Source organism: Battus philenor, unplaced genomic scaffold (genome assembly GCF_028537555.1).
Source record: "Battus philenor isolate CCGP_79_NKW_IND1 unplaced genomic scaffold, ilBatPhil1.0.hap1 SCAF_10, whole genome shotgun sequence".
NCBI lineage: Eukaryota > Metazoa > Arthropoda > Insecta > Lepidoptera > Papilionidae > Battus > Battus philenor.
The window spans coordinates 14786970-14905878 of record NW_027181662.1 but is presented as its reverse complement, the minus strand read 5'-3'; the positions used below and the strand labels follow the sequence as shown (position 1 = coordinate 14905878).

Below are 118909 nucleotides of genomic sequence, written 5' to 3'. Positions count from 1 at the left end.
TACGTCATTTGACTTAAACGTAGGTACAATGAATAACATGAAATTTGGAAACACGTGTCAGATAGAAAAGACATCCGTAAGGATCTTAATATTAAAACTATGACCACAAAGAGAATTTCAAAACAGCAGCAAATAAGTAACAGAACAGATTAAAAAAGAAACGCTAAACATTGTTAATTTTGTTTCCAATTTTTACCTTAAAAAGTGGAGAAAAAAATAGATAAAAGGAGAGGGAATAGGTGATTGGTTACTCTAATAACTGAGAAGATATAAATGGGATAAATGAAACTCAAACCTGATTAGATTGTCTCCAGTTCATTACATTAGAAATCAAGATAAAAGGAGACAAAAGATATATAAAAGAGACTGAAGGCGACTAACAGAATAAATCCATTCAAAAGTTGCATCTAAAACATGAAACTTAAAAAAGTATATACACATTATATCTAACTTAGTCATTGGTAATGACACATCTGACTTCTGCATGAAAGGTAGAAAGAAGATATTTTTGTAATACAATTTAAATAAAAAGTTGACAAATAATGATTTATGAAACCATAGCACTTCAAGATCTAAGAATGGCTACTGATTCGTAAACAAATTAGGATTTAAAAAAAATCACAATTAAAAAGAATTTAATAAAAGAACGAAAGTGATTTGGAAAGAGTTGCAGTTAGATAAAGAATACGAAGATGGAAAAGAAAAGCATGAAGAACGAAAGAGAGAGAAAATATCTGAATAAACGTTTCACGACGTTATTACGTTATTACGAGGAGCAGTGTAAGCATCTAGAGACATGGAGGCCACCGCGTGGTGTAACACGTTGATGCGTTATCTACTATGCCTCAGCGCTGCAGAGATAGTCTACCTGAAAAATACATTCGTATATTCAGAAGGTAAATCCATACGCTATGACTGCGAAGAGGGTAGGTAGAAGAAATAAAACACAGTTACTAGTCGCTGAAGCTTCACGATGACCGCGAAAAGTCGCTTTGCGGATGAATTTAAAAAGCTACAAAATTTAAAAGGTTATCTAAATTTAATTGTACAAGAATGTGTGACAAGCCCGATATGTCAATTCTATGAGTGTATAGCTTAAAAAAAATTAATTCTGTATAAAGTTCGCTGAGCTGTTTGCGTTGAGGCCTCAACCTCACAACTCTCTCCCTCCGAGAGTTTTACTTTGTAAGTTAACGGAGGTGTTAGACAGTAGCCTGCTAGAGTACAATAGAATACGTAGAAAGGAACGCACGGACAGCATTTATTTCGCACGACAACGCAAATCGAATCCGTGGCTGTATGTAATATGATGCCTTTGCCCATTACGCGAATGAATTACACTAGGTTAAATGATAGGTGGCGTGGGAGACGGGGATTCCCCCGTTATCGACGCCGCCGATCCTGTAATTGTAAGTTTAGTCAATTTTCGTGTCAAATTCTCCCGAAATTCAATTAATTAGTAGATTATTATAAGGTGAGGCGATGCTCTTGAAAACGATAAACGTTATACCTTATTTTGCTTGCACTTGTAACGTACTACTATTCTATTTTTTTTTTAAATTATATGCTAATGCCGTGTACAACATGCGGCCTATTTGAAAATGGAGTTTAATTATATTTATAAAACTTAACTTTTTTTAGCGAATCTACGGTATGACGTTTATCGTGTCGAGCCGCCAACACGCACATATCATAGACTTAAGGAGATATAGTTTTGTCTTATTTCGTATAACTTCTCGACATTTATTATACATTAATAGAATTTTGTATTTTTATAAACATTTTATTTTGGAACGTTTTCATTGCATTCGACTGTAATCATTTCCGCCGCCTTCCACTTATCTTGCTGCTAAAGATGTCCATGAAATATTTACGTATATTTACTAATATATATATTGACATACAAGTGTTATAAAAATATATGTATAGATAAACTATCATATACATATCATATATTTAATTTAAATCAAACGCACAATTATTAATTTAAAATTATTTTTATCAATGTCATCTATGAATAAACTAATTAAGCTAATTACTTCTAATATTTGTATGTAGATAGCTTTAGGCATGTTGGTGGTGCTGTGCTTCTAAAATCTTTTAAGTAATCTATATTTTATTATAAATTTACGATCTATTATATCGAAATAATTGTTTCACCTTTCTGAATACATCACTATTGTACAGTCGCGTGCATAACATATAAAAGGTTTAAATAAAAAACAAGGTAAAATGTGGTCTCTCAATGGCTATCTCACATTGGCGCCATGGAAAGAGAAAGAGTTCGGGAATAGGCTAATTGAAGTAGCAGTGGACAGAGAATTAAGTTTTTTAAGCGCAGCGAAGAGTAGAAAAGACCTTGTTAAGATTGTCAAAAGCCATTGGATTCAGGCCGTTTTAAACAAATCTATGACGAAGACTAGTGTCCAGTATTATGGATTCTATGTTTGAAATTATGATAGTGAAACAAAACACAGCACCACTATTATATTCCCACTCTTATCTCTACTTATACTCTTCTATTTATAGCTATTATATTGATGTAAATCTAGAATCTATAAACCCAATTTTCCGTGGCAGCCTAACCGCAAACCTTTGTATTTATTATTGTGTACATTCACTATTATTTGGATTATTTGGGTTAACTTAAACCCTTGATTTTGTACTTCTGAACAGACCTCGTTCATCCTAAACTACATGTACTACTATAAGTAACTGTTGCTCTATCAATTTAAGGTTCAAACTTCAAGAACACATTCGTATAGGACATCATATACTTTTATACATGTATATTATTATCCTTGTTCCACGCGCTTCACACAACTTAATCCCCCTCAAAACTCTTTTCGGATAGGATTTCTTAAAATTCTTTCTTAGCTGATGTCTACTACATAAAATTAATATTCTTACAAAATTTCAAATTTCTAAATCATATATCCCCAGAGATATCGTGATGAGTGAGTACATATAAATCTAGTATGTACCTTCAATAATATATATTTAATATATATATTATTAAAAAATAAATAAGTCTTGTTTAGGGTCTGACCAACACTAAGCTTGAGTGTTTTCAAATCCTTAACGAATTCATTCCCGTGGAAGATTTCAATGGTAGTTACATAAAAGAGGTTTTAAGCAAACAGCATTTGTCCACAAATAAAAATTCTTTTTTAAAACTTTAAATACGTGTTAAAAGACCTTTTAACAATCAACACAATTTATCGATCTATTTAATTTTTTTAGAATGTTGAGCTACAAAAAAATCGACCACTAATAAATTTATTTAAAAAAAAATAAAGTAACGAAACTGTCAAATGGTCAATGACCCCTCACATCCTTTCTAAAGCCTATGCGTATTATAATAATATTTGTGTACACTACAACTACATAAGAAACTTTTCAATTTTAATTAGGGGTAGAGTTTAACAAGAGAGTAACAAGAGTTTGCGGTTAGTTCTCCACTTAGATCGACACCCGTCCGTTAGATCTATAACTTTAACTCTTTTGTACACTCACGGACTTAAATGCATTCATTTAAATATATAAGCTATGTACAATCATACACAGCTATAAGATTTATGTGACATTTTCCATACCGTCTTACCTATGTAGTCGGGTCTATGATCATATCTTCTAAGCGGCTTGTATTGCGGCTGTCCTAACTTATAAATAGATCCTTTTATAATAAAATTAAAATCACTTATGTTCGCGTCTGTACAAATTTGTTTTTTTGTTTAATAATATGATCGAAGATTCTATATAGATGTACTAGTACATATCGATAGTTTTTAATAAAATATAATTTAAAGCACTTTTGTCCGTGATTGTACTGTTCATATATAAGTTCGTCAGTATTTTTATTTGCTTTTGACTCTCCATATCTGTTAAATAAAGTTAAAAATCTTCAATTATTTTAATATTAATTTCGGTAATTTTCCATTTGAGAACCTTTATAATAAAAACTAAGATTTATTAGCGTATTTTCTATATTGGTTAACGGTTAAATAAAAAAATAAATAATTATATGTATAATGAAGTAAAATTTAAAACTATTGTATTATAAAATTTAGAAACGATATGTGAAATTATTATTAAAATGAATTATGAAATTATTCGTAATGCAATTAAATTATTGAGTAGATAATAGATATGTAAGGGAGATATTTTACCAACCATCTCACAAGTGTACACATGAGATATAATGTGACTTTAAACGGACAACTGTCACAAATTTGGGCACACTTTAACACTTAGACCATCGCGTGTTTTGAAATTTCATCACTTATGTTCATAACTTAGATAAAACTCCACAAATCGTAGCTTAAGCGTAGGAAATTTAACTTAAGTGCATTGAAATATTCAAATTTGTCATTTAACCTGTTAGAAACAGTGGTTTCTTTTTTGTTTTAAACAATATAACCTTAGTGGATAAGTGAATGTTATATATGTATCTTTAACGAAAATACCTCATTCGAAATTTGAATTATGTAAATAAGATGTTCTCTTGTTTCATTACTTCGTTGATTGTATATTTATAGGTTGTCCCATAAATCAACGTCAAGTCATCTCAGATACTTTCTAATTTATATTTTTAAATACAGCCAGGATCTAGTCTATTACTGGAGTACTAGGTCTTATTTAATTCAAAAATGATCAAATACTATGTATATTTTTTATCTGTAGCTTATGTATACTAGAAGGGTTAAAAAGATAAATGAAAATAGAAAAAAATAACAAATATATGTTTTTGTGTATAGTGTATATGCAAATTATTTACTTTTTTTTAACTAAGGCAAATTAAAATTTTGATTCAATTTTTTTATTATTATTTTTGTGGTTAACTAGAATACAGGGTAATTGTTTAAAGATGTAAAAGCTTTTGATGGTTGAATTATATATTCATTTATCAGCCAAAAGTTTTTGCACCTATTTCCAATCACCCTGTATAAAAAATGACTCGGAAACATGTTACATCAACTTTTTACCATTTTAATTCGACAGATCGATCACTTTCGTTCTAAATTCTGCAGTGACAGATTGTAAACAATTTATTATATTTAACAATCCGAATTTTAAAAACGCTTTTTCTTGCTATATATTTCGTTTTATATTATATGTGAAACCATTGACTTTTGTATAGGATGCTTCATATATTTTTTAACAGTAAATAAGCTAAACTTTTACATCTTAAATGCTTTTACAACGATTACATTTCAACTTGACGTTGATTTATGGGACGACCTATTTTCGTTGTATCAACCTAATTAATCTATAAGGTTTAGGAGCGATCCACGCACTTCATACTATCATAATTAATATGTTCTAGAATTCAAAGCATTATATAATCCTAGATAACATTTTGGTAGATATAAATATTACATAGGACATTTAATCTAGGATTCAGCTATTTGTTCATGATAAAAGGTAATCAATAATCTATTGTCGTATTGAGATTTGTCTTTTAGGATAATGTGTCTGTATCTCGAAATAGCTGGGGCGTTGTGATCTAGGCGCTGTCATGCAACGTGTACACGATGCCCTAGTTACCCCGAGTTTTACCTATAGATATATATATATATATATATATATATATGCTGAATGCGTTTAACGTTTGCGTAATATAATTTAATTAAAACTAATTAACACGTTAATTAGGTCAGATTCTCTGTAGGTATCCAATTGTAAAACGGGATGAAGATTTAATAAAAAAAAAATTGCTATGGCGACGAAGAAAATCATTTAGTTTGACGTCTTTGTCGACGCGTGTGAGATACACGCACATGTGCGAACAAAATGATTTACTTATCCCAGGCTCATTGTATCGATATCATATAATGTTGTGTGTGTAGTAATATGGAGTGGTCAACCTATATCAGTGATCGAATAAAATTGTTACAACAAATATAATCTTTTAATATATTAACATACCCCCAAAACTGGACCTCTTGCATTGATAATATTATTTACTCTAAAATTGTCTATTGCACTTTCGAATCATCAATCAACATAAAATGTCGACGTTGTTGTTGTTGTTGTCGTTGTTGTTGTCTCAGAAAGCTACCACCGGATCGAAAGGCAGTTCTGCTAAAAGCTGGCGAGAAACTCAACAGTTGCTCTTTACAAATATAGTTTTATAAAGAGTGTGCGACAATAATTAGCTTCCTGTGTGAGCATAAACAACATTTAATTCCACGCAATAACATCAGTATAGTATTCTTGGATGTAAAAGTATACTTTTGTTTAATAATATATTTTTAATATTAATTATAAATTTGCCATGTGCCAGATATGAAATTTTATTGCACATACATATAACTTGTGCCATAAATAATTTATTTAATTTTTGAACACGAAAACAAGAAGTATACATTTATTTATTTATTTTTATTACTAGTATAAACATCGTGTCTATCACTGTTTTTTTCAGACATTTTGAATGTTATGCGTATCAACGAAACTTAATTTTATATATGTTGTGAAACGATCTTAAAAATCAAAAACTCGCAAAGAAAGAAACCTGAGGTACCATGTTATAAATGGCCTATAAACTCTTTTGAATTAAAAATTTGAAAATTGACTCAATATACAGTCAGATTAGTTAACAAATCAATATGTTATCTTCATCAGCTCATAGACGCCCAATCCAAGACACAGACCTCTCCTAAAGTCATCTATGGGGGGATACACCATAATCATCACTTAGCAGGCAGATGAGCGATCGAAATGTGATATTATGGTACACAAAGGACGCTGCTGCCTATCCTCTGGAAACTTATCTTTGAGCAGTGTGAATTATAAAACAGTATTATAGGACTCAAACCCGCATCCTACGATCGCTCAAGAAATATGAAAGATATATTAATGAACTTCTATTTCCCTAGGTAACGCCATAACTAAAGAAAGGCTCCACACATTCCGTTATGATTTATAATAAGTTTCAATGTAATTACTAGAATGTTCTAACAGAAAATAATATTAGAAAACCGTTCAGAAATTTCGTAGGTGTCTACGAAGAATATCGAAGCTTTGTGCATTTGACAGTTCGCTGTGAACTTCGCGCGTTTGATAGTTTGCGAAAATTAATTTTATTTTTTTTCGATTGACAGTTGCATCAAATATTTACTAAGCCAGGGGTGAGCAACCATTTTACCTATAAAGAATTTCAAATTAAATTGCATCGGTCAGTGTTTTTATTTTTATGAAATTTAATCAATATACATACAGTATTTATTTAAATTTCTATCTAATTCGACAGATCAATAAATTTAGGTTGTACAAAGTCTGCAAGGACAGATAATCAACAATAATTAATTTTAAAATGTATAAATTTGAATTTAGAATACATTTTTTTCTTTATCATCATATAACTGACTGATTTGAAACAGTCGAATTACTTTCCGCTCGTTGTCAATGTTAAGTATGCTTGCCTTGAATCATAAAAGAACTGCGTAAAAAGGTTAAAGAAAAAAAATCATCCCGTATTCGTCGAACCATTTCACCCCTCTGGGTATTGCAAAAAAAAAATATTTTCACCTTTATCGCACCCTTTCGCTTTGGGGCGCCAGGGAACGCGCACAAAGCGTAAGGACTAACGAGGGTCGCGCGAGCGGAGCGCCGTGAAAATTTAACAAGTCGACCCACCTCCCAATTAGGGGTAGCTAGATTTGTCTGGAAATATCGGACGACGGATTAGTAATAAAACCAAAAGTGATGTATAACTCTTAACAAGTAAAAGGCTACATCTATAAAACTGTAAAATCACATGCAACGCGGAATAAAGAGCGTCGTGTCGTTGTCGATTCTTCATTATTAATGACGATTCAAGTATTGTTTCTAAAGATGTTAATGCTGTTAGTCTTAATGCTTTTACAGCTTCATCGGTACTGAGTTCACGGAGCAGGAGAGTCCGTGAACTAGATTTAAAACTAGAAACTAAAAGCTGGTGCGGCGCCTACCAATTGCACGGGGACGCTCGCACGTTGCTAAGGTTCTTCGCGGTAGTGTTTTGACGGGGTGTGTTGCTGGAGTGTGCTTGCGGGTTGGGACGGCAGCGTGGACCACAGGCGAGCCGAAGAGGGATCCGGATCCAGCCACGGTTCGTCCACGCTGTTCTCGGTTATGGAGCGGGCGGCCGTTCATTAAAAACGGACCGATTCAACCGCGCGGCGCCGTTTTTATACGTTTACGAACACCTAGCGCCATCTGTAGACGCCGATCGAAACTATACAATTCCGACATTTTACCATCGAACATCCAGTGACTTTCCACGACCTTGACAAAGAGGTATGTCTACATAGTGCCACTTCCGTACCTTTTGGTCAGACCGTCGATTGCAATAGCGATTTGCTCCGCCCTCTGCCATTTGAGACAAAAAATTTGAGCTACATCGGTGATATTCATGTAGTCATCACCGGTAACACATTGATGAAAGACCTTCATATTATACAATGCGATATTTTGGACAAAACGGCATTTCAAATCTTCCTGAACACTACACATCCGAGTATGATTCGATTAGTGATCTCTTGCTTTTATTACCAATAAATACACAATTTTTTTAAAATTTTTGTTATAATTTTTATTTATTTATTTAGACAGTACGCCACAAACTATAACAAATTATTATTTTACTCATTTTTAATTTCAAGATTCGATCTGATGAGATCTATCACGGACCTTGCAAAGTATAAAGGCAATCTTTTAGCGCAAAATTTATTTGTGTTGCTATAATCGAATATGTCAGTCGAATTATTTTAATTATTTACACATTATTGTACATCAAAACTCTTCTATATTAAAAAAGGAAATGTAGCTGAATAATATGAATAATAGCTAAGATAACAATTTGTAAATAGGTACAAGAGACGGTCGTATCGCTCTACGCGATCTCTACCATACAACCTTTGGATGGAGGTGAGAGACAAAACAGTTCAGAGTATAAAACACTTGCACATATACATACATATATATATGACATGGAAAAGGTATTACATAAATACGAATATATAACAAATACTACTCAATACTCTATTCAGAGGCCGAGGAGGTGCTCTTTTATCATCATCAAAGTTGACAGCGACAACAGTGAAATATTTCTCCATAAACATAGTAGAATGAGTAGGCAGTCAATTTCAAGTTCTATATATATCTATAAGCAACTTATTTATATGTGATGTATCTTATATATATATATATATATATGTGAGTCGCGTAAAATAAGAAATCTAGATATTTAGGTAAGAGAGAGAGTAAACGGGTTAAACAAAATACTATAGAGAATGAAAAGGACGCGGGCATTCCGGCGAAGTCGAATCGGCAACCATTTGAGCTTATTATGAAATTCAGAAATATAGTCATATTTGCGCAGACCAAATATAAATCTGATACAAAAATTCTAAAGGCGCTCAAGTTTTTTAAGTTATTCTTCAGTAATATTAATAAATATCTGCATAATTAAGGATGGGAAAAGGTATTGTACTTTATGGCGCATTAATAAATAGTCATTGTACATCACTTAAAAAGTACAGGCGTGTAAAAAAGTATATCGACGATACCAGCCTTTGCCAAACGTGATCGATTGAAAACTCATCAATCTATTGACGTCCGTCTATATAGTACAACTGGAGCTTTAAATTACGTAAAGTGCTTTCTGCCGAGCTTTTAAAAGAAGCTTCCATGTTTGGAAATTTTATTTTAATATATTAACTGTTTAACTCAGTTTTTTTCAGTTTGCATTAGAACTCTATGAGTTCAAACTTTCAAAATCCATTGCTAGCGGTCTAAAACTAAGAAAACATTAAACGTTTTCCAAAGATAATACTTTATATGGTTAGTTAAAATACATTTATTTGTTTAACATTTTGTACAATGAAAGACTTAATAATATAATTATATTTTCATTACAATTCTTTTTAGAATATGTAGGTTCTTTATCCAATTTACCTCCTTATCTTCTTATTGGCTCTATCACCATAACGTAAGTCCAAAGACTGTGTCCAAGAACCACTACTAGTCGTCCGTGCGTTTAAAACTTTTCATTTGCCGCCATAGTTATGATTTTTTAGAAGCCTCGTCATATGTTTATTTATATGTTTTATTTATTTAAAACTCTTTATTGTACAAGCTTGAAAATATATATACATAATTGCATAATAGTTAAGACAAAAGTACAATGGGATGTCTTATCACGCGAGGCAGTATCTTCCAGAGAAATAGTACAACATAACACACAAAGAAAGAAAAATGAGAAAGTAATAAATTAATTAGAGGAGATATTATTTATATATATACATATATACATATATATATATATATATATATATATATATATACACACATTATAACCGTTGATTGATGTCAAACGATCAAAAATCAATTTTATTATTCAGTATTGGATAGTAATTTCTTCTCCGGGTAATATCAAAAATTGATAATATAATTCAAATAATTTCGAAATCTATGCTATTTTATAAAGTACTTGCGTTTACTACTCTACAAGGAAAACGCTACGAAAACGAAGCGAGCTTTTTATTCGTAGCGCCGTAGCACTTCTACGTGCACTCGTAGGGCACGGTGTAGCGTGGAAGATATCGATCAAACACGTTGCGCAGCAAAAGTTTATGTTGCGCTTTTCGTGATACAAATGTATCAAAACTCGAATCGTAAGCCCAATATTTATTTATGTATATTCTTATCAACAAATTTGAATATTTATTGTTTTATCATCACTTTTACAAACATCCGTAATGATAGTAAATATATATATATATTAATGAATATATGTCTGTATTGTATGTCCTGTATAGAATTGTAAACTATTCATTTGATCATGTGATAATCTTTAACAAAGTTGTTGCGCAAATGCCTACGAAGGTTTATAAGTAGGTAAGACAAATCCTCGACAGATGGCGTCACTGTTATTCCAATGAATTTTATATGTCACCGTGACAGTTCATACTAACTTTGATTGAAACGAAAACAGCGAACGAATGATGACGTTTCGAGTTGTGGGTGACATAAAAATTATATCAATTATTAAATACATGTCCGGCTCGTATAATAAAAAAAAATTAAACTATTTTTTTTGTTAAATTCCATGCGAATAGTCGCAGGGCACAGATAATATATAATTTTCTGTACGAATCAAGCAACAATGACAATTATGAGACTCATATTTATTAAAATAAAATTCTGGAACATTCTGTAATAATTAACAAAGGCACTAATATATAGCTACTTCCGATATGTAGCAGTAGTCGTACAATGAAGTGCACCGCCCGCTCGCTGATTAATGCACGTGAGGTAAACAATGTGAAACACAACTACCACCGTTAATTTACTCTACACGTGTTTCACCTCTCCACGAGGCATCCTCAGGAGATGTTAGACCGACCAGTGCCAAACACCAAATCAACGTGGACTGTCAAATGGTCGATCTAACATCTCCTGAGGATGTCTCGTGGAGGGGTGAAACAAGGGCTGGCGGGCGGTGCATTTCATTGCACGACTACTGCTGCATAGCGGAAGTAGCTATATATTAGTCCCTTTCTTAGTTAGGATGGACTTCCGCGAGGTAACGCCTGATTATATTAGACGTTCTTTAATAATTTTAATAACAATCCTCATAATTAAAATTACGTCACTGGAATATTCCTCCTTCATTTCTATAATACTATGAATTCTTTTTTTATTTAACATTCTGTGTATGTACCATATTAAATATATTATAATTCTTACGCGGAATAGGTAAGAAACCTTCTAGGAGGACTAACGAAATTAAGGTTGCAGAAAGATGCTGAACTCGGGCAGTGCAAGACCGGTCGTTGTGACAATCTTTTGCGGACGCTTATGCCTTGTAGAGTGCATCTGGCGTCGGCTGACATGAATTAATATAATCTATTCTATGAGATATTCAAAAAAGCTTTCATTTCTACATTTAAAAAAAATCATAGAATGTTTATGTGTTGATTTTAACACATCTTAGATGGTGTATATTCCTGCAGAGTATTTTATAGTACAGTAATGATTTTAAATTTAGTATGGTTTCATATTTATGCACAGTTCGTTCGTATAGGTAAATTGATAAAAAAAGGTTCTGTGAATTAAACAAAAAGGAATTTTATCCTCGTATCATATCGACTCAGCATCGCGGTCTTAATTTTACACGTGATATTGGACGGATTAATCCTTCCACAAGCGCTTGGGGGATTCCCCCCCACCGCCCAACGACCCGGGCTCCAACTCCACTGAAAGCTTGTCTACGCAAAGGAAATTTTCAATTAGCTAAGCAAATTCCTACACAAACCACATCACAGACATTAGATACGCTGTGAGAATTTTTAATTCGACACGAGCACGGATCAATGTAATTATTCAATTAACATAACGATTCTTTTGTACAGTTACGTAAATAGGTAATTGCTAATTATTTCAATTATCCATTTAAACATTAAAATCGATTGCAACCTTTATTATTAGAACGCATTTATTAATTCTATCGATATTAACCATTCTTTAATTAAAACGTTTTATTTTAAACTATGAGTTGTTATAAAAAACTACTTACCTGATATTGATTTCCTGTAAATTTCTAACTGTAGTGAAGTTTAGTGTTAAAAACTTAAAGTAAAAACACATGTTAATTTAAACATTTATAAATTTAATTTAAATTAAAACTACTCAAAATAAAATTTCGTATCTGTTATGTAAAATATACATGACATTAAATAAACATAAAATAAACTATAAATAAAATAACATAAGCAATAAGTCAATATTTTTAGTGAGAAGGATGAACCTGATGCTTTAATAATAAATTATCAACATTTGGCGTCAATTTTGTAAGGGTTAATCTTAAATAACCTAGGCTAATGATGTCCAGTCTGTGGACCCCCACTTTCATTTCATGGACCCCCAAATTTTTTTTCGCTGACGTAGACCCCTTGCAGGTTGACATAGACCCCTAGAAGTCGATATAGACCACTTTGGGAATTACTGCTTTAGATAGACGCCCTCTGCAAGACGTAGGACTCCAATCATCTGGAAACTTTTTTCTGAACAGTGGTAATCCTATATAATCAATGCACAAAGTTTGAATCATTAAAAATTATATTCCGGGAATCTAACCTGCGATCTATCCTGGACCCTAGACTATTACTGCTCTAGGATTGTCCATCAGACCAATATTAATTGACTAACCGACATACTATTTTGTTTAACTTAACATTACCAAAAATATTTATTAAAATCAGAAACTATGTTTAAAAACATTGTTAATGTAAATATTGTCACAATTATAAACGAGCACTGTATACACAAGAACAAGAATAAATAAACGTTATACAGTATTAAAAATTATAAGCGAAGCATGCTGGATTTACTATCAAATAATATTTATTATAAATTTCTGAACGTATGATTTTTCAACGATACGCGTGTTTATAGAGTTTAATTGTAACATGCGATCTAAGAGACAGTAGACGCATCGTGGTTTGACCGGTCACTGGTGAATCGAGGATATAAAGTCGCGAAAATTCGCTGAACGCAGACAGCGCAAAACAGGCCATCATGCCGATTTTTAGGAGATGCCTGTAGTTTACAGTGAGCGTATACCGAGTGAAAATAAGTAGAAGCTATCTAAAAATTTCAGAAGTTTAATACCTGTCCAAATTAAATTGATATACACACGTTATAAAATTCCGATATCACTATCAAGTGCATACGTACTGAATAAGTTTTATCACTTAACACTTTGTTAATAACATCTGATGTTTTTGAATCATATTTAACATTTACGTTTAGAGAACAAGATAACATGAATATGTTTTATGAATAGATACGGAGAAACTTGTTATAAATTCCGATGTAAACATATACAGAGAGTATACACAGGGTGTTTGCGTTGGGGGATGAAAGGGAGCGGTGCTCGTTAAGCCCGGGGGGGCGAGCCGCCGCAAGTTGCAAAGTTATTTTAACAACTAGGCTTAACTGTGTTTGATGACGGTGTGTGGAAACTTTGTTTATTGCTTAGTGGGATATTGCTCATCGCCTTGACTCTCTTCTCTTAGTTGGATTGGTCCGCAAATGTTTAATTCAATTTCATCTATTATGTTTCTTACTTATACATGTACATTATAAACTCGGCAGAAGCAGATGGAGAAAATTTAGACCAATGACACTATGTACAAATAAATATCTCTAACTATTTTTTACAGGATGGATACGTTGTTTAGAAATGCGTGCGTAATGCACTTATTAGAATGTAAACAAATAAAATATAGAACTCCGGAATAAATAAAAACGAAAATAATCATTGTTATTATAAAATTAATTTTAATTAGTATACAATTAAAATTTAAGCTATAAATACGAAACATAAAAACATACCAGAGTGAAAGTAATGTCGTCTTTGCGTATCTTTGATTGTCATTTGGTAGCTCATTATGTACTTGAAAGACAATGTATACCAGATGGCAAAAGGTTGTTGATAACGAAGGTGAATATATTGTTGATTAGAAATAAAAACTTGTTAGATAGGTAGTCGTGTGAATTTAACTTAAGAAAGCGACATTACTTTCCGGTCCGCCTTATTTAAATAAAAAAAAAACTTTTGGATACTCGTCGCTACTTAATTACAAGCGTGTACCCTATTTCGAACTGTACCACTACTCAAGGTTTGCGTATTCCCTCCATTTTTTTTGTTGCTGTATGAATAAGCACTCGCGAAATAATTTTTCTTTAGATATTCAAGCAATTACAAAAAAATCATACATAAAAGCGTATCTAGTGTTATTGAAACCGCGTTATTTTAATATCTTGTATAAAAGTCTTATCAAAGATCCCTAGAAGAACTAATTCGAAATTATAAATATTTTTTTAAAGTCATTCTTAATATATTTCACTTAACAGCGACCACTATTTATGGACGTTAAAAAAAGAATTTCAAAAGAGTCCAATTTATAAGTAAGTATATACACTTGAATTAGAATTAGGTCACATGTAAACACATCTTTAACTTTCATTTGTTTACGATTAAGTCTACAAGGGTATGAATAAGCGTGGAGATAAAAATAATATATTTATTTATTGATATTCTAGTCTTTATATGTATATCGAGCAGTGGTAGCCCTTCCCTAAAAACTGGAACTGGCGTTCATAGGTCGCGTGTTCGATTCCCTGGACAAATTCTTATATAATACTAGCTGATCCCGAAACATGTTTGGCAAAAAAATATTTTTAATTTTCAATTTAAAAATAAGGGTTGATCGTAGAGGGGCGAAAATTTAGGGTTGTATGTATTTTTGTATGTTGTATCATAAAAAAATAAAAACAAAAAATTTCGTCAAAAAATAAAGGGTGAACAACCCTTATCACTCAGGGATATGAAAAATAGATAGTAGCCGATTCTCAGACCTACTAAATACGCATATAAAATTTGGTAAAAATCGGTCGAGCCGTTTCAGAGGAGTTCAAGTTCGAACACCGTGACACGAGAATTTTATATATTAGATGTAATTCATATTTTGTGCATTAATTATATAGGATTTCCACTGCTCATAATTAAGTTTCTAGATGATGAGCAGCTGCTTCCTTTGCATGCCATAGCACGCTGCGATTGCCAACCCGCTTGCCAAGGGTGGTGATTATGGTATACCACCTCCTACATGGATATCTTTGAGGAAGGCCTATGTCTTTCTCTAAGTGTCTATACCCTGACCATTATAGTTCATGTGTATAATGCCAGTGGAACTCAATTTTGTATATAATAGCATCGCATTGACTCCTTTTCAAGCATCCTCAAACATAAAGGCTTCGAAACGCGATCAGATTTAAGCAGACGCCTTAACAAACGCAAACAACTTTTTTTTGTCATTTTTACAATATCCTCGATATAGTATTACAAAAATTCATTCCCTAGTTAAATTATCTTTATATACGAGTATGTTATAATAAGATTTATTTACAATTTTTTTTAATGTACTTCTTATATATATCACAAGTTAATTTAAAAACATTACACCATAGCGTATTTTAATTTACACAGTTACACGCAAAAGAGTCACTAATATTATAAAGTTTGAAGGAAGATATAATACTCTGATCAAAAAGTAAGATGAATTCATGTTTTATACATATTTATTTAATCTTACAAAACAAAGTCGACTCCCTCAAAATAATCCCTGTACTGTACTGTACTGTAAAAGCACCTTTTCCAACGCTTCTCTAGTCCCCGAAACAGACAAAAATGCCTTTTTCTAAAGCCTTCAAGACGTTCTTCGAATCGGTATTAAAACATTGTTTCAATAATCATGTATAACAGTATTAAAAAGATAGTTTTTAGTCGTGCTATTTATATTGCAAAGTGTTTGCTATTGGGATCGAAACAGAGACTCAATTCTCAAGTGTCAGACCTTTACCGCCTCTCGTGTAGGGTCATATATAATGCCGTGGATACTTGTGACGGGCGCGTCGCACCTGGCTGCGATCGATACCGCGCACCTGCGCCGTCCGCCCGCTCTCCGTGCCCGCCCGCCCTACACTCACCCCACGATCACAGTACGGGCGGAAGCGGTTGATGAAGCGATTTATCACTGTTATATATCTAAGTTTACGTAAATTATACTCTTAGCCTGAGAATATATATGTGTGAATATATATGTATATATATATATTTATATATATCGTGAGGTATTTTACAATGTATCTCTTACCAACGCCCACTACTAGGGATAAGCTTGCCCTTAAGATATCTATGGGAAGATATACCATCATCACTACGCTTGGCAAGTTGACGACCGCATTGTATGCCATGGTAGACGATGACTCTGCTGTTCATCCTCTCAAAACTTGTTAGTGAGCATAATTTTGTCTCAGGGATTGAACCCACGACCTATGATCGCAAATCTAGCACTGCTCGTATAATGTTAGCGATAATCGGAGCCAAATTGGACTGGCAATTTAGAGCAGCCAGTTACAAAGCTACCTTTCTTAACACATATGTTCTTTAAAAAAAAGAGACCCACATCTGTTATTATATCACGCGCCTTACATGCTTAAATATTTGTATATTTATTTCGAATGGAATGTGCAATCGTACAAAATATAACTATACATTAATAACAACAAAGCCTTTTATTTCTTACTTCCAAATTATATTTCAGAAAAATTTAACAAATATTCTTCAATTATTGTAATTATTTAATTCTAGTAGGTATATATATTTATTTATTTATTCACTCTTTTCACAAATTTCGTAAAAGCGAACTTAATGCCTTTAAACATTTTCTACCAGTCAACCCGGGGTGGTACCGATGCCCACTGGTGGGAAGGTGACCACATGTTATATAAAAATCATTTAGTTATACGAACATATGATGTACAAATAAATACTATACTTATTATAATTATATAAATAATTACTTGTAAACATATACTCTATTCAGTGCTAGAAATATGAATAATAATTAGTGTGTTAAAGTTTACATTAACTTCATATAACAAAATTATATATGTATGACCGTATACAATTCTGATCATAATTATGCTAGATTGTATTTAATGGCAATAAAAAAGGCTTCGAAGGTTTTCTAGATAATAATAACACAATACACGAAAGTTCAATTGCATTTTAAATTTATTATTGCCAAGGTTACTTTCGTTACAGTGATAATACTTTGATCAAAAATGAAGGTGATTTTTTATCAAATTTAAATTCTTTATTTATTCTTCCAAATGTTTATTCAGAACCTACTGCCAATACTTCTACACGTGCCAACTCTTGACGAATTATACGAAGGCATCACTGTGTACTTCGAGTACAGTGTAATGACGTTTTTCGTATAATTATGAGAAAACTCAGGTACTGCAGCGCCAAGGGTATGTTTGCGGATGCCAGGGTTTTCGATTACTACGCAATCTTACAATGTCTTGCATCTAGTGCTTGGAACATGCTAAGTAACAGTAGTAATAACATTTTAGCTGTACTCGCGCGTGATGTGTACAAAAGTGCTTTCTATCACCGCTGAATACACCTACACAAGAGCGTGAATGGCAAATAACCACGACTATTTATGTTATTTATTTATTCAATGATATAGCATTATTTTGTATTTAGTTATAACTAGACCTATTTCTATTTTAATTATAATTATATTTCTGATAATTATTTAGATAATAATATGGATCACAATTGTATCACAAATATAGGAAGCTTCCTGAAATATAAACAATTTAATTTAAAAATCAATTTCATCCCCTTCAAAGTAATCGCAGTCCAATAAAACACGATTTTGCCAACGCTTTATATGTTTATATAATATCTGTTTTCTTACTATATTATTATATTATTTGTCATATCTAAGACCATTTATTTTCAATATGTTTACATATATTAAATGATAGAAAATGAAAGATATATGTAAAGCTCCTTTTTAATTTAAAAAGCAATCATCCTGTAAACTAGACCGATATCAAAGGAGAAAAATAGAATTTATATCAAATTAATAGTGACAAAGGAATAGTAATGTCCTGATATTACGAATTAAAAACGAGATAAGATCAATAATTAGACAATCTGAGAGTAAATAAGAGTTTTTATAATTACACATATAATTATGATGTCTTAGATGAACCAAGGCGCAAAATTATTAAACCATAAAACTGAGTCTTATTATATTTAGTTACCAACACCCCAGATTCTTCCAATTCTTTTCAAGCCATAGACGTCCATAGGTGATCAGGGTTTTGGACAAATATTATTTAGTCTTTAGAACAGGTCTGAAGTGTGAACAAAGTAATCTAAGTATCCTGTTTGTTTACCCAGGTATCGCACAATAACACTTTTAATCACCGTACATACAGATGACATTTGCTTGTGTCAATGTTCAAAAAGGTAGTATCGAGAAGTAGAAAACATCAAATAATATATCATATAGAGTAGTGTGTTTTAAAAATAAAGGTTGTATCATCACATTATAACAGAAAATTGTTATCAAGTAATTGTCTTATTTCGGTCCATAAACGCCTCCTACAAGGCATAAGCCTCCCCCAAAGATATTTATGGGGGATATACCATAATCGCCAAGTTTGGCAGACGAATTGGCGATCACAATGTGGTATTATGGTACGCAGAGGACGCCGCTGCCCATCATCTAGAAACTTCTTTGTGAGCAATAGCAATCCTAAATAATTAATGCACAAAGTTTGAATTATATAAGATATCATCTCATGAATTGAACCCTTGACCTACTTTCTAAGGTCTACTCCTACACTGCTACTGTCATTGTACCAGCGAGTTGGTAAGTTTAAATGGCAGTGGGCTGTAGAACAGATGGACACAGGGGCTTCAAGATTCTGAAGTGAAGACCACGGATCAGCTAGCACTGCATAGAACTTTCAATTACAAGGTGTACACACTATATAAGCCGATTTCGACCGGCTTTTTTAAAAATTTATGGGGAAGCCTACACCCAGCTGTGGGCGTCCTACAACTGAAATGATATTGTTAATGATTGTATTCTACTATATCCAAAAACAAAACCACAACAAATTAAATAACATTATTTCCATATCTATTATAGACGTACATACAATATTTAATAATATGTTTATTTTATTTCTAAGCATTTATAAAATAATAATAATGATTTTTATTCCCATAACACTAATTGTTTAAAAAACAATACTCTAGATCAGAGTTCTCCAAACTTTTTATGTCGTAGACCCCTTGCCATGTTTTTCCGTGTTGGGTATACCCCCAACTTACCTGATACTGATTTCCTGTAAATTTCTAACTCTAGTGAAGTTTAGTGTTAAAAACTTAAAGTAAAAACACATGTTAATTTATACATTTATTAATTGAATTTAAATTAAAACTACTCAAAAAAAATTTGTATCTGTTATGTAAAATATACGTTCCATTAAATAAACATAAAATAAACTATAAATAAAATAACATAAGCAATAAGTCAATATTCAAGTCAGTGCAAGGTAGCGAAGCTCTGAGACTGTGACTTTCAGGTTTTTACAAGTTCAAAATGTATTGCGACCACAAAGCGAATACCAACATCCTACAACTTACACAATTTTATAAACATATATAATAATTTTTTTACTTCATAGGTACTTTTATAAATAATGTAAATGATTTGACATTATAAGATAGTATGATGTGAGTAAATAGGTACTAACAGTGTATGTGTTGAGATCCACTATCGTGGACCCCCATTTTCATTTCATGGACCCCCAATTTTTTTTTCGCTGACGTAGACCCCTTGCAGGTTGTCATAGACCCCTAGGAGTCGATATAGACCACTAAGAGAATCACTGCTCTAGATACAACTTGGAGTGAAGTAAATTTAGTTTAAATAACATTTTGCAGAATAAAAAATAAGTTTCAAAAGGTTATGTCGTGTTAAGCAATTGAAAGACGCTCTATGCAGGTTGCTTTCAACCGTGTCCTTTGGAACAGTATAGAGGAGGCCTATGTCCAGTTATGGACGTCTTGCGGGTGAAAAGATGATGAATTTACTTCTTTTAAGCCGATGGGCGCCTGCTGCCGATGCCGCCGCCGCGAACAGCGTGGGCGATCCGAGGTAGGATCAGTATCCTTCCTTAGATTGCCGAGTGGTCCACGCTGCCCTCCACACTTAACTCCTCATTCAGTACACTATCAGTAACACTGAGTAGACAGGCGCGCTAGCCGCGAGTTGTGCAGGCCGACTGGGTCGCGCTGGATTGGTGTCCACCAGGGCTGGCTGGGTGAGCCCCGCTGCTACTATCTCTCGGCCACTACCTGTGTGACTTCCTCGTCCTCCCACCAAGTGCTGATACGGGTTTGTTAATTCGAATCCTTTAATTTTATATAGTTCACGATTCTCCGTTCTTTGAACTCGTTTCCGATGAAGCTATAAAAGCTGCAAGGCCAACAGCATAAACTTCACATGATACTATAGACAATTTTAATCAATTTGTTACACAAATAAAACTTAGAAAGAAACTTAATATTGTCAGGTGTTAAAATAGTTTTTGTTTCAAAAAAAATGCTTTGGATATTGGTGCAAACGAAACATACCAAAAACCACACCCAAACTCACCCTCGCAGTTGTCCCGCTCGAGAGCGATGGGGGCTACGTAATTACATCGAGCGACGCCGCGGGGCCGGACGTGTGTTATTTCTGTCCGCTACCATAACTCACCTTTGCAAGCTTTTAAGGTTTTTAGAACTTCCGACTCCCTTTTTTGTTTCAAAGTCTACGGCGGTAAGAGTGAATTACTTTAAAATAATATATTGATATTTAATGGAATCAGGCGTTACCTCGCGGAAGTCGATCCTAAGTAAGAAAAGGACCAATATTTAGTCACTTCCGCACATGCAGTGGTAGTCGTGCAATAAAATGCACCGCCCACCAGCCCGCTGATAAATACGTATGCGGCAAACAATGCGAATCACACAACCGCCACCGCCAAATCACTCAACACGTGTTTCACCCCTCAACAGGGCATCTTCAGGAGTTATGTTACACCGATTAGTGCCAAACACAGAGACTCTGTGTTTTGTGTTCTGTGTTATTAGTACACTGTTCTCTATTTCATTTTTCTTCATCTTTTATCTCTTTATTTTTCCCTTTTTACAGCTGACAGACAATTGTCGACGTCCATTGCATGACATTTGTCTGTCTTAAATCCCATCCAGCGACTTCCGGCAACCTTCACCATGTCGTCCCCCTAATAGGAGAGCAACCGACGCCGCGTCCACTGGCTTCTGGTCATATCTTTTATGTCTACTTTCGTAATTTTCTTGTAGTTATATTTTATTTTTATATGAATCTGTCAGTTGTGAAAAATTTCGAAATAAATAAATAGAACTACACGGAGAATATATCTAAAATACAATGTGTACAAATTAGCGGAATAGTCCAGACAGAAGGTCCCTGAGGACCTCGAGGGAGAGGAAGGAGGAAGAGGCGTAATGCAACCCGTCTCTAGAGGTAACAGAAATACGGATCGACTTTCCACAAACACGTCCGATGGCCCGTGGGAGGTAACACCTGAGCGATTCTCATCTTTCGAAATATCATGCGAATAATAACACATTTATTTTTTGCTTACTTATCACATGCTTCTTCGTTCTTCGACAATTTTTTTATGTTCGGGTGTTCGATTGTGGAATGATTTACCACTGAATATAAACGTGCTAACTCACTACCTATTATTAAGAAAATTATAAGGCATATTTAGTAGACCTATGATTATTTGTCATTTATTTGTTTCTTTTTCTTTCTCCGTTTTTCTAATCTTTTTGAGGCAAGTGGTATCCAAATTTATTTATTATTTTATTATATTTATAATTATGTCTGCGTCCATACTATGGTTGTCTGGAAGAAATTGCCCCGTGTAATAAGACCGCCCATTGTACTTTTGTCTTTACTTTTATGGAATAATGTATACATTTTCTAAAACAATAAAGAGTTTTAAATAAATAAATATACTTTTAAATTAATTTACAGCAACACACACACACACACACACACACATATATATATATATATATATATATATACAATCATTCATATATATATATATATGAATGATTGTTTGTCTGCATGTCATTTAATTGTAAATTATACATTTAATCATGTGATGATTTTTAACAGAAGTTATTGTGCATGAGCCCATGAAGGTTTCCAAGTAGGTTCGACCAATTTTCAACAGATGGCGCTACCGACACATTTTATTCGAAATAAAAATGTATTGAATATTTTTACATGAAAGTGAGTAAAATAATACAGTCAACAGTAACAGATTTACTGTTCTTTTAAAGTTATTATTAAGGTTATCCTTCTGATTTTGTTTATTGTGGATTCCTATCACGACTGGATGCGTTTAAAATATTTTTTTTTGGTAAAGGGTATTAGATAATTGTCATAATTGAGGAATATCTGAAACACAAGACCCTTTATAACAAGACCACGGCTACGGACCCTCGACGCCGAGATACTAATCTACGCATCACACACACACGCGTCGACTAATTTTCATTAGTTCCCACTATTAATCTTTCGGTGTGACATTTCAGATGACTTGAAAAAAAGACATTAACTTCGCCATCTATTTCCTTTGTCCGTTTCAATTATCTTTCTTCGTAGCGGATGGTGCTACGAAATTTTTTGTACATTACTACGTCATGTAGATTGAATATCAAGACCCGTTTGTTTGTAAGCGGCCGCCCGCTCCCTAACCGTGAACAGCGTGGGCAAAACCATGGTTGGATCCGGATCCCTCTTCGGCTCGCCTGTGGTCCACGCTGCTGTCTCAACCCGCAAGCACACTCCAGCAACACACCCCGTCAAAGCTCTACCGCGAAGAGCCTTAACAACGTGCAAGCGTCCCCGTGCAACTGGTAGGCGCCCCACCAGCTTTTAGTTTCTAGTTTAAATCTAGTTCACGGACCCTTCCGCTCCGTAAACTCAGTACCGATGAAGCTGTAAAAGCCTTAGGGCTAACAGCATTAACATCTTCAGAAAAAATAGAGAGATTGAATATAAAGCATTGGCTTTTTTCTTTAAAGTTATTGCCTTCTTTTTCAGCCGATGGACGCCCACTGCAAAGGTTTAGGCATCCACCAGAGATCACAGGTCCTGCGCTGCCCATATCCAGCGACTTCACTTACTATGTCTTTGGTCTACCTAGTCTACCTCGAGAACCTTTCGGCCAAAACGGTCATTGGTTGCACTAGCGACTTGTTCCGCTTGTTCCGCCCCCTACTACTTCAGACAAGTAATTCTTCGAGCTATTTCAGTGATCATAATTCTTCTGCGGACTTTCTTCTCTTTTCATTGTTCTCTTGGTGACCTTGAATCTTATGAGGCCCGTCACGAGTGACCGTCTAGGATCCGTATGTCATCACCGGCAACACACTTTGTGTCAAAGACCTTCGTCTTCAAATATTGCGGTATTTTGGACGAGAAGTTGTTCCTTAATAAAAAATTATTTGAACTAAAATATTTTTTTATTAATTTCTTGTTATTAAAAAAAGTTTCTTTATTCCAGACTATTTTACAATGATAATACTTACTTAGCTGCCCTTCCGAGTTCCAATTCGGCGAGTGATCTCTTTTTTCGAAATTAATATCCGTTATATTTTTTTTCTAATAATCTTTCTATATTGTCTCAAGATATATAAATCCAAAATATTATTTAAATATAATTAAAATATAATTAAAATATAATTAAATATAATTAAAACTCTGCGAGAGCGAAGTAAACTTTGAAACAAAGGGGTTGGTAGGTCTAAAAATGGCTATAAGAAAGAACTTGACCATAATTACTTTCACCAATACCTCACTTAGCGTCGTGGTTACGTTCCAAAAAAACACGACGGAAATTGAAACGCCGCAAAAGCAAATTAAGATTTTCTATAGCAAACCATGTAAAGATCGAAGATAGGTTCCAGGGTCACGAAAATACTACTATTTATAAAGAAAATTTAACAAAGTAAACATTTAAAAAACAAAAATAATATAACTCTGCCGATAAATAAATTGGAATAATATTAACCTTTTTTGTAACCAGAAACAACAACACGTAAAAATTTATTATTCTCTTTTAAAAAAAGCACAACACACTACGTAATTGAAACTGAACTCTAAACTTAGCAAAACAAAATGAAAATAAAACTGTATTCAAATTGCGTTGATTTTTAGTTAGAAGGGAAATCCCCGAGTTGATGGCATGGCGCAATTAGAAACAAAAGCGTTGCCATCTTTTATAAAAAAATTAAAGACTCGAACCCAAAAAGCGTAACCTCGAAAATCTAACGACGCACAGTGAAAATAAGTACTAATTAAGCAGCGACGCAACGACAAACGCGTTATTGGTTTATTTCTAAAATCTTTTAACTAACGAGTGTTTTCATTAATTTAATAATTTTCTCCGCGTCATCTTAATTAAGGTGTAATGAATGTGTAGGTACACAATAAATTGTCGTTAGTACAGTCCAGTTTCAATTACCCTGACGCAGGGGAACCACCCTCTCAACGCCCGTCCGCGTGGTGTGAGTAGAAAATAACTTGTCCTTACGTTGCGCTATATTGTAAGAATTGCAAGCTCAGATAACATTAAACTGAGATTTATTGTAGATTAAACGAGGCAGCCGATTATCAATATATATATAAATATTACCATTTTATTAATTAAAACCCTAAAAACAATCTAAAACACCTAAAATGACATCATCAGCTAATAAATTTACCTAAAATACGTATCACTTTTAATAACCTAAAAATCTACTTAAATATGTCAGTTGTCAAATATATATATTCTTCTGCCAAAGGTTGTTTATCATTAGTGTAAACTTGACCCTTGACGCTTCAATTCTGAAGAATGCTCTTAACTTGAACCATATTACTTGTTTTTCAGTAACGAAATGCGTCTATTGCATAACTTGACATTAAAATAAATAAAAATTAAGATCTAGAAGAACTTATATATATATATAATTTGTTTTGATGTTAAGGTTCCTTTATCTACTCCACTTTATAAAGGCTTTAAAAACAAAAGTCTCTCCTCAATTATATCTTTGGGGGGATACACTATAATCGCCACGGTTGGCAGACGACCTGGCGATCGCGGTATAGTTATTATGGTACGCAGAGAACTCTGACCATCCACTGGAAACTTATTTATAAATAGTAGCAATCCTATTAAAGTACAAAGTGTGAATTATATAAGATTGTTTTCCGAGATTCGACCCCGCGACCCACGATCGCAAGTTTCAGTCCTTTACCGCTGAGCTGTTAGTCACTCATTTAAAAGTCTGTGGTAACAATTAATGTATGTTATTCAAAAATTTATGTTTTCATATATAATAAATACAGTAAGAAAAATATTTTCAAAATTCGGGTTACTAGGCAACAAATTTAGTGCCAAACACAGAGTCGAATCGGTGTAACATAACTCCTGAAGATGCCCCGTGGAGGGGTGAAACACGTGTTGAGTGATTTGACGGTGGCGGTTGTGTAATTCGCATTGTTTGCTGCATACACATTCATCAGCGGGCTGGCGGGCGGTGCACTTTGTTGCACGACTACCACTGCATTTGCGGAAATGGCTAATTGGTCCTTTTCTTACTTAACAAATTTAGTAGCAATTTAAGAATAAGTTCCTACTAGGAGTGCCGGCGACATAATGAAGTCGAGGGAAGTCGATACGAGCAGCGCAAAACGCAAAATGTTATAAATACTTATATCTTCGTATAAATACAAATAACTATATCATTTAACTACTTTGTTTAACATGTTATTACAAAGCAGGAGTTACAGAACCCTCTAAAACAATAAATACGGAACCCTAGAATCAAAAAGTACCGTAAATACGCGTGACTTTAAAGTTATTTATAGATTTTTGTATACGGTTCTCGGAAATTCTAACCGAGTACTATCTCGAACTTACTAGAACCTTATCCGTAGTATAAATAAGTGTATTACCCATGTCGACAGTTCAGTGTTGTTTTTCGAGTCATAGGAATAAGATCTACGATCAGTGATATAAAGTGACTATTTGGTGAGTTACTTGGACAGTGATTTCTTGAGCGATTTGGAAACGTAGTTTGGACTAAGCGAAAGTATACTTTGAGTTAAGTAGGGTAACCATCTGATTTGTGAATAAAGGACTCCTTGTGAACCAGTGGTGTTTCATTTTGAGTCATAAGAGAACGAAACAATATTATAAAAATTCAAAATTTCAGGAATATGACTGTGTATGCGTTGGAAGTAATAAATAAATTTAATATTTGTTCCAGCATGGGGCGAATCTCTGCTATCGCTTCCCAAGCGCTGGCTCAGCACACAGGGCTATGGATCGGAGGACGAGTATTTCCAGGTGATATTTAGTTCACTGTACCAAAATAATTTTAGTTCTATGGATATCGCCCAGTCAAGCAATAGTACGACAAACGTTAATCACTAGTACTATCTCGCTCGCACAGTACCTACACGCAGACCTGTACCATTTCACTCACTCATTAGTTGTACTATATTTGCCATGAACCTTGTACAGTTTTTAGTTATTTCAATAACAGATTTTTTATAAAAGAGAGCTCCGAACGTTTCGCGAACGGAAGAAACTCCCCCCTCACCCTTCCCCTTTCCACTCCCCCTCTCTCACCCTTGCCCCTTCCCGCTCCCCCTCCCCCTCCCCCTCTCTTCCGCTCCCATTCCTCCGAAATCCACTTTCGGAAGAAAATACGTAAAATCCTATCTCAGATGACCTGTATTTGGAACAATCATCACTTTCATCATCATTTTAACGGTAAGACTATAGATCTCCACACGATATTTCCAATGATCGATTGGAACCGACCTGCATACTATATCTTTTGGGTGAACGTCCGAACCCACGCCTGCCGGACCTTGATCAGCAAGTAATTGTTTGTTCATTTTTCTATCCTATTCCACTCCCGACCCCACTCTACCTCGTAAAGTGATATAGTTACGAAAAAAAGAAAGGCAAGGAAGGCAGACTGTCCACAACAACACATCTTTTAATGGTTTAATAACACAGACGTACACTTTATCAGATGGATCACTTTATAGATCTTTCAAGGTTTCTTGTCATTTAAATATTCGTTTATTGAATTATAATCCTTTTCCGTCAATTTACCTTAAGTATGTGTTTTTAATATTTTTAACGCTAGTCCAAAAACATTCTGCGGAATTTTATAAAAAAATCTGTTTCCTTTTATAACAAACCGTGATATCCACTACAAAGGCCCTAGCGGCTATCTATTCTACAAAATATGTGGCCTGTCCTCCTACCACAACGTTTCAACGTGCCAATCCTCTGAACTATGTCGATAACCTTCGTTCGTTTTAGTATCTCCTCATTTCTCATTTGATTTTGTTGAGAAATCTTATAAAGACTATTCCTTCCAAAATCTAGTCTTTCAAAATCTAGGCCTTATGTCAATCAACTACTAGCGCCATCTATTGGCCACATCTGGAGTAATAACATTCAGACATTTATATATATATATACATCCGTGTGGTAGTAATATAATAATACATGTATACAGGAATATCTAAGAGAGATTATCTCATCTACATAAATATTTGTACAGTAGGATAAAGATCAATGTTTTGTTGCAACAGAAAGAATTGCCGAAGCTACCGGTGCCGGACCTGCGCGCGACGATGGATTCGTACATAGAATTCGCTTCCGTGATCGTTTCACAGCAACAGATGGAACAAACCAAGGCACTGGTGAAAGAGTTCGCGGCGGAACTGGGGCCGACGCTACAGGCAACGCTGCTGAACCGGCAGAGAGAAATGGATAATTGGGTATCGCCTTAACTCTTATATGAAAAACACACACAATGTTAATTCATTCCAAAGCACTTTGTAAAGATAGATCGTCCTAAAATCTAACCTAATGATTATCAAATGCAATCTAAACATTTGCACTGTTTAATTTTTAACATAAAAATAATTAAGAATCACCTAGTCTTAATAGAGATATTTTGCTTCTATTAGTACCTACAATGCATTTAGTTTTCTTAAGTTTATATCTATTAGTAAATATGAACTAACTTTAAGCTTGTGTACTCGCATTCATTTATTCTTCATCTTATCCAATTAGGTTCATTCATAAAGATAACTTGAGTTCGCATAAGAAAGTAACTATTAATCTGCACCAACGGAATCTATTAAGTTAAGCAGTTTAAGTAATTTAAGTTACATAGCTAGGAATGTTCCAAATATACCAAACTAATTCAAGTTTTTTTAATCACACATAAATATCCTCTCAGCATTTCTCGAAATTTATCTTATTTAAAAATTCAACAAAATTTTTTTTTAACATCTGAAAAGTAACCGTCAATTCCAAAGCATTTAGCTTGTTATTGCCTTGTTATCAATTGCCCTGTAATCAAGAACGATTGTGTGAAACTTTAAAAGCACAACAATAGCACGAGGCTCGGGTTGTTTGCAATCGTGCGCCGGAAGTGTCAACATGCCGTTGGATAAAAACATTTATCCGCTCAGAAATGAGCTACAAAATTAAAACGCTAATTATTGTACTTGTAATACTTTTTGAAAGTGTTCAAAATGATACAACAGTTGCACGTGACGAAGAAGACGACGCGGTACTCACAGACCTTCTTCGGACCATTGACAAGCCAACAGATGACTCAGTAGTTAATGTTACGTCTTATCTGCTGAACAAATTATGTGCTTGCATGCGTGAAAATTTGCAAAAGAAGGAACAAAATATAGCACTCAACAAGCAACATCAAATATATCAAAATGAAAATTCTAAACAAGAAGAATTAAATCTATATAAAAAGATTTATAGCAGAACCTGCGATTCGTTACAGAAGGAGCTATCTATTCTTGTATCTCAGCGTAATTGTGAAAGCAAAACGAACAATTCCCAGTGTAATCCCACTAGTGAAATCACTTTTGAAAACGGAAAGAAATTAGGATTTGTGAATCTATTAGATGACATTTTTATAAACACCAAAAATCATCACAAGTATTGGTTTAACAAGTATAATCTGTTTGAGAATGCAGAAATTTTTGACCCGAAATCGTTGAGATCGATAGTTATAATAATAACGCTTAAACTATCTAAAAATCAAACGAAATCATCGTACGCAAAATCAGTAAGTTTAGAGGAATTGAGCAATGTCATCGGAGGTGACGGTCCTGTGGGCGTAGACTTCATTGATTCTACATACGAATCAAAAGACACAAAAATTTCCATTAAAAATAATGTGGTCGAATGCAATTTGTTATCAGTGTTTACTTTTTTAAGAGAGGGAGAAAATGAGAAACTTATTCAAGCAATTAGATTATTTAGAAAAAATGATGACGTAAAGGTGTACATTAAACTTTTAACAAATTATTCTCATGGTGAATATACAGATATTTGCTGTAAAGAAAACGGTAAAAGAAAATGTGAAATATCTATGAACGATATATCACATAACATAAGCAATTTTAATAATAAATTAGACAGAGAAAGACAAACAGAGAAAAATAATACATATAGAGAAACAATAACAAAAATAAAAAACTTGGTTGAACTATACAAGAAAAAACTAAAATTAAAAAATTTCGAAAATGATTTAATAAGTAATAATATTAACCGTAATTTTAATGACAATACTTATTTAAAACATAATTCAGAGCTTAATACTGAAAAACAGTTCATAACAAAATCGCACGTTGATAAAAACCAAATATTAAATCACTTAATCTTTAACAAATTACCAGAAAAAAATAATTCGATCCCTGTTAATAACTTTGCATTAGTAATCAAAAAACCAGACTTGAATAAGAAAAATAAAGATATAGATAAAGTTCCATATGGAAATTTGACAAATAATGAAGATAATAACATTGTTGAAACTAACGAGATTTACCCAAAGTCAAGGCAATTGAGAAACGGTGAAGAGTTCAATGATGAACGTAACCAAAAATATTCTGATGATAAAGTAGATGAAGCTATTAAATTAAAAGCTAATAAATTAAAAGACACATCGAAAGAAACAAAATCAATATCAATCAAAATAAACGATGTTGCAAATAATGCAAAGCATCCTGACTCTTTCAAAAAAGAAGATTTTCAAGTTGAAACCAATGACTTGTCTAAGACAATTACCAAAATGGTAAGTGTTAATTCAAACAATATGCAAAGATATTTTAACAATACATCTAGTACATCTGATGACATTACATATGGAACAACGAAAAATATACAGGTCGATGAAAATCAAGGTTACTTAACTAAATATAAAAGGAAGATACAGATTAATAAAAATCTTACTCCGTTTAGTGGTTATTTTAATCGTAAAGAAAACATTTCTAGAACTTCACAAAGCGGAATGACAACCGAATATGCCGATAATATGATGTATAATACAAATTATTGGCTAGTTACTAAAAATCATACTACACAAATGTTCAAAAAAGCTTTAAAAGCTACAAGAAAGCTGACAACAAGAAAAGTTTCAACTAAAGTGCACAGATCTTTTAGTAACATAGATAAAAGAAAATTCCAAGGAAAGCCTCTAGTATTGAAACCTTTCAAAAAATCGTCAACTATTAAAAACATCTTTTTGTCACAAATATTTAAAAATAAAACAAAACAACTTTCAACATTGTTTTCAAATTCAAATGACTATAAATCTTATGAAAAGATTACAAAGCCATTTGGAGAGTTTCATTCTAATACAAAAACAAAAATTTTAGAGAACTTGAATAAATTACAACAAGATTATAAAATAAAAACTATCAATATTCGATTTACAACTGATACGCCTATCTCCTTGCCGGTACTACTTAGTCCTGCTTTATCAAAAAGCATGTCTCAGATAACCGTATCACCTAAAAGTAATGATATTATTGCCTCAAAGGCTATACCTGAAAGAAACAACCTTATAAAACCTCAAGCTTCAACAATAGATTCAATAGAAGGTAGTTTTCAAAATAACATCGCTATACAAAATATTTATGGAAGACAATACACAAGAAAGCCTTTTGAAATCAATCCGTTTTCTTTAGAAGCGATGAAAAATTATAGTCAGACTAATGAGTATGCTATTAATAAAACCACAAAGGAAATTAACGAATCAATTACAAAAGTTCACGGTGTACTCCATTATTCTGAAACAACAACACATCATGAAAATAGTAAATTCAATGAATCAGAACATAAATTTCATAATAGTCAAGATAAGAACACCTTATTTGAATTTAACTCCTCGGTTTTCACCATACAAGATATGATGAAAATATACACTGAAAAAAATACATCACACAATGATATAAATAGTGAAAAACCAAAATTAACTTACTTCCTGCAAAATGAACCTTACAATGTAAATGTTGATTTAACTTCGGAAAAAGTTTTAAATACACCATCAAAAGCTACAAACATATATCAGCTTCGTAGAAACTATAAAATAAACATTAAACTTAATACAAGTGATACAGAAATCAATAAAATACGTATAACAGATATTCCAAGAAATACATTTGCAAGCACGAACAAAGAACCTAGATACGAAATTTGGTCCTATGATAAAAATTTTAATGAAGATAACAAGAAGTTTACAAAACCATACAAATTGCTCAATCTAACCAGGCCGATAGATAATTTTGTAGGTAAATCACACCATGGACTTATTCCTAGCGCATTAACATCTTTAAAAGCTACAAGTAAAATTTATGCCGATTCTTCAACCAATACTCCGACGACCAATAAAATGACTATTAGCAATTCTATCAAATTTCTAAAATTACCAACAGTGGCAACTACAAATCCAATACAATATAACGAGGCCAATTTTTTGAATTTACGCCATAACACTTCAACTAACCAGATTCAAAATACAATCTCAAATGACCTAACTACTTCGTCGAGAACAAATGTAAATTCTAAATTTCAAGACAAGAGAACCAATGTAACAGAAGATTACTATAAAAATACAACACCTAATTATAATAATCTACAAGTACCAATTACTAAACATGAACTTCAAAGTGTTACGGATCAAACCGAGAAGGTAACTAGAAAACTCTCTACTACACATCCATTACGAGAAAACACTACAAAAAGAGTATATGATAGTACAGTAACAGCAGATGATTCAAAAACACAGTCCAATTTTATGCTTGAGGATCCTGATAGAGTAACATTAACTGAATCTGTTCTAAAAGGATATATTAACACCGAATCTAAAAGAGACAAGATAGATAATTTGAATCCTAAAAACATTAGAATTAATTCAAACGAGATGTCCGAAAATTTTACACCAATTATTAATCATCGAATCGCAAATAATTTCGAAACAGACACCACATTCAACATGTGGAATAGTCAAAATACTGTACATAGTTCTATTTCCGAATATGTATCTGATCCATTAAATTTGAATAATTTCACCAAAACAACGAAAGCATTAAATAAAGAAATTATCAATGCTAAAGATCGCAAAGTTACGACAAATAACTATAATCAAGATGAGGTTATCGTAAAAAATATAATACCAAAATTCAATGAAACTAAACCGAATTTAAAGATTCCAATTAAAATCCTTATGCCAAAATTAGAAGTATCAAACAGCCAGAACAATACCTTCTCTGACAAGGTTACTGAACAAATGGAACATTTTTCAACAAAATTGTCAAACCGTTTATATTTTGAGGATAAATCTGTAAATTTGAACCATGGATTTAAGCAAAATGCTTTGAAAACAATGAATCAAAACCTTGACGATAAAGAAATGAAAAATGTATCAAATATCGAAACAAATATGACTCTAAATATCACTGAAGAAGATTTTGCGTTCTTTACTACAAATAAATTTAAAGCAGGTGACAAAAGTTTTGAACCTAGAAAGATTACTGATATTAATTCTTCATCAATAAGTCACAGTAACAGAACAAATACTTCACAAAATGAAAATTATACTAAAAATCCGATCTCAAAGTTTGAAAATATTCATTATCTAAAATTTAACAGTTCTTCCCAACTTGAAGTACAAAATAAGCCAAGGCAAATGTTTAATAAGCATCCAAAAGCGAATCAAAAGTTATCCTATCAAAGTTCGCCTTATAATATCTCAGATGAACTTTTTAAACTAAGTATATTCAGTAACTTAGTAATAAACTCATCTAAAATGATTCAGAACACGACCGAGAAACCAATTGAAATTACTGGTAAAACTATTTCAAAATTACATAGTAAATCGTGGAAGTCTAGCTCCATTAGAAATACGGGTACATCATTACATTCCATTAAACAAACCAACGTCCCTTTTATGGAAACAGCATCAGACGTCTTTATGAAAATTCCTGATGACAAAACAAAAGATAGGAAATTAACAACACAAATGTTTACACGAATTTCAAAGAGCTCGAAAAATCGCCATCTCACGTATCCCATGACATATACCACGACTTCGATCATGAATCAAGAAATGACAATATCCCATAAAAGCACTCCCTTGATTAACAAGCAAAGGTTGTTAAATAAAGGATCAGAAAAATCAACTAATGACGATTTGAAATCTCAACAAATACATAAAATGACGAAATTTGACCATGTTCGTAATTATAGCAATTTCCTTGACATGAATGGAATAAACACGATATTAGATGGACTGCAAGACGATGGAAGAATTAAAAGTGGAAACAGAAATCATAAAGCATTCTCACAAAATATGACCTTCAGCACAACACCAACTGTTATTAATGAGGACATATTTACAACTAAGTCTTTTAAAAACAAACCGTCAATGTTTGTTAAATATTTGAGAAGCACAACTCCTTGTAACGATATTAGCAATAAACAATCAGGAAAGAAAAAAGATTATTCAAAATCCGGTCTTATTCAAACTACCTTTACAATATTTAAAAACAATTTGACAACAGTACGTGTCAAGCCTTTTAAAAAGACTAATATAAAGAGTCCAAGAGATTTCCACAAGAATTCAGAATCTACAAAGACATATAACCTGTCAATAGCGGAAAAATCTGTTTGGCTTAAACAGCAAAATAGTTTCTTAAAGACAACACCTATTACAAGTAATAAAAGCAATTTTGTCGACTCTGCACCACCACTAATTAAACATACAATTACATATCCTTACACGAAATTGAATACAGTAGAATACACGCCCAGTAAATTATCCAGTAATTATGAAAATGTAACACAAACAAAAGAAGTACAGAATATGACTTACGGTAATAATATAAATGTGTCCAGAAGTCAAAATCAAAATATTAAACTTGAATATACAAAACACTCAAAAACTGGTGAACATAAGCATGAAAGTTTTGTTGTAATAAAAACACCACTAGTAAACCGGACTCATACAATGTACACTAAAATAGAGAAGGAAATGAATCAAAATCTTTCGGAATTTAAATTGACCACAAGTGTACTTAAACCCTCTTTTTTATTTACACAAAACGAAGCTGTCTCGCAAAAAGATAAGGAAAGAAATATGAATTTGAAAACATTATCATTAAAAAATATATGGTCAAGTAAATCGACACCAATTAACTACCAAGAAATGCATGTGAGTAAAAAACTGAATGTATCTTTAAACATAGCTGAAATAAATCGAATAAAAATTGAAAACACCTCACCTAGTCAGAATTCAGAAGATAAAGTAACCTTTTCTAGTTACAACTACCTAGAAACGTTACAGACATTGCCTAGAAACACAAAACAAATCAATGCCGCTGATGCAGTGTCATTTACAACGGCGATACCAACAACTGATTTTAACAAACAATTACTTAAAAGTATTTTCAACAATTACAATACTCCATCTATAAGTTCCACTTCGACAAGCGAAGCTACAGCCGCAATATCTGCTCCTCGGCGATCAGAAATGAGCAATAATTATTCCTCTTACCGCATACTTAAGAAAGATTATTTAGAAGAACCATTACAAAGCGTAATTCAAGATTACAATAAAGTTTCTACAAGTAATGTTAAAATCATCCCAACCAACATCGAAAAATTGACAACAACTCAACATACTATTTATTCAAAACGGGCGACATACGTTCCTACACACAAAATTGAAGTGAAACATAAGAAAAACACGACACGACAAAGTGACATAACAGACTCTTCAGTATATACTAAAACATCACATAATTATGACATAACGGAAAAATTTACACATTTTTCAACAAAATCTGGACTTGAGAACACTGAAAATGAAAAGAATGAAAATTTGAAACCCACTATAAATAAAGATAATTTTAAATTCAATCCAGATAATGGTGCAGTGACACGTGATAATAACATAAAGGAAATAAATAATGATATAACTGAAAGAGGTTACCAACATTACACAAAAACTGAGGATTCATTAAATAAGTATGAGAACAGTAACTTTTCTTATGACAATGACCAGAATATAAGAAATCCAAATTTCTACACAAACTTACAGCCAATAACAAGTTCAAAAACTTTAAATGCTACCGTTGAACGGTTATTTTCAAAAAGTATAACATTTGAATCAAAACTTGCCTCTACGATTAAACCAAAAACTTTTATTGAAGTAGGTAAACAGTTTGATATATTAAATAATAACCGAATTTCAATGGCAAATACCAACATGTCGACAGCATGGCGATTAAAAAACAAAACAAATATAGAAGAGAACACTTACATTATTGTCGATGATGATAAGAAAGGAAAAAAAACTGCAAATACTCTATGCTATGGACACTTATTGATGACCGCAGGAATCATTATACTCAGCAGTTTAGATAACTGCGGAAATCAAAGCATACCTAAAAACGTGAAGAATATCACTCTACCATTCTTAATTTTAACTAATACAAATAATACGACAGCAAGTAAAAGTTTTAACAAAAACATAGGAGATGATTTAATTAAAACAGACTTTATGAAGGTCTACCAATCTTTGCTAGAAAATGCAGCCAATATAATTAAAGAAGGAGATGAATATTTCCGCAGAAATATAAAAAGGGGTAAATATCTAGCAACACCAAAAGTTACTAACGAATTTAATGAATCACAGTCGAAACATCTTAAAGATGATTCGTTGATTATGGTACCTGATAGAAATGACGAATCTTCATTTTTAACTAATTACCGACTTTATAAAGATAGTTGGAGGAAGGGAACGTCTTTGCCAAATCAAAATACCGACACACCAGCGACTAAAACAAAAGATTTCTTAGTTACAAATGAGGTTATTACTTCATATCATTCTCCCATGAGTACTACTTCCATATCCACTGTTAAAACATCAAAAATACCTAATCACGCTGAGAATTTCAAAAATATAGAAAAGTTTAAGGGTATGCACATAGCATCACAAAGTGTTCAAGAGATTATTCCAGCAATAACAAATGACTTTGATCAGCGCAACACTACAGATACAGCACACATTCATTCAAGTACGAAAGATTATAAATATGCTGGTAAATTTCAAAACGAAAGACAAAAATCAGTCACTAAACCAATAAACCTTTTTGCTGATGAAACTTTTCAAAATAATCGTAAAAAGCAGTTCTTTCAATACAAGAACATACTTAGCACGAGAAATAGCGGAATAACAAGCACACTGAAATACACAAACGACAATTTCTTAGAAAAGACAAATCGAAAATTTACGACTACAAGTATAAGAAAACCAACCGAAAAATACAGTACTAAGACATTTATTAGAAAAATTAATCGCACAACATCACAGGGTGATGAAAATTTAGGTAGAAATAATACTCAAGATATGAGAAGTAAAAGCAGAAATTTCACAACAAAGAAGAACAAAATTATTAAATATAATATTTACAAACCCGCGCCCGAAGATCCAGACATATCCTTAGATTCCCAATCTGAATTTACTTTTGAATTAAAACCAATAGACTTTAAAACAAAACCAAGTAAAATGTTTGACTTATATAACAAATATAATCATATTTCATCTAATTTTAATAAAATTTTTGAAACAAATCAAAAATATGATTCAAAATTTGTAAAAATTGACCAGAAGAACTCACTACCAGGATCTTTGAAGCAAACTAAAGATACGAAAATATCATTAGTGACATCGACTAGTACTCCACCCTCTTACAACTCGATTGCAACAACTAAACAAAATACTAAACAACTATATGAACCTACAGCAACTAGTAGCAATATAAACAAAAGTACTTTCATTCAAAGAGATAGAAAGATCATCACTGTAAACACGGATGACTTTTTCTCAAAAAGGCGATTTTACTCAAAGCAAATATTAAGAGACGTGCCGAAATCTCGACACATACCTTTTATACTACACTTTCCCGTTACATCGAAACCAAAACATATCATCTTGAGGCCTATATTTCGGAACATCGCTGATGGTTACAAGGAGAGAAACTCACTGAGAAATGGAAACATACAGCAGTCTTCGTGGAGAGACAAGATAGTCAGATTACAAAATTTGTTACTTCTAGGACAATTAAACTCAAACGTAGCAGAGAAACCTCCCCGGCCACCAATCACAACGACTGAATACAGTGTTTTTAATGTTTATGATCCAGGACATGGTAAGGTAAAGGATACAGCAAGAATAAAAAAATATTACCTTAAATATCACAAGAAAAACAATAACGAGGAGATCAGTAAGCCTTTGAAGACTTACCAAAGTAAACTGGAAGACCAGATGAATAACTACTCAACATCAACATTCAAGCCTTTAAGAAGATCTAGAAGATCAAGGAGGACTATTTTCTTTCTAAGTCCAACAGTACCTTATAATCGATATTTTTAATTTACTTTTTAATAAATCAAATAAAACTTTGAGTTGTTCTTTCTCATTCAAATTTGTATAACTCATATTGGATATCTACAAGGACTAATATAAAATAATTGCATCTTCATCCGTTAGTACAAACCTTTGTCTCTTCTACAATTTTTCTTACGTTGTGGCGACTTTTCGCTCTTTACCTTTTTCTCCAAATATACTATTATTTCATTTATAATGTACAATCAAAAGCCTTCGCAGTATTTTTAATCTGTTAATATCAAAAGGTGCAGTATGTTCATCCGATGTTTTATGGCATGTAACAGTACACTTTTACAGAGTATTCTATTGTCATGATATAGTCAAGCAATTATAGCTTTTATATGACTTCTAGTAGAAGTGATTTGAAGCAGGTTAAAAGCAATGTAAAGAAAACTGCATAGGCATGTTTTTTATGGCGCTGACTGTATTCTACATCGCGTTATACTGTGACTTAGACAATTATTGATTTGTATTCTTTCTTAAGTACACTCAACTACATTAATGGTAAGTCTGAACTGACTTTCTTTACACATAGGTCAATTTGGCTGTATTTAGTATAATAACTACACTTTATATGGTTGATTTATTTGAAAGGTTACATGAATCTTCTGACTGTACTAATACATTTTTCTAGATAATACCCACCACAGTCGGACTTAGTTTAGGCTAGATCCCGTGGTGGGAGTTGGGAAGTGTGTGTGCTAACTCCGGCACCATATCTGAATGATATGGAAGTCAGCTTACTTGGCATCCGGAGTGAGGATTGAATCGTTAGAGCGTTCTTGTTCCATCACCTGTTTGGAGAGTCTGGTAGTGCGTACGCGCATGGGGTTCTTACCTTAAAGTACTTCTGTTGAAGACGGTGAAGAAACAACCTTCCGTAAACAGGTCCTTGGCCACGAGCGGTGTACTGTACCCTTTGATATAACCTAACAGTTTGGAACTTTGGCGACAGTATAATCAATAAATTAGGAATAAGTTAGAGAGGGTGATATACTTTATACATCTGTCTCCAAGTAACTTTGAGTGTTTATCATGATATCGTTTCATTCTAATCTTTTTTTGACTTTTATATTAAAATCAAACACATTAGGTATGTTATTATTATTGTTTTATTACGATTTATTTATTAATTTATTACTTTCAGAAAACTTACAACTTGACTTAATAATAAAAAGAGGATATAAATATAGGAAGAAGTTTCAATAATTTTCATAGATATACAACAGTGTTATGTGTATATTTTTTTAGAAATTTATTAAGCGCTGACTTGCAAATCTTTGTAAAAAATAAAGTACATGTAAAAATAAACACATTTTTAAAACAGAATTTAACTTATCAATAAAAGGTTTCGTTTCACAACTTTCAAATCAATATCTGAAAATGTTATTTAAATTTTTATAATCTGTATTTATTTCTTAGCAACACACCAATATCAGCACCATTACAAAATTATTCATAGGATCGTCGTTTGTTTTTTGATAGAAAGAGACGCAGTTACTTTATTATACTTTTAAATGAATTTCTTTCAATCACCCGGCACTAGGTGACGGACTGGTGGCTAGACGACATGTATCTGAAGGTTCGTCTACCTCTCCCAATCAACTCCAACCCCGGCATGGTCTTCCCTCGTCAGCACTTCGCTAAGATGGAAGAAGTAGCAGATCTCGGTGCACTGTTCATTGATGATCTGCTCGATTATAAGGAAATGCTGGACAGGTAATCACCTAGTCACACTATATTTTAAAAACAACAACAATCTCTACACATATCGTTCTGATATTTACAGAGGAGAGCTACCACTTGAAAGAGCCACGAGTCGCGAGAAAGGTCAGCCGCTTTGCATGGAGCAGTTCTATCGGCTGCTAGGTGTCTGCCGTATTCCAGAAGTTGGCAAGGACCGTCTGGAACTTCCGAAACCACCCCAAGATCCAGAGGAGGATGAAGAGCTAGTGATCGTGGCGTGCAGAAACCATGTATGCATTTTTTTAATTTTTTAGCTACTTCAACTAACCAATCACAATCCCTACTTTACAACCAATCAGACGTGTCGTCTGTGTGAAAGCGACGGAAGATGTGTGCAACAAAGATATAATATGAACATGTGAAGGATGACAGAAGAGAACGATAATAAAAAAGTTTTACTGAAAAATTATTTGATACAAAAATCACGGTCATAGATTTAAGATAGGGAAACGAGGGGCCCCCAGAAAAGGGTGGAATTAAAAGAAATTAAAACTAATAATGGTATATATAAATAGAAACGATCCTAATTTTTTAGCGCGCAGTAGTCTAAGCAGGTATATAGCTAACAAGTTAACTTTGGACGGTTCTTCCCGCAGTCCGATATCCTGAAACACTCGTCAACTTAATTACATTAGAACCAACTAACAACATTAAGTCTTCCCCCAACATCACCCGACGCTCATTAACTGCCTTGGTTGGACCCTTATAAGTTCGTTACAACTCCCGTGTAGCCCTCAGTCACCGGGGCCCCGTTATTAATCTAGCCGGGACAACATGTCCGAACATTCCCACAGACCGGAACTACATTGTCCTTAATTAACTTAGATGTTTTATGATCATCGTTTCAGCCAAAAACGCCCACTGCTGGACATATCTTGATTAGTTTAACAACAGTCCTGAAGTAACCCTAACCAATCTTCAACTATCTTCTCAGTAACCTAAAGACTGCTGCCAGAAACTTTGAGAACATCCTGTTCTAAAAGCAAAATACTACACAGCTTACATGTGCCAAAGCTCTTCATGGTGGAGCTATAGCTTACTTATATATCTGTGTCAGTTCTACCCGATCCCCGTGAAGACTGCTGGAGGCAAGCGGCTGTCACCCGGCGAGATCCAGGCGCAGGTGCTTCAGGCAATGGTGGACGCAGCTGGCAGCCCAGCAGCCCCTCGAGTTGGACTCCTTACATCCATGGCTCGAGACGACTGGGCCCGCGCCAGGGTGCAGCTAATGAAAGGTTTTTTTGCATTCCTTATTGCACGCTTCAAAAGTTCCTCATCAAATCGAATATCATACACCGTCACAACGGAGGCTTCCAATTACCTACCAGCAAATCAAGATCTGTAAATCTTAAGACGCCGGATAATTGACTGTAATTCCACTGATGACATTCTTCTTCTTCTACTTTCAAGCCGATGGACGCCCACTGCAAGGCATAGGCTTTCCCCAAACCTCGCCACGATGACCGGTCTTGTACTGCCCGCATCCAGCGACTTCTCGTGACCTTGACTATGTCATCGGTCCACCAAGTGGGGGCTCATGGTCGACACTCGAAAACCTTGCCGTTCCAATGTCCAACAGTTGCACGAGCTATGCACTCCGCCCACTACTACTTCAGGCGGGCAATTCTTCAAGCTACCTTGGTGATCTTGGTTCTTTTGCGGTTCTCCTCATTCCTGATTCGATCTCGCAGCGAGTGACTTTGAACCTTTTTATGAGGTCCCTCGTAAGTAACCACGTCTCGGATCCATATGTCATCACCGGCAGCATGTATTGGTTAAAGACTTTCTTCTTCAATCATTGCAGTGTTTTGTACGTGAAGAGGTTTCCGAGCTTCCTGAACACTGTCCCGCACCCGAGTTGGATTCGGCAAGAGATCCTTTTCTCAAAGTTGGACTTACAAAGCTGGACGGTTTATCCCAGACATGGACACTATGAAATCCATTTAATAAAAATAACGCTGCTATTATAATGTAATTGCATCTGATTGTGCTCGAAGAAAATTCCTCTATACTACCTACTTGTCATGGTGAAGGCGAAAACGAACTCTGTCATGCATCTAATATCCGTACAATGTATTTTCTTTACCTATAGGTTCACCTCCATCAATGATGGACCACTTCTTCTCGGATATGGAAAGAATATTCGTTATGCCTCTCCTTCCTGAGTCCACCTTTAAAACTAAAAAGTCTAAGAAAGTACTCGGCGAGTTCAGGAAGACTCTACTCTAACAAAAATCTGACATTTAAATAACCTGGAATTTACGTAGAGAGCAACAACCGCTGCAATCTGGAGCTGATGTCGCGCGCGCTGTGCGTGCTGTGCGTGGACGAGGCTGGTGGTGACCGGCTTGACCTGGACGAAGACAGCAACGCCATGATGCGAGCCATGCACGGCGCCGGCACCGCGCATCACTCCGCCAACCGATGGTTCGATAAAACCGTCCAGGTATACATTTGTTCCAGGCGTATTATTGTCTTTCCAACATATCAATTAACACACTGGTCACAGGATTACACCACATGTGATGGTCAATAACTGTATCAATTAAACCAATACTCGTGCCTGATTAGGGTGCATATGCAACCTTCGATGCTTTATATTAGGAAGAAATTGAGGTTATCTTTGAAATCATAGGGAAGCTCAATTTGATTCGCTTTATCCTTCTTTTGTTTCAACATAGATAATAAATAAAAAATAGCAGTAACTAACACAAGGCCCTACTCAAAGCTTTTTAGTCCCTTGCCGTGCTTTAACGAATCTCACTGGTGACGAACATTTAACCCAAACAGGAACATGACGTGCCAGGCTAATGAATAAATCGTCGGGAAAAACGTAAACAACAGGAGCCTATCAGCTGAGTCAGTATTGGACTACAAAAGCAATAATAGAAACGCAAAGATTTAAAGATTTCGGCTCGTATTGCAACCTTTCTCGAGCAACAGTCTTATCTGTTTACCACGCTTTGACACGGGACACTTGGGCCCGAGTTTCGTCGAGCTTAATGGCACGGCAAGTGGTATTTTTTCTTTTTTGGCCCCCGTTATTGGGGCCTTTCGTTCTCCTCACGTTTATGGACAGGAAACTTACAATTTTTAAGCTATAAGATGTTATCCAAACAACGTGGTCAACTGATATAACAACGTGGTTCATTGATATTTGCATATTGTAAATTTATTTGATTGAGACTACTTCATTGATATGGGAGTACAATGGAGATATTTCGTCAGCTGATCATGTCTTCGGACGGCTCGGTGGGCATGTGCTACGAGCACAGCGCTGCTGAAGGCGTGGCGGTGGTGCGGCTGGCGGAGCGCGCGCTGGCCCGCGCCGCTGTCGCACCTCGCCCCTCTCCCCCCGCAACACTTCCACCTGCCCCCACGCGCCTTCGCTGGACCCTCTCGCCGGACCTCGAGCAAACCATCGAGCAAGCAGCTAAACAGCTCGACCGGTAACTTTACATTTTTTACTATAATAACAAGATATTCACCGAAAGGTTTGACTTAAAAATAAGTCACATGAGTCACGTGCTTTCACAACGATACAAGAGCCGTCGAGTCACTTTACATACATACATTGATTAAAGATACTACTTGCTTCCGTTCTCCCTTGATCCTTTCACCGCAAAACTGAACAACCTCTGAATGAATAACATGTTATCATAGGTCTCATAGCGATTTATTTTGTTCATTGTTATTTTATTTTCTGGCTTATAAAAGCTCTCTTTTAGCAATCTGTTTGACACTTTGTATATTCTTTTGCTCTTTAAAAACATTTGTGTAAAAAGAACCAAACGAAATACAAAATTGTGTCTTCTTCTTTTTAGCTGATGAGCAGTCCTTCGCTGCTCACATCTGGCGACTTCCCACAACCTTAACTATGTTGACCACCTACTGGGGGGCCCGCCCACGCCGCGTTAACTGGTTTATGGTCGCCACTTGAGAACGTATAATTGTACCTAATAAAAATCGATTGTCTTCAGCCAAATCGCAGACCTGGACTTCAAGGTCTACACATACAAGGGCTACGGGCGCGAGTTCATGAAGTCCTGCCGCACCAGTCCAGATGTCTACATTCAGCTCGCTCTCCAATATACCTATTTCAAGTAAGTACACATGTATATGTTGTTTTCCAATAGCATATTTTATCAGCTTCCTTGTAGACAATGTTCTAAACTGGTTTTAGGCACCTTTTTATTATTATTCATATTAGTAAGTCTCTTGACGGCAACTATATACAGTTCTTCAATACACTCCGGGCTAATGTTTATCTATTTATTTATTTATTTATTCGTATTTTTTACAGTCTTTATAAAGGCGGTCTTAATACCTTTAGGCATTCTCTACCAGTCAACTCAAGGTAGTGCAGAAATAGTTAGTGTTGGTATGATTATACGAATATAAAGTATTTATATAAATTTATATATTGCATATATATATTCGATATGCTCCGCTGACAATACACACTGTGATGGCTTACGAAGAAGGAAGGGAAGAAGCCGGAAGCAGTTGATGTGATTATTTACTGTTAGAACATAGTTTACAATTTTAAAGCGTTATAAAACGGAAAGAGAGATGATAAAAAAGTTAAATATATAAATAAAGAATTAAAAATAATATAATTATGGACACAGACTAAATGAAGAGCATTAACTTATCAGTCAAACACTACTTAATATTAATGTATTTTATAATATTAGTTCAACATTTACCCCATAGGGGTGGCCAGGGTCCTTCTCCCGGGCAATGAATCTACACTCCTGCGGCCAGTGCGCGTGCGCATTGAACTAAAGCCCGTTGAGCACTATTGCTTCCACAATTGCACGCCACTTGCGATATACCTTGTACCGTCAAGTGTCATAATATTTTTACTGTATTACAAGTTGTATAACGTTTCTTTTAATAATATATTTATTTGTACATATGGTAAAATAACATGGAACGTTACAAGACTTCAAATTAAGTTAAAGGTATCATATCATTATTAACACCATTATCTACCCAATAATGGATATAATTGTAATGGTGACAGGATGTACGGGTACCTTGTATCTACGTATGAGTCGGCGTCTTTACGGCGTTTCCGTTGCGGTCGTGTGGACAACATCCGAGCGGCCCACGGAGCGGCCCGCGCCTGGGCCCAGGCCATGTGCGCCCACCAACCCCAGGACCCGAACAAGAAGGTCTCTTTCAACCTTTACGGGGTAAGGATGAACTCACAAAACGCTGTTCCAATATAAGATTTTTCTTACATTCAAGTATATTTAATTTCAAAATAAACATAGCTTGAATAAGAATTTTTTTTCAGATTTCTTTAGATCAGAGTTCCCCAAACTTTTTAGTGTCGTAGACCCCTTGCCATGTTTTTCCGTGTTGGGTAGACCCCCTACTTACCTGATATTGATTTCCTGTAAATTTCTAACTGTAGTGAAGTTTAGTGTTAAAAACCTAAAGTAAAAACACGTGTTAATTTATACATTTATTAATTAAATTTAAATTAAAACTACTCAAAATAATTTTTTTATCTGTTATGTAAAATATACGTAACATTAAATAAACATAAAATAAACTATAAATAAAATAACATGAGCAATAAGTCAATATTTTAGTGAGAAGGATGAACCTGATGCTTTAATAATAAATTATCAACATTTGGCATCGATTCAATCTGTTTTGATATTATAAGATAGTATGATGTAAGTAAATAGGTACTATCAGTGTATGTGTTGAGATCCACTATCGTGGACCCCCATTTTCATTTCATGGACCCCCAATTTTTTTTTCATTTACGTAGACCCTTCGCAAGTTGTCATAGACCCCTAGGGGTTGATATAGACTACTCTTTGGGAATCACTGCTTTGGATCATTGATTTTAAAATATATAGTACTATGGGAGATGAAAACAGCATCTCACGCGTCCCTATGTATCTGATACCATAAAATGTATGTGTCACTACAACCTATTTTCAATTAAATATTTAATATAATTTGTTAACTTGACGGGTCTAGGATCAAAAGAAGCTGGAACTATTCGAGGAAGCGGCTCGCAAGCAGACAGCGGTGATGGAAGCAAATATCCTCGGTCGCGGTATGGACAACCATCTGCTAGGACTGCGAGAGGCGGCACGCGAGTCGCTTGGTCACCTACCACCACTCTTCACCGACCCAACCTACAAGCAGATGATAGAGTTCAAGCTCAGCACCAGTCAGGTAGAATTTAAGCCAGAAGACTTACTGCTTGACTTAGGTTCCCCAGTTTTTGATTATTGCAATAGGATTGATTGCATGCGTCCTGCACCCAACGTCTTTGGATCGTAACAAGGTCATCAGGTTCCACGTTGCGCTTGCCGAACTATGGTCTCCACTCCAGAATCCTAGGGCCTCAGCAACCATCAGATTTGCGTATTATGTCGCCTTCCCACTACCACTTCTAGTTGCCAATCTGCTGTGCCGTCTAGAGGTATTGTGCACTTTGTTGCACGACTACCACTGCATGTACGGAAGTGGCTAAATATTGGTCCTTTTCTTACTTAGGATGGACTTCCGCGAGGTAACACCTGATTCCATTAAATATGTTAGTCTCAACAACTCTTTCTTCAGGGTTTTTTGTTTTCTGAAAATTTCTAGGCATATTACACGGTTTTTTACAACTACGTATAAGTCAAATAAAACTTCAGCCAGGTATTGAAGCTATCTTCCACAATTTCTAAAATAACCTATTAAAGAGGCTTTTGATGATGCAGTATAATTTAGTTTAGTTACACTATACTTGAGATTATACCTAATGTTAATAACAAAAATTAATGTATGATACAATCTTATCCAATGAAAATCAATAGTTTTACTAGAAACCAAAAAAATCACGAACAGGTGGCGACCACCACCGACGGTACGTTCATGGGGTACGGCGCCGTGGTACCAGATGGCTACGGCTGCAGCTACAACCCAAAAAAGGACTGCGTCATCTTCTGCATCGCCTCTTTCCACTCCTCCAGCGTCACCAGCACCGAAGCTTTCCGTCAGAGCCTCGAGGAGGCGCTCGACACCATGAAGCTGATGTTCCAAAATCGACAGCCAAACAACTAAGCCGGCAAGCATATACCATTACTAATTAACTAAATATTGTGTCAAATCTTATATTATTAGATCTGGCTCCATCTCGCGCTTAAACTTTTCAGGGTCCTTCCAGTGCTTAGAGTATACTGTTATCTAATCTTCAAAGCACCAGCTGTTGCTAAAACTACCGTCTATAAAAATATCATTAGGTGTAGAGAGAATAGTTGTTATAATTGTTAAAAATATTCTAGTGATTACTCATTTTACATTGTTACAAATAGTTATATATATACACGCACTTTATTGTAATTTAAAGTAGTTTATACTGCAGTAAATTTAAGGTTAAAAAATCATTATTAACTAATTATTAATAATGTCTGTCAAATTACGTGAACAAATATTGCAAATTTACATCTATTAGTAGTTTACAAAATCGCATATCTGATGAAATACTTTCTAGATTGTCAGATATCGAGTGTTTTGAGATATCAAATTTGATATAAATTTAACCGTTCACTTTAAAAGTAACATAATACATATCATTATAATTATAAATTTTTAGCTATAGCGCCTGTCAAAGTGTAATAGCAATTTTTGTAAACTATAACTTAATGCCGCTATATAGTCTACAGGAGAGTACATTGGCGATTTGTTAATAGTGATAATAATGCTTAATTGAGTGGTTTGATGAATCTATACTAAATGCATTTCTGATTCAAATAACTAATAGTTTGATAGATCGCAGCAACAAAGTTCCGACCAATCCATTCTAAACTTTTCATGGTACTAACAATGAACATAGTATATCAACTATAACATTTACTTTTAAGACGAAGTTTAAATAATATAAGTAAGCAGATTGAAAATTGATCTCATCTGAAATAAATTAAGTAATAACTATAATTTATATAAAGATTGCATTTCGAGAAAGAATTAATCTCTTTCTTAGTGTGATACTTTTGTGCATTGTGAATATTTGGTATTTGTTACATAAATTTGTTCTATTATTAAAGGTAATTCAATAACATCGATTCAAAATCGAAAAAGATTTTAAGATTTTAGAATACTAGTCTCTAAATTTCTTTGCGAATATACCACACATATGTTTCAATATGTTCGTAAATTTTACGAATCTTTTGCGTATAAATCGTTAAAAAATTTTAATTTATGTTTGTAAATATATAATTAAATGTTCAATTTTATATATAGTCAAATATTTCAAATGTTAAAAAAGTTAAAATACCTTTATTTGATTATAGAAAGTTTATACATTTTTATTGTTTAAAATTCATGTTACCGGGTAACTATTTTTATGTATATAAAGACTATCTAAAAAATTATGAAGTATTATGTTTTAAAATATGTTAAGAATATATATATTTTTTTTTAATTGTTCAAAATGAATGGTGCCATTTGTTTTTAAGTAAAAGATTCTTTTTTCTTTATAGACAAATAAACTTAATATACTAAACCATAATGAGTAGTAAAATATGGTAAAAAACGTCTTAAGGAAATCACTCGTTGTAGTCTTTTTTTATAGAAATTCAAATTTAAATAGTAAATCTTTTACTGGATGAAAAGTGATGATGCTAATCAAGCTAGCGCTATTAAAAAAGTTGTTAAAAAGCTAATGTCAAAAATAATGCATTGCGTCAAAATAACATAAAACTTAAAAATCAGTAGTTATTGTACTCTAAGTGTCAATTAAATAATTTTACAGTATGTATATTGTAGAAAACACGTGAATGCACCGGTATAAGATCAATAATACGGAAGTTATATACCATACAGAACTTTTAACTGCCGTATTTTTCAATAATAAGTAAAAAATGATTTCTAAAATTGTAGCAGTGTCTCTAAATGTTATAAACTATTTATTTTTCTAGTGTTAAGTATAGCATAAGGTAAACTAAACATATCAAACGTGGCTCTCATGCGCGACATGGCCAAGAATATCAAAAACATATCAAAGTTAACTTAAGTGTAGTTTATAATTGTTAGCAAATTGTTGGGTATAAATGTATTGATAAATTATACCAGTTGATTCCTAGACAAATGTTTATAGTGAAATATTGAAGCTTGCTGTTTAACTCGAATATTCATGGTATTGTTTTAAAAATTATTTTCATAATTTATATTGTAAACCTATAATATTAGATTCCTCATAATTTTTATAATATATCATTCAAAATGCTATTTGTTAATTTACTTATATCAGAAACTATGAAATCTTTAAAATATATTATATATACATATAAAATTTTTAATATAGAGGCCTTCCTTATATCTACAGGAATATATATGCAATTTTTCAGAAACAGTATTTTAAATACAATTCTTTGAATTTTAATTACAGTTTATATTAATAACTCTTATATATATTGACTTTGCTGTTAAACAATTTGCAAATGTTAGAATGAATTAGATATATCTGTAGCAAAATGTAGAATTTATTCCAATTATATAAATGGAAATAATATAGTCAATTTTCTGAAACTTATATTATTATTATGAATATTATATTGAAATATTAATATTATGAATGGAGATAAATTTTACTGTTAATATTTATGTGTAATAAAATTATCTAAAATCTACATCTTAAGCCAGCCGGCATAAAAGAATGTAAAAGAAAATGGGAAGGAATCCTTGCTTTATCAAAACCCTTACTGATTCCATAAAGTTCTGTAGAGCCTTCAACTTATCCTAATGAGCTGAAACTAAGCATATCACTAGATTTTAAGTGTTCTGTGTCAATTTGATGTTGCTCTAAATAAAGAAATGAAAAAATTCGATATGTTTTATTTATATTACATTTTTGAATACTATGCATTTCTATGACCACACATGATATGAACAGTATAGATAGGAAGTAGTAGTAGAAACAGTTCAGATAGGGAGTAGTATTAGGAACAGTACAGATAGGAAGTAGTAGTAGAAACAGTTCAGATAGGGAGTAGTAGTAGTAGGAACAGTACAGACAGGAAGTAGTAGTAGAAACAGTTCAGACAGGGAGTAGTATTAGGAACAGTACAGATAGGAAGTAGTAGTAGAAACAGTTCAGATAGGGAGTAGTAGTAGTAGGAACAGTACAGATAGGAAGTAGTAGTAGAAACAGTTCAGATAGGGAGTAGTATTAGGAACAGTACAGATAGGAAGTAGTAGTAGAAACAGTTCAGATTGGGAGTAGTAGTAGTAGGAACAGTACAGATAGGAAGTAGTAGTAGAAACAGTTCAGATAGGGAGTAGTATTAGGAACAGTACAGATAGGAAGTAGTAGTAGAAACAGTTCAGATTGGGAGTAGTAGTAGTAGGAACAGTACAGATAGGAAGTAGTAGTAGAAACAGTTCAGATTGGGAGTAGTAGTAGTAGGAACAGTACAGATAGGAAGTAGTAGTAGAAACAGTTCCGATAGGGAGTAGTAGTAGGAACAGTATAGATAGGAAGTAGTAGTAGAAACAGTTCAGATAGGGAGTAGTATTAGGAACAGTACAGATAGGAAGTAGTAGTAGAAACAGTTCAGATAGGGAGTAGTAGTAGTAGGAACAGTACAGACAGGAAGTAGTAGTAGAAACAGTTCAGATAGGGAGTAGTATTAGGAACAGTACAGATAGGAAGTAGTAGTAGAAACAGTTCAGATAGGGAGTAGTAGTAGTAGGAACAGTACAGATAGGAAGTAGTAGTAGAAACAGTTCAGATAGGGAGTAGTATTAGGAACAGTACAGATAGGAAGTAGTAGTAGAAACAGTTCAGATTGGGAGTAGTAGTAGTAGGAACAGTACAGATAGGAAGTAGTAGTAGAAACAGTTCAGATAGGGAGTAGTATTAGGAACAGTACAGATAGGAAGTAGTAGTAGAAACAGTTCAGATTGGGAGTAGTAGTAGTAGGAACAGTACAGATAGGAAGTAGTAGTAGAAACAGTTCAGATTGGGAGTAGTAGTAGTAGGAACAGTACAGATAGGAAGTAGTAGTAGAAACAGTTCCGATAGGGAGTAGTAGTAGTAGGAACAGTACAAATAGGAAGTAGTAGTAGAAACAGTTCAGATTGGGAGTAGTAGTATTAGGAACAGTACAGATAGGAAGTAGTAGTAGAAACAGTTCAGATTGGGAGTAGTAGTATTAGGAACAGTACAGATAGGAAGTAGTAGTAGAAACAGTTCAGATAGGGAGTAGTATTAGGAACAGTACAGATAGGAAGTAGTAGTAGAAACAGTTCAGATTGGGAGTAGTAGTATTAGGAACAGTACAGATAGGAAGTAGTAGTAGAAACAGTTCAGATAGGGAGTAGTATTAGGAACAGTACAGATAGGAAGTAGTAGTAGAAACAGTTCAGATTGGGAGTAGTAGTATTAGGAACAGTACAGATAGGAAGTAGTAGTAGAAACAGTTCAGATTGGGAGTAGTAGTAGTAGGAACAGTACAGATAGGAAGTAGTAGTAGAAACAGTTCAGATTGGGAGTAGTAGTATTAGGAACAGTACAGATAGGAAGTAGTAGTAGAAACAGTTCAGATAGGGAGTAGTATTAGGAACAGTACAGATAGGAAGTAGTAGTAGAAACAGTTCAGATAGGGAGTAGTAGTATTAGGAACAGTACAGATAGGAAGTAGTAGTAGAAACAGTTCAGATAGGGAGTAGTATTAGGAACAGTACAGATAGGAAGTAGTAGTAGAAACAGTTCCGATAGGGAGTAGTAGTAGGAACAGTATAGATAAGAAGTAGTAGTAGAAACAATTCAGATAGGGAGTAGTAGTAGGAACAGTACAGACAGGAAGTAGTAGTAGAAACTGTTCAGATAGGGAGTAGTAGTAGGAACAGTACAAATAGGAAGTAGTAGTAGAAACAGTTCAGATAGGGAGTAGTAGTAGGAACAGTACAGATAGGAAGTAGTAGTAGAAACAGTTCAGATTGGGAGTAGTAGTAGGAACAGTACAAATACGGAGTAGTAACAGTAACATTACAAATAGGGAGTAGTAGCAATAGAGACAGAAACTAATTTTAGTCAAAGAGAGAAAACAATATCAGAAACACGATATTACGTCAAAGCGAAAGAATATAATGTAAGGCTTATTACGTTGCAAAATGAGTTTGCAATAATCGCGGTAGCAAGAAGCGGCGTCTACCGTCCGAACATAGCTAACAATGGTGAGCGGAGATAGCCGAAGATGACTGATGCGCCGGCGCAGGGCAATATACGCTCGCGTAATGTTTGCGTTACTAAAGGTACGACCATTCCATGTGCGTACTTTTAGTTCGCCACAGTAGTTTTAGTTTCCCACGTACATTCACACCGGTATATTAAAAATGCCGCACCGTACCGCACCTACTCTAGTTTCAAATGCTGCGACGACTGAAGACAAGACATAAACTGTAGACCAGAGTTCCCTAAACTTTTTTGAGTCGCAGACCCCTTGCCATGTTTTACCGTGTTGGGTAGACCCCCTACTTACCTGATATTGATTTCCTGTAAATTTTTAACTGTAGTGAAGTTTAGTAGTGTTAAAAACTTAAAAACACGTGTTAATTATTAAAAACTTAAACATACATTTATTAATTGAATTTAAATTAAAACTACTCAAAATAAAATTTTGTATCTGTTATGTAAAATAGACGTAACATTAAATAAACATAAAATAAACTATAATTAAAACTAACATAAGCAATAAGTCAATATTTTTAGTGAGAAGGATGAACCTGATGCTTTAATAATAAATTATCAACATTTTGTAAGGGTTAATCTTAAATCTCCTCGGCTAATGATGTCCAGTCTGTTTCTTTTTTTCGTTATCAGATTGGTAACAGCGCTGAACCCCCTTTCCACTAGGTATGACGAGACTGGAGACTGCGACTCTCAGGTTTTTACAAGTTCAGAATGTATTGCGACCACAAAGCGAATAACAACATCCTACAACTTACACAATTTTATAAACATATATAATATTTTTTTTACTACATAAGTACTTTTATAAATAATGTAAATGTTTTGATATTATAAGCTAGTATGATGTAAGTAAATAGGTACTATCAGTGTATGTGCTGAGATCCACTATCGCGTACCCCCATTTTCATATCATGGACCCCCAAATTTTTTTTCGCTGCCGTAGACCCCTTGCAGGTTGTCATAGACCCCTAGGGGTCGATATAGACGACTTTGGGAATCACTGCTGTAGACCATTATCGTCATTTTATATCCAACTGTTCGGGTCGGAAACTAGGTCAGATGGTATATACCAGGGGACTCCAACCCATCGGGTATCAGCTATCATACTATTAAGAAATATTGCTTGAATTTCTTCCGCTATTTCTTTTCTCAATAACCAGGCAATAACAGACCCAGGTTCGGGCCTCTTGGGCGTCCTTGTGTCGAAATGCTAAGCGGATATTATCACAGCCAAAGCCGATTGTCTCTTTCCAAAGGTCGATGTGCAATATTTATCGCCGGGTATTGTACCTGTATATATACTAGTTGCTCAATATAACAATGGCGACATACAAAATTGATGATTTAATTAATATAATAAAACAAAATATTTTCTATATGGCATTTATTATATTTTCAATATAAATATGGCGTATGTATATTCCTTATTAATTTTTATTTAAAAACTTAGTTAATACATGTACTATAAAAAGTTCCGGTACCATTTTAAAAATTATTTATTGCGAATACATATATATATAAACATTATTTCATATACATTAATTACAATTAAGGAATATATAATACATTTTTTTTATTTCCCATAGTTACAAAAATTTCAGTTTTCATAAAATCTTATATTGAATAATTTTTAACAATGTAAATTTTATAGAATGTTTCACTCTTTCAGGCAAAAATTCAATTCGATTTTTTTTTCAATTATGAAACATTATTTTCAAATAGATCTACATATAGCTGTCTTAATGCTATAGTTAATATAAAAATATATATTAGTCTTGACCAAACTCACATGGTCCACGGAACTGACGACCATTCAGTCTTTTCCTTAATGTTAATACGTCAATATATACTATCTATTTCAACAGGCGACTATATTTACTATCTTTTCAATCAGAAATCCTTACTATCACTTATCAGCTATTGATTTTCCGGTATTAACCACTTGGAATGCATTTAAATATCTCCATATGTGACCTTTCCAATTATTAACACAAGCTTGTGTGATACTATAGGAATGTATATAAAATTACGTATTTTTTCCAATGCCTTAAAAATTTTAAAAAACTTTTTTCAAGTTCATTATATTTATTTGTATATATATAATCTTTTTACATAAAAATTTCTACAAAATTACTTACATATGAACTTCAAAGTCATTACAATTAATATACATTCAAGTCATATATAAATAAATATTATAAGAGATATCTTATATAACGAACAGTCTATATTCATCAAGGCCAGGGGTTCTCAACCTTGACTCTCGTCTACTTTTGTTCGTGAAATATAAAAAACTACCAAAATTACCAAAACTACCAATAGTTACCAGTCAAATACTAAAACATTCTGAATGTAAATTTTATAAAAAGGCTGTGAATATTTCAAAATTAATATATATTTATACAATATCTAGATCTTTTTAGCCGATAGCGAAGGCATAGGCCTCCCCCAGTCTTGCGCAGCTTGCATCCAGCGACTTCTCACCTTCCCCCCTAGTGGGGGTATATATATTATCTGTGCAAGGTTTATTTAAAACATTATTGGGAAAGATCAAGTAACTTGCAGACATACTACTAAATATTACTTTTTACTCGAATTTCTCCAATTAAATAATAGTAATTGGAAGTACAGTACATAAGAGGTATATATATCATATATAATTGGGGGAGGAGAAAGGACCTATGGCTAATTTTTGTGTAATTATATATTTAAAAATTTATATCGTTTCGTATGTTTCGATACAACATTTAATTTCAATATACATATATTGTAAAACTATTACATTTTTGCATTTCTTTTAAATACGTATTTATTTGTGGCTCGCACTATCAAGGTACTTCGCTACCCATAGTATATCTTTCTAAAAATTTTCACCTTTTTTGTTACAAAATAAACGCAAAATATATTGATCATTTTAAAACAAAAAACCTTTCCACCTATGTTAACCACAATATTGTTAGGATTATATTTATTCATTTATTTTTTACCTCGTCAATAATTAATAAAAGAAATGTATTTTGTTCAATATTTTTTATATATTTGAGTACATTAAATATTATATATTCTCAGTAATAATAATAATTATTATTACCTTTAATATATTCTAAATTGTTTTTACATTTGGCTCTTTTAGAAAAGTTTACCGACCTCTTTTTTTAAATATTCCTATCAAAATCGTTCTTCAAGACAGCCACCGCCATCTAGCGGTACGCTGTACTAAACCATTTTGACTAAATGCATTTAAATATTTTAAAATGGGCACATTGTCTATACATATCATGCATATTCTTAGCTGCCCTTAAAAAAAATGTCATCTTTTAAAACCAGAGTGAAGATATTGTCTTTCTAAAAAATATTTCAGTATTTACGTTTTATTTAAATAGTTTAGTATAAAAACAATTGTTTGTAACATTACACCATAATAATGTCCATATCAATAATATACTATATTCTCCAAGCAGAATTGACACGAGATAATACGAAAATTATATCTTTATATATATGGGCTAAGGATGCGTTCACATAGTGACAAAAAGTCAGTTTACATCTATCGTTTTCTCTATGAGCGCGTGTTCTTTTGCACTAAGTAAATGCGCCTGAAAATCCTACCACTCTACTATTTTAGGATCGATTTCTATTTAACCTATGAAACATGTAGAGATTGAAGAATCAAAAATTGAATAAATATATAAACAGTATGTATTTTATTATTAATAAAAAACAGAATAACCGAAATTGAAGTAGATAATGAAAAAGTAGCGAGTGTAAACGGATCTTTAAATTTAAAATTGTTGATGTCCCTTTCACTTGCAAAAGTGTGGTTGAGAGAGCGATATATTATCTCTGTCCGATGAATATATTTATTCTATTAGCTATAATCTACATTTCGAAACATACTGTGTTTTTACTGATTATTACCTCTGCGCCATAGTCCTAATAGATAGTGTTTTACAGAAAAACACTTATAAAATTTTTCCTTTACTTTATAGATTTTCTTTTAATCGATTTATAATCCGAATTATCGCAAAATAGAAATCGATAATTTTGTAATTCAATGGACTATTTAATTTCTCATCGAAATTATGTCACTTTAGTCATATAATACATAATTTTTAATAATCACATATATAAATTATACATTGATATTACATATACCGAATTTAGTTAATTATATGTAATTAAAATATTTGTCAATATGTTCGTTTGCCACTATCTCCGATACAATATTTTCGGAATGTGTGATGTTTTCCACATGAAATTATAGTTTTCAGAAAGTTTTACCTACTTTAATTTAAATTTGAACGGTCTATGAAAAGGCAGCCATATGTAAAGACAGCTATAGTACCCGGCGATAAATATTCACTATCTCTGTCCCACACTACCTATGTAACTTCTAGTCTGTCTTTGCATTTTATCCGACACAGAGTCTACGAAGCCGAAATTAGCCGATTGTCTCTTTCCAATGTTCGATGTGCAATATTTATCACCGGGTATTATACATACACGTAAAATGTATTTATTTTGTCAGTAATTTTAAATCTTCTATCGTCTTCGGTAGCTTAACATGAAAGAATATGTTTATATATAACAATGTACGTTATTTCCAAAACTTGATACAAGATGGCGTCTGTGTCGCTACAACTTCTAACGGTGTCAATAGATGGCGCAAGTAGATACAATAGTGTTTTAATTGAATTACGACTAAGACAATAATATGCAGTGGCTATATATTTTCCAGTTGATTTAGCTGATAGGCTTTGAAGGTGCAATGTACCGATCACGTAATAAGGTACGCTGGTTCGCATTTGCAGTCTTCGTCGGATTTCATCTGGAATGTTTTAGACACTGTTTCATTCGATCATTTTTCAGACATTTTCATATATTTGTATCATTTAAGTTTATTATATATTAGCCTATAGATGAGTGCTTGATATGAATCATCATATAGTAACAAAAACTCTACGTATTTGGTGGCGTTTTGTATGGAATGACGAATGGACCTGACAATATAAAGGATTATATAAATGTTATTCAGAGGCCTATAAAATGAACATTTTAGACCTTAAGCTTTTTTCATAAGCCAATGAGTCATATATATATATATCTTTACTTGCAATTACTAGCATTTGCTTGAAAAACCTTTCCGGGAAGTTATTATCATTATATATGTCATGTATATATGTCATTGTGTACATACCATAAGGAAGTGGTGTAAGGCGAGAGCATCGGCGCGTGGCCTCTGGTCAGGGTCGTGCGTGAGGCACAGCCGGCAGAACTCCTGGCCCTCCTCCGACAGAGTATCCGGTACCGCGGGTCGACCTCCCATTCCCACCACGAACATTATCTGATAGTTGCTGTCGTACTCCGAGAATGGACGCTGTGAAAATTATATGCTTTATATATGTGTACATATATAGCATTTTTTTTTTCTTCAATAATCTTCTACATTAAAAAAAGCTGGCTAAGTCTATATATGGGATGACGTTTAGATATAGTATTACTTCATATGTATTATTCTCTGTAAAATACTATGATAATATCATGAATCATGATTTAGACGTTTAAAAAGTCGGGGAGATAGAGCTGGAGATACAAGACTGTAATAAGATTGCAACCTATACGACGAAAAAAAAAACATTATCTGTCGATCCCGATACCCGATACTCCGATACATTATTAATTATAATATATATATATATATAATATATAATAGATACAAAATGTATATATATATACATATATATATACATTTTGTATCACAAATATATAAATATATGTATATATATATATATATATATTTGTGTATATATATATATATATACACACATAGCGGGCTGTGAATCATACTAAGTAATTAGTATGAATCACAGCCCGCTGATAAATGCGTATGCGGCAAACAATGCGAATCACACAACCGCCACCGCCAAATCACTCAACACGTGTTTCACCCCTCCACGGGGCATCTTTAGGAGTTATATTACACCGATTAATGCCAAACACAGGGTCTGGCTAAATATTGGTCTTTTTCTTACTTAGAATATTACTTTGGCGCACGTATTACACGCAGCCCGTGCTGCCTTTTGAAGGTTTAATTTCATAAAATTCATTATTTGTAATTTTTAACATGCCGTAAAAAAGTCTATTTACAAGCTATTTCCATATATACTCCATTAATAATTTTATGAAAATAAACCTACAAAAGACGGCGAGGCTGCGTGTTACACTTGCTCCACAAAATAACTAATTTTATATCACTTATCTATTAATTTTCAGCTAAGCCAACAATCAAAACTTTCTTCCTCACTTTTTAGCAGGAGTTTTGTAAATATTTAGTTAAACTATATGTACTCACCTTGCCGGAAGCCATCTCGGTGACGACGCAGCCCAGCGACCAGATGTCAGCGGCCCGACCGTGTCCTGATGACTTCATGAACACCTCGGGCGCCATGTACGCTATGGAAACCATATAGAAGCCTTACGTTATTGCTTTACGATCATACAAGTACCATGTCTGTACAACACTGCCCTCTGGCGGATTTCATAGTTAGATTTGCTAAAACTTGAACAAGCACCAAGATCTTTATATTAAGAGGAAGCTAGTCCGACACTTTCACCAATTTAAAGCCTCTTTTAGTACTGTGTGGCGTGCATATCGCGCGCCACTCAAACACGCGTTGCCTAGCAACGAGCTCTTACCCACGTGACCGTCGATCGCATCGCGGCGGCGTCGTAATGAAACGAATAAATGACAAATGGCGCCACAGTAGACGCAACAAAAGTTTGCATCGCGCTGTTGAGAGTCTCCGAGATTATTATAAGTGCTAGCGGAGGTGCGGTCAACATTAACAAGAAGCTACAGTACCACGACTACTCCTACAAGTGCATATTTGACAAGCAGGTGCACTTTAGTATCAAAACCTTTGCGGTTGATTTCAAATCACTAATTGGTTCGTACCAAAATGAGTTTGGCACTTTGGTATTCTCGACACATACTGGATATAATATATGCAAGTTTATAATATCTGCCTACATTGATAGATCACCAAATATCATTTAGTCTAAAATACCGAAATGTCTGAAGATGATAATGACATACAGATTCGAGACATGGTCACTTCGATGAGCTCTAAGGCCTAAGGTCACCCAAAGAGCAATGGAGTGGGATATACTTGATCTTCCTATTCGAAATCGAATTAAAAATGAGGAGATGAACTGAAGAACCAAGGTGAGACACATCTTCTGTATAACCCGACAAAGGTTTTCGAGTGGCAACCACGAACTGGTATACGAGAAGTGGGCAGGCCCCCCAAGGTGAATCGGCAGGATTGTTAAGCGCGAAGTCAGAATACAGTCAGCGTAAGACTGATCATCATAGCAAACTACGGGGAAGACCTAGAGGGCATCTACCGGTTATGATGATTGATAAATGAAGTCAAATATTTTAGTTCATCACCATCAATCCTTACCCGTGGTCCCCCAGAGGTCCTGGACCACCTGCAAAAAATAGTGGTATAAACGTACCTTGCGTGCCAACGAATCCCTGCAGCTCACCGGGCACGGTGGTGTTGGCGCGGATCTTGACCGCGCAGCCAAAGTCGCCCAGCTTCAGGCAGTTGCCCTCGTTAGTCAGGAATATATTCCCACCTGCGAAGTAACAACGTGTATAGCATTACTAGAAACACACACACGCACACACATGCACACACGTACATGCCCACACGCTCACACGCGCACACACACACACACACACACACATAAAATCATTATTAATATAATATATTTAATCCGTGCGATGTTGCCACTGCGCAATCTATAATGTAAAAATAATAACTTTGCCTTATATTTAAACTTCTATTTTCAAAACACATTCAAGGTATTTATTTCAAAAATTGATTGTCTAGTCAAACTAGTATAAGAAAATATACGTCTAGACCATTCTTTATGTATAGTTTGCGCATGAAAGAGAAATAGAACGTGTTTGCAGGAATGTAGTGAATGAAAGTAGTGGGTCAGAAGGGAGGGGGAGAAAGAGTTAGAGAGAAGAGAGAGGGAAAGAAGGGAAGAGGAAGGGAAAGAAGGGAGGAAATGAAACGAGTGACAAAGTGGAGAAGGCGAAGAAAGGAGTCAGAGAGAAGTGTTGGAGGGAAGCAGACAGGTAAGGAGATCCTTTACAAGGTGACTCACTCTTGATGTCCCGGTGCGCGATGCCGCGCGCGTGCAGCTCGGTAACGGCGCTGACCAGCTGCTTGGTGTACCGTCTTGCGGTGAGCTCTGCCAGAGCCCCCGACGCCACAAGCAGCGCCTCCAGCGAGCCCTCCACGCACAGCTCCATGAACAGCAGCATCTCCTCCTAGACAATTATTTATTATATACAATATCACAACTAGTTTAATACAAATTTTTAAAGTGTGATGACGAAAAAAACTTAAAATATTAAATTTTATATGAAAACAAGCGGAAAATTATGAAATATTTATAAAACATTCAATTATTTAATTTTTTTAATATAAATGTAAAAAATTTGGATTTTAATCATAAATCTCATTGGTGCATTGGTTACGTTTTTCACTTATATTATATATGTATATATATATATATATAATGTAAAAAATACAATGGGCGATCTTATCACACGAGGCAATTTCAGACAACCTTTGTATGGAAACAGTAGAAGTATAAATAATGGGTAGGTAATGTGTACTTAAAACATACATACATAATATATATATACATATTTATGAATATAGCATATATACTTACTCGCTTCAAGTTTCATATAGCATAATATAGCCAGCATTTCCAAAATCTGTTTAACACCTAATTTTACCAACTATTTTTGGACACGCCCCTTTGTCGGAACATGGGCGTGGTTAAATTTTAAAGTGGGCGGAGTCTATATAAGGTATTATATTTACGCGGTGCAGCTCGCAGCCGTAGTATCTCACGAGATGAGGGTGCAGGACCCCCTCCAGCACGCGCAGCTCATTAGCGGCTCGCTGCAGCGCGCGCCGGTCGCCCGCGCACACGCTTAGTTCCTTCATCGCCAACAGCTGCCCGCTCTCTGTGTTCACCACCGTGTATACCTACAACCAACACCATATAGCTTTTGCTAAATATGTTTAAAATGATGAAAGCACGGTTTGTAGTACTCCATTGACGGTTGGGTTTTTAGTTAGGCATCATCCAATAGTTTCCAAGGTTGAATGCATTATAAGTATAGTGCGAAGACAAAAATACCGCATCGTATTTCGAGCCCAAACATTATTCCTCCTCCCCCCCCCCTCAGCAGCGCTTTCCCTACACGCGGTATAGCGGTTTTGGTAGCACTATTGTAAAAGACTGAGCTTACAAGAAGTAATATTTTTTCCTCTAATTCCTTCATATAACGGTGCAGCGGTTAACCCTTAATAGCCTAGTTTCATTTTGATACCAACCTTTTAAACCGAATGTTCACGTTACTATTAGTTTTTTTTATAGGTTGGCTTTACGTATTTTACTGTTGTATAATATTCTTTCCAACGAAATTAAAAAAAAAATCTATTTTTCCCTTCATCTAGACCCTCAAGCAAACACAGTAATATAAAAAAAAATCACTTTCGTAAATTAGGCTACTAAGGGTTAAGGGTAGGTTTCTTGAACACAAAAAAGATGGACCCAGGATCACGCTAATTATGTTAATGTGTACAGAAGTCAAGGTGACGGGAAGTCGCTGAGTGCAGACCTCCCCCAAGAACCCTGAAACTGGAGGCCTATACCTTGCAGTGGGCGTGTATGGACTTACATTATGATAGTTTCTGATATTAATCCTGGAACCATAACAACTTCCTACAAAAACCTAGTAGCATAAGTTCCGAAGACAGTTACAGCGGACAGTCCCACTACGTCGGACTGTCCTGTCCGCGGCGGCAACATGCGCGCCCTATCGCATTGACGTAAGCCAGCAGCCTGGAACTTGAGACACGGACCTTTCCGAAGGTACCAGCGCCTATCTTCAGGCCGCGTTGCCACTTGAAGGTGAGCTGACGGAGCTTGGGCTCGTAGCTGGTGACAGCCGCGGCTAACACGCGGCCCACCGCCCTACGTTCGCGCAGATACTCGTCGCGAGCTGCGTCCACACGCTGAACTGCCTCCAGCACGCGACGGCTGTGTTCTGCGCCGGAGTCGGTTTCTATTCAAAAATAAATATATTACCAAATCATTCACGTATATTACTTTTTTAAAACAAAATTGAAACCTAAGTCGATATACACCAATACCTCGTTTTGCATTTTTTCGAAGTTGCGTCGCTGCTTAATTAGTACTAATTTTCACTGTGCGTAGATTCTAGAATTTGCGTTGTTTTGGGTTTGAGTCTTTATATGGTTTGCTATAGAAAATCTTAACTTCGCTTTGCGTCGTTACAATTTTCGTCGCGTTTTGCTTTTTTTTTGTGTGGTATTGGTGCACTTAACTATATTTAAAAAAAATGTTTGTAAATACTTATTCTATATCAAGGATGACCAAAGCCAAGATTTTGATAGTGGTAACAATTTTTCGAAATTTTAATTTTTTTGCGAACCGCAATTAAATACGAATTTAAAACACGCAAAGGAATGTTTTTTTTACAATAATCATATTTATTTAAATGATTCAAACAAAAGCACAATATATGTGTATTGAAGTTACATATAACGGCTCACGTATATGACAGCACTCCTAATAATACTCGTACTTAAGACGCCGGTTAGTTATATGATCGGTGTTTGCGTTTCGCTAATTTTTTGGTGGAATATAAATAATTATTATTCACACCGGCAATTTGTTTCGATTTCACAGCAGCTGACATAGGATATATAAATTTAAATATTGAAATTCGACAATCAATCTGAACTAAAAATAATCATTCAAAGAGCCGCATGTGGGTTTGGCCACCCCTGTTCTATATTCATATTATAATTTTTTATTGTTAACATAAATTCATATATTTCTATCGTTGTGAGAGAGTAACAGTTATATATATTATAACAATAATGCAAGTTGTGTACAAATCTAGCAAGTTGCACTTTGCTTTGTCAAACTAAATATCATATTTGGGTGATTCAAATGTTTGTAAATGGAAATAAATAAAAAAACTATTTAAACCACAGGACATACAAGCAACCTTATCTTGGGTTCATTAGAAGGGGGAGGACAGAGGTATCCCATGCCTATCGTAAGAGGAGACTAGGACATTGAGGATCAGGCCTTCATCGCCTTCTCAATTCAAACACGAGGAGGGCAGCAATTCGAAGTGGTCTCTTCGAGTGTATCTTGAGGTGAACCTATGAGGTCCATAGTATATAACCTTGTCTTTTCCCTTATATAAATGATACCCTGTTCGAGTATCTTGTGTCAATTTTAAAGATTCCCACCTCCCATTCCTAAAATATAAAAGAAGCCACTATTTATTTCTAATAAGACTGGTAGAAAGTGACATCCAGCGTTTTCCGACGAGGTTAATGAAGTGGTTTATGCACCTTGTGGTTAGACGTTATACGCTACGTTTGCAGGTCCTTGGTCTTTTCTCTATACCCTTAGGCCTTCAAGGAAATCTGTTCTACTCGCTATGTGATCAACTCTTCCACTGAACGTTTGTCTATGGATCTTCTCATTCCTGAATCCAGGAGAAACCTCAAGCATACTCCCCACTCCTCCTAAGTCCCGAATCTTTCAGGTGCCATACATCTAGTAACAAGTGAATATTTTTTTGATGTAATTAACGTGGAGGTGGTGACTGACCGCAATGCTCGCTGTGCGGGAAACTGGGCGGGTCAGCGTCAGTGGGCGGGCTCGTGGGTTGCCCCGCCTCCTTGCTGATCGGACTGGTGGCGCTGCCCGCGCTAGGCAGTGGGCTCTAAAATTATGAAACGGATATTTACCTTAAGGTAATAGATACCTCTTTTTTTTTTCTACTCAAAATTTTTAATAGATTTATAACACCTTATTTATTTATTTATCCTTTTTACAACTTTAATAATTGCGAATTTAATGCCAACATTATTTAACAATATAACATTATGTTATATATCAAACACAGAGATATATATCATATCAAATATTTGCGACCTGTTCTTTTTCCTTCTCAATGTCATTTATTCTTCACAAATTCTTACTTTATCTTCTGAGTTGTTATCTAGGTAAGAGTGGAATTAAATAGAGTTTAAAAGAGAGTTATCAGGAAAGGTCTCACGTGTAGGCGGCGACGAGGGCGTCGTGGAGGCTCTGGCTGCGCCGCCGGCCGCGACCCGATCACATGCGAAATGCACCCGTCCATCAGATGTTTCAGATCCTGTGCACGCCCACCATCAGTTTATTTACATATAAACATAAATGCTATGCTATAATAATAAAAAGATCTGCAGATGAACCAAGGTTTGCTTGTCCCAAGTGGCAGTGAAGAGAAACATCACTGGTAATTCTCTACTAGCAATCACGAGTTGGTAAACACGGTGCAGATAGTCCTCCCACTATGTGGTCCCACGACATAGTCAAGGTGGAAATCGCTGGATGTAGACAGAGCAAGACCGTTCATCGTGACGATCTTTGGAGGCCCATGTCCAACAGTGGACATCCTATGAATAAAATAACGATGATGATTATCACGTATAAATAAAAATGTAATTAGGAACCACACCTCAAATTCCTCGTCAGTCAAATGTTTAGTGTTCCACGGGTCGCAGGCCAGCATCAGGAACTCCAGACCTTGACTCGCCCATCTACAACAGATATAATGGAGCATTAAGTAACCAGCACTAGTAGGACTAGACTTGAAGTAAAGGCGTGATGAGGACCTGGGGCGAAGTCCGCGTCCACGCTCGCAGCGGTCCATCACGAAGCTCATCCAGCAGCGCGCAAACTCGATGACAGCACGCGCCACCTGCGCCGCCCAGCGCTGCTCCAGAGCATAAGCTTCATCCGCCTCCGCAGTCCTCTCGGCTCCCTCCTCTAAGACACTCTCAGACCCCGGATGTCTCCGACGCTCCACCCCTAACAGATCCTCTAATTCGTTCTGCCTCTGTTATAAAAACAAGTAAATTACAGTAATCCTCGTGTATTAGCGCCGGGGGGAGTTCTCCTACTTCTCCTTGTGACGTATCCCCCGTGCCGGTCTTCGCTAGAGTGTAGTATTTCTTCGAATACCGACCATGGTTCAGATTTGACAGGACCAGCGCATCGGGCCGTCCACTTTGTGGTGATCAAAAGGTATTTCCAAATTATCACCGCTTAATCTGGCTACGAGACCGAAAAACTAAGAAAATCATTTTTGTGCATATAGTGAAAGGGATAAAAGGAGAAGCGGAAGGAATTCCAACAACACTTCTATCTTTAATAAGAGAACCCCTCTGTATACTGTCTTCGCTAGCGAAGACGGCGTATAATCTAATTACAGTAATCCCCCCTATAACACGGTAGATAAGTTCCTAAAAACGCGCTATATACGCGTTCTCGTATAACGCGTTCATACATATAATTTTTAGTTTCTATTAAGGAGGAGGACTTGTTTCCTGATGCAGACCTTGCTTCCAACCGGTTCGTCTTATGACTGAAATTATGGTGATGATAACAAAGCTGATGAACATATACTTCATACTTTCAATTATTATATATATATAATGGCTATACTGACATATCTGTCTGTTGCGGTGGCGTTCTCGAACATTCTACAATCGAACACGCTGTCTTCATTGATACTCTCCGAGCGGAGGAATTTTGTGTATGGACGCGCGGGGGCCGCGGGGGCAGCTGGGCCGGGGGGAGGAGGTCCGCGGCCCCACGACTCGTTCACCAGCCTGTGCAGTTCCTTATGCATCTGTGGAGTAAGAGATCGCAATAAGAGACTATGTCAACACGACGGCTTACCCAAAAGCCCAAAAACTCAAATCTTTTGTCTATCTGGTTTAAAATAATTTTGACTACACTCAGATTAGTCACGCCCCTCGACTAAGAAAGCCGTGTTCACATAAACCAACTGAAGTAATTGTTTTTCTACGTACAACTTAATAAGCAGTGGTAACCCAGCGGTGAACGACTGACACTTACGTTCTTAGGTCGCGGAGTTAATTCCCGGGAAACAATCTTATGTAATTCACACTATGTGCACCAATTATATGGGATTGTCATTGCCCACAAACGAGTTTTCAGAGGATGGGCAACAGCGGCGACTGCGCACCATAATACCACACTGCGATCGCCAAACCGCCTGCCAAGTGTAGCGAATGTGATATATCCCCCTCACCCCCCATAGATATCTTTGAGGGGAGGGGAAGTGTTTGTCTCTGAGTTCAACTACGACGAAACGACGTCCCATTAATAGAACTTTTCATATATGTCTACCTACAAACTGCCGAATCCAGGGTTCCCGTTTTATAATCTCGGTAAATAACGCAGCTGTTCCGACCTGAATATAGTGTGAGTCAAAACTGTTATAAAGCTCCTGATATCGTTCCGGAACCACCGTATTCACATATTTGGCGCTGTACGTCTTCTGGCTATTCAGAAAATTCAAAAGGCCATTGCGAGGACGTCGTTTTAACACGAATCGAAGGTCTTGAAGGCTTTTAGGGAAAAGATTATTCCGACTGTTTCGGACACTGGAAAAGACGTTGACAAAAGTGCGTTTTATTAGAAAGGGATTACTTTAAGGATGAAATAGATTTTTTATAAACAAATTCACTTTACTTTTTGATCACAATAACCTGTAATATTGGAGATTATGCTTTCAGACATACTTTACCTGTCTACAAAAAGTGGTGCAGAGACAATTAGTAGACCATCTAAATTATTACTTAAACATATTGTTAATATATTATTACTAATAAACATATAATAAGCAGAACATATATATATATATATATATATATATATGCTATGTTCATAATAAGAGTGAGTTATGACGATGAATTGAATAACATTAAATTAACTATTTCTTGCGTTACATCCAGTTCTAGAATCACCCTGTATCTTACTCTATTTCACATACCATTCTCTACTGTATAAATTATTCAAACAACTTTAACCAAAGGTTTCGAAATTTTTTTTTCTTATACACCACTTTCAAAAATTATCTAGTTCCGGTGAACCCATTTTAGCTACCATTTTTTTCTACCATATTACCAAAACCCGTCAAAATATGTGATAATTTAATGCAATATATTCAAATTTGGGATGCAGCTGAGTTTAAATCACGTACTAATAATTTAAATATATTGGTTAATTATGTGATTGTCGTGTGAGTAAATGACAAAATAAAGCCTATCAATCAAAGAAGTAATTGCATCCAACTTTACATTTTTAAATTATACTTACAATGTAATAAATCCAATCAATTGTCACCTATTTAGTTAATAAGGAATATATAAGTTGTTATAAATAATATTGTTGAGATTCTTAATATATTATCAGCAGATAATAATACTTGTGGTAAGGTAATACATTTTTGGACCCCTGATTACGAATTGGGAATTCCCATGTTTATGAGGGTCCAAGTGAACTACCGCGGGTCCTATTTGACTTAAACCAATGACGCCATTAAGATTTTTAGTGAAGCACCAGAAAGCAAGCAAATAGTTTTTTTTCAAACCACCACCAACACAAAAGCAAACGACAACAACAAAACAATTCTACGATTCAACATGAAGTCTATCTCCGATCTTCCGCAGGCCACTGTCATACCAAGGGGTTCGTGGATTCGTTTATGAGGACTGTTTCTGGCCTGCGGCGGGTGAGGTGGTCTGTTCGCGGGCGGGTGGGCTGCAGCGACGAGGGGCGGGGCCTGCGAGCCACGCCCCCTTCACACAGCGGAGCTAGCGCCAAACGGTACATCTCGCGGTGCAGCTGTGGACATAGTGCGTGTACAAACGCGCATGTGCCGGTGACACAAATTCATTGCGTGAAAAACACACACCTTCAACAATTATAACTATAATATACCAGCAATGGATTATGTAAATTCTAAAAATTACGATGCAAAGTAGAGACGTAGACAGCTGTTGTCGTTAAAGCAATTAAATCATCGGCCAGGATTTCACTGAAGGCAATATAAGTGAATAGAAGGCAGTTTATTAGTTAGATAATATATAGGGGCGATAGAAAAGTACTAACATTATTAACTTAATTAATGCAAGAAGTTTCTGTTGCTATTTTAATATAAATAATGAAAACATTTGAGAACGCAGACACACACACATCCTCTGCGTCTTGACGTTACCTCGAAGCCTAGCATGTAGGCTAATTTCTAGATTCACTGTGACGTCACACTTAGGTAATGTGGCGCCCCATGATGGGCAACACCTGGAAATCCAGCCTGTAGCCTAGGTTGTAGTTCTATCGTCTGTGACTTCACGTGTGGAACATTACCTCGAAGCCCAACTTGTATCCCTGCAGAAGAAGTTCTCGCACACGCGCCCATATACTATCAGCGACGTCACGCGACCACTCGGCCATCTCGATGTCCGCCGGTAGCCTGCTCTTTTCCAGGATCTGCTCCGTGTGCCGCACCAGACAGTTTCGGAGGCTCATTAGATTTTCCTACAAAGATATTTAGTTGTACCGTATTGGTAAAATAAGGAAATAAGTAAAACAAGCTGGTTAAAAGTATCAAATCAAATCACTCTAAATGATGACGTCGTGATCGTCACCAAACACAGTTCCGACTAATATCTCTGACTGACTGAAAAGTAATGTCGTTTCTGCGCATGTCGACATTTGATTGTCATTCGGTAGCTCATTACCTACTTAGAAGAAGTTGCATACTATGTAAGAAAAGGACCAATATTTAGCCACTTCCGCACATGCGCGAAGTGGTAAATATTGGTCTTTTTCTTACTTAGGATGAACTTCCGCGAGGAAACGCCTGATTCCATTAAATGTTGCATACTATGTGGCAAAAGGTTGTTAACAACGAAGGTGACCATATTGTGGATTAGGAACAAAAATTTCATCGCGAGAATCGACCATGCAACCTTTGAATGCAGGTCCTTGTCCATTGGTAGATATATATCATTTCATATAGAGTGATTGTACCCCAATACCTCGCTTTGCGTCGTTTCGTTTTGCGTTTTTTTTCAAAGTTGCGTCGCTGCTTAATTAGTACTAATTTTTACTGTGCGTCGTTAGATTCTAGAGGAAGCGTTGTTTTGGGTTCGAGTCTTTAATGTTTTTTTTTTAATTTTCTTTAATTGCGTTTTTAACTGCGCCATGCCATCAAAACATGGGGATTCCCTAACTAAAAACAACGCAATTTTATTACAGTTTTATTTTCACTTTGTTTTGCTAATTTTGGAGTTCAGTTTCAATTACGTAGTGTGTTGTGCTTTTTTTAAAAGATAATAATAAATTAATATAAATTTTAACGTGTTTTTTCTGGTTACAAAAAAGGTATATATTTCTCCAATTTATTTATTGGCAGAGTTAAATTATTTTTGTTTTTTAAACGTTTACTTTATTCAATTTTTTTAAAAAAGTTGATTTTTGTAACCCTGTAAACTATCTTTGATCTTCACATGGTTTGCTATAGAAAATCTTAATTCACTTGGCGGCGTTTCAATTTGCGTCGTGTTTTTTTGGAACGTAACCACGACGCAAAATGAGGTATTGGTGTAGATTGATGGAAAATTTTAAAGCTTACCGCTGACAAATGAGCTATAACTTCTTCATTACATACATCACTATAATACATTCATTCTATATAAACATAGTATCATTTGCAGTGACAAGAATACAAGAGGAGATCAATTTGATTGTAGATAGAATCATATTCAACTCCCCCATAGTAGCATATTTCAACATGGGCTTCGATGGTAAGAAACGCACCCGAATCTGAGAAGAATAGTGAGAGAAAATCATGGTGGTGATCTATCGGGTGATATGATGATATCTTACATAGAGGGGGGCGCGAAGGGAGCGGCATGCGGGGGGGAGTCGAGCAGCGAGCGCTCGAGCCGATTGAGCCGCCTGTAGTACAGCCTCTCGTTCGTCCGAGTACACCTGCTGCGCTGACCTGCACAGCGCGTACACCGTGTACCTGTGGGACGGTGGACATTTCATTACATATTTTATTTATTTACTTTATAGGAGATAGAAAGTAACATAAGGCAGTAAGAAAGTACAAACTTAGAGGCTTAGAAATATAAAATTAATTACAGTTGTTACCTTATAACTATCTCACTGAGAACACATAATGATTTATTGTCAAACAATGAAAAAACATCTAAAAATAAAAACATTACTAGACAGGGACTACGGTTTATACATCTATATTATGTTTGTTTATATATTTATATTATGGTTTAAATTGCCTTGTATGTGCTCAGTAATTTGGAACGAAATTGTTTTTTAAAAGATAAGAGAGAGCACGAGAATATATCAATATATAATGACGAGCAATGGAGATGGTTTCTTGTGATCTCTTACCATATGATACTGCGTTTGGAAACGTCGTATCTTTAACCCTTTGAGGCACGGAATTTAAAAAAAAAATGTTGCACAGAAATTTTATTTCGTTCAAAATTTAACAAAAATTGGTGTATTATTATTAATAAGGATATACAATGATATAAAAAAAATAATTCTGTTATTAACTACTAATGCTAGTGACGGAACGCAAAATCATGCGGAAGATCATGGGACCAGCGAGAAATCAAGACGGATGTTGGAGGCTCCGAAAGAATGCCGAAATTAAGACTATAGTAGCACAGCGCAATATCATTGGCGAATATAAAGCTCAACGAATCCGCTGGCTTGGTCACTTGGAGCAAATGGGATCGGATCGGAGCGTGAAGGTAGCGTACCTGGAATAACCGAGGGGTCGAAGACCAGTGGGTAGACCCAGGTATCGCTGGATCGATCGCGTTGAGGCAGACTTGCGCGAATTGAATGTCAGCCAATGGCAGACGATGGCGCAAGATAGAGGAAAGTCTCTCGCTTCGGAGGCCAAGACCCACTTTGGGTCACTGAGCTAGAGGAGTAGTAGTATTAACTACTAATAATTTTCGGTTTCAACACTTGATGAACCTTTCATATGATGATAAACCTTGCCGGCGCAATCGAGTATATCTTTAACAATTGCTAATGGTGTTGCCAATTACTTTAAATAATAAAGTACAGAAGAAAATGTATGAGCGCGCAACTATTCCAATATTTCCAGGTGGGTCTATAAAAGTCCCACCATGCGTTATTACGCATCAAAAAGGTGAGACATTTTTAATATCAGCGTGCCCCAAAGGGTTAAACTGAAGGATGAAATTATAAGGATGTTCAATCTGATACATGTTTCTATTAAATTGATGGTAGATAGTCTTGCCATAACTTATATATGTGGAACATGTATATTTCTTAACAAAAGGTTGTTTAACACTGATGCTTTAAGATTCTGGAGAGGTAGACAAACGTGGCTGGAAGTCTATGTGAGTAATCCTGTGTCCAGCTGTGAACCTCTTACAGCTGGAATGTTGATGACGACAATGCATATAACATGAACTTACAAGTGGTTACCTATACTACATTCACTAGAAGCTATACTTATTTCACACAATAGTTACAAGAATTTAACTTGTAAAAACACAAATACACAATAAAATAGTATATTAATCATAAAATGAAAAACCCATGGAAAAACTTTTTTAATTTTCTTTTTTCTATATTTCACTGACTTGCGTCCGTAGCTTTGTTTTGTGACAAATTTACTATATATCACACTCAATAAAATCGCTATTAAAATATCTTGGACCAACACCTATGATTTTAATCAAATCGCTGTCGCTTAACAAATTGTACCAGATCCTAGAAACTGGAAGAACATTCGCTTTCTTAGTGTTTACGCTTTTCTTTTCTTTCTTGTCTAATAATATTTCTTTACAATTCTTTCCATTTCATTTTCCCCTAAATAAATAGTAATTTACTTTGCAAGTCATTTATAAATCATAGATACGAAGATAAATATTTCATCACACTAGCACTCGCGCAATATAGACAATTCCCATCATATTTTTTACAATAACTTTTAACATTTCAGACTTTTTTTACTAGAGTTTCTACGTGTCAAAGGGTTGACTGAGTACCATAAATCATTTCCTAACTTAAATCTTAGGTTATTAAATCATTGATGTTTGTATTTTTACGACGCCCTTAAAGTGACCTATTCAATAGACCTCAGAGGAGGAGCAGAGGTCTCCTATAGGCCCGATTAAAGAGTACAAAGTACTCTGTTCTTCTGTCTCTGTCACATACACGTACCTCGATCTCACGAATAAGCATGCGCAAACGCACACCAATCCGCATTAGCATCTATTTAATACATACATACAAGCACACATACCTTGGCCCCTCCTCACTCTCGTTGGATACGTTCACATCCATGACACTAGCGAACTTTTCATCGAAGCGTTGCACCAGCCGCTGCAACTGCTTACACGCGATATCCCTGCAAATCATCAAATCATATACAAATCATCATCTACAATCAAAGCTCCCACTATCATCTGTGTCCCAGCGGTGGACCAGACGTTGTGCATGCAAATGAAAGGTTTAGAGAGGCTTGTGAAATGGAAATAGGTGAGACCATCGCTTGCGGCAGCATCGCTTTAGTAAGAAGAAAGCCGCCACACTGTCTTACGACTTTATTACAAGGAGCGATATTGAACGTAACAAAACCTTGTAACAAGAAATTTGGCTAGGAATGGGAGACGATGCCTGAATGTAAATAAATGCAGTGAGAGTTATAGAAAATATGAAGGATGTATGAGAGAACTTGTCATGATAAGAGAGAGAGAGGGAGGGTGACAATAGGAAAATTAAATTAAAAAAGCATATTTTTTGGTAGGAATAGTAGGTAGTAGTTTAGTAGGTAGTTTGGTAGATATAGGGTGGAAAATGACGTCGCCTTCCTCATTGTAAATAAAGATCACCGCCATATTTACCTAAAATATTATCACAAAATTGTAAAGGAGGTTATATATGTTGGAGATCGGTCGTTGTCACAATTTTCTCATTCTTTCTCTTCCGTTCTATTCGCCATACATCCATCCACAACCACTACATTCTAGGTATCTTTATTTACAATTTTCTTTAGATCTCAGTTTTATTCAGCATTACAATCTATTATTAACATATGTTTATCAAAGTTTTTATCTGCGCCGATAGATTAGACCAGGGCTTCTTAAACTTTTGTCATTCACGACCCCATTTATGATTGCGAGTTTCTTGACGATCCCATACAAATATTAAAGGGGAATAAAATCAATATTTTTTGATGATTTACTTATAAGGTAGCAATATACTATATACACATGAAAATATATATATAGTATTAGAATTCGTTTTGTAACATACAAAAATCTAAAATTAAAAATCGCACAGAATAATATAAAATTGAATTTATTATACTTTTAAAAATAAAAGTGGATTCTGACCGTCTCAATTCGCTCGAATATTTTCAAATAGTAGTAAAATGGTATTTATAAATATTTGACATTAAAATCTCTCGACCCCAGAATTTTGCTTCGCGACCTCATTTGGGGTCGCGACCCATAGTTTAAGAAGCCATGGATTAGATGTGTCGTAGGACTTATATAATCTAATATCTATATATGTATATATATAGATCTATATAATCTATGTATATGTTATACGTACACGAAGGCGGCGGGGGCGGCGTGCGCGGCGCGGGGGGCCCGGGCGGCTAGGCGCGCCGTGAACGCCCACTCGGCCGCTATCACGGAGCGCGGCATCGCTTCCGTCTCCGACATCGTGCTCAGGTACGACAGGTATTGCTGGTGAACATTCACTCATTCAGAGTTCCAGAAGGATCCAATTTTATAAAGTCTAGAATCTAATTAAACTCATCTCTTCAAGATCATCCACGATACTACTGAACGGTAACTAAGAAGGTAATTATTCCTGACCTTACTACTGGAATACAAAATTTCCAAATGCGCAGCGTTAATGCAAGTAATATTTGGAACGTATGAGTGTATATATTTATATATATATATATATATATATATATCTATATATATATATATATATATACGCAAACGTTGTTTTGCAAAAAAAATTAAAGTTTTTAATTAACAAATGTAAGATAAGGGTTGATCGTAGAGGGGTGAAAATTTAGGTTTGTATGTATTTTTGTATGCTGTATCATAATAAAATACGAAACAAATGTCTAAAAAATTAAAAATAAAATTTAGGGGTGGACCACCCTTATGACTTAGGGGTATGGAAAATAGATAGTAGCCGATTCTCAGACATACTGAATAAGAATGTAAAATTTGGTAAAAATCGGTCAAGCCGTTTCGGAGGAGTTCAAGTTCGAACACCGTGAAATTAGAATTTTATATATTAGATATATATTTACATTATGTAGCAGCCATTAGTATATTTATGTAAGGTGCTTTTATGCGATTCACCTCCTTAATTTGATTTTACTTTTTTATTTTATATCTCATTTCAAACGGTTAACTGACAGAGAATGAAATCTACATTAAGTTCGACATTATAAACAAAATGTATAAAAAATGATATCAATAAATAAATAAATTAATGTTTTTTTTTTCTTTTTCTTGTTTACAGCCGATGGATGCCCACTGCTGGGAGTAAGTCCCCACTAAGTCCAATACAATCTCCGGTTCTGCGCTACCCGCAACCAGTTACCTCCAGGGTATTTAACTATGTCGTCGGTCTACCTAAGGGGGTCTCTTCCCACGCCGCGTCTACCAGCTCGTGATCGCCACTCGAGAAACTTTTTGGCAAGAAGTAAATAGCCACCTTTTTTTTATAACTTTATATATAAGTTAAAAGATTGTACACTGTCAATTAATAAGGTACATAAAAAAGTCGTGCACGACTACTGCTACATAGCGGAAGTAGATATACATTAGTCCCTTTCTTACTTAGGATGGACTTCCGCAAAGTAACGCCTGAATCTATATATAGATAATTAATGGTATACCCTATTAAAATCAATAATTTCAGAAATAATAACACAACGGTAATATATTAAGATTAAATATTTTCAATATTCAGATTGATATATATTATAGTTACTATCTATCTTTGCGGACATTGTACTGTCAGAAGTAATTGACCTGTCGCGTTTCAATTGAATAAATAAATTAATGTAACACATTTCATAATGATCACTTTATATATGGTGTTTGATAAAAGAGATATCTTCAAATATATATATCTTCAAAGTTTTTTCCTGAAAAAAAAAAACATAATAGGCTGATATGAAAGTTGTTGATGCCTCTGTGAAAGGAATTCAATAAGGCGTAATAAAGATCGCAGGAAGTCTCTGGATGCGAGCAGCGCAATACCGGTTTGGGAGAGAGAGAGAGAGAGAGAGAGAGAGAGAGAGAGAGAGAGAGAGAGAGAGGCTGATATGAATGAATTGAAGACGCAATAAATTTGCAATAATTTAGATCCATAAGCAATCATCGTTACCTGCATGGCGGTGTCGACGGTTCCATCGAAGGTACGGAGCAGCTGCAGCAGGTCAGCTCGAACACCGGCGTCCCGGCACACGCCCCGCAGCGCCGCCGCCGCGTACTTCACAAACGAGGATCTGATCTCCGTCGCGATATCCAGACCCTCCTTCAACTCGTGGATGAGCTACGAAGCAATATTTAAAGTTATGAATTCTAGAAATAACAACCAGTAATATTTCCAAATTTTATCACATTCCGTGCCGCGGCAACTTTTGAAGATTTTCCATTCAGGCCGCGTGGGGCGTATACGACCCACACTTTAATAAATACATTAAAAAAACTTTTAAGTTCAACGGTTTTTCGATACCCATATTGTGGTGGTTGTGGAAAAATATGTACCTAGTCCGCCATATTGGAACGGCATCCATCTTGAATTTTAAATTTTGACATAATCATCGTGTTTTACTAGTGCAGCCCTTTCATTTGATAACCATATTGAGGAGGTTAAGGAAAAATATGTAATCCGCCATTTTGTATCGGCGGCCATCTTAGATTTATCATGTTATTGATTTTATTATATTGTATTGTCATCTAAACTAAATGTGTGTACCAAATTTCAGATCAATCTGACAACGGGAAGGTGCGTAAATTTCAATTTCTAATTTTGACCCAAATAAATAAACTCCGTAGGGGCGAAGTAAATAAAACCGTTTAATAAAAATAAAATAAGTCGTTTAAAACGTATGCTTTACACTTGTGCAATACTGCAAAGCTATAATTAGCGGGAAAATTTCAATATGCATTACGTACTATACGTGATGTGAAGTTATCTATATTCGAGCCTACAATTCATTTGTTTAAGAATCCTTTGTTTTTCAATGAGAACTGCAAATGGCCTGAAATAAAAGTGCAGCGGGGGTCGTATACGCCCTACGTGGCATGGAATGTGTTAACAAATATAAGATGGTAGATAAAACTAGAAAAATATGTAGAAACACATTCAGCTGTAGAATTTTTACAAGTAATATTATAGAAGGAACAAGCATAACAAACATACAAAAATATTTATTGAAAGATTAATAAACATAAATGATAAAATTTAATTTATTCAACTTTGAAATTTTATGAGCAATTCAAAAGTATTTTTGACACGAGTTTAATTCTTTCGTTTTAATATAAAAAATATGTTACAAAGAGCGGCGTAATAATTTTACAAAGTAAAGTTAAAAAATCGTGGTCTAAGTCTGGTGTTCCTAAGATATCGTGATGAGTCAATAAATAGGCGATAGTATTCTATATACATAAAGATTAAAGGTAAACATAAAATTGTTTATTGGTATGATTCATCAACTTATTATTTATTTATTGTTTTATTGTATTTAATTTTTTACTCTGCTTCACAAGATTTTATAGTTGTGGAGAAGGACCAAGAAGAAATTCCACAACAACACATCTTTTAATAAATTTAACACAGATTTATACATATAAGGAAAATATTATATAATCTCCATAATAATTAATTTCATATATTATCTATAATTTCATAACTTCTTAACTGTCAATGTAAGTGTCAATGTGACAATGACTTGTGTGAAACAATTTTTTTATTTTTAATCTTTAATCGCGAGAATTAATGTTAAAAGCAATTAACAGGAGTTAAATACTTTGAATGTGTTTTCTTTCATCTCAGAAACAATTGCTATGTTGAAATTTCCATGTCACAATGTTATTTACCGTACTCCTCATAAACGGCTTTACCGATTTTTATCAAATTTTATATGCGTATTCAGTAGATCTGAAAATCGACTACTATATATTTTCCATACCCCTAAGTGGTAAGGGTTGTTCACCCATAAATATATTTTTTTTAATTTTTTGACGAATTTTTTTGTTTTTATTTTTTTATGATACAACATACAAAAATACATACAACCCTATATTTTCACCCCTCTACGATCAATCCTTATTTTTTATTTGTTAATTTTTCTTTCACAAAGTAACGTTTGCGGGATCAGCTAGTATACATATACACTTTGATATATCTGCCACAATGCCAAGGATTCTTGTCATTTAAAAATTCCTTTATTGAATAATAAGCTTTATTTCGTGTTATTAACATATAATTATGAACCATGAACATTTTGGACAAGTTGTTAAAGCATCACCAGCATCTATTTGTAATATACTATATATTTATTAATACTATAATACAACTATAATGAAGATTAAAAATCTGATCTGCCCTATAGCGGAAGAACAGGTATATGTAAGACTCTTGCCCACTAAAAACCCTCTAAGTGGTTGTTCTCTGTACCTTTGGTGGGGCCACCTGATCTCTTACCGCTCAGTATAAATACACACATCCCGGGGGGAAGTCCCAAGGTACAATGTTAACCCTTAATAGCCTGATTTACTAGTGATTTTTTTTTAAATATTACTGTGTTTGCTTGAGGGTCTAGATGAAGGGAAAAATAGATTTTTTTTTTAATTTCGTTGGAAAGAATATTATACAACAGTAAAATTCGTACAGCCAGCCTTTAAAAAAAAAACTAATAGTAATGTAAACATTCGGTTTAAAAGATTGGTATCAAAATTGAAACTAAAAGCCAAGTCCTGGAGACCAGACCTGATGCTGACATAACGCTTGTACTCACCGGGTTATCTATTCTATTTTGGCTTCTTTTATTCTACATATCCTACTCTGCCATCGTGGCAAATAAGTTAAAATAGGACATAAATATCATGCCTTCCTTGTCATTCTTGAAGATATTCCAAAATTTTACAATAACTTATAACTGCCTATTTTTTTGACATGAATATTTCGAAGTTTCTCTGGTTCCTGGTGGTAGGTTGACATGAAGTACCTGCTTGACGGTGAGGCATGAAGGCTGCGCGGGGCGCGTCTCGAGGCGGAGCGCCAGGATATCATGCACGGCCTCCATGCACACGCAACTTAGCAGCACGAAGTGACTCCGGTAGCGCGGCAGCCGCATCGACAGGCTCTCGGGCGACCAACACCCATACCTGCCACGCAATATACACACGTACAAAGACACCTATATACGTACACATATTTAAACACTTACTGTTAGTCACGAACTAAAAACCTCGTCATGAATCACAGGAAAAGGCTTCAATGGAAAAAGGATAGAATGGCAACCGTTTTGTACGGATGTGAAAAAGAGAGTTCCTTGGCGGAGTATTCTGAAGAGGCTAGGATATCCTGAGTGTCGATAGATAAACGATAGACTCTCTCTGCTGCCATGGCATTTACAGATATCGCGGCTATGAGGTCTCAGGGCACGTGTGCCTAGCCTCTTTTAAAGAAGCTCGAGGGCTCCCGCGGAGGCCTTGGAAGGCTGCCAAGGTTTTAGATAGCTTCGATGAACATTCAATGGTGTGACTAAGCTCAAGGACCCCCCACAAGGGGACCATGACTTGCGTACCTCGTCGATAATACCCTCTTATCATTACGACCCAAGAGGGAGAGCGAGAGGGTCAAACTTCAGCTTGACCAGTTGCTATCATTTTGCTAATTGCGCTGGGAGAAGCGGCAGAAGGAACTCCAGCAACGCATCTAGTATGACTTGAGTTAACTTCTCCTATGATATAAGATCTGCCCTTGTTTCCGACGAAACACACACGCACGCACACACTTACATGCTCCTGTAATAATATTCTTTCATATTATTATCCACGTGGAATCATTTACAATGACCACTTATCATCATGAAAAGAATTTCATAGACCAATTTGATTGAAACTAGAATCAAATTGAACTCCTCTGTAACGTCATCCTTCATCATCATACAAATGTTCCAAACGCACCTGGATATAAGAACCCACAATAAACTCAGACGGATATATCTTAACAAATTCCTCTACTCTCACACACCTGCGTAGTTCATAGGAGTTCTCATCCATCTGCTCCAGTGTCGCTTCCGCTTTCCCATCAGCATCATCCTTGGAGGTATGCAACCACTCCTTCATTTCCTCATCTAAAGCAGCATCAGTCTGATTATCCTGTAATAAAATTACTTTTTTAAACATCTAATTATAGTAAATTCTAATTTAAAATATTACGTCGTTTTTTGTTGCAGATAAAAAAAAGATTTATGGGTTACGGGATCGCGGTGGGTGTGGTGGTGGAAAAAGAAATTCAGAAACATTATACGTAAATTTAAATCAGATGGGACGTTAGTGTATGTAAAATATAAATTCTAATAAAAATTTCTGGTCAAAACCATCGGAAATCTATGAAGGATATATCCAGCAAAAATAATGGCCACAAAATATTATCCTTTTAAAAGGTCACACTATATCCCAGCGCTGGGCTAAGCATTAAGTGATTCAAATACCTCCGGCTCCAGCAGCGTAAGGTACACCTTCCGCAGCATGTTATAGCAGATCTTCTGGATGAAGGTCATGCAGCGACGAACACCCTGAGTCTTCAGCATCTCGTGGTTATACTCCCTATAAAGTAAAACAACTCGTGATACAATTTGCATGGGAATTTTGGTGAAGTTCAATGGTTCCCTCAGAATCCATGGATTGGTGATGAGTCATGACTCAAGACACTTTACTTCGCACCACTACTAGCTGCCTGCGGTCAGACCCTTGACGGGTACTGGGCTTAGAACATGTTTGCACAGACTTATTAAGACTAGGGGCCACTCGGGCAAATCATGAACTGATGGCGGGCCGGCCGCTAGAAGTATAGGTAATTAAATTTTTTTTTGTTTTTATTCTGGAATAGAATTCAATATTTTTCGAATGCACGAGAGTATTATTTTTGTTGTCGGCGGGCCACCAGTATTCGACCGGCGGGCCGCGGTCTGTGCATCCATGGCTTAGATTGTCCATCTGGCGATGGCATTTAACATTGCTATAAGAGGTTGCCTAATGATCAAATCTCGATTGATTCCTATAGAAAAAAAAAAAATTCGAGAAAAAAAAAAAAAACTAACGCGTGTATTAGAATTAGCGCTTATATTTTTTATAATGGAAAACATTGTATAATTTCATCTATAGTGATCCCTAAAGATGATTCGCCCTTATAACACTTTATCGGGTTCCGCGTTAAAGGAAAATTCTGTACAATAATTAAGATTCACTACAGTACGGAATATAACGCGGTAAATCCCGTCGTTATAGGGGGTAAACACTTATACGAAGGACATGAAATCGCGTTATAAGAACTGCGTTATAGGAGGATACATGCATTTATCTTTTGTTGGCTTCTTCATTCAGCGATTTCAACCTTAACAAGGTCATCTGTCCACCTTGTAGGTGGACTTTTTGTGAGGCCCTCGCCAATCAGCTTCCAATCAAGAACGCCCTCCTACCCCTCTCAAGGTAGAATGCAATAATTATCAATTCGTTGATATACTTGTAGGATCCGCCCACATGTGGCAGAGATATGTCCACGTGTAGAGCATGAGACTGATGCTCCGTCCTCTCTTTGGCTGTGTCTATTTCTAGTTAGCCTGTGGCGAATTTATTATACGACACAATAAAATAGCAACTAAAATCGCTGTTACTATATCTTGGACCAACAACTTTAATTTTAATCAAAATCGCTATCGCTTAACAAGTTGGACCATATCCTAGATACCGGTTTTGCTGGGACGCAAGCATTTGCAAATCTCCTTCGCTTTCAACTTTAGATAATATCTTTCATTCTTACGTGTTATAACCATTACTATACTTTTAACTTCGTTTTCTTTTAAATAAAAATATGAATTTACTTTTAATAATTTAATTAAGTAATTTATAAATCATAAAGGTAATGATAAATATTTTATCATACTAGTACAATATTGATAACTTTAATCATGCGGCGATTTATATAAAGAATTAATATTAAACTGGACTCCATATGAAATGAAGAAGCCCAAAGCTAACGGAGGATCAAAATTGGAAACCGTTGAGGTAAACAGCTCACATACATGGGTGGATTCCCAATACTGACCTATAGAGCGGTACATTGGTCTTGCCCAACAACCGCAGCTGTGCCAGCTCATGCAGCGGTCCAAGCTGCAAAGGATCCTCCAAGCTGCCCAGGTCCGCAGCGTCCGTCGAGCTCCCGTAAGTGCTGGCTGGACTGGCGCTGTCTGATATCACTATCTCCGGGGTTGTATCGCCATAATTCTCTGCATATGAAAAAAATAACTTCTAATTAAAATCTATGTTGATATTTTTTGGTCGTAATCAACCTGTATAAAGTGTCGCTCTAGAATATGTCAAAATTTTTCTTTCAGACAGATACATGATAATAACTTTTAGCAATACAAAGCCTGCAGGTGTTTTAAAAATTTAATAAAGTACCCGGCAATAAATATTGCACATCGACGTTTGGATACAAACAATCAGCTAATTTCGGTTTCATAGAGCATTATCTCTGTCCCACATTACATATGTGACGTTTTGTCAGTCGTTGTATTCTGTGCGACAGAGATAACGCTATACGAAGTCGAAATTAGCGGATTGTCTCTTTCCTAAGGTCGATGTACAATATTTATTGCCGGGTACTATACATACACGTAAAATTTATTTATTTTGTCAGTAATTTTAGATCTTCTTTCGTCTTCGATAGCTTAACATGAAACAATATGTTTATATATAACAATGTACGTTATCACCAAAACTTGATACAAGATGGCGTCTGTGTCGCTGCAACTTCTAACGTTGTCAATAGATGGCGCAAGTAGATACAAGACAAGAATGTCTGGGTCTAAGTCGGAGCCTGACCTAGAACTGACCCTACGTTCATCCAATATCCCTCACGTATTTTGACTTTCTCGGGAGGATCGTCAGAAGTTTACAATGTTTTCCAGACAGCTTATCACATAATATAGCCTAGAAAATAGAAATAACTTCTTGCCTAGTTTACACATTAAGCCGTGTGCTGTTTTTATAACAAAATAGTAGACAATTATATGTTCTATTGTACTATATTATCATTACATTATTATTTCTGAAACTATCGATACTTTGCATAGAGTGAACCATACATTGAAAGCAAATGAGCTATACATTCATTCTTTTAAAACTTTTACACCTATAGACAATCATACTACATATATCTATTATTTAGAAAGCCATTGATATCTGAATAATAATTCTTTGTTTATACGGCTTTTTATTATTAGAACCACAAAATATTAATGACAGATGGAGACAGGTTTAATTTACTCTGTGGTTCATCAGCACCATGACAGCCGATCAACCTCCTCCATAGATCACCACGACAACCGTTCTCGTTCTGCCCGCATCCAGCGACTTCCTGCAACCTTGACTGTGAGGTCAGTCCACCAAGTGAAAGGTATACTTTAGATGAGCAATTCTTCGAGCTATATCAGTGACCATGTTTCTTCTCTGCATCTCATAACGAAGCTACTAGCTCTCTCCACTTCTCTCTATGTGACCTTGAGCCTTACAAGGACTATCATAAGCAAATAAACGGCCCCTTATGAAGGTTAAGGTGTAACTGACCAGATCTGCTGTCAATGCCGCTGTCCACGACGTCTTCACGTCGTGTGGATTCGATGACCTCGTTATCGCCTGGTCGGTCGGGCTGCGCCGGCGCATCTGCAGGCTCGGCTGAATGTGCGCTCAGGTCGCTGCCAGTCGAGTCGGTGGGCGTGGAGTGTGGACTTACGTTGAACCGCACATGCGACGCTTGCCTGCACACTGACGACTTCCTGCTGGTGTGAAGTCACCTTTAAGAATCGTCTCTCATACATTTTATACAGTATCATACACATATAAGCTGAATCCCTCCATAGGGGGCCTCCCAATCAAATGAAAAAGTAATACGTAGCCGCCCGAGTTAAAGCTCTTCAGAGAGCCTTCGAGCTTCACTACCTTAAAAAAGGTTTTAAGGTAAAAAGAAAATCAGAAAAAAATCAGATAACAAAATATTATAGCACTTTAGATGCACAGATCTTCAATCCTTAATGAACTTTTAATGAATGAAAAAAAATGGTAACAAAATATATTCCCGGAGGTACCTGGTTCTAATCCCGGACGAGCACTCAAAAATCGCGGGATGTGATTTTAAAACTAATTACAAACAAATCTCACTTCATACTTCAGTCTACATACACACATATATATATGTATATATATGTGTAGACTTATTGGTAGTACCTGGAGAGATCGGAGTCACTGGAAGTGAGGTGATGAAGATCGCGGCGCGCTGACTTGATTCGCGTACCACGCAGCATTCTTCGCATCGCCACCATCTTGATCCGCATATGCAGCGCCGTGTTGTACCAGAGGCACATTGCCTGTCCGGACAAAAATCACCTTTCTTATAACATGTATGTCGGAATTCTAGTTTCGGACGGCATCGACAGAGGGCGCTAGTTGTTCATAAACGTATAAGAGGCAACGCCGGGTAGAATCCTCATTAATAAAGAAGACTCGACAACAACACAATACGTGTGTGTATATTTTATATACATATATACAATACAATTGTAATAATTTAAGTTATATACATATTCCTCAGCTGTTCCAAACACAATGGTGGCCATGTATGTGTGTATATGTTGTGTGTTGTGTTGTGTTGCGCAGAGCTTGTGTTATAGGATTCCTATCCCACTACAACCCCCTCTGTGGTCATTCACCGAACCTTTGGATAGTCACCTGAATCTCCTACAGAACGCACCGGTGCTACTTAGTACTGTTTCATCACATATGCCGTGTGAAATCTCAACCTCCCCCATCCTTCCTACGCCGAAGCAAGATGCACAATACGCCTAGTAACGATGTTCTTATAGTGTTAGTACAAGTGAAAGAGCCTTAGGTTAGAAGCACTGCTACTCAGCTCGGGTTAACTAGAATAGGGATAAAGTATCCCCTGCCTGTTACTAAATGCCTGTAAGAGGCAACTAAAACACACCAGGTTCGCTGGCGTTGATGGTGAAGGCCTTCATCGTCCACTCAATGCGACCCAAGAAGAACAGCAACGCAAAGTGGTCTTTAATTGCTGCGGTACGGCGATGATGCCGAGAGAGGCTCCAAGAGCCCTCCAAATGTACCGAAGAAATAGGAAACTGACATAAATATATCCTTCCTCCAGAGGACAGAGTAGCTTGTGTCTATTCATAATATTCCTCTCCCCCCCCCCCTACCAAGAAGCAGGGTATTAGACCTACCGTTATTATTAAAAATCATATAGAATATCCTAAGCTATATCTCTAAAAAAGCAGAAATTTTATATATACAGGACGATTAGTTAGCAACAAATGAGCTATATATTCACATCTCTAAAACTTTTACATCTATAACTGATCATCCTGTAAGTCTAGTGTCCTTCAATAAATCCACAACATGTTATTCATCACAAATCTCACTGCTTACACGCAACAACACACAACAGCGATAATTCTCAAATTATTACTACATCTTATTAATTTTCAGCCTCTCTCTCTCCCTTCTCTCACTCTCTCTCTCTCTCACTCTCTCACTCTCTCTCTCTCTCTCTCCTATCTTCTTTCTCTTTCTCTCCCTTCTTTAATGCAGTGATTAACTCTCACCCGGATCCTGTTCTTAAGCGCCGGCTGAGCTAAGCATGGCTGGTCGGCTTCAGCTGCAGAGCTGGAGGGGTACAGGGTTGCGGCGCCATCGAACGCGTCCAACAGAGCAGCAACCTCGCGCATGGCCACCCCAATGCTGGCAGCACAGCGGGAGCATTCCGGTGACAGGCACGTCTGGGACTCTATAGAGAATGAACCGGGATTTATAAATTAAGATCTTTATACAAGTTTACATTTACAGGCACTTTTGGATCTAGGCTATAACCGACTCAAAATGCTGATCCGCTGAGAACACCCGACTATAAACTCAACAGTATATATATATATATGGGGCAAGTTTTGTAAGCTTTGATTATCAATGTGGACGATGTTAAAAATTATGGCGTGAATAATTAAATGAAACATGATGATATTTTATGGTTAATATTCATTTTGTAGCAATAAAGAACACTAATTAATAAAACAATAGTTAAATGCGCAATTTCAAGTTGTAATGTCACTATGGGAAACATGGGATATATAGATAGTCACATGTATAATAATTAAATATTTCTTTTATTAATATCTTAACTTCAAAGGCGCTTAGTAAAGCCTATTCAAAAGGATAATTATTTATTCAAATTTTCAACGACATTTAGGTCTCACCTGTATCCTCTGAACCGCCCTGGATCATAGCGTCAGATGATGGACAGGGGTAGGGGTTCACGAATCTGTAACCAAGACACGAGATAACCATCACCGTGTTTATAATAAAAATTTAAAATGGATACCATTGTAAAGTGAGTTATAGTAATTTGTACATAAAACAAAAAAATTTGCTCATATACCTTTATCTAAGCTCCATAAAATAAAAGGCTTCCATGTGTTGTCTTTGTATTGATGTGGTAGATTTAAAAAGTTTTCTTTAAAAAAAATTGTGTGTGTATATATGTTTTCATTTAAGACAGACGACTATTCTTAATACACTAGTTAGAATAATTGATTTCCAAGCCTTTATATTTTCAGCCAATTGACTCCCACTGCAAAACATATGCTTCCCTCAAATATATCTATGGTTAAATCTAATATATAAAATTACCGTGTCACAGTGTTCGAACTTGAACTCCTCTGAAACGGCTTGACCGATTTTTACCAAATTTTATATCCGTATTCAGTAGGTCTGAGAATCGGCTACTATCTATTTTCCATACCCCTAAGTGATGACCACCACCCCTAAATTTTTTATTTTATTTTTTAAACAAATTTTTTGGTTTTTATTTTATTATGATACAGCATACAAAAATACATATAACCCTAAATTTTCACCCCTCTACGATCAATCCTTATCTTTAATTTGTTAATTAAAAACTTTAATTTTTTTGCAAAACAACGTTTGCGGGATCAGCTAGTATACTATAATCACCACGCTTGACAAGCGGGTTGATGATTGAAGTATATAACTTAGAGGTCGCTGCTGTTCTCTGGAAACTTAGTAGCAATCCTATATAATTAATGCACAAAGAATATGAATCAAAACTGCGACTTACGATCGAAATTCTCACTCCTTATGCCTTACCACTTACTTGTATTCTAGAATGTTCTGTACGACGGTAGGTATGACGTTCCGTTGAGAGCAGAGGAAAGCGTCCTGTTGCGGGAGGCTGCGGCCCGCGAGACGCGCTTGCAGCGCCAGCCAGATCAGGTCCTTCAGCTCGTTCTGCCACACCTGCTCCTCGCGGCTTATCTGCAACAATGTCTTAAGCATAACTTGTTATCGCAGACACTTATATAGGTGATTCGTTATTTATTTATTTCAAATTAAATCATCAAATTAAATATGTTTGTTTATTGTAGCAATACACAGCCCTGGCCATAATTGCATGCTTATATCAAAACTTAATATATGAATAGAATATAAACCAATATCTAGCTTTGCGTCGTATCGTTTTGCGTTTTTTTCGAAGTTGCGTCGCTACTTAATTAGCACTAATTTACACTGTGCGTCGTTAGATTTTCGGAGTTACGTTGTTTTGGGTTAGTCTTTTTTTTTTTATTTTATTTTTTTCTAAAAGATAACACTTTTGTTTCTAACTGCGCCATGCTATCAAAACTCGGGAATTCCCTTTCTAACGAAAAATCAACGCAATTTAAATAATTTTATTTTCACTATGTTTTGCTAATTTTAAGAGTTCAATTTCAATTAAGTAGTGTGTTGTGCTTTTTTTTAAAGTGAATAATAAATATATACAAATTTTTACGTGTTGTTTCCTACTCTGTTTGGCACTAATTCGTGTAACATAGCTCCTTAAGATGCCCCCGTGGAGGGGTGAAACACGTGTCGAGTGATTTAACGGTGGCAGTTGTGTAATTCGCATTGTTTGCCGCATGCGCATTTATCAGCGGGCTGGCGGGCAATGCATTTTATTGCACGACTACCACTGCATGTGCGGAAGTGGCTAAATATTGGTCCTTTTCTTACTTAGGATGGTCTTCCGCAAGGTAACGCTTGATTCTATTAAATACTCCTCAGTCGTGTCAAAACGACGTCCTCGCTTTGTCCTATTGAATTTGCTGAATATCCAGAACTAGCACAGAGCCAAGTTATGTGACTAAGGTAGTTGCGGAATGATGTCAACCAAGATTTGGACAAAATGGTTGAAGCTGAGCCAGATGGTATTCGAACTTTTAACAAACAGACTGCAAAGATAGACAGTCCTACCAACTGAGAAAAAAAATTACATCTTACTTTTTTATCATAGTAGTATAAAACTATAATATTTACTAATCTCACGGTGAAAGAAGAATCTACATCAGGGCTTCTTAAATTATGGATCGTAGCAAAATTCTGGGGTCGAGAGATTTTAATGTCTAAAATTTATATATAATATTTTATAACATCACTAGAGTTGGCGGAATACAATGGACTAAAAAATTTTTATAATTTTTTGTGCAATTTTTAGTTTTAGATTTTTGTATGTTTCAAAATGAATATGTATATTGTTACCTAAAAAATAAGTCATCAAAAAATATTAATTTATTTTTCTTTAATATTTGTATGGGGTCGTCAAGAAACTCGCAACCATGATGGTCGTGAATGATAAAAGTTTAAGAAGCCCTGATCTACATGAATAACCCCATGATAAACCCTCACCGTTCGCTTGCAGCTCTTGTCAGCGTTTCCCATGTTGATGAGCATGCTGAACGTGCTGTGGAAGCTGACACGGCTGACTGGAAGCTGGGGTTCACGCCACTGCCGACCCTCTTTAGCATCCCGCGACATCGCCACCTCAGCGTTGGTCCCACCAGAGACAGCAGTGCACTTCAACCGTGAACTCAGAGACATGAAACGGCTACACGACTCCACCTGCAGACGAAAACAGTTTCCTGGTCATCATCGGTGGTCAATCTAATGTAAAGATATAAAAAAAAATCACGGTAAATTTTCAAACTAGTGTATGTAGGTACTTCGAGAAAATATATGGCAACACTTTCAAATTCATTAAAATGGCGCCCAATGTCAAAAGTTTTTAAATCCGGAGAGCTAGCTAATATTTGAATTAAGTGTCGAGAATAATAATTAAAATTAAAATGATCTGATTGTAAAATATATTTATTTACACTTTTTGTACACCGAAACACTATATAAAGAGAAGTTCCGAAACCCCTCCTCGTTAAATATACAACAATACTTGAAGACAAAGGTTTTTGACCAATGTGTGTTGCCGGTGATGACATATGGATCCGAGACGCGGTCACTTCCGACGAGCCACATAAGAATGCTCAAGATCACCCAGAGAGTAATGAAGAAGGCTATGATAGTTTGACTGCGAAACCGAATCAAAAAAAGAAGATTTACAAAAGAACCAAAATCATCGACGTGATTAAAAATATTACTCGTGAAGTGACATTGGGCGGGCGGAACACATAGGTCGTTCAACCGATAGTCGTTGGGATCGAAAGGTTCTCGAGTGGCGACCACGAGCTGGTAGACGCGGCGTGGGTTTGCGCCCCACTAGGTGGGCCGACGACATAGTTAAAGTTGTGGGAAGTCCCTTGATGCAGGTAGAGAAGGAATGGTCATCATGGCGATGTTTGGGAATGATCTGTGTCTTATTGGGCGTCCGTCGGCTGAAAAGCAGAAGAATATTTTTTTTTGTGGCCCCGCTATTGGGGGCCTCTCGTACCCCTAACTTTTTGGGATCAGGGACTTTATAATATTTTTTTTCAGTCTTTTCTTTATTTATCACTCTCTTTCACGCGTCACAATATCTTCCATTCTTTACTTTTGTCCTTCACAATATCCTTCGTTTTGCTCTTTTATACCTTCTCTCTTTCCTCGCCTTTCTTCCATCATCTTCTTACTCTAAGGTGGCTAGGTACATTTTATTTATTTTTATTCTTTAATATTACCTTACATTTATTTTATCTTTATTTACACATTTATTTTACTTTCTTAATTCTTTATTACACATTTCTTTTTCTATTTCTTATTATTAGTTAACAATTTATTTTGTGCAGAGTTTATTAAGTACCTTATTCTAAATAAATTGTTAACTAATAATAAGTAGAAGAATATTAGGATCCTTAAAATTTTAAATAAAGTTATGCCGGTCTTAAACCCGTTCCTGAATAGAGAAGAGTCCACAACAAACTTGGTAGGGTTTTTTACAAGCACGTATTGATTGCTTACCAATGTTGGCACGACAGGTCCAGGGGACGGCAAGGAGTCCGCCTTATCTCGACTTTGCTCCTGCTTCCAATCGCGCTCACGACCGCGCAGCAGTTTCAAGCTGACTCTCTTCTTTCCACGCTCTGGAACTAAATATGAAAGCGAAACAATTTTTTTAAAGTAGATTTTGTTGGTATCACATTCGCCCTGCAATCGGCACAAGGATATTTAGGATTTCTACACCCTGATACTCCTCGATACTCATGTACTGCAAGGATCGTACGAAAAGTTCCAGTGCCCATCAACATTGTTCCAAGACAAATCCTGAGAAGATATAACCTCTCCAAATATCCTCGCTGCGCCACAGCAGCACGAGACAATTTGGTGTTGGTGTGAGCACCCAGTTGACTTTTAGTGACAATTTCAATGTAGTTCATTCTGATTTATTTCTATCAAATTGGGCTCTTTTGTTATTCTTTCCTTGACTACACGAGTGAGCACCATAAATGATTCTCGTCATTCCAATTCATAGGCTCATTGCAAGGATATACCATAATCATTTAATGGAATCAGGCGTTACCTTGCGGAAGTCCATCCTAAGTAAGACAAGGATCAATATTTAGCCAAACACCGAGTCAAACACTAATCGGTGTAACATAACTCCTGAAGATGCCCCGTGGAGAGCTGAAACACGTCTTGAGTGATTTGACGGTGGCAGTTGTGTAATTCGCATTGTTTGCCGCATACGCATTTATCAGCGAGCAGGCGGGCGGTGCACTTTATTGCACGACTACTGCTGCATGTGCGGAAGTAGCTATATATTGGTCCCTTTCTTACTTATACCATAATCATCTCTTGGCAGGTGTGCAATTGCAGTGTGGTAATATGGTACGCAGAGGACGGTGCTGTCTATCATGTGAAAACTTGTTTGTGATCAGTTGCAATCATTTATAATTAATACACTACACTACAATACAAATTTTGAACTACATGTGATTGTATGGGGGAATCAAACCCGTGACCCACACCCCAATTCACAGTACTCTACCGCTGGGATACCACGGCTCGTAATGATCTAAATGATCGAAGGCCCCACTCTCAGCATCCGTATACACTAAGCCGTTTTTAATTGTCTTCTACAACAGGCAGGTGCCTTTTAACCAGGCCAGGCCTTTTTGGGCCAGGCAGCTCTTTACCTAAACTACAGTCTTTTTGGAATAAGGTATACATTGCCATCATCAAGTCTACTACTCTCCCATTCTCTACTTCAACCTATTACAGCATAACACCGATAGGATTGGAACCGTATCCAGCGTTCTCCGATGACCTTAAAAAGGTCATCTATCCACCTTGATGGTGGACACCCTATGCTTACCGATCTGGTCTCTACTCCAGAACCTTAAGGTATCAACGACCTCCCCTACTATAACTTACTAATCCACTGGGCTAAATCGGCTACATTCGTTCTTCTACTTGTTCGTTTAACAAATTTTAATTAAATAAATACATTTAAAAAACTTTTAAGTTAAACGGTTTTTTTGATACCCATATTGTGGTGGTTGTGGAAAAATATGTGCCTAGTCCGCCATATTGGAACGGCGTCCGTCTTGAATTTTAAATTTTGACATAATCATCGTGTTTTACTAGTGTAGCCCTTTCATTTGATACCCATATTGAGGGGTTTAAGGAAAAATATGTAATCCGCCATTTTGTATCGGCGGCCATTTTAGATTTATAATGTTATTGATTTTATTATATTGTATTGTCATCTACATTAAATGTGCGTACCAAATTTCAGATCAATCTGACAATGGGAAGGTGCTTATTTCAATTTCTAATTTTGATCCAAATAAATTCCGTACGGGTCGAACTAAATAAAACCGTTTAAAAAGACGAAACCTAGTAGACCATTATAGAGTACCTTGCGGGGATGGCCCGCTCGTCTCCTCAGCTATCCTCCGCGCCTCACTCGCCATGCGCTGCAGGCTGGCCTCAACGTCCGTGCTGCTTCGGTGCATCGGTCTGTCATCAAACACAAACACATTAGTCGATGATAAATCAAGTCAAAATAGTTTTATTACAATCATATCGTCACCGGTCCTGCACTGCCCACATCCTGCAACTTCCCTTGACCTAGACTATATCGTTAGTCTACCTAGCGGGGGGGGGGGTATACTACCACCGCGTCTACCGGCTCTTGGTCGCCACTTGAGAATCTTTCAGTAAGTCAGTGCCCCGCTCACTGCCACTTAAGACGAGGAATTCTTCGAGCTCTTGGTTCTTCTGCAGATCTTCTCATTTCTGCAGCGAAACTCCGAGCATAGCCTTCTCCATTGCTCTCTGTGTGACAATGTGCCTTATGACGCCCGTTGTAAGTGACCACCTCTCGCACCCGTATATCATCACCGGCAATACACATTGGTCAAAGACCTTCGTAATCATTGCGGAGTTTTGAACGAGGAGATTTTTGGGAGCTTATTTGTATTACACTTATATGCAGTTATTTAATAAATGAAAGTTTTAATTTATTTACATCCTACTTTTTAGGTAAAAAAGTATCTCCTAAATCCTCCTGATTTTTCACACTTAGGAGATTGTTAACATCTCGTAAGATATTTATTTTGTTAAATATCAATAGAGTCAGTCATCATCGATTTGTTGGTAGTATTTCATCTCGCTCTTTCGTCCCCGATATCTAAATGAACAGGCGGAAACTCACGTATGATTATGTATGTCGTTTATTATCGTGGAACTAGCTTTAAGTTTCCCTAATTAATAAAATAAATAAATAAATAAACAAGCCCTTACTCTACTAGTTGGACTATTATAAAGATAGTTTACTAGATGGTGGAAGATCAGAATCGGTACCTTCGCTTCTCCTTGTCACGGATGCGCGCGCGTGGTGGCGTAGTACCAAGCAGGTCTGCATCAGCGCCGTCGCCACCATCCTGCAGCAGCGACCCAGCGGAGCGCCGTGTCCCACGCACCATCACCGGGTGTCTCACCACAACCTCACGCGTCCTGAGAATCCATCAACATCTTAAATTATTACTATAGTACTATACTCCGAAAATTCTCGTTCAAAATACTGCAATGTCTGATGACAAGAAGGTAATTAATCAATGTGTTGCCGGTGATGACATACACATCCGAGACGTGGTCATTTACGACGAAAGAAGGCACATTGTCACGTAGAAAGCAAAACAGAGGGCTATGCTAGAAGATTCGCTGCAGAAATGAGAAGATCTGCAGAAGAACCAAGAGCTCGAAGAATTGCTCATCTGAAGTCGCAGCGAACGTAGCACATTTCTAGTGCAACCGATGTCCATTGGGACTGAAAGATCCTCGAGTGGCGACCAAGAGCCGGTAGACGCGGTGGTGGTATGCCCCCCCTACTAGGTAGACCAACGATATAGTCAAGGTCAAGGGAAGTTACAGGATGCGAGCAGCACAGAACCGGTCATCGTAGCGATCTTTTTGGGTGACATATCATGCAGTAAGGAATCAAAAAGAAAAGACTATATAATTAATATGACACGAAAACGCATTCAACATGAGCCTTTGAAAGACCACTACGCCGCGGTTCGTCCACCGTCCCATGCTGTATAGATCTGCGTGCGCACATGCAGCCACGCACACACACCCACATAAGCAAATATACACAGACACACAACCGTACATACATAAACACACACAAATAATCGCTTTTCAGTTGGAGACAATTAAGGAATGCTTACCAATTGTTACTTCTTTCTTTTTATATAAAAACTAGCTGATCCCGCAAACGTTGTTTTGCAAAAAAAATTAAAGTTTTTAATTAACAAATGTAAGATAAGGGTTGATCGTAGAGGGGTGAAAATTTAGGTTTGTATGTATTTTTGTATGCTGTATCATAATAAAATAAAAACCAAAAAAATTGTCTAAAAAATTAAAAATAAAATTTAGGGGTGGACCACCCTTATCACTTAGAGGTATGGAAAATAGATAGTAGCCGATTCTCAGACATACTGAATACGCATGTAAAATTTGGTAAAAATCGGTCAAGCCGTTTCGGGGGAGTTCAAGTTCGAACACCGTGACACGAGAATTTTATATATTAGATTTTGTGTATTTATTATTAGCCTAGCATTTTATCTACTTTGATTAATTAAATAAACATAATTATATACACAGTTGGTGAGCAATATCCAAGCGGTAGAGACAAGTGACTTACGACTGTACGTCCCCGAGTTCGATTCACTTGATGCAACTTGAGTCAGATGAAGCTGTAAAAGCCAAAAGGGCTGACAGCGCGCATCAACATTCGAATATAGCTTAATGCAACTTAATAATTCAACCTAAAAATATTGTCAGTAAAACCCTTAAGAATAATGGGCGACTTACGGAAACAGCGATTTACCCATTATTTTTCAGCGGGGCCGCGCGGGTCACATGCCTTGGTAAAAACAGTCGAAACACTGTCCGTTGGCTTCCTAGAGGCTTCTGAAGTGATCGAGGGCATGCTGACACATGGTGTCCGCCGCGGCCTCTTGGACCCAACATGATGGCAGTCACATGGTGTCCGTCGCGGCCCACTGAACTTAACATGGTTTTTAGTCTGGCGTTCAACGTGTTAATTTTTGAAGACGAACATAGCTTGTATTAACATCATGTCTATCAATTTTTTAATAAATTTTAATTTTTTTTCGGATAAATAGAACATAAGTTGATTACGACGCAACCGTAAGGATAATATAAGGCTTTATAAAAAAATTCACGTAAATAATCACTTGGAGCGAATGGGATCGGATCGGAGCGTGAAGGTAGCGTACCTGGAAAAACCGAGGGGGCGAAGACCAGTGGGTAGACCCAGGTATCGCTGGATCGATCGCGTTGAGGCAGACTTGCGCGAATTGAATGTCAGCCAATGGCAGACGATGGCGCAAGATAGAGGAAAGTGGAAGTCTCTCGCTTCGGAGGCCAAGACCCACTTTGGGTCACTGAGCTAGCGGAGTAGTAGTAGTAGTAGAAAAAAATCCCGAGGTCACATGTAATGTGCTTGCGCATTCATTTCACTGGCTTTCACGACACCGGCGGCCGCATGCAAGCAAGGGTCAGAATCGACCCGCGTCGCTCCCGACCACTACACTACAGTAACAACACTACACACCTACACGGGTACAGTCCCTCTTCCTTCCAACATCTACATTGTAACAGGAATACGATTGACCAGCGTATATTCGGACCTCCTGTTTATCGATGAAGCTACAAGAAAACTAAATCGTCTATCACCAAAATAACAATCGATGTATTACAATATAACGTAAGATAATCAAAATCACGATTTAGATATCTGGTTTTGTTAATACGTTTATTTTCCTTGTCAATGAAATAGCTGCGGTATTTGAAGGTCAAACGAATATAGTAACTCCTTCGAGCCTTATATATACCTCATCCAATGTTTTTTTATAAATCAAATACAAAAAAAAACCTATTTCGGTGAATCTATTTACTTGGGGCAATCAAAAGAGCATAAACACAAGTTTAAATGAATAAAACATATATATTTTTGCATTGCATCTCTAGTTACATAAGAACGGTACATGAGTATATGTCATATTATGTTAAGATTATCTTCGTATTTAGACAACACGAGAACAACGAATTTTCAATTTTCTGACAAGTGTTATAATTTTAACGAAAAAACTGTTTTTTTTTTTTTGTTCTTAACAAAGCAGATGAGGTTTGTAGTTATTCATCATCACCCTTATGATTATCACCTGAATAATCCCGTTCTATTGTGAAGGATGTGGTCAGAGATGAGTAACACGCGGCACGTTATACGTACTTATGAGGTACGCCAAATATTTCTAAAATTGAATTTATTTTTTAATGGAATCAGGCGTTACCTTACGGAAGTCCATCCTAAGTAAGAAAAGGACAAATATTTAGCCACTTCCGCACAGAGTGACTCTGTGTTTGGCACTAATCGGTGTGGCGTAGCTCCTGAGGATGCCCCGTGGAGGGGTGAAACACGTGTTGAGTGATTTGGCGGTGGCGGTTGTGTGATTCGCATTGTTTGCCGCATAAGCATTTATCAGCGGGCTGGCGGGCGGTGCACTTTGTTGCACGACTACCACTGCATGTGCGGAAGTGGCTAAATATTGATCCTTTTCTTACTTGAATTTATTTTATCAATTTTCTCTCATCAATATATTGTTATAGAATTAATTATAATAAAATTGTAAAATATAGTAAACTGAAACAATTAATGAAAAATTCTATAGATCAAAAATAAGTTACTAGATTAGAAAGCTACATACGACTATACCATCAATCCCGAATTATAATAATCGGGTTGTATCAAAAAAACAGTGCCGAACTTCAATCAATAAAATTTCAAATAACTCCATTTTTCTATTTTTTAAAAAAAGGTTTATTATTAATCTGTGTTACTATATATGCAACCGCCAAAAAAAAAATTAAATTGGCCTGCGTTGATTAAAAACGTTGCTTCGGTCTTGTGTGAGTCATATGGGATATTACAAAAAACAGATTACACTTTGATTCAAATCATTTAGTGATCTATATTAAATGTAAACAAGTGTCGAAAAAATAAATTCGGAATTTTTTTAAAAAACTGCGATGTAAATATTATCGTTTCAGTTCACGTAGCACGTTCAAAGGTGGAGAGGTCTTCCCAACAAAATTCCAATAGAACCGTTTCGAAGCAACAAAGTTGATTGGGCGATATATATAAGGTAATTTCTAAGGTAATCACGTTTAAACAAAATGTTTTAACTATGTTGTAATTATCTAGTATGGAGCCTGCACACGTCGCGCCTACCATCTCGTGATCGCCACTCGTGTACCTCATTCATCGCATCTGTTCCACGAGCGATGTACCCCGCCCTTCCACTTCAGACAGGATTAATATCATTATTAAATCCTTCTAATGTATAATGATTTGAATATATATATATATATATATAAAATTCCCATGTCACGGTGTTCGAACTTGAACTCCTCTGAAACGGCTTGACTGATTTTTACCAAATTTAATATGCGTATTCAGTAGGTCTGAGAATCGGCTACTATCAATTTTCTATACCCCTAAGTGATAAAGGTTATTTACACTTAAAAAAAAATTATTTTTTTGTTTTTATTTTTTTATGATACATTTAGCATACAAGAATACATACAATCATAAATTTTCCTTAAATTTCCCTCTACGATCAACCCTTATTTTTAATTTGTAAATTAAAATATCAATTTAAAATAAAAAAATAATTAAAATATGAATTCAAAACAACGTTTGCGGGATCAGCTAGTATATATATAAACTACTCAAAACAAAATAGGGCCCACCGCAACTTTGTCTCTAATCGTGTTTATAAATAACTCATATACTAATCATTGACAGAATGAAGCACTACCACTTCTAGCACACATGTTCATTAGTTCATAATGATGTTTTTAAAGTTAACTTTTTTGTTGATTTCAAGTGGGTAGACAAAAAAGTAGTGCTTAAATTTATCCATTTCTTAAATTTTCAAAATATATGTATAAAATTCTCGTGTCACGGTGTGCGTGATTGAACTCCTCCGAAACGGCTCGACCGATTTTCGTGAATCTTAGCGTGCAGATCGGAGAATCGGACATCTATTTTTCATCCCCCTAAATGTTAAGGGTGGTCCACCCCTAAATTTATTATTTATTTTTCAGAAAAAAATTTCTGGTTTTAGTTTTTGATGATACAGCATACAACAATACATACAAACCCTAAATCTTCATCCCTCTACAATCAACCCTTATTTTTTATTTGTTTTTTAATGTTTTCTAAAAATAACATACATGGCAAAACAACATTTGTGGGATCAGCGTATATATATGTGTTGTAATATAGACTTGACAATTCGGGTCCCAAATCTTATATATACCCTATAGATATAGATATGATGGTCTTAGGTACAATAAACGACATAGTATCCTAACCTGTCAACAGCTTATGAACATATATGCCCGGAGCGAATTAGTATTACATTATATCGAATTGCCTAAAAATATATAGTATACAATACAGACCTATGAACAATAATATTTAATTCACGATTTTAATTACAGACATTTTCAGATTAGGAAGACATATTTTTTTCGCTCAGTATTTTCATACCATAGCTCTTATAGATATAAATTTCGACCAGAACATTTTGTTTACATGTAAAAAATTACCAAAAATTGATTTTATAACGTTACACCCATAAAAGACCGTAAACTGGATGGAGGACAGCTAATTTTAAATAATAATATCCAATAGTCTTATGGGAATTCACTGTAGATTCGACAGGGAACGTATAATACAGGGGTGCCACACCCGTGGCCCGATAATAATAATAATAGAATTTACAGATAATTTATGATAAATATAGGATAGAAAATGAATTATATATTCATAAGTATATAGTAATAAGGCAGTAATTAGAAAAAATATATGAATAGATTAAAATTTAACTATAAACTATCTAGGTAAATAATAAACAACCGTATAAAAAATTAGAAAAATATAAAAGGTTTATATAATAAATGTAACCAACATAAAAGATCTTCTACCATTTGGCGACAGAGGTTGACAGGAGGTTTATATATAGAAAAATTAAAAAAAAAACTCGCAGTCTGAGGTAAAATTTTTTGTGTCAATATATTTGTTGGATCAATTAGCAAAGTATCTTCGGCCAGTACAATTTTTTCTCAAACATGAAAGACAGACAAACTGTATATACGTTTATTATAATGTACTACTCAAAATATTTTTTTTTTATTGACATTGATTTTTTTGTAACCAATTTAAATTTAAGCATTATTTATTTTCTAAATTAGATTTCGAGTTTGACACCCCTGGTATAATACAATTACCTATATCAATTTCGCTCTAAATAAATGAACATTCGATTGTGTGCGCTTGCGCATGTCACGACCTATTCGCGCAACTGCACGACAACAATTATTTACGTCGCATGTCACATTCTTTATAAAAGATATGAGTGTCTGATGAAAAAAAAAGGAGGATCCCCACTTATCAAACCTACTTTTTTATCTCCTAATTTTTACTGTTTGACTTCTGTAGGGCAAACATCTTAATGGCAATCAATAGAGGGTCCAGCGGTGGGCGTTCTGTGTGAAATGATGAATGCAAAACGTATACACCTATCCCCCGATTTACACGGTAGATACGTTCCAGAGAAAAACGTGTAAATCGAAAATTTAAAATTTTCAAGTCAAAACCGTGTAAATCGAAAAACTTGCAGAAAATGCATAATTTCGCTATTTATCAGTTGTTGATTTTTTTCAATATTTTTCGGTGTACACAGAAATAAAAATAAAATGCATTGAAAGGTTAATATATTAAATATATTACAGAAGACCAAAAATAAAACCAAACGTGTTTTATTATCCTTTATGAATCCCTGAATCGAAGGTTCGAATGCACTTTCATCACTCGAAATTATTCGATGTTTGAAGCAAAAATATTTTCATTATGAGAGATGGTAATAAAGTCAGTTATTAAAACAAAAAAAAACTTATTTGGCAAACCGTGTAAAAGCGAAAACGTGTAAAACAAGTACCGTGTAAATCGGGGGATAGGTGTATTAATTTTAAATGCAAGCATGTAAACGCATGAACAATATGCAATCACATATCTATTATCATTGATACGAATTGATAAACACGCGTTGTAGCACTTCTAGTAAGAAGTTGAAATAAGTCAATGGTATATTATACTTTTTATTATTAATAGTAAATTTGATCTCTGTCTCGCCTATCTTAAGCGATGACGAGGTTCTATGCTACATGCTTGCCTAGAAGAAACCTATTCAATCTTGAAGACTCTGGAAACCTTGACGCCAGTTGGTTGTTTCACTCCTTAACTGGTCACACTATAATTGTATTAAGTAAGAAAAAGACCAATATTTAGCCACTTCCGCACATGCAGTGGTAGTCGTGCAATGAAATGCACCGCCCGCCAGCCCACACTGATTAGTGCCAAACACAGAGTCAACTACTCTGTGTTTGGCACTAATCAGTGTAACATAACTCCTAAAGATGCCCCGTGGAGGGGTGAAACACGTGTTGAGTAATTTAGTGGTGGCGGTTGTGTGATTCGCATTGTTTGCCGCATACGCATTTATAAGCGGGCCGGCGGGCGGTGCATTTTATTGCACGACTACCACTGCATGTGCGGAAGTGGCTAAATATTGGTCCTTTTCTTACTTAGGATGGACTTCCGCGAGGTAACGCCTGATTCCATTAAATACTATAATTGTATTAGCATAACAGTGCGGGTGGAAGAAATATCAACAGTGTACGTATCGTGAATCCGTGCTTCTTGTTGTCCGATGGAAGAAAGGAGATAGGAGAAATATTTAGTGTAATTCCGTCGCAAATTTTCAAAAATACAGCCTGTACAATAATATCTCTAGTGTTTTATATACAGACGGGAGAGGCTTCACCGCTATTTGATACGGATCTTTCTTCTCCTAGCTGCAAGTCACGATAGCGTTTTGATATATACATTTTTTGTTATGGATAAATACAGTAAATAATTATGTATAAAGAAATATAATTATATATTCATTTCCACATTATTTTATTTCAAGTCTCTACCCAAACGGCGCTTTAGACCGTCAAATGCCTTGAAATTTAAGACAACTTGCCCGGGCCAAGACATAAAAACATTCTGTTTCATGAGGTCCGATAAGTTAAGCAGAGGCATATGAAGGTTTTCGCAAGGAGTGGTATGTTGCACTCAAGTTTTTTACTTATTGATTTAAAAACTTTTTATACATTTTTGTATAACGGCGAACCTAATGCCAAAGACAATCTTTGCCAGTTAACCGTTTGGGCAGTGCAGAGATAGATGGTTTTTTTTTATTAATTCTAATCTGTATCGCCAGTGTTCTTTTTTACAATATTTATTTTTCGCTTAAACTAAACGCAGACAGTTGGGAGAGGGTTGCCGCTATTTGATACGGATCTTTCTTCTCCCAGCTGCGAGGCACGAAAGCGTTTTATAATTTTTTACATTTTTTTCTTATGAGTAAATACAGCTAAAATTTATACATATTTACAATACAATTCGGAATACTCAATTATATATTAGTTGCTACATTATTTTATTTCAAGTCGCTGCCCAAGCGCTAGAGATAGATGGTAGGTGAAACTAATAAATATAAAATACTAGAAATAGAATAAAAAAGTAAAATCAAGCCAAGAACGAAGCAACGAACATAAAAACATAAATATGCTAATGGCTACTACATAATATAGTTATATATGAGTATACCAATATATATAAATATATATAAGTATATACATATATATATATATATATATATATATATATATATATATATATATATATATATATATCGTGATGATTTCATCAGCTTGTCAAGCAACAGGTGTCTAACCTTCGCTTTGAAAGCGCAACGATACCTGATCATCCTAATATCGAGAGCGAGCGCGTTCCAGAGAAGAATAGCTTGTATTGAAAAGGAGGTGAGTAAAGTCGGTACTATGGGAGAGACATCTCAGCAGACGATTGCTCGAGGAGCGAAGTGTCTTTTCATGTGCATTGGCTACGAATTGGAATTGAGATTTATGTTATTTAAATATTTGTAATAAAACACACACATTTTTTTATCTACAAAATACAATAGCAAACTCCATGTACTTCATATGATTTTATTGTTTTATTGTTTAATTAATATATAGTACAGTATAAATTAGAGTATATACATGATCGAGCAATAACAACTACTGTGACCATGAAGTAAAGTGAAATTCTCATTTAAAACTCACGGGCATTGGGATGGCAAGTAATTTTTAGGTTAATAGGACTGTCTATAACATTCGCAAAGCCTCTGTTCGTCAAAACTTGTCTCAATTGATGCCAAAGTCGTTAAATTTAAAAAAAAAATCAACAAAAACTCGTTTCGTATCGTTCTGCAATCACTGTATTCGTCTGTTTTGGCTCCGTGTGACTTCTGGCTGGATATAGCCGAAAGGATTTCGAGAGACGACCACGAATCAGTACACGATTATGCCCACTAGCTGGACCCACGCCATGAGGTCACGGTAAGTCGCTGGACCGATCATCGTGGAGAACTTTAAGAGAGGCCTATACCATGCAATAGGCTTCTATTGGTTGAAGAGAAGATTTAAAAATGTACCCAAACTCTTAGAAACCCACTTAAGTTAAGCATTGTTCACTTTGACCAGAGTAAGTTTTAAGTTTAACACCCCCGCCGTAACATATCTGACTGTATACTCCATTACTTGTAATTAGATAATCCTGATTGTGGTGTTATGGGTAATCCCGACAGTTCCGCAGATTACCTCGAGGGCCGATAAGGATGGAGTGCTATTAAACTCCCCCCCCCCCTCTACCTCCTCCTCCTCCCCCTCCAACAGCGGTGACGCGGACCGCGTTAGCTGATAACGCGTACGCTCCGACATAATTATAGCTTAACTAATCGTATTTTCGTACTATCACCTGATACAAGTGGACGATTTGTATATAATTATACTTTTGAATGAATAACATAGCAATGAGTCAATAGTGATTTAGGTAGGTTGTAAACGTGGGAGTTATTACGATATCAAATCTGATAAACTAAAATATTTATACAGGGTGATTTGTTATAGGTGTAAAAACTTGTAGAGGTGTATATATAGCTCATATGCAGTCAAATAACGTAGGGAATGATAGTATAGTGAGAAAAAGCATTTACAAGATTCAAATTCTTCTTCATCTTTTCAGCCAAAAGCCAAAAGAGAGCCAATGTTCACCACCGATACAGGTCTTGCACTCACATCCAACGTCTTCTTGCAACCCCAACTATGCTTAAGTTCTACCACTTTGCACTCACACTACGAGAACCTCAATGACCATCAGATACAATATGCCTCTCTACTGCCACTATGTACATTAATGACTTTGGTTCGATCTCACAGCACAACTCCGAGTATAACTCTCTCAGGGTCACTTTGAGCCTTCTTAAAAACCCCACCATAAGCAACCACGCCTTGGATTCACAAGTCTTTACTAGCAACATACACTAGTCAAAGACTTTCATCTTCAGGTATTATGGTATTTTGGTCGAAAAGATGTTATGGATCTTCCGGAACGACACTCTTGAAATCAGATTTACCAAACTGAACGGTTTGTTCCAGGCATATATAATTATCTATATCTTCAAGCATAGCATCAGCTACTTAAGTATGCACAATATAGACTTTAAACATCAACTTCATTTAGTCAATATATAATTTAAGGCTTGTCCGGAGGCTCTACTGATATCATTGAACATTGTACCCAGATCCTCTATGTCCATTTAATCCCAATAGTTTTTAACAATAAATTGGTTACAAGGTGTAAACTTTCCCCAGAGTACTTTTTATGCCAGTGTGTATCCCACCTTTCTTCTAATCTATTCAAATTTCAATTTCATAATACCTTTATTCAAGTAGGCATTTATGCAAACCTTTAAATTGTTAATTATTTTAACATTACAAATAGCTACCATCCTCTGGGAATGCTGATCTGCTGATAGCTGACCGGAAACTCAACAGTTGTTCTTTTTAAATCAAATTTAACAATGTCCAACAAATCCACAAAGTAAATGGAATGCTTTAATACACTAAAATCTATATCTAATTAAAGGGAGGTCTATATTTATGTTGTGGAACTAAACCTATGTTTGCTTCATAACATTATAGAGTCTATATAAATATTTTTAATTGCATCTATATAATTATAATAAATTGAGAAGTAAATTAACTAACAAATATTAAAATATAATTAAATTTGTAATTATAAGAGTGATGTCATAAACTAGTTATTATAATCTTTAATGTTGTATGTAATAAAAGTAGAAAATGTTTAAAGTCATCAATATTTTTTACCAGTGTGTATATGCTTATTTTGCTCAATTTATATATATTTGTAGCGGAATAGTACATATTTCACAACAATTTCAAATAATGCTTGCCTGTCAATAAGTGAAATTGCAAATTATACTGTTACTTGAAACATGAGTCTAACAATTTCCTCCCCTCTCAATCTGCATACCACAAAGTTCACTGACCTCCACACATATAGGGATAATTAAAAAACAACTAGATGAATAATAATGAAGAATGTTTCTTATTTTTGTATTGTTATCACCAAGTCAGCTGATAGACAACCACTGTCACAGAACTCAAAGATTATTTTATACATAATAATGTAAATATATTGAAATCAAAATTAACACATTTAATTATATACTTATAATGATTAATATATATTTTTTATAAAGATTTATATAGTAGAAATTAGAATTAAAGTGAGATTCAAGTGTAAGTGATTGGGTTTGTTTTTACTATATATATACATACTAATTTAATCAGTAATTATTAAAATTCGGATTTCGGTCAAGAATCTGGCCAAAAATCTTTCGGTTTAAAGCTAAATTTCTTAATATGATGTACGTACGAAAGCAGACAATGATATAACTGTATGTATGCATTGTCGGGGAATTACAATACACTCATATTTTGTACTTTTTATAAATAACAAATATGACCGAAGTTATAACAAATTGTTGGTCATAAATAATATTATGCACATAAATTACATTTGTTTAATACCTATTTTAAGTTGATAAAAACACATTCAAAATTTAACAACGTAGTGATTAACATAAACAACAGTACTCACAAATCGTCATCGGAACTCTGACCCGAATCGTAATTTATTGGGAAACCAACTTTTTTCTTCCAATCCTTCCCACCGTCGGAATCCATTTTTAATGTGTAAATCAAACAAGCCAGATTCCCGCGCCAAATTCACATGATTAGCACTTCTAATTCGCAATTAGGCAAATATATGTGCAAACATTTAAAAAACTAGTTTACTAAATTTTAAATAAATCATACTTCACATTGAACACAGTAATTACTATTAAAATACTACCGAACCGGTGGCAAGAATACCGTAAGTACACTATTATAGTTTTGTAAAATTCAAACACATGATAAGATCCAACACGACGCAAGTAACATCAATGTCAAACTGATACGGTGTCATTGCGGCTGTGTTGGATCATTTAATCGATTTTAACTTTAAGTTTAATTATAATAATCGATGTTATAAGCAGTAATATTTTATTATCATATTGTTAACACTAAGAGAAATCAAAATTAACTTGTTTATATTTTAAATTATAAACGTACCTTTTTCTGCAGATTCATTAAGCCTTATTCATTCTTAAACCTTTAAAGTTGTGTTCGTTGGTGCTAAATTTTACTTAGTAGGTTTTCTTAGTTAGAGATTGTCATCGTAAAATACTTTGGTTCTATTTCTGATTCCAATAAGTCCACTAGGTTCTGCTCCCTTTGGAACGCGTACCGTAATTAATAAGTAAAGTGAACAAACCATTGTATATAGTGAAGATTTATATTATAGATGAGGATATCAAATATGCAATAGAACCAGGCGTTACCTCACGGAAGTCCATCCTAAAAAAATGACTAATATTTAGCTACTTCCGCTATGCAGCAGTAGTAGTCCCTCGCTGTGACTTGGTGTTTAGCACTGGTCAGTCTAACATCTCCTGAGGATGCACCGTGGAGGTATGCAACACGTGTAGGGTAGATTAACGGTGGTAGTTGTGTTTCGCATTGTTTGTCGTACGCGCATTTATCAGCAGGCCGGCGGATGGTGCACTTCGTTGCACGACTACTGCTGCATAGCGGAAATAGCTATATATTAGTCCCTTTGTTAACGAGGATATCACTTACAATCAAGAAAATGTTCCGTTCGTTTTATTTTCAGTTTTTAGTTCCTTTCCGTTTGGTTTTAGTTCCTTTGGAATACACAAAAATTATATTCAGTTTAAAAAGGTAAATGTAAAGAAACATTACATTAAAACATTGTGGGTCAAAAATCTGTATGTTTCGTCTGAATGCTCTGCATGCGGCAATATGCGCCAGGATACTAACCTATTCTACTAATTATACAGAAGATTAGTGAGTATAATCGGTCATATCGTTGGCGTTTATGGACTTTGAGAAAGCTTCGCTTCGGTCGAGACTCGGACTGTGCTGCAGTCTCCTCAAAGGTGCCAGATCGACTCTTGATGTATCCAGATGTTGAAGTTCTTTCATGAAATGCCACCATGCCTGTCAGATTACAGTCAGATTTCGAAAGCAATTCAGTTGCAGAGAGGACTTAGCCAGGCAGAAGTTATCTCTCCAAAATTGTTCACTGCTGCACGAAGATTTCTTCAAACTTCATCATACAACAGCAATTCGCGTTTGGTTTGCTGATTATATGATGATATATTATGACTACATAATAGCTGAGACCATGAAAGATTAGTATAATGCTCGATGATAGTAGAACCTTCGGACAAGTAGGCCTTAAGATCATTAGCTGTTTTCAACTTGGATGGGCAGTGTTTGGGAAGCTCCAAAACTTCTCGTACAATACAATGAATTGTCTGATAGCTTTTGTATCCTGGTCACTCAGAGAGCAATAGAAAAAAGTATAGGTATAGGAGGAGCAATAGGTAATGTCGCTGGATGAGCAGCACAAGATATTGATCTCCTGTTCGTGTCCCTCCAAAGATCTTGGTGACCAATTCCTTGCAGTCGGGACTATCAACTAAAAAGAAGAACCTAACCTAATTTGCTAATATATCATCATACTAACCTAACACTAGTTAGTGTAATTATTTATTTTAAACAGCGTAACTGTGATGTTAAAGAGGATGTAATATTTAAAATTTTCGTGCAGCGCAACAATATTGGATTCTTTGTTACGTAAACGCTCTGCACCTTATGTCAAAGAAATAAATAAAAAAAACGACGTACTATTTATTATTTACTGTTAATATATAAATACTGGCATTTTGTATTTGAATTTGACATTCACAAATTAACATCATGCCTTCACTGTCATTCATGTAAATCATTAGTGTATGTATGTACAGCAAAGGCAATGATGATCCTTTTGTAATAAATACGTATTACAAATGTATTCATTGTAATTCGAATTGGGTTTTCTAGTATTCTTAAATGATATACTGGAATATAGCCCACATAAATGAATAGAAAATCGATTTATCAATCCTGATTAGTCAACATCGATTTTAAATCGATCTGTATTATGTTTTAATAATTTATTTTCACAAAGTATTCAAAAATATATATTTTTTTAATTTGAATAAATATTAAATGTATCGAAATTGATTTCAAATTATGAAAAGGTGAGGTTGAAATAAAACACACGGCGTGTAATATCACATATCACTATTTATTAAATTAAACTTGCTAGAATCTGTTGCTTGATTAACAACAATCAGTTATTTTAAAACTTGGGTGCTGGGGACTCCTCCTTGCTGTAGTCAATATTGGGCGAGTAGAACTGTTAACAAACATGGCCAGAATCAGAAACAATCTTAAAGAACATAATTTTTTTAATAAATCTTTTTACTTAATGACATAAACAGAAATTATTTTGACATTATCAATTAAAAAAAATTATGATAAAAAGTCAATACATCAGTCCGATCTTTTTGCCAGCCAATATAAGCAATTGTGTGTATAGGCCATTTTAACTAAAAAATAATTTTCCATATGTTGAAGCTTCAACAGTATACCATATTAGTAAGATAAATGGGCTGATACAGGCACATTCGAATGATCAATCAACATAAAATATAGGCATTGTTATCCCTACAGGAAGTTACCACCACTTGAAAGTCAGTTCTGCTCAGAAGAGCTGGCGAGAAACTCAACTGTTGCTCTTTAGAAATATAGTTTTATAAAGAGTGTAAGTGCTTGACAATATTTAGCTTCCTGAGTGAGCATCAACAAAATTTAATTCCATGCATGAACATCAGTATAGTATTCTTGAAGAGAATAATAAACATATTTCAATAATATATTTTAATTATGGTTTTAAATATCTCCAGTGGCAGATCTAAATTGACCGTGGATGATTTTCAGATTAGGATAAGTTTTCAAGTATAAATATTTTTAGCTGTCTTTCTGCTAAAAATATATATACTTTTTATCATTAGGTTTAGTTGGCCACAAGACTACAAGCTTTTGGCCTATCGGTGAATTTAATTGTCTAAAAAAAACTAATAAATTAGGAATGAATATATTTCAACATGATTGTCTTTTACTGTTAATGCATTATTAAAAATGTACATACACTCAACAAATCAAATGTAACATTGAGTATCCAAAGGTTTTTTTTTTAATATAATATTGTACATTACACATAATGCATAAGTATTTTGTCATAATCACAGGTAAGTAATGATAATTACTAGATAATATTTAAATTCACATTGTCAAACCAGTACATCATCATTCAGCCTTAGGATGGCCACAGCTGGACGTATACCTGTCATATAGATTTTTTATACAACTGGTTGTAAATGGCCTGCAACTAATGCATGCTATTCTAGTAATACAATTTTGAATAAAAAAATCACAGTTAATGCTTGTGATCATATAGTATTTTTAAATAAAAAATGCTTGAATTTTCAAGACATTTCAAATCGTTAAATAATAATGGTTTATTTGTTATATGATCATGGCTGTGTGCCACGTAAAATGAACAAACCTTGTACTGCTTATTCCTGTACTCCTGCCAAGGTTCAGGGTTGGTCCTCTTGTTCCAGGACACGTCAGGGGATCGGGTGGCCAGTCGCAGGATATAGAACATAGCACCCGCACAGCCAATTCCGGTACAAACATACAACGGGATCAGCTGCATGAGAAAAATTATTACTTTTCATTTGTAAATTTTTTCTTTTTTATCCACAATTTATACATATATTGTGTTGTTGTTTCCAGTTGAAGCGTTAGTGGGCAGTCTAGATAGTCAATAGAAAAGAAGTTTTAGGTTCTGAAGTTGAGACCACAGACCAAAAAATGCAGCATGGTCTGGCCACAAAGTGGACAGACTATCTTGTCAGGTTGTCAAAAGATGTTGAACACAATCAGTTAAGAAACCCATGATAACCTCCTCTATGTCCAACAGTTGACATACTATAGCAAAAAAAATAATGACAAATATTTTGCAATGGCAAGGTAATTTCTTATTGGCATTTTCAACAGTCAACCCAGAGAGGTGTAGATAACCAGTAGGCAATAGTTTAAATATCAAAATAGAGGTCAAGTATTAACTATAAAATATAAATAATATTCATTCCTTATTTTACTGAAAAAGAATAATGGTAAAACCAATTTCAGCAACTTCAATCAAATATAAATATCTATGAACCATTGTTTCATTTGTAAATTCTTTACCTACGAAATTACTAAGTTACCAAAATTTTTAAAGATATGAGTAATTTAGTAACTTTACTACTGATAGTGTAGTGGCATAGTGTTCCAAGTTTCTGCTTGTCATGGTCATGTTTTTATTCCAATTCTTAAAAATTACAGTAATTAAAAAAATAATATAGTCAGCATTACTTATCTATATTATTATATCTATTATATTATAGTATAAGCTAATTAAATGGGATAAAATTAGAGTAAAAAATCTTCAAAAAATATTATCACAAATGTATCTTCCAAATCCAACCAAAACCCAATTTTCTTTCAATGTTAATTTTTTTTATATTGTTGTTATCAAATAGAATGTATGGTTACTGGCAACACTTTTTTGTTATTATTACAGTAGACTTATAAAATAAAACAAATATCCGTTTCAATTTATAAGATGAAAACTAACAAGTTATATAAACTGTGCAGGTAAGAGCTCAATTTAAATCATTCATTCACAATTTTTTTTAAATTAATTATTTACCTGGTAAATATTAAACGGTAAATGGTTAGTCTATTTAACAGCTACATTTTCCATATGTGTACAAGAAAGTAAGACATCTTGTGTACTATTTAGCAAATTTTACTTTAAATTTTATCTGAAGTAATATTTATAACGATATTACTCATACTAAATTAAAATTCATAATCAAACTCAAAGTTTAATTAAAAATTTTGAAAGATAATTTATTTGTGCATCGACAAAATAATCATAGCAGTTTTCGATACGATAAGGAATCCTAATTTATAATATAATAATTTCTAGAAAAATATTAACATAAAATTAAAATTAAAAACTAAAAACGGTACATATGTATTTCATTTAAATAATTTCTTTGGTACTAAAGATTAGATAGTTATTATAAAGTTACAGGTTAGTTATGTAAGATGTCGGATTATAAGGAACGAAAACAAAAACTCAACAGAATATTATACTGACCGCCTTGTGCTTTTTCAAGCTCTGGAAGCTCAAGCCTTGCATTTTAATATCTATTAACACTGTACAATGCAAGAAGACTTATTCTGTTCTGAATAAATACGCAATGAGTCGTTTGGCGCAGCAAGAAAATATGTCGATAATACTGACGTTATTATCAGGGTTGCCAGTAATGCTTGAAATATCGTTGTTAATGTTAATGTAACATTGTTTAATAAAATATTTATTTGTATATTTGATTATAATTATACCATTTTTGGCTGAAAGAATAAGAAAAATGATAAAATACAATTAATATTTATATTTATGAAGGAATAATAAGGAAAAATGTAAATAATTCTATAAGTTATTTAATAGGAGATAAAAACTTTGCTCATTTATTAGTGTTAAATAATATATTTATTACGAGGTGCGTTGTTAATCTATAATTTTATAAAAGTAAATTTAACAATTTGAGTAAATGTGTGATCAATTTTGTATGTTACGGACATTGACATCAAAAAACGTAAAAAGCAATAAAACTTTTGACAAGTGCATCAAGAGATTTTATTGTTATAGTATAACCTATTTTTAATTATTTGGTGCTATTATAGTGGACGATAATTTAGTTTATTGAAATAAATTAGTTTAAGATCAAAATGAGTTTTCTATTGTAAGTACAAATGTTCTTGAGATATAGAATCTATATCTATTTTTAACTGGTTTCCGTTCTACCAGTGCCTTGTTTACGTTTATTAAGAGAGAACAAGGGACATCAGAAGGTGTTGTAGCTTGTGTTCTGTTCATAAATCTGGCACTAATAATAAATTTACACAGAAAACTGTATACCTTTATAGCAGATAAAGTTTCAGCGATCATCCTTAGTCGAATTTGTTTTTGATACATTGATATTTCTTAATTCAGCTTGAATTAAAACATTAAATACTGTAAATTTGTATTTGCAGTGGGAGCCGGTCTAATAAAACATTTAAACCAAAGAAAAACATCCCAGAGGGAACACATCAGTATGATCTGATGCGTCATGCTGCCGCCACGCTGGGCTCCGGCAATTTGCGGTTGGCCGTCATGTTGCCTGAAGGAGAGGATCTCAATGAATGGGTGGCCGTTAACAGTTGGTATTCAATTTTGTTACTGGCAATTGTATATATGTTTCAAATAGGCTGATGATGTTGAGGAGTACAGAATCTTAGTTGTAGAAAGGTTCTTTATAATTAGTGTGAACAGCCAGGATGTGGAAAACCCTACTAGCATCACTGTTTTCAGCCAATTGTAACTTAGGAGTCTTTAATACAAGAGTGAATAAGAGTGGTTTCTTCTAGTCAAGCATTTACCATTGCAGATCTCTTCATCAACATCATCTTTTGACCTGTATCCTCAAAGTTTTATCCAATTTTTTTCTCTACAAGATCCTTGCTTTTGACAATTTTTTGGTATTTAGTTATATTTTAATGACCATGTATATACTTGAATGGCTCAAGTTCAAATAGGGCAAAATCATGACAAACAATGAGTCACTGCCCTAGGAGGTGTATTAGACACATTCATATATGAGTAATAATATTCATACATAAAAGGCACAGATATGTTAACAAACAGGAAAATGCTGATATCACAGACCTTAAATGTTTTTGTCTTTTTTAAACATTGGTATAAATATATTGATAAAATATAGTTCCATTTGCAGACATTATTGAGACTTAAATATTTATTTTTGTCAAAATCTATTAAGATTTAATTCTGAAATCAGTTTTTAAAGTTTATTTATCAATAGGTTTCTTCTAGGCAAAAATGTACCATTGCAGACCTCTTCATTGCTTGACACCAGGCGAGACAAAGGTCAAATGCTTCACCTATAAAGGAATTATTATTTTAAAAAAATTATATGGGACTTTAATAAATAGATTGATGATCATTTGTTTTGAATGAATTCCCCATGTAGGTGTGTCTCCACAATATGTAGGAGGGTATAGTTTTCGGAGTCGACAACCCGTAAACCAGGAAGCCTACTTGCAATACATGGTATTAAACTTTACCAACCAGAATTGTATTGTTTCTGAAGATGTTAATGCTGTTAGCCCTAAAGCTTTTACAGCTTCATCGGTACTGAGTTCACGGAGCGGAATGGTCCGGAACTAGATGCTGACCAGAACCTTTTCCTGCCAAACTAAATACCGCAAGCCATAGCCCTCTCCCTAAAATCACAACGAAGATCGGTCTTGTGCTGCTGTCATCCAGCAACTTCCCGCAACCCTATCTCATTGGTACAACTAGTGGATGGCCTACTGATGCCTCGTATACCGGTTCGTAGTCTCTGTCTCTGACTGCACGAGCGGGGTGCATCTTCCACTTCAGATGGTCAATTCCTTAAGCTTTGAGCTGATGTCCTCATTTCTCATCTGATCTTACAGCAAAACTTCAGCAATGGCCCTCTTCATTGCTCTCCAAGTGACCTTGATCCTACTTTTTATTGGGTTTTTCTGATCTTCTCTTGAAATGTACAGATGGTGACTATAACTGGTCTAAAATAGAAAAAGATTTCAAAAAAATTAAAAATAATTGTTCAGAGATACTGTGATTTCTCCAAGAGTCATAACATATTTGGTCATTTTGATGAATTTTTGTTCACATCCACTTTAAGAACTTCTTTCTATAATGCTTTGGTCATGTTATGCCATAGAACAATGCTACGGAGTTTCTCCACGTTGTCCAGGGTAGATACAGTGACATACAATCAAGTGGCCAATCTATGATGGGAAGTATCAAAGAAGGTCACTCGGAATATACCCTGTATTTGAAATCCACCAGTGAGAAAGAGATGGCAGTAGACTGAGAAACCCCGCGTAATTACCTTCATGTGATTTTTAAACCCAGAACTAAGAAGAAGAAAATTAAATAAATCTCCAAGCAATACTTCTCTATAACATCTTCTTTCTCTTTCATTGGTTGGAAGTGTTTTGAATAGATATTATTTATGTATGTATTAATACAGCCAAATAAAAGCCTCGTGGTCACGAATGATCTGCTAAGAACACTGAGAGCAGAACTTAGAAAAAGGAAAAAAGATTATAATCGCCAAATAGCACAGCTTCCCAATAGTCTTCTTTTCCACTCTTTCCCTATATGTTATTTAGGTAGACATCATATATGTATGTATTTTTACTACCAAACAATAATAGACAACAGAGAAGAATGCGAAGAGAATGTAACTTTTATGTATTGATTTGTGTACTCTTCCAGCGGTGGACTTCTTTAACCAGATCAACATGCTGTATGGGACCATTACGGAGTTCTGCACGGAGGAGTCCTGCGCTGTGATGTCGGCGGGGCCCAAGTACGAGTACCACTGGGCCGATGGTCACACAGTTAAGAAGCCAATCAAGTGCTCAGCGCCCAAGTACATCGACTACCTTATGACATGGGCACAGGACCAGCTCGATGATGAAATGCTGTTTCCTTCCAAAATAGGTAAAACTCCTTGTAAACCTTAAATCTCTGGTTATCTGTTATTGTTGGACCTGAAATTTCTCCCCTTATAAAATCCAAGGTATTACTTAGAGATTGGTTATGGTTCATGATCCATGCTTTCGGTCCTAGAATATTCTGAACTGTTATTATGTTTCCATTCTATAACAGACCATTTTTGAATATTTGCAATGTGATATAATAGATGCAAAATTATCCTCTCTCTCGACATAATTCACTTTTCCTTAACCAAATCAAAGAAACTAAGAAAAAATTTGATTTGATTTGAACTATAATACGAAGGCCGCCCAGATATCCGACATAAAAAAGGCTATAGGGAACAAAAGACTGTTTCTATGATCGAGCTAATCGGGGCTGACGGTTCGACATCACAAAGTCGTAGGTGAGGTAAATAGAGCATTAAAGCTATGTGGGGTCTATTGAGCGTTCTTCGCTTCATATTATCATTTACTGCAGTAGGCAGTGAAATAAAGTACGGCCCCCAGTAAAGGTTCGTCCTTCAAGTTTGTTTAATGTTTCTTTTTCTCATCTCTTACGTTCGAGGAAGGAGAAAAGAGAGTTATTAGATAACAAAGTATTTAAAACCATCCTTTGCGATTACACACATTTAAGACCAAACTGTGGACTTGCAGGTGTTCCTTTCCCGAAGAACTTCTTGCCGATGGCTAAAACGATCCTCAAGCGGCTGTTCCGTGTGTACGCCCACATATACCACCAGCACTTCCCGGAGGTGGTGCAGTTGGGCGAGGAGGCGCATCTCAACACATCCTTCAAGCACTTCATCTTCTTCGTACAGGTAAGCATGGTACAGTACCAAACACAGGTGTGTTCTACATGGTAGCTTGAGTTAACCTCTTGAGCTCTGCTCCTCCAATCTTATCACTTAATACTTTATTTTGCGGCATGATATCTGGAAAGAGAATGAGGAGTCAAAATATGCAGTAGCATCGCTTCCCTGATGAGGGTCGCAAGATACAGCCACACTTTTTGTAATATTCCTAACATTAGAATAAAGGGAGTAATAGATAAAAATAAGATTAAGTAAATAAATAAACAGATATATAAAAATGACAGAAATAATAAAAAAAAAGAATTGTAAATAAATGCTTTTAAAAAAAGAATATAAAATGTAATGAATACAAAGTGTAATATTGTTAGAAATGTGGCCAAGAATAGAAGGCGATATATAGAAGGTTTGTAAATAAAAGCAATAAGAACCCAAGAAAATGTGAAGGAAGGAAGAAGATAGAATGCGAGATGTGGTGAATGGTAGAAAAAAAAAAAACAAAACTGTACTTATAAACTTTTTGGAATCTAACTCCTTGTCCCACTTTTCCCAACGATTTTTCCAGTCTGGAGTCTTTATCCAGTATAGCCTTCAAGATCCTCTTCGATTCGGTTTTTCTTTTCTTTTCTCTCCTTAATCCTGGCAAAACGGTTTCTCCGCATTGGCCTTTACAGTTTGCTGAAAAATGATATCAGTCGAGTTTTTGACGCTCTTGAAATGATTGTCATGATTCAATTTTATTCACACATTGTCATCAGGAATTCAACTTGATCGAAAGGAGAGAACTGGCCCCGCTTCAGGAGCTGATAGAGAAGCTGACGGCCAAGGAGGCGCGATGAGCTCCTCGCAAGCTCTCCGCCCTCCCGCGCCCCTCACGCCCGCACACCTGCACCGCAAACACCTGGACACAAATGCTCTTTCTCTCCTACCTGCTAATTACAGGTGCACAGAAAACACCTTCCACTACCTGCAGCACCTGCGTGGTACGATGTCCACTGCTACCAATTTATTGCAATTTTAAATCTTCGAAATTTAATGCATTTGTATGTATTTACACGGTAAAGTCGGGCCTATGTAGTTTAAGATTTTTACAATATTTATTGATTACGCTCTACCCGCAAATTATTGTCTTTTAGGCTGATTATACACGCTGTATCAAATAAGAAAAAAAAATCACTCGAATGTCCATATTGTGTGGACTTAATGCCGATATAACCGTGAGCTTGATTTGCGAACGAGGCAAAGGAACAAAGCATGATAGAGCCATCGGAGCGATCTGCGTCCGCGGTCCTGTTCGTCGCGGTAATGCATTTACAATGAAATAAAAATATTTGTGATACAGTCGACGACGGGTGCCTTCGCAACGCGATATCAATAACTCCACTTCCGTCACCTCCTCCTCCTCCTCCCCACAAACAAGACTTCACCCCTCAACATCTTTCCTAACACATCACATGAATTCTTTCTCAACTCTTTCTAATCCTTAACGCGACTTCTCTTTCATTCACCAATTTAACTTTTCTGTGTAATCCATCCATTCGGCTTCTTACCTATCACCCTCTGCGACTACTCTCTTATCCTCCCCCCCCATAACTCTCTCATTCTCCTACCTTCTTTGATCTCACTCCTGCATCCGACTTCTTACTTACATTCGACTCTACTTCTTTCCTCTCTTAGCTAACACCTGACTTTTCTCTCTTTACCCCCATTTTCTGCTTCAACGGCTCCGCCCCACGCGGCGCCTAGTCACACGTACCCGTCGTCACACACACACACACACTAGAGTGCGTCCTTATAGCTTATATATTTATTATATATATATATTTTTACATGTACTCGCGTAGTTTATTCTCGGCACATGCACGGCACCGATTGATGGCGTTAGTATCGCGAAGCTGGCGACGTGACGTCATCATAACGCCATAACGCGCATTTAAATGTGAATTATTTACGATGAAATGTTTGAGGGGTGCCATTGTGTATTGTGATTACCAACTCGATGATTTTTCTAAACCGACTTATAGAGCATTCGCGTTAAGATATTTATTCGTCGTTGTCACTCTATTTGACCACGCCCTTTCATCGAGGTATTCGTTTTTTTTTTTTTTGTGTTTGTGTATAAAGTTCACAATAACAAATGAAATAAAAATAATGAAATTTTAACCGTTTTCGATTACTTTACAAGTTAAAAAAAATAATCGCCCCCTTTCAAATTTTGGCTCATTCAAATGTTTATTTAAGTCGATTTTTTATGAATAAAAGGTATTTCATAACGCCGCCCACCTTTGGACTAGAAGAGGCGGTACCGCCCTATCAGAAAGTTATGATCTAAATTATAAATTGCATATTAAAAAATAGAGTTATTTGAACTCTTATCTACCTTAGCCCATTAGTCTCCTATTTCAGCGTCAACTAGAGGGGCGGTACCGCCCCGTTGGAAATTAAAGGCGGATTACCAAGTCGTTTTGAGTAATAGATCGTTACAAAAAATACGTATTTGTCAAAAATGCTTGTAAGTTTCAAATGTAAAATTAAATGGCAAATATGAACACAACTTTCCAATTTACTAGGGCATTATTGGTCGAGGGGCGTGGCTTAGTGACAAAGATGAGTACAGTACCCGGCGATTAATATTGCACATCGACCTTTGGAAAGAGACAATCGGCTATACTACCTATGTGAAGTTTTGTCAGTCCTTGTATTTCGTGCGAGAGAGATAACGCTCTACGAAACCGAAATAAACCGATCGTATTTTTCTAAAGGTCGTTGCGCAATATTTATCGCCGGGTACTGTAAGTATCGTTTTAACGCGAATGCGCTATAGAATAGAGATAGAAGAGAACAGAAGGAGTAACAATGATACTCCAATGGCGATAGGATTTGTATATTTTTATATTGTAATGAATTAAAAGTAAAATTTGATCTTTTGTATTTTGGATCTAAGTCGAATGGATTAATGTAGAGGAACGTAATTAAATGTCATCTAGGAATGCTATGGAATTATTTTCGTAAGAACACGTGGGATACTCGACTGGGTGGCTTCTCGAAGGTTCTATGTCCTGGTAATATAACTGCTAGAATATCAGTTCTGCTTTAAAAGTTATACTTGAAAATGTATAAAGCCTTTAGTGTTACCGAAACCGCAATACCGCGCCTTGGGTAATCGCGGTGAGGTGGGGGCCGAGTGAAAGCGTAAGCGACATTTCTAAGTAACATAAATTATAAATTAAATAAAATAAACGTTACTAATATAATTTCACAATTAGCTAAGTTACATTAACTTGTAACTTAAAATTGTATCATGTATGTCATCAATCCATACGCATTAATTATAAAGGATTGCAAATAAGTTAGCATCGTCCACCACGTACCATAATACCACACTGTGATCGCCAACTCGCTTTCCAAGCGTGGGGATTGTGGTATGTTCCCTTATGGGGGAGGCTTATGCCTTTCGGCAGGCGTCTATGGCCTGAAAAGATGAAAATAAATAAAAAGTAATGGTGATAATGTGAATATCGTAGTAACAAGTTCCACCGCGCATACCTAATGCGCGGTACAGCGGTTTTGGTAGCACTATGTCGCCTCAATAGCTGGTATCCGAAGCTAAAGTTATTATTGTAATGTACCTCGTCCAATGCTGCGTAAGTATGATTCGCAAACGTCCCTTCGCGTAGCCACCCGCCGATGTATCCACGCCTCTCGTTTATATTTGTTAAAACCTTTCTGAAACGTGTATGATTGAAATGTTTTTTTTTGTATTTAATTTAGAATGGTAATTGAAACGAATAATATAATTACAATCGAATGTTGCTTTTTATTTATAACAGCCTGTGAATATATATTTAATACATTCGTTTTTACATGTTAACAGTAGAAAATATTAAAAAGGTTGGAAATTAATTTAATTATAGAAATGTATAACTTTATGAAGGGAAGGCTGAATAACTAAAGTTCATTATCATCATCGTTATCGACTACTGCAAGGCCTGCCTCCTCCAAAGATCACCAATGACCGGTATATCGCGACCCGCATGATCTCGCGACCTTGTCAATGTGGGATCTACCTAATGGGGGATCTACCTCGCGACTCGGTAGAAGTTGGGTCGACTAGGTGGAGGTTTCACGTGATTGAGAACATTTCAGTCCCAAAGAACATCGGGTTCTCCAGCTGTGCGACCCACGCTCACGATTTTTTTTACAAACGCAATACTGTCTTCTCTCTTCTTTCCTCCCTATCGCCATGCAGTAGTGCAGCATCGCTATTGTACAAGCGTGCATCGCTAATCGCACTATCGCTACAAAAAGTCGCTGTGTGCTATAGGCCTGGTGTTACAGTACCCGGCGATAAATATTGCACATCGACCTTTGGAAAGAGACAATCGGTTAATTTCGGCTTCGTAGAGCATTA

At 35.4% G+C, this 118909-nt stretch overlaps 4 protein-coding genes across 4 annotated transcripts; 2 read left to right on the top strand and 2 right to left on the bottom strand.

Moving 5' to 3' along the window:
- Positions 1-26809: 26809 nt before the first annotated feature.
- Positions 26810-47520, top strand: ChAT (Choline acetyltransferase). Its single transcript, XM_068765596.1, has 11 exons — positions 26810-26877; positions 28146-28334; positions 39870-40042; positions 40113-40299; positions 41127-41304; positions 42337-42515; positions 43298-43518; positions 44050-44172; positions 45099-45270; positions 46076-46276; positions 46937-47520. Exons 2-11 carry the CDS (start codon positions 28188-28190, stop codon positions 47150-47152), a joined length of 1797 nt encoding a protein of 598 aa, XP_068621697.1. The 5' UTR covers positions 26810-26877; positions 28146-28187; the 3' UTR covers positions 47153-47520.
- A 9512-nt stretch (positions 47521-57032) lies between these two features.
- Positions 57033-104963, bottom strand: Mekk1 (mitogen-activated protein kinase kinase kinase 4). Its single transcript, XM_068771094.1, has 32 exons — positions 104661-104963; positions 92789-92941; positions 91842-91942; positions 89942-90069; positions 88403-88615; positions 86835-86995; positions 85918-85982; positions 85273-85454; positions 83879-84018; positions 83222-83430; positions 81699-81879; positions 80086-80200; positions 79539-79750; positions 78592-78751; positions 75744-75911; positions 73932-74068; positions 72616-72720; positions 70182-70323; positions 68658-68828; positions 67974-68135; positions 65929-66111; positions 65093-65316; positions 64936-65017; positions 64492-64590; positions 64041-64155; positions 62249-62451; positions 61199-61366; positions 60468-60633; positions 59805-59927; positions 58636-58736; positions 57481-57660; positions 57033-57111 (listed from the first exon to the last, which is right to left on the bottom strand). The coding sequence occupies exons 1-32, from the start codon at positions 104744-104746 to the stop codon at positions 57061-57063; spliced, it is 4686 nt and encodes a 1561-aa protein (XP_068627195.1). The 5' UTR covers positions 104747-104963; the 3' UTR covers positions 57033-57060.
- Positions 104964-107237: 2274 nt separating this feature from the next.
- On the bottom strand, positions 107238-110383 carry ND-MLRQ (NADH dehydrogenase (ubiquinone) MLRQ subunit). Its single transcript, XM_068768858.1, has 3 exons — positions 110232-110383; positions 108582-108728; positions 107238-107369 (listed from the first exon to the last, which is right to left on the bottom strand). The coding sequence occupies exons 1-3, from the start codon at positions 110271-110273 to the stop codon at positions 107313-107315; spliced, it is 246 nt and encodes an 81-aa protein (XP_068624959.1). The 5' UTR covers positions 110274-110383; the 3' UTR covers positions 107238-107312.
- A 383-nt stretch (positions 110384-110766) lies between these two features.
- On the top strand, positions 110767-118306 carry mats (MOB kinase activator-like 1). Its single transcript, XM_068771322.1, has 5 exons — positions 110767-110880; positions 111173-111339; positions 113466-113693; positions 114344-114507; positions 115257-118306. The coding sequence occupies exons 1-5, from the start codon at positions 110867-110869 to the stop codon at positions 115335-115337; spliced, it is 654 nt and encodes a 217-aa protein (XP_068627423.1). The 5' UTR covers positions 110767-110866; the 3' UTR covers positions 115338-118306.
- Positions 118307-118909: the final 603 nt, after the last annotated feature.

Coding starts and splice junctions, on each gene's coding strand:
- ChAT (XM_068765596.1), top strand. CDS start 28,188: ATGGATTCGTACATAGAATTCGCTTCCGTGATCGTTTCACAGCAACAG. Junction 28,335..39,869: donor AGAGAGAAATGGATAATTGG/GTATCGCCTTAA, acceptor ACCCGGCACTAG/GTGACGGACTGGTGGCTAGA. Junction 46,277..46,936: donor TCAAGCTCAGCACCAGTCAG/GTAGAATTTAAG, acceptor AATCACGAACAG/GTGGCGACCACCACCGACGG.
- Mekk1 (XM_068771094.1), bottom strand. CDS start 104,746: ATGGATTCCGACGGTGGGAAGGATTGGAAGAAAAAAGTTGGTTTCCCA. Junction 86,996..88,402: donor ACAAGAGCTGCAAGCGAACG/GTGAGGGTTTAT, acceptor ACATTGTTGCAG/ATAAGCCGCGAGGAGCAGGT. Junction 58,737..59,804: donor GGGATTCGTTGGCACGCAAG/GTACGTTTATAC, acceptor TGGTTTCCATAG/CGTACATGGCGCCCGAGGTG.
- ND-MLRQ (XM_068768858.1), bottom strand. CDS start 110,273: ATGCAAGGCTTGAGCTTCCAGAGCTTGAAAAAGCACAAGGCG. Junction 108,729..110,231: donor GCTTGAAAAAGCACAAGGCG/GTCAGTATAATA, acceptor TTTCTCATGCAG/CTGATCCCGTTGTATGTTTG. Junction 107,370..108,581: donor ACAGGAATAAGCAGTACAAG/GTTTGTTCATTT, acceptor GTTTGTTAACAG/TTCTACTCGCCCAATATTGA.
- mats (XM_068771322.1), top strand. Junction 111,340..113,465: donor TGAATGGGTGGCCGTTAACA/GTTGGTATTCAA, acceptor GTACTCTTCCAG/CGGTGGACTTCTTTAACCAG. Junction 114,508..115,256: donor ACTTCATCTTCTTCGTACAG/GTAAGCATGGTA, acceptor CATTGTCATCAG/GAATTCAACTTGATCGAAAG.